A 127,067-nucleotide genomic window follows, 5' to 3' on the forward strand; every position below is an offset into this window, starting at 1 on the left:
TACCGCGGTGAAGTGCTGCAACTGTAGTCACTGGCCAGCTTAATAAAGGCTCATAAATTTTGATCTCAGTCTCTAGTGGTCGTCTCTTGCGGGTTGCCCCCCAACAATAGAATCAGGGGCATAGAAAGGGAGTAGACTGACAATTCTTGTGGGGAAAGGGTTGTGGGGGTGCGGGAAGAGACTGGACAAAAATCGTACACCTATGGATGAGGACAGTGCGGGGGGGTAAGGGCAGAGGGTGGGGTGGGAACCGTGTGGAGGGGAGCTATGAGGGAAAAAATAGGAACAATTGTAATAATCTGAACAATAAAGATTTATTAAATTTAAAAATAAATAAAATAAAATAAATTTTTCTCATATAGAACTAGTGTTATCTTTGGAGTGGGCTTGCTGTGGAAAGTAGTTGTAGGACACAGAAGTGAGTCTGTAAGTTCACTGGATGCTACTGTTATCCACAAGGTAATTGCTATACCATGGCAGGTCTGCAGCATTGCAGAAGTAGTTTCTGTGGCTCAGGATATGCCTCACTGCCTCAGGGTATTACTTGTTCCAAACCACTCCATACTCAGTTCGTTCCACTTCTGACTTTCTTAGCCATTATCTTTATTCAGTCTTTTCATGGTATTAATTTGATTTGGTAATCAGACCTTGCAGTGTTTATGTTAATATGTACCAGAAAACTGCATAGGATGCTGATCCATGAAACTGCCCTTCACTGTCATACTCTACAAACATGAACACAAGATAGCCAAGAGCTAGGAGTGGACCCAAGTACATCACTGGATGAACCTTTGACCAATGTCTCTTCCACTGGAGAAAGCCCAATTTTCAAATATAAATTTTCTTTGAAAGCTTGAAACATGATAATAGCTAGTAACCCATGTGTAAGATCAGTGTCAAATCAATCTTGTTTGTAAGGAATAAACTACTCTAATGTAGAAGCAATGATCACAAGTTGTATTGCCTCCATTTCTTAATAAAACCTGAAAGAACCTGGTTTGTAACTCCAAGGAATAGGAATATAAGGCCTACCATGAGCTGATTTGAGTATTGTCAATTCCTATTCAGTTGGGTTTAGCTCTTCATACATTCTACCTTACGCAGAGTAATTGCTCAATAATATTTGTTGCTAAATGAATGAATTAGAAATTTTTCACACTTGTCTCTAGAGGTTTCAGTGACCCTGTCTTTTCCCAAATCCATATCATCAATTGCAACATCAAGAAATTTTAGGAGTCCCCTGTGCGGGAGAACATATTTGGCAATAATACATCTGATAAATGGTTAATACCCAAAATATATAAAGAACTCATACAACTTAACAAAAGGAAGACAAACAATCCAATTTTAAAAATGGGCAAAGGACATAAATAGACACTTCTCCAATGGGGACATACAGATGGCCAAGAGATATATGAAGAAATGCTCGAAGTCACTGATCATCAGAGAGATGCAAATTAAAATGGCAATGAAGTATCACCTCACACCTGTCAGAATGGCTAGCATCAACAAATCAACAAACGACAAGTGCTGGCTAGGATGTGAAGAAAAGGGAGCCCTATGCACTGCTGGTGGGAATGCAGACTGGTGCAACCATTATGGAAAACAGTATGGAGTTTCCTCAAAAAACTAAATATGGAACTGCTATTTGACCCAGTGATCCCACTTCTAGGAATATATCCTAAGAAACCAGAAACACTAAATTAGAAAGAATGTATGCACCCCCATGTTCATAACAGCACAATTTACAATAGCTAAGATCTGGAAACAGCCCAAGTGTCCATCAGTAGGTAAGTGGATAAAAAAGCTGTGGTACATTTACACTGTGGAATACTATGCAGCAGTGAAAAAGAAGGATCTCTTATCCTTTGATACAGCATGGAGGGACCTGGAGAGTATTATGCTAAGGTAAATAAGCCAATCAGAGAAAGACAAGTATCACATGATGTCACTCTTATGTGGAATCTAATGAATAAAATAAACAAAATAGATCCAGAGACGCAGAAGCATGGAACAGAGTGATGAATTTCAGAGGGAAGGCAGGGGTGGATGGGAAGAGATCAACCAAAGAACTTGTATGCATATATGCACAGCCCATGGACACAGACAATAAGATGGTAAAGGCCTGGGATGGGGGGCAGGGGTGGGCTATAAGGAGTCAACAGGAGAAAAAAAGGGGACATATATAATATTTTCAACAATAAAGATTTAAAATAATAACTAGCTGATTACAAAAAAAATAAAAATTAATAAAAAAAATATCCTCCAGTGAGGGTTAAATAAATAAATAAATAAAACTACCTCCAATATCCCAGTCTTTTGTACTGACTGTAGAGATTAAAGGCTTAAGGCAATGGTTCTCAACCTTTCTAATGCGTGACCCTTTAATACAGTTCCTCATGTTGTGGTGACCCCCAACCATAAAATTATTTTCGTTGCTACTTCATAACTGTAATTTTGCTACTGTTATGAATCATAATGTAAATATGTGTTTTCCGGTGGTCTTAGGCGACCCTGCTAGCGGTTCTCAACCTGTGGGTCATGACATTTACATTACAATTCATTAACAGTAGCAAAATTACAGTTATGAAGTAGCAACGAAAATAATTTTATGGTTGGGGGTCACCAAAACACGAGGAACTGTATTAAAGGGTCGCGGCATTAGAAAGGTTGAGAACCAGTGGTTTAAGGCGTTTCCTAAAGAAATGTCTATTATTAAACAAACATACCCTCCAAAAATTTTCCCCATCAATAATGCCAGTTTCAGAATGAAAATATAATTGGAAATACTTTATAAGACTCACAGGGATTGATAGAGGAATTAAAACTTCAGACAGGAAAACGCAGGTTAACAACTCTGTTCTCACAAATTAACCATTATTATTACTGATCCATAACCTGTCTGAAAATACTAAGTTCTAGGGGACACTGTAATGACTCTGTCACTTGGATTTTTTCAAGACACAAAGCTCAAATAGCACCAAATATAAACCACTGTTCTCTTTATTTTTTCACAAAAAGCTGAATTTATTATTTCAGACAACTGCACAGTAACTTTTAGTTTGTTCATGTTTCTGGCATCACAAATCTGAAACACAATTTTGTTTCTCAATTAAGAACATATACTCTGAAAAGTGATTAGGTTTTTGTTTTTTTTTGACAATCATCCTACATATAGGGTATCTTTAAAATCTTTGCTAAGCAACATACTAGCTTTATATTTTTTAATCGCTGCATAAAAATGAAAAAACAAATCAAGGCATACAAATTTCATTTTTTCCTATATTTAAAATATCTTTTGTTTCCTTTAACAGATTTTCATATCCATTACAAAATATTTTGAAGCTCAACTGCCCATTTAAGACAGAAAGAAGAAATTCTAGAGTATCTGAACTAAGCACCATCTTCACTGAACTGAACCAAGAATTCTATCAGGGTCCTCCTGGGCTTCCCAGCCATGCCTTCCTGCAGATATGAAATCTCATCGTTGTTAGTCATCACACCTGCTGTGTCTAAATGTCCCCCTTCGGATGAGTCACAAATGCTTTCAGGAACGTTGCACCTGGGCATGCTGCGGCAGATCTGTACTTTCCAATGTTATTAAATCAGCAAGCTGGCAATCTACAACCTGTCTTGCATAATGTTCAGTACCACAGTTCTCTTTTAAATTAGGAATCTGTGTTTCTTGGCAAACATCAGAATCAAAGGTCAAATGAAAGATTCTTAGCCTGAGGTCTAGACACCTTCTCTCTCTAAGCCACATGTGAGTCCATCTCAAAGATAGATGAAATTTATAAATAAGTATCTGGAGCCTCTAAGAAGATGACTGCATGTTGGAAGGTTCTATTTCTAATGACAAATGTGGAATTGATCTGTATAGTTCAGTGTATTGGGACATAGTTAAATGAGAATCAGAGAGGTCCCTCTCAAAAAAAAAAAATTCATTTTTCCCTTTCTTCCCTTCTTTTTTTCTCTTCATATACTTTCAGTTTCTCTACTTCCTTATTTTTTTTTAAATCCTCATCCAAGGATATGTTTTACTAATTTTAGAGAGAGGGATAGGGAGAAAGAGAAACATACACCAGTTGCCTCCAGTGTGTGCCCTGGGAGGACGCTCCAACCAACTGAGCCACACAGACCACCACTCCACTTCCTTAGTTTTATCACACCGAAGTAATTATCAGTAGTTGTTTGCTGAAATTTACTACCCACAGTACATGGTAGTAACTGGAAGAAAAATTACAACCATTAAGATGGTGTAGCACAATTTCTGGCAAATACTTAATACATGTGACTTTTGCTTTTCTTCCTTTCTCAGCTCCAGTGTACAATGCAGCCATAACTATTCATCAGATATTTGAGCTTTATCTATCTTTGAACTAAAGAACTACTGTGCTGCATGAAGAGTTACATGCATACTATGTAATTTTATATTGATGTTTAAGCAGTTTTAAAAATTTATTGATTGTTGAGAGAAAGAGAGAGATTTGTTGTTCCACATGTTTATGCATTCATTGGTTAATGGGTGTATTGTGCCCTGACCAGGGATCAATCCCACAACCTTAAGAGTATCAGGACAATGTTCTAACCAACTGAGCTACCTGGCCAGGCCTATAATTTTATGTTCTGTTCAAAGAGTTGATAGAATATAGATATCATTCATATAAATTTTAAAAATATACAGCAATTTATTGTGTTTTACATGATACAAAATACTTATAGTAGGAAAAAATAGTTTATTCTCTAAAGCTGTCAGTGAAACATAGGATACATTCTTAATGTGAATCATAGGTTTAGGAGTGATAAAACTACTTTCTCCAAAGACACAATATTGACTATGTCCCTCTGTTGTTATTCTTTCATTAAAATCTATTTTAGTTTTCATAGTTCCCTTTGTCCTTCAATAAACAGTCACATTCTGGCAACTTATTCAGGTAATTAAAGTTGGAATCATTCATTCTTTCCGTCATTAAGTTCTACTTTTTCTAATCTGGAGCTTGTGTGACCAGCACAGTCAAATTTAAGGAATGTACCCACCCCCAGTTTCCACACCCATCCCAACACAATCTGGTAGCTCACCCTCATTGAATCCAATTAGTAACTGATAAGATTCCTGTGCTGCTGTCTGAAAATGTGTCCACTTGTTCTCTAATTCAGTAAAACTACTGGCTCAAATGTGAAGCCAGTGAAAGAAAGGTGAAGCCGAAGCTGGTGCCCCTGAGGAGTTGTTTTGGAATAAAGCTGTAAGGCCTCCCACTCAATTCAAATTAATAGGCCACTGTCTCTTCTGCTTTCAGCAGGAAGAAACAAAAACAAAATAGTATCTGCTAAGATCAATAGTACCTAGTCTCATGAACACTGTTTAGGTTTACTTCCTTGCCTTCCAAGAAAACTAGATATTTAGACACTAGTTCATGATGACACAATTAAAATTTACCTTTACAAACATAAAAATGAAGAAATGTCATTTGTAGCAAAAATTCAAATTAATTTTCTTATGTTTTTCATTATTTAATTTCTAGACAGCAACAGAGGTAAGAACTTTTCAATGTGATTTATATCACAAGAGAATCTTGTTTTCTCAAAAAAGGACCTTTTTAAAATTCCAAGAAGGACAAACTAAGTACCATAAAATAATTAAAGTCTGCCCATCATAAGTAAAACCCTTCAACTATTATTGAAATGTAAGTACAATTACACCCAAGAAAAAGATGTTATCAGCAGAGAAAAGATGATTTAAGGGCTCTTTTTGTTTTCCAAAACTGATGGACATGTGTGAGCTCTAATATCATTGTGTTTAGAAACGGCTTCATCCAGATCCAGCTGTACACCATTCACATTCACTTCCATGCAGCCATTAAAAAAGGCAGTCACTGGCGTTGCACTGAATGGAACAACTGTAAAAGAGAATATTAAAAAATTAGTCCAAGACTTTTACCATCTTATTTGCTTACACATAGAGGAATTACTCAAATTTCCCATTTCCAACCAAATTCTATCCCTAAGGGAAAAGTTAATAATGTAATTCTATTTAATGAATTTATATAAGAGAGGCCTATGTGTTTAAGACACTGTGCACAGCACTGAACTCAGCATACATGAGTTCCTTTCATTTCATAAACACAATCAGTTCCACCCAAACCTAAGATAAACACACTTGGGAGAAATGAGCACATTCTTACTTACAATGTTGAACTTCATTATTGTCTCTTTAAGTATTGTTAAATCCTTTTTCAACTCTAAATTATAGTTACTTAGAAATATTTTTTAAATGCCATGATAAATATGTTTCTTTTATTATTACTGGAATTAAAGCAAATTGCTTTATTTTCCAAAGAAATAGTTTCTTGCTGAGCACACATTGGCAGATCATGATAGGGAATTCACTTTTATGTAATGTTTGGTTCTAAAAAATAACAATTTTAATGATGCTTCAGTAAATAGTTTATGGCCTTTGGGGCTTTCTACACTTTCACGCTCTTTATCAAATTTAATACATAGGTAACATCCTTGCATTCCTAAAAACTACAGTTCACCGTAAAAACATCTATATTTCTATTGCTTTCTCTCTTTTTTTTGGCATCTCTGCTCCATGAATCTTAATTCCCAATACATATTCTCAGTCCTTACTCTTCTTCCTCAGTACCTTAAGCAAATATATATACTTTAAATTTTCTACCTCTAACTTGACAATACACTTTTCTGTGGGCTTGTATTTATTAAGAAACCCCTTTAACTGTGGTTGAGCACTATAGATTATGCCACTATTATTAAAAAAAAAAACCGGAATGATCAATTTTTCCTGATTTTTAATTCCTAACATGCAATTTAATATGCCTATTTTGCACAACAATTATAATTTACCCATCCCATAGTTGACATACACTATTAATATCTCAATTTTCAGTTCCTCATAATTTTTCCTCACTTTTTTCTAAACCCATCTTGCCTGAAGTCAGTCTTCAGTGCTGTTGCCAAAGCCCTGGAACCACTGAAGTGTTCATAATTTTACTTCTTTTGAAAACTGCATTCAAATAATTTGTGAATGAGGCAGTGGTGGGTTTCAATGTAGAATTTATTCATTTGAACAAAGTCTAATTATAATTCCTAATAATTAACCATGCTAACTTAACTAACTTCCTATTAATCAGCCAACGTACTTAGCTATCTTTATCTGTCTCTCTATCTATAACTGTTAGAGCCTATTTATTTCTATTCCTCTAAAACCCAGATAAAAATTCCATATATGGGAAATGAAGATCCTGATCAGTTAAAGTAATGGAATGAAGGTTACTAAAAGTCCAGACATCAAACTCAGAACTCTCCCCATAAGAGTAATCTGCAAAGGTATTTGAAAATTCTTTTAAAGAACTTTCTGCCTCAAATTTTTTTTGCCATTTAAAGTAAAATATTTATGGCCATTTCATATTTTCTAATATAAAGTTAAAGATGAACCTGCTTTTCCTCCAGTTTTCTCCATCGTGGTGTGAATTCCCCACACATGCTACTGCTCATGCTAGATACCTAAGAGATCCTATAATCATTAAATCCTATTAATTTCATTTCTCTTATACATCTCCAGTCTAATCACTGTATACCATCTCCATTGCCATCACCGTAGTTCAACAGCATCCTCATCTGTAAAATGGGGTAATAATAGTACCTACCTCACAAAACTATTTTGAAAATTCAGTGAGTGGATACATTTGAAGCACTATGAACAAGTAGTATAGTTGTTGCTGCTGTTATTAATACTGCGCCTTCATCTGGACTACTTCAGGAGCCCCCAACTCATCTTATTCATTTTTGTCTCTCATCTGTCCATCTCCATCCATTATACAGGATGCTATATTGATGATATACAACTTGCTTGTGTAAACTTTGTAATGATTTTCATAGCTCTTAAAATTAGACTCCGGACCCTGTCCCAGGACTACAAACCTCCCAATTCACCCCTACCCCCACCCAGTTCAAAGCCTCATCCTGCACTGCCATCCCCCTGCTCAGTATGCTTTCACCGTACTGATCTCTATATTCCTCAAGCATGTCAACCCCTTCCCATTTTTCCAGCACATAGACCATTTTATTTGCATATTAATGCTAATCCCCACCCCCACCACCTAGTTAAATTCTTTCAGTCCTTCAAATATCAGATTTAAATCTTGGATGGGGAGAGGTAGAAGAGGGTAAAGGGGAAATAAATGGTAATGGAAGGAGACTGAAGTTAGGACTATTTTATCTTTTTAAATTTTTCTAATTACTTGTTTAATGTCTGCCTCTGCCACTAGATTGTAAAACCCTTAATAGCAGGGATCATATCTATTTATTACTGTATTCCTAGTGCCTAGGATGTAGATTCTTAAGAAATACTGGATGAAGAATGGATGAATTGAAGAATAAATATTGAATTCACAAGACTATTATGAGGATGAAATGAAATAATAAATTCTTTCTGGCTAGGATAGCCAAATGAGGCAAAATGTGGTTAGTTTCAGTTCACATTTTAAAAAATAAACAAAAATGTACAATAAAATGTCAATTCAAACTATGAGAAAAAGAATAGTGGATACAGGAATTCTGTTTTCCCTTCTGATGTCCTTTTACTAAAATTACTTATTTAAAATGCTATTGTTAGGTTTGATCAAATAATTGAATCGCTACCCCTCCCCTGTGAACTGACCTTTAGGCCACTTCAGAATGCACATTCCCTTCCCCTTAGACCACATTCCACTTGCTAAAACCATTATCTCTCCCCTCTGGACTTTCCCAGGATCCAGACCTGCACAGAGAATTCTCTGCCCAGAAAAAAACCACTTAGAGTCCTTTAAAAATCTCTGACTCCCTGTATTTGGGTGCTGGCATCATTTGGGGCCTCAGCCCATCTGGTATCCAGATGACCTAATAAATTCATAATCCCTCACCACTTTGGCCTCATGCGTTCCTCCTTCGGTGACCCTTACAACTATCACTGTGATTAAAAATACACTTTTTAAAACTGAAGAAAAAGTAAGCAGATACCTGGAAGGCCACCCAGGTAAGTGGCTACTGTTCCTTTCATTGCTTTGTCCAAGATGCCAAATTCTCTTTGAAGATCTTCAGAGTAGATGATGTCATTTTTAAGTGGAGTCAAGAGCTCCAGTTTTGTTCTGTTGATTCTGAATTCCAGATGAGATTGTTGACTGGAACACAGATTTAAGGCCTCTATCCGGGATATTACCGTATTTTCAACAGATACCAGGATATCCTAAAGAACAGTCAGACTCAATATAAGCAAGTACGGATGGTAATACTACTTAAGAATGATTTAGGGTTTTTGAAACTCAAAAACTGAATTTCAATGAGAAAAAAATGTATGATAGAGCCTCCAAATTGAAAAGAAAACAATACTAATTATTATCTATCTATAATAATAAAAGCATAATATGCTAATTAGACCGGACATCCTTCTGGGCGAAGCTGGGGCTGTGAGGGAAGCCCAGGTCCCGGGTGCCAGAGGGAAGCTGGTGCCAGCAGCCGGGAGAAGGAAGGCCTACTCTTGCACGAATTTCGTGCATTGAGCCTCTAGTCTACACTAATAAAAGAGAAAGATGCAAATTGACAGTACCTTTGCAATGACCACCAGCCATTCAGGAGTGAGTATGCAAATTAACCCAACAAAGATGGTGGGTTAATGTGCATACACAGGCACCAAGAGGCTGGGGATGGGACGTTCCACACCACCCCAGCCACTCTGGGCCTCTGGGCAGTGTGGGAAGGTGGAAAGGCGGCTCCAGTCAGAGCAAAGGCAGTGCTGGCAGCCAGGGGAAGGAAGGCCCATTCTTGCACGAATCTTCGTGCATTGGGCTGCTGTATATATATATAAAAGGCTAATATGCAAAGTGTCCCCTTGGGAGTTCGTCCGGGAGACCGGGAGTATGACATGTGCTGACCACCAGGGGGTGGCGAGGAACAAAGGAAGGCCCCTGCTGACAGCCAGGGAAGGAAGGCCCCAGTCGGCAGCCGGAAGGCCCCAATTGGCCCTGATCGCCAGCCAGGCTTAGGGACCCTACCCGTGCAAGAATTTCGTGTACCAGGCTTCTAGTAATAATCATAATTTTAGAATATACATTAGTTTTATAAACTTCAGGTTTAGCTAAGATGTAAATGTATGGTGACTTCCGAAAAGTCAATAAACCATCAGAGTTGTGATACCAACAACAAGAACCTAAAGTAGTGTCTTAAGCAATATTTTTCTATTTATGAACCTTCCTTACTTCAAGACTTGCATATAAAAAAGAAAGGACTTGAATCACTATTTGTTAGGAAAAAAAGACTTGGAAAATTTAAAGTGCTTTAGTAAGACTAAAGAGATTTTTGTGTCACCCAAGCAATCTTACAGACTTGGAAAAAAGTAAATGAGGAAACCCAGAGAGAGAAACAACAGGGATCACCAGCAGTAAGTTACAGAGTATTTAAAAGATGATTCTCAAAAGAGAAAATGTATTTATTTGCTGAACTTTTCAAACTACTGATACACAAAAATACTCAACTTGTTAAGTGTGATTTATGCATATCGCTTATATGTGTACAGAGGAAATGTTAATGCGGAGAGAGAAAATAAAATCAAAACTAGGGAGATGCAGTGCTATCATGCTTCCCAGATGGCAGAGAGAGTCTGAAGTGTCTACTCAGGAATGCAAGATACCTATGTTAAGTCTATACATCTCAAATACAGGTTATTCAAGAAGATCTGTTACTGTGTTATACGTTCCAGATCCTTGAACTCGTTTAGACTTAAAGATGGTCAGCTGAAAAAGATGTTCCAGAATGATCAGTAGTATGTGGAATAATATTATAAAACAAAGTACACAGATCCTGAGAAAGCAACCTGACATGCCAAAACAGGGAGCCATGGAGACAAACGGCAAAGGGATGACATAAATATCAAAGGTATGGCCAGCAGGAGTTAACCTCCACCACATGAACGTAATGTTAAAGATAGGAATTCCATTTTGTTTAAAAAAAAATAACAACAAGCAAACAAAAAGCTGAAATCCCAGTATGGTAAGCTCCTGTGGTGGTAGATTAGAGATAAAAACTCAACAGGATCTTTTTAGGTTGCTTACAGTTAACCACCAGAAACTCCTCCAAGTCATCTTTTAAGTTGCAAACAACACCTTTTTATTACTACAGACATTATTCAATTATATATCTCTTTCTAAAAGCTCCAGAGAGTATCCACGTCAATCTTGGCACAAATGTAACCTTCTTGCTGTAACTTGGAATCCACAGCGGATGACATGAGAACAGAGCTATTAGCCTCTAAAAGAAAACTGAATAATACAGATCTTCTGATAAGTCTCATGTTTCCTTTGAAGCAACAGTTTTTCCTGTTCTGCCTCCTAATTTTAAACTAGAGTTGCCACGTGAACTGCTTTTAGTTTTCTCTAGTCTTTCCTAATTTACTCGTGGGAGAAAAGATTAAGTGTGCCAGAAAGCACAAGCATTATAATTAGGCACTGAACAGCTGATAGCAGATTGTAGTCAGACTCACTTCTATAATGCCAGTACAAACTAATTCCCATGATTCCTCCAAAATTCTGAATAAGAGTGGATCCCTATGTACTCTGAAAAAGCTCCGAGTAGCCTGTGTGTGCGTCTGCTTAATCTTAGCTACACATGCAGTAAAGCTTTTCAATTTCTCACCCTTATTTCTTGTTTCAGACCTCAGAAATGAGCCAGCAAAAAAGTAACAATAATGGACATCTACTGAGTCCTTAATGATGTGCTAGAGATTGTATCCAATACTTTACATCAGCTATCTCATTTAATCATTAGAATAGCACTTTGAGGTAAAGACTGCTATTATACCCATTTTACAGATTTAAATAAAAAGCAAGGATCATAGCCTGGCCAGCATGGCTCAGTGGCTGAGTGTTGGCCTATGAACCAGGGGGTCATGGTTTGATTCCTAGTCAAGGCACGTGCCCAGGTTGCAGGCTCATTTTCCAGTGTGGGTCGTGCAGGAGGCAACAGATCAATGATTCTCTCTATTTATTGATGCTTCTATCTCTCTCTCCCTCTCCCTTCCTCTCTGAAATCAATAAAAATATATTGAAAAAGAAAAACAAAAAACAAGGATCATAAAGGGTTAGAATAAAGTTACCTGAAGCTTCTCAGAGGAGGAGTCCACCAAGGACAAGGCAAAGGGCACCGTGTCACCTGAAACCAAGGCAAACATAACGCCAGTGCCCATGGATGGACGAATATTCAAAAACACATCCACATGCCAAGCATCAGGGTTGGATATATTATCTGTTTAAAACAGACAAACGAAAATTAGGATCAAAGTACACCAGAAGGAATTATTATAATCTTATTACTATTCAAAGCCATTTTTGTGTAATACTAGAGATGTTAGTTCTCCCTGCTCAATGACCTATATAACCTAGGCAAAACAAAACACAGAGAAAAATTAATGCAGGCAAGAAACACATAAACCAAGCCCCATCTTTCTGTTCTTCCCAGAGTGGAATTCTGGACAGTGGCATTTAGGATTATTATGAATTTTCCAGGTTTGCTCTTTAACAGCTCTTCCTTCTGCTTTGCATATTCACCAATGATCAAATCTTAGAGCGGTAATATTTTAAAGTACACATTTAGAAGGAAATTCAACAACTTTATTGTAATATATCTGAGGGAAAATTTGGGTATAGCTGCCATCACAAGATCACCACTTCCCATCCATAAAGAGGTGAGGTTAGATCAATAGAAAGGAAAAATATGATTTCTATGCATAGGGGAGTTGAGTAGTTTGATAATAGGGAAATACTCTTAAGTCAACAGCTAACTTTGACATTTGATAGAGACTCTTCTGTTATTCTCTTGCGTAATACCTAATATCCTTTTTCTTAATTACTAGGTTAATTGCCTACCACACTACAATGCAAGCTCTCTACATGTCTCTACCATCACTGTGTTTTCTACAGAAGTCACTCAACACATATTTGTTGAATTAATGTTTCCAAAACTGTTTGATTCCTAAAAATATTAGTTCACAATCTGAATGCAGTCTTCCTCATTTAATAAAGTAAAATATAACAATAACTCAAATACCACTTAGAGGCTTTGAAAGGATGATGTGAATGAAGAAAATAATTTTCCTTTGACAACATGTTCTTCCATTTAGCCACATCTAATGCTATTATATTTTTTCATTATAATAGTTTAATTCCCACCCAAGAGAAAATATATATATTATATATAATCATTTTGAATTAAGTAAATTTAAGTCAATAACAAACTAAAGTGAACGTGCAAATGCTCAGAAACTATAATGTAAAATTAAATATTAATTTAAAAGTAGTTCTCTTTCAAATTACCCATAAAAACTAATTACTTATTAAAGTGTTTTGTGTTTTTTTCGGATACAATATAATTCTTATTTTCCTCTTTTTCTGAATTTCTTTTTCTTTCAACAAATTGTTGTGGGCCAATTATTTTCCTGTATTCAGTCACCAATCCACTTTAAACATTAAAAAAAATCCTTGCCCTGGCTGGTTTGGCTCAGTGGATAGAGCATCAGCCTGCAGACTGAAGGGTCCCAGGTTCGATTCCAGTCAAGGGCATGTACCTTGGTTGCGGGCACATCCCCAGTGCGGGGTGTGCAGGAGGCAGCTGATCGATGTTTCTCTCCCATCAATGTTTCTAACTCTCTACCCCTCTCCTTTCCTCTCTGTAAAAAATCAATAAAATATTTTTTAAAAATCCTTTAGCCCTAGCCGGTTTTTCTCAGTGGACAGAGCATCAGTCCCCAGACTGAAAAGTTGCCAGTTTGATTCCGGTCAAGGACACATACCTTAGTTGCAGGCTCAATCCCTGGCCTGCTCCAGGCATGTGCAGGAGGCAACCAATCCATGTGTCTCTCTCCCATCAATGTTTCTTTCTCTCTGTCTCTCCCTCTCCCTTCTAATCTCTCTAAAAATCAGTGCAAAAATATCCTCAGGTAGGGATTAACAAAAAAAACAAAGCCTTTATTTACAGAACAGAAATAAAAGTTTAAAGCACTGTATTAACTTATGTTAAAAAAAAACAAACAAACAGGAAGTATTGGTATAAGGCTCTTCCATAAAACTGTAGTAAGTCTTTTTCAGATTGCAAATAAACACAGTTAAAAAATAATGTTTTCTTAAAGCAGAGATATCAGATTAACACTAACTTTATAATGTAAACTTTTAGTAGCTCAAAGAATGAACTCATAAAACAGAAAAAGACAAAGAACCCAATAAAATAATTAAGATATACCATATGGAGAGATACTCAACTTTAGTAAATATTGGGATAATACTATTTAAAACTATGTATAAGATTTAATTTATGGATTCTCCGATTGAAAAAAAATCTCAAGCATAAACCTGTTTTTTCTGTTGGTAGAAGTAGAAATTGACAAAAATCTTTGGAAGAGAATCTGATCAAACAGTAAGAAATATACATTTGCATAACCTCTGAGAGAAATAATCTAAGAATGTCCTAAATACTTACTTACATAAAGGTATAAGGATGTATGTCCAAGGATACTCATGGAAGTGTTATTTGCAAAGGTAAAAGCTTGGGATCAGTCTGGCAAGTCTATTTAGACTGTAGAAAACTGGAAAGAGCACCATCCCCACCCTTACAACATCAAGAGCCCAATTATCTACATAATCACAACTTTTCTTGGCAGAGCAACTAATTACAAACCTAAAGAAAGACAGGTGCTTCCAAGTAGGGACAGGATGAGAGTACTCACTTAAGCAAGGCAAACACTAAATACTATACAATTTGGTAAGAAGAATTTAGGTTTTAAAAAATGTTTTTATCTTTATTGTTGAGAGTATTACAGATGTTGCCCTTTTTTATCCCATTGCCCCCCATTCACTTGGTTCGCACTGGGTCACAGGCCTTTATTACTCTATTTTTTGTGTTCATATATACTGCATATGTTTTTTGTTCACTAGATTCCCTGTTTATTATTTTTAGATTCAATTGTTGATAGATATGTATTTATTGCCATCTTATTGTTCACATTTTTTATCTTTTCTTCTCCTTCTCCTTCTTCTTCTTAAAGAATACCCTTCAACATTTCATGTAACACTGGTTTAGTGATGATGAGCTATATTAGCTTTTTTTTTTTTTTTTTTTTGTCTGTGAAGCTCTTTATCTCACCTTCAATTCTAAATTATAGCTTTGCTGGCTAGGGTTATCTTGGCTATAGGTCCTTGCTATTCATCACTTTGAATATTTCTTGCCACTCCCTTCTGGCTGCAGTTTCTGTTGAGAAATCAGCTGACAGTTCTATGGGCTACCTTATAGGTAACTAACTGCTTTTCTCTTGCTGCTTTTAAGATTCTCTCTTTGTCTTTATCCTTTGGCATTTTAAATATGATGTGTCTTTATGTGGGCCTCTTTGGGTTCCTCTTGTTTGGGACTCTCTATTCTTCCTGGACTTGTAAGTCTATTTCTTTCACCAGGTAGGGGAAGTTTTCTGTCATTATTTCTTCAAATAGGTTTTTAATATCTTGCTTTCTCTCTTCTCCTGCTGGTACCCCCATGATGTGAATGATAGTATGCTTGAAGTTGTCGCAGAGGCTCCTTATACTCTCTTCATATTTTTGGATTTCTTTTTTCTTTTTGTTCTTCTCATTGGGTATTTTTTTGTTTCCTCATATTCCAAATTGCTGATTTGATTATTGGCATCCTCTACGCTACTGTTGATTCCCTGTCAATTATTCTTCATTTCAATTCATGTATCCTTCATTTTTGACTGATCTTTTTTCATGTCTTTGATGTTCTCACTAATTTCCTTGAAATTCTCACTAAGATCCTTGAAAGTCTCACTAAGTCCCTTGAAGCTCTCATTAAGATCCTTGAGCATCCTTATTAACCATTGTTTGGAACTTTGTATCTAGTAGTTTGCTTATTTCCATTTCATTTAGTTCTTTTTCTGGAGATGTCTTCTGTTATTACATTTGTGACATGTTTCTTTGTCTCTGCATTTTGGCTGCTTCCCTGTTTGTTTCTATGTATTAGGTAGAGTTGCTATGTCTCCTGGAACTGGAAGAGTGGCCTTCTGTAGTAGGTGTCCTGCAGGACCCAGTGGCTCATCCTCCCCAGTCACCTGAGATGGGCACTCTAGGTGCACACCAGTGTCAACTTTGTGCACAGTTTTATTGTAGTTGAGCCTTGATTGCTGTTGGTAGAATTGATTCCCAGGCCAATTGGAGGAATTGACCCCCAGGCCAATTGGCTGTGAGGACCAGCTGCAATACAGCAAAAGAGCTGCTATGCAGGAGACACCCCTATGGAGCAGGACTTGCTTCAGTGGGGCTTTGGTGCTCACTGAGTCTGCCCCTTGAGTGTGTTGCTCGTGGATGTGTAAAGCTGTAATATAGCATGGTTTGAAGCTGTCCACCGGGTACACTGGCTCTGGGGCCCTTTTGGAGGTGCAAAGTCAGCCACTGCCTGTGCACTGCCTGGGGCCACCTATCAGGAGTTACAGAGTGATCTGCAGATGGCTGCTACTTGTGTTGGCCTTAGAAGTGCCCAGGAGAGGCCAAGCTGTTAAGCAAGGCAGGCTGCTGCTAGTGCTGGGCCTGAGGCCTCTTATTGAGAGGTATGAAGCATGCTAATGCCAGCTGATGACTGTTTGTGATATTTGAGGAAAATCTGAAGCCTGAGCCAAGACAGGCTATTCATATGGAATAGCTGCTGCAAACAGTTTGGGTGGGGCTGCAAATTGGGTGGGGTGGTATCTCAGGGAATCACCATAGTGGAGCAAATAGTGTGAGCCAGGTTGATGGAGACTTGGATATGGTGCCTGCCAGTCAGGGGGAGATCTCAGCATAGGAACAATGACCCCTGCAAGAACCCCTGTCTGGGAGAAAGCTGTCCCCAAATTCTTGATCTGATGCCAGATCCAGTTCCTCTCATATGTCCCTGGATTCTCCCAAGTCACGGCCTGAAGCACTGGAGCTCAGAGGGAGTGAGTCTGAGTAAGTCCATGTGCTTCCCTTTAAGAGAAATTACCTGGGACTCCAGCATCCTCCCTGTCACTCAGCCATAATCCCTGCTGGTTCTTATAGCTGAAGATCTGGGGGAAGGGGAGTTCTCTTCCCAGCACTGGAACCCTGGGCTGAGGAGTCTGGTGTGGGGCTGGGAACCCTTGCTCACCAGTGGAGGCCTCCGAAGCCTAGATATCCCCCCTGATTAAAAACATGCTACATATGGGTGTCGGACCAAGCCGGTCTGTGCCTTTGCCCTTCCTACCAGTCTCAATGTGCTTTCTTCTTTACTTCTCTAGTTGTAGGACTTCCATTCAGTCAGACTTCAGGCAGTTCTGAATGATGGTTGTTCTACATTTTAGTTGTAATTTTGATGTGGTTGTGGGAGGCAGTAAGTACTGGTATTTACCTATGCTGTCATCTTGGTTCTAGAACTAGGTAAAATTTTAACAACTTGCTAAAGTTTTAGTGGGAGCTGGTGTGATAAATAAGCTCTGGGAATTGCAGAAACACGATAAATTCATACCCATTCACAGGCTTTCTATACATACCTTACTGGGTGCTCAAGAGAAAAACTGGGGGCAGAGAAAGAGATTAAAAAGTGCCTTTTTCCTAGTGCAGGCCTGGGAAAGAGAAGCAGCAACCAGCAGGAAAGGCACAAAGTCCCACCCAGATCATTCTGTCTCTTCTACACAACTAAAGCATTAAAGCATGGGGGAAAGGTCGAAAACCTGTCACCATTAGGACACATGTGAAGACCCATGTACCTACAGATTATAGAATGGAAATAAGAAAACAAAAACAATCTACCATGCCAAAACCGGTTTGGCTCAGTGGATAGAGCGTCGGCCTGCGGACTGAAGGGTCCCGGGTTCGATTCTGGTCAAGGGCATGTACCTTGGTTGCGGGCACATCCCCAGTAGGAGGTGTGCAGGAGGCAGCTGATCGATGTTTCTCTCTCATCGATGTTTCCAGCTCTCTATCCCTCTCCCTTCCTCTCTGTAAAATATCAATAAAATATATTTTTAAAAAAAACAAAAAAAAACAACAACAACAAAAAAAAATCTACCATGAAGAAGAAACAGAAAAATACCTGAATCCTAGAAATCTCCCCACTGGGTGGGGGGCAATGGTAAGATATGTACACATATAATACCTTAATAAAAATTTGAAAAAAAAAATAAAATAAAAAAAAAAAAAACAGAAAAAAAAAAAAAAAAAAAAAAAGAAATCTCCCCACTGCCGTGAGGGAGAGAGACAATAAATAGTCCAATCCTGAGCCCCAGGAATACAACACTCACCCAATGTTATATAGGCAGTTAGACAGACACGAGCAGAGCAAGGACGATGGGCCAGATACAGAAATTCACCAGAGCAGAAAGCCCTAGATGCCTAACAAGGACCAAAACTGGGGAAAAAAGAACCTCATCCCCAGTGTAACCTTTCCACCCCTAGTAAATTGATGGTCATGCAAGTTTAGGACCGCCCCCCACCCCGACCTTTTTCTTCCTAAGGTTAACATCTTGGCCTCAGTTGTATTTCAACTCCAGGCCCAAAAAAGCAGCTAAACCAGACAAGTGATGCTATGGCTGACTCAGGACCCACTACATTGACTAATGACCCCCTGCCGTGGCACCAACATGGATACCACAACCCTGAAAGGGCACACCTGGAAAGCTGATGAATATTCTATTGAGACCTTCCCCTGAGACCTCCCCTAAGATTTTCAACTGCAAGAGAGATAAATATAGCTCAGGATGAAGGACCCAGTGCACACTCTCCCCCTGGGGAGTACACATGCACTATTCCCTTTGCCCTTCTTCCCTCTAGGGGACCCCACAAGACTTGGAACCACAGGAGCAAAGGCAGCAGCAGTTTGTCCAGGGCTAACCTCCAAGCCCTGTCTCCAAGACCCCCTTTCTCTGACTTCTCAGAGAGCCAAAGCATCCCAGTGTAGGCTTTCCTATTGCTCCTTCCATGCCCTTCTTTGTTTCACTGTCCTAAGTATATCTTTGCTGCAGCCAATAAATTCTTACTTACTTTGCTACTCTTTGCCTCTCGATTGAAATATTTCCTTCAACAAGACAAGACCCGAGGTTTCATCATCTCCCTGGTAACAATAAGACTGAATCTGTACCAGAACAATAGAGAATAGTCCCCCCGTCCCCAGCCTGCAACCCCCCAACCCCTCTAAGAGGCTAGCAAATGTCAAGGAATGAGTAAGAACACTCTACTGGGTGAGGCAAGATCATGTAGAGACACTTTCTTGATGGTGATCATAAAGAGAATACCTAGCCAAGCAAAAACTGGCTTAGCGGTTGAGTATCAACCTATGACCCAGGAGGTCATGGTTCAATTCTCTGTCAGGGTACATGCCCAGGTTGCAGGCTCGATCCCCAGTAGGGGGCATGCAGGAGGCAGCTGAACAATGATTCTCACTCATCGTTGATGTTTCTCTCTCTCTCTCTCTCTCTCTCTCTCTCTATCTCTCTCTCTCTCTCTCCCCCTTCCTGCCTCCCTCCCTTTCTCTTTCTCTCTGAAATCAATAAAAATATATGTTAAAATGAGAGAGAGAGAGAGAGAGAGAATACCTAAACCTTAGGACAGGTAAGCTATTAAGAAAAACCCTCTTGAGCAACATAGCAGGATACAAAATTAACACCCAGATATCTATGGCATTTTTATACACCAATAATGATCTCACAGAAAGAGAAACTAAAAAAACCATTGCAACAAAAAAATTAAGATACCTAGGAATAAACTTAATTAAGGAGGTAAAAGACTGGGAAAACTACAGGACATTGAAAAAGAGATAGAGGAAGATATAAACAAGTGGAAGAATATACCATGTTCATGGATTGGTAAAATCAACATCATTAAAATGTCCATACTACCCAAAGCAATCTATAAATTCAATGCAATCCCCATTAAAATACCAATGGCATATTTCACAGACCTAGAACAAACTCTCCAAAAATTTATATGGAATAAAAAAAGACCCTTAATAGCCACAGCAATCCTGAGAAAGAAGAACAAAGTTGGAGGGATTACAATACCAGATATCAAACTATATTAGCCACTGTTCTCAAAACTGCCTGGTTCTTGCATAAGAAGAGACATATAGACCTGAAAATAACAGAGAACCCAGAAATCAACCCAAGCCATTATGTTCAATTAATATTTGACAAAGAAGGCAAGGGCATACAATGGAGTCAAGACAGTCTCTTTAATAAATGGTGTTGGGAAAATTGGACAGATACATGCAAAAAAATGAAATTAGACCACCAACTTACACCATACACAAAAATAACTCAAAATGGATAAAAATCTTAAAGGTAAGACAGGAAACCATAAAAATCTTAGAAAAAGCCATAGGCAGCAAAATATCACACATATCTCGTAGCAACGGACAGCTACAAGACAATGGAAACTAAGGAGAAAATAAACAAATGGGACTACATCAAAATAAAACCTTTCTGCACAGCAAAAGAAATCATCAACAAAACAACAAGAGAGCCCACTGAATGGGAGAACATATTTGCCAATGCTACATCCAATAAAGGATTAATCTCCAAAATTTATAGAGAACTCATGCAACTTAACAAAAGGAAGATAACAATTCAATCAAAAAATGGGCAAAGAACCTAAATAGACATTTTTTGAAAGTGGACAGAAGGCCAAGAGACATATGAAAACATGCTCAAAGTCACTAATCATCTAAGAGATGCAAATCAAAATGACAATGAGGTACCATCTCACACCTGTCAGAATGGCTATGATCAACAAATCAACAAAAGACAAGTGCTGGTGAGGATATGGAGAAAAATAAACCCTCATGCACTGCAGGTAGGAATGCAGACTGGTGCAGCCACTGTGGAGAACAGTATGGAGTTTCCTCAAAAAACTGAAAATGGAACTCCCGTTTGACCCAGTAATCCCACTTCTAGCACTATATCCAAGAAATCAGAAACATAATCAGAAAGGATATATGCACTCCTATGTTCATAGCAACACAATTCACCATAGCTAAGATTTGGAAACAGCCTAAGTGCCCATCAGCAGATGAGTGGATTAAAAAACAGTGGTACATCTACACAATGGAATACCACGCTGCTGTAAAAAAAAAAAAAAAAAAAAAAAAAAAAAAAAAAAGAACGCTTGCCATGTGCAACAGTATAGATGGATCTGGAGAGCATTATGCTAAGTGAAATAAGCCAGTCGGAGAAAGGTAAGTATCACATGATCTCACTCATTTGTGGAATAAAATGAACAACATAAACTGATGAACAAAAATAGACACATAGAAGCATCGAACAGACCATCAAACTTCAGAGGGAAGGCAGGGGAAGGTGGAAGGGGGGCAGGGGAAGAGATCAACCAAAAGACTTGTATGGATGCATATAAGCATAACCAACAGACACAGACAATAGGGGGGTGAGGGCCTGTGCTGGGCAGCGGGAGGGGGCTAGGAGAGGTCACTGGGGGGAAAAAGAGACATATGTAATACTTTCAACAATAAACAATTAAAAAAAACCCTCTGGCTAACCAGCTGCTACCCTAAGCACAAGATAATATTAAAGGAATTTGAAAAGTAGACACAGAAATAACAAAACCTAAGCCTCTCAATACTTGAGTAGATTGAGAGAAACCAAGATGGCGGCATAGGTAAACACCTAAACTGCTGCCTCGCACAACAATTTCAAAACTACAACTAAAAGACAGAACGGACACCATCCAGAACCACAGGAAAGCTGGCTGAGTGAAAATTCTACAACTAGAACGAAAGAGAAAAGCTCACAGAGAATTGGAGGTACGGCAAAGGGTCTTTGTGCGCGCAGAGAGGAAGGGCGGCTGAGAGCCTGGCTGACTTTCTCTGGCGCAGGGGGAAGGAAGCCTCCGACCGCACTGAACCCCAGTTCTGACTGCACTGAACCCCAGTTCCGGGCGAACCCCTGGGGACCCACGCTCTTACGGGGGGAGTCTGGACTCTCGGGCGGAGACTCGAGCTGGGAAAGGCAGAAGTCTGAAGGCGCACGCGGGCCAGTGCGCACAAAGGCTGCGGAGGTTGCCACAGGCTTTCCCTAGTGGAAGGAAGTCAGAGGATCCTGACTGCACTGAGCCCCAGTTCTGACTGCAGTGAACCCCAGTTCCAGGCGAGCCCCTGGGGACACACGCTCTTGTGGGGGGAGTCTGGACTCTCAGGCGGAGACTCGGGAGCCGGGGAAGGCGGAGGACTGAAAGCGCACATGCGCGCAAGGGCAAGGCTGACAGGAAGCCAAGACTGAGACTCCACCCCATCCAAGCTGAGCACAGAGGCTATTGCAATTTGGCAAGTCTAATCCTATAAGGCTGTCTCCAGCACCGAACTTCTCCCAGCATAGACACAGCTGATCCTTACAGCCAACTGGCCTGGAGGTCAATTCTTCCCAGTGATACCAACAACAATAAAGACTTAATTACAACAAGGCTGTACACACAGTCCACAAAGGGGTGCACCAAAAGTGTCCACCTCAGGTTAACTGGGGAAGCAGACCCACTGGGCCATATTGGAAACCTAGCACAAATATCTACCTTACCAACTCAGGGAATCAGTGAAAATGCGCGGTCTAAGAATCAGATCACAAACTAAAGAAATGGAGGAAAACAAACGACTGGATATAGAATTCAAAACCACGGTTATAAGACTTTTTAAGAATATCCTAGAAAAGGTCGATAAATATAACGAGACCCTCGAAGATATGAAAAAGGACCAACTAGAAATTAAACATACACTGACTGAAATAAAAAATATTATATAGAGACCCAGAAACAGAATAGAGGAACACAAGAATCAAGTCAAAGAATTGAAATACAAAGAAGCAAAAAACACTCAACCGAAAAAGCAAAAAGCAAAAAAAAAAATCCAAAAAGTTGAAGATAATGTAAGAAGACTCTGGGACAACTTCAAGCGTACCAACATCAGAATTATGGGGGTGCCAGAAGAAGAGACAGAGCAAGATACTGAAAACCTATTTGAAGAAATAATGACCGAAAACTTCCCCCACCTGGTGAAAGAAATAGACTTACAAGTCCAGGAAGCCCACAGAACCCCAAACAAAAGGAATCCAAAGAGGACCACACCAAGACACATCATAATTAAAATGCCAAGAGCAAAAGACAAAGAGAGAATATTAAAAGCAGCAAGAGAAAAACAGTTAATTACCTACAAGGGAGCACCCATACGACTGTCAGCTGACTTCTCAATAGAAACTATGCAGGCCAGACGGGAGTGGCAAGAAATTTTCAATGTGATGAATAGCAAGAACCTACAACCAAGATTACTCTACCCAGCAAAGCTATCATTCAGAATTGAAGGGCAGATAAAGAGCTTCACAGATAAGAAAAAGCTGAAGGAGTTCATCACCACCAAACCAGTATTATATGAAATGCTGAAAGGTATTCTTAAAGAAGAGGAAGAAGAAAAAAGTAAAGAGAAAAATTATGAACAACAAATACATATCTATCAACAAGTGAACCTAAAAATCAAGTGAATTAAAAACCTGAGGAACAGAATAATCTGGTGAATATAATAGAATCAGGGGTATAGAAAGGGAGTGGACTGATAATTCTCAGGGGGAAAGGGGTATGGGGGGTTCATGAAGAGAATGGACAAAAATCATACACCTATGGATGAGGACAGTGCGGGGGAGGTAAGGTCAGAAGGTGGGGTGGGAACTGGGTGGAGGGGAGCTATGGGGGGAAAAAGGAGAAGTAATTGTAATAATCTGAATAAAGATTTATTTAAAAAAAAAAATACTTGAGTAGATTGATTCAACATCCCTCAGTAAAGAGCCTAACAAAAGCGGAGGTGCACTCATTTCCAGATCTAAATATCATTTATCTCATTCTCTACTGTTCTGCATAAGATGCTCACCTATAAACAAAAATTATGTGATGTGGAAGAAAGAATGAAAAAAGCAACACATGGTCAAGAGACAATACAATCCACATGATCAGGTTTGGATATGACAGAGATATTGGAACTATCAGACAGGGAATTTTTAAAAATTATAATTAATATGCTGAAGGCTCAGTGGAAAAGATGGGACAACATGTATGAACAGAAAAGAAATTTTGTGAGAGGTGAAAATTTTAAGAAAGAAGCAAATGAAAATACTAGAAATGAAGATGCATCCTTTTAATTATATTAATTAGTAGACTCAATACAACTGAGAAATTATTGAACCTTCAACTGAATTTACCCAAAATTAATCAGGCTATGTGCCAATAATCTTTAGGCATTTTCAACTACTTTTTTCCCCTCAATATGCTGGGGAAATTTTTATAAAAAGTATATAATAATATGAATAAGCTTAATACTATGCCTGGCAAAAAGTAGGCACTCATAATGTTTACTGAAGGAATTACTGCTATTTGTCAATAAATAAATTTAGTCATTAATGAGAAAAGAGAGATAAAATGGGAAATCACTTACTATAATCTATGCTAAATTGAGCAACTCCAGAACCAGGATAGTAGGAACCCTTCTCCACAGTGATAAAACAATGCTTATTTTGTCTTTCTTGAATAATTTCATCTACTCTTGAAGTTCCTTGATTCATCAAATTCCAGCCTCGCATACATCCATCTAGACGAGGATTAATCTAACAAAATAGAATATACGTCAAGGAGTGCATTTTTAACTTGTAAGTCAGACTGACAGTGGCTTAACTGATTATAGAAACAGGTTTTTGTTTAGCCGGAAAATCTTTTCTTTGATGTCATTTAAAAAATATTTTTAATATTTTGAACTTATCTAAAATTTTCTTTTCAAAGTGTCCTTCAGATGGATAGTCTTTTCCAGGTAAAGTGAGTTATGCCATCACAGACCTCCAGTAAGATCCTAATAATTTTTAAGACCTCAAGCCCTACGTGCCTCTTCTATGTCATTCAGGGGTAACTTTCCTGCTCTCAAGTTCCATATATGTGTCTAGCTGTGGCCCTGGGCTCTATGCTGCTTTCTATTTTTCTCTAATTGCATTTACCACACAGATTTGTCTTGCCATCAGACTCAAGCATTGGCGAGACAGACGTGTGTGGTAAATGCAATTAGAGGTCCTCAAGTGTTTCCATTCTTTAGCTTCACCATGGCACCCAGTCAGACTGAAGATATGTGGTGGCTATGTCATAAATAACTGATTCCTTATGAATGATTTATTTTATTGTTAAAGTGTCTGGATTTATCAATTTCAAAGAACAGGTATATTCACTCTGATATGGGTTAACTAATTCAGGTTTTATAACATATTACAGAAACCTTTTAAGTTAAGGTAACTGTGAATTGCCATGAGTGAAAGATACCAGTAGATATAAAATGGTAAATATTGAAGTTAAATCAGTAGGTGCAATTGGCAGATCCATGAATACAGATGAAATATTTAAAACTCTCCAATGACAGTGATTAGTCTCCTTCAGGAAACCTATTCCACAGTTATTAGATAAACATCATGTTCAGAAAATCATCTACTGTATATAACTTCAATTTATGACAAGCTGCAGTCATACTCCCAGTAAAGATTTCTTAAATAAAAAAAAGTTCTACCTTATATGTCATTCTTATCTCCCAAATTTAAGTTCTAAAGTAGACCTAAGAAAGCTCTTTAACTGACTTAATAAAATAATGTATTTTGGGATTCAAATATATGTAGTTTTATGTTAATAGCTAAGTATGTACAATTATGATGTTAGCCGTGAATTGAAGCTTAAAAATTTAAAGTTTTCTATTTCACAGCAAGCAAGTATAGAAAAAGCTGGTTCTCTTCCCAAAGTGGAAGACAAGCTTATCCATTATGTGAATCATTGCTTCCAATGACTGACCAGGAGGCCTTTCAAGATCTCTGACAGCAGAAGTCTCTTTAAGAAAATAGTTCAGCCCTAACCGGTTTGGCTCAGTGGATAGAGCATCAGCCTGTGGACCAAAGGGTCCCAGGTTCAATCCCGGTCAAGGGCATGTACTTTGGTTGCAGGCTTCTCCCCGGCCTGGGCCCTGGTCGGGTCTCAAGCAGGAGGCAACCAATCAATGTATTTCTCTCATATCAATATTTCTGTCTTTCCCTCTCTCTTCCACTCTCTCTAAAAATTCAATGGAAGAATATCCTCGGATGAGGATTAAAAAAAAACAAAACAAGAAAATAGTTCAGTTTGTTAAAAATGTTCACCTTATTTCATTTTTGTAACAGTTGATATATGGCTTTCCTTTTTATAATACATAGTGAGAACTTTCCCTACCATGTCTAATAAATGTTTTCCAAGTTCTGGTGCCAAAATAAAAATTAAAAATAAAAAAATAATAAAAATTGCTGGAGGTTAAATGGGCTCAAAACACTACACTCATTTTTCTGTTTCCTTAATATAACGTCAAGGGCCACTAATGTTATTTTTCCATGTTCAATTCAAGTTGTCAGTTGGTATGTTTAATAAAATAACTTCTTTTGACTTTTGTAATATCTTCAAATCTATTACAGACAAAAGGAATTCTCCATGATGAATGAATTAAAAAAGCTTGGATCATTACCGGTTTAATGAGTGTATTCTTCAGTGTCCGAGGTAAGCCTGCAAAGTATACTTTGGTTTCTACAAATCCACTTGTAGACTTAAAAAGGCTCTCTGGTTTATTTATATTCATTATGGCTTCTCTAGCTATTTTCACACTAATACTCTGTTCTAATTCTTCAACAGAGACCTACAATTAAAAAGACAGAGATTATCAAACAACCAAATATCCTTGCATGTCATATTAAATACTAATTTTGAATAATCCTGTTAATATTCCAATAAATAATTTTCCAAAGTAATCATTTTAATGTAATTATTAATTTGTCCCAATACATTTGAAATGTCAACTGATTATAAAGGTGGTAAAAATGTGTTTTAAAGGAATAGTACTTGATTGAAAATTAAATGACTGTATTTTAAAGTTCAAAAAAAATCAATATTATTCTGTTAAATTTAAACATCCAATTAAAATATGTGTCCTTCAATCCAGTATGCCATAAAATGGATAGTTTTTAAAAAGTGAGTCACTCTACAAAATCTTAGAAAATGTTTAAGTGTTCTTAAATATATGTGTACTTTATTGTATAATAGTACACATAAAGAATCAATAATGTAAATAAATTCTTCATATAAATTAAGAGAAATCAGTACATCCAGCATTCTGATTACTACACACAAATAATATTTTGTTTCAAAATTCCAAAGTAATAGAGGTCGTTAGGAAGCACAATACATGAAATTTTACCTTTTTTTCCAATTTTGAAAGTAGTGTGGGTTCTAAAATAAAGGTTAGTAGTGATGGTAAACAACAATTACGAAATCTTATAAAGGCAATCCAAAGAACCATGTTGTGATCTCATGTAAAACTGTATCACTCAACATGCAAATTTTTCATTTACTAATTATTAATGGAGGCCAAACAATAGGCATATTAAAACACCACTATAGGAAGAGAAAAACTATTCTCTAAAGTAAAATAAATTTGATAACATGTACAGATTTAGGCAATGGATACTCTCTCCTTAATATAGCTAATCATGTCACTTTGCCCTAATGACTACTCCCTCTTTGAAAGACATTCCTTAAAAAAAAAAAAAAAAAAAAGGAAAGAAGGCCAAAACCGGTTTGGCTCAGTGGATAGAGCATCAGCCTGCGGACTGAGAGGTCCCAGGTTCGATTCCGGTCAAGAGCACGTAACTTGGTTGCAGGCACATCCCCAGTGGGGGGTGTGCAAGAGGCAGCTGATCGATGTTTCTCTCTCATCGATGTTTCTAACTCTCTATCCCTCTTCCTTCCTCTCTGTAAAAAATCAATAAAAAATATATTTAAAAAAAAAAAAAGTAAAGAAGATGTTCCTAATAGCCTTCAGAACAGTAGTCTGGCTTGGTTCTCCTACCTTCTTATGATTCCTTCTCAGTCTCCTTGCTAGATACTCCTCTTCTCAATCTCTATAAGCCCCAGACCTTTTTCCTTTAGCCGCACAAGTATTTCTAAATGGGGGAACTCTATGCTCCACTCTAGGGCATTTGGAAAATATGGGGTGGGAGGTACTTTTAGTTGTCACAATGAGTAGGAAGTATGCTGACATTGTAATATGCAGGATAGTTGTGCAAAATAAGTAATAAAAAAATCCAATATCCTGCAAACCTTCTAAATAACCATACTGAATATTCATGTAGGGCATACTCATGCTTATAATTATTTGAGTTTGTGTATATGTCAACACAACATATTCATTGTATTATTTTAGCATTTACTGAATTTTTCAAGAATGTAAGTCTTGCAAACCAAAGGTGGTTTGTTTGTTTTGTCTGGTTCTTTGCTAAGAGATTTAACCATTTTGGAAAATTACTATTACTGATGGCAACGCCATTTATGCAGTTATGGTATTTGAGTTGCCAGTACAATACTCAGCATAAGTCTTCATTTGTAGCTTCCACATTATTCTATGTTTAGGAGCAAGATTTGACAAGAATTATACTTGTACTTGAACATTTACATATTGAAATACATATTCTTATAAATTGCTTTCCTTCATGTATATAATAATTGAAGCATTCTGTTGGTTTCTATTAGGGATATTGATGCATTTCATTATAGGACAGTAAAAGAACATTATAAATATTTGGGCAATGCATGAGAGAGTTTAGAACCGCAGGTTGATATACTCAATTTCATGGCCTTTAACCCTCTCTTTATGCTAAATATTTGAAAGTTTATATGTACCTTCAAGGCTTGACCTTAAAGATCTATCCAGAATCAGATCACTTCTCACCACTCACACCACCAACAATCCAGCCAAAATTTCTATCTTCTCTCTTCCAGGTTATTGCAATGGTCTCCTGGCCCCATGTCCTATTCTACCATTATTCTCTACTATCTAGTTTCCACAAAGCCATGAGATCTTAATCAAGATTATCTTTAAAAATGCAAATTAGATTATGTCATGTCTCAAAATCATCCAATATCTTTCTACTTAGCCTAAAATCCAAGTCCTCACTATGTTCTCTAACCCTTCATGATGTTATTCCAGATTATATTTCTAACCTTATTTTCTACATACTGTCTTTCTGTCTCACTCCACTGCATCTACACTGACCTTTGTGTTATTCCTCAAACACATCTTCTTGCCTAAGACTCTGTACTTGTGGTTCAGATGGCACAGAATCATCTTTCCCCATATATTTCTCATGACTTATGCCTCAAATATTTGGTCAGATGTAATCTCATCAGAGATAGCTTTCCTGATTCCATTTGCACATTCACCGTCATTCTCTATTGCCTGGCCTTCTCTTTTTCCTCATAGCATTCATTATATCTGACATATCTATTTATTTGTGTATTTGTGGTTTTCATCTCACCACTACTAGAATGAAAGCTCCATAAGAGCAGTGACTTTATTTCATTCACTGTTATATCCTCACCACCTAGAAGGAATAGCACATAAAGTGCAATAAATATTTTGCTGAATTAATGAAATTATGATATAAGTTATAGATTTCTAACCAATATTAGGATTAAACCCAAATATGAGATATAATAATCATTCTAAACAATATTTATTTATTTGGGTTATAGACATTCTAAGTACCTAATAATTACACATTCTATTCAATTTAGCTAAATTATAAAACAATTGTCATGCATTTTAATTTTGATTTCTTATTTTTAAAGTATTTTATTTAAAATTTTTAAATAATTTAAAATTAGTGAAACAGTTGTTATATAGTAAATACTGTACTAACTTAAAATATTTATTTCAAATAATTTCTGTGCTGAATAAATTTGTTCAGCAAAATAGTATAATTTATTAATAAACCATCAAAATTATAAGCTGGTAAAATATCACATGGTAATTTTTTTTTAGAACAAAAGATATAGAGTGAGAAAACAATCCTACTTATATGGTGGGGAGGAATTCATAAATTATTAAAATATTGAATTAAGAATTTAAGCCGAAACCGGTTTGGCTCAGTGGATAGAGCGTCGGCCTGCGGACTGAAGGGTCCTGGGTTCGATTCCGGTCAAGGGCATGTACCTTGGTTGCGGGCACATCCCCAGTGGGAGGTGTGCAGGAGGCAGCTGATCGATGTTTCTCTCTCATCGATGTTTCTAGCTCTCTATTCCCTCTCCCTTCCTCTCTGTAAAATATCAATAAAATATATTTAAAAAAAAAAAAAAGAATTTAAGAAAAACTACCAACACTAAATTTATTTCCAGATTAAAGTTTTTCTCTGACTTGTTTATAGTTCTTACATTTTATTTTTATATAAAATTGCATTACATTTATAAAGGAAAAATTTAATTAAAATATTTTAATTGAAACATAGATATATATTAAATACTTTCTTTTAAACAAGGATCATAAACATAGGAGACAAAATGCATTAAACTGAATTGCTGCCTTCCATCCAACCCTTAATCTTGCCTTCAACAGTATGATTCATTGACAATTTTTTGTTTGTTTTTAAATATTTCCCTTCTGTTTTCTTGATTCTTTTATTAAATTTATGGGGTGACATTTTTAATAGGATCATATAGGTTTCGGGTGTAGATTTCTATGACATAAGATTTGACCGAAGTCAAATCTTCTTATGTCACCATATATTAGGTCCCCCTTTTTAATAAAAATTTAAAAAATAAATACAATCTACAACTCATGTTGTTAATCTCACAGGTAAATATTTACCGTCTTCCTTATACATAATATATTCTACTTAGACATTTATTAAAATTCCCCTCCAAACAGCTATTTTCTATTTGTATAAATTCATTGGGGGGAAAATGTTTGTCCTCTTGCTGAAAGTGATTTTCGTGATTTGAGATATGTGATTTTGGGACATTAGACAGTAAAATATATCCTTTAGCTATATTCATAAACTGCTCTTGATACAGAGGTAATAGGAGAAACATAGTAGCAAAGCATCTAATGAGAGCATACAGAGTCAGAGAATTTTAGTGATTTTTCTGACAGTTGCATCTAAACCTGTGCAGACAGTATTCTTTTAGAGATAGGAGTTCAAGATCTATGGCCACCAAAGGACAGAAAGCCCTTCTTTGGTGAACCACATTTGTGCTCCACTGACTTTATCACTCCTTCTATTGTAACACATTGCATTAGTTCATAAATCCACACAGATATGGACAACTAATTCATAAGGCAACATCAGCTACTAAACTGTGAGTTGCTAAGCTCAAAAGTAATGAAGACCATTTCTTAGGAACTTAGCACTTTGAAAGTGCTCACTTTCAGTTTATTGAATATATGAGTGCATGAGTGGGTAAATAAAGGAATGAAATAATTTAGTGATGACTTCACATGGCATCACCACATAGACTTCTCATCAGCTCCCACAGGCATAGAAAGTTTTTCTTTGGGGTACCACATTCTAAGGTGAAGCTGATCTTAGCTATCCTCTCTGGGAAGTAATGATTGATTCTACTGCAGAAAAGAGTTCTCCCCACTATAGACTGGCAGTAATCCCTTCTCAAAGAAAATCTCCATTATAATCCAGTTGATTAAAATGTTGTTATTGATTATTAAAATGAAGGCTCATGATTAGGGATTATCTAAAAATGCTAGTTTCTAGGCACCTTGATTGCTACCAGCTAATGTAAACTATACAAACTGATTATCTACATGCTAATATTTAAAATTGAAGTAACTTTGATTTTGTTCTTATGTGTAATTCTTTACATTTAAAAAAAATTGTTGGCTATCTAGTATACTTGTCCTTGATTAGTGGTGTCTTTACATAAAATAGTTTGCCAGCTAATAACCTCTGACCTATTCACCCAGTGACAGATACTAAAAGGGGTAAGAAGCTAAAGACAGATGAGGTCGGGCATATAACTGGAAACAACTTCAGTTATGAGAAATCTTAAATATATTAAGTGAGGTTATCCTTCCTCGAACCCTTTCATGGATTTGCAATAATAGAATATACTTCATATAACATCAGATTAAAACCAAATCCACTTAGATTTGGTACCACTAAACCTAATAAAAATAAATTATTAATGATTTTATACAAACTGTGTCAAAGTGGACAGATTTTTTTATGAAATCTTCACAACGTACCATATGCCATAGACCATTATTAATAACTTGGCCTCCAGTTGTGATTTGGGTTGTATGTTCATTCTTAAACTGAATTTCAAGCTTTCCATCACGAAGTGCAATCAGGAGCCAAGCTGAGTGGTCAAGAGCTTCTGTATACAGGATAACACCTTCGGAATCATATGTCCGGAAATCAAATGTGGCTGAAAATCTAAACAATGGACAAAGAGAGAGCCTTAATAGTGAGAACCTGGAAGGCTCTATGTATTATTCTTTTTTTTCTTGTACTGGCAAAAAGCAGTATGTTGAGTCAACTATTTCCATCCCTGGAATTAATAAAAGAGAAGGGCAGAATTAGACTGTTGGTGTATTATCTCTGGCTCCATGTGTGTTTAAAATCAAGTTATTAAATTTTCGTGCTTATTATAGGAGTCTTTTTCCCAGAGAACAGATACTTTGGTAATTTTTCATCTTTTTTTGGCATTTGGTTTGGAGGCACTCTTTCAGATGTTGGAATTAAGGCATATGTACAAATATCAGACATATTGAGTCTCTTCTGGAACCTTTCATACACTACATAATCTGATTAAGATTCTTTTATTGCTGTATCTGTACATGGTTAGTAAAAGATATTACAATTTCATGATTGGTTTATCCATCAAAAAGCATATTCTCCCTATGATTTCATATATGTCAGGAAGGAATCACTCAGCATCTGGACGATTGCAAACATAGTTAAGCTTTCATGTGTGGTAGAAAAGGTAAAGTCAAAAGCTTTAAAATGTATCTATTAGCTTGATTTCAAAGGGTCTCCCAACCTCTAATAGCATAAATCACTATACTAGATTACATGGAAAAAGAGTTTAAAAGATATAGTCTAATATTAGCAAACCAAATACAACAATACATTGAAAGGATCATATAGCATGATCAAGTAGAATTTATTCCAGGGATGTAAGGATGATCCAACATCCACAAATCAATCAATGTGATACACCACATTAACAAAATGAAGAATAAAAATCATGTATCATCCCAATAGAAACAGAAAAAATATTTGATAAAATTCAACATCCATTTATGGTAAAAACTCTCAACAATGTGGGTATAGAGAAAACATAGCTCAACATAATAAAGGCCATATGACATACCAACAGCTAATAACAATACTCAGTGGGGAAAAGTGAAAGCTTTTCCTCTAAAGCAGAAACAAGACAAGGATTCCCACTCTGGCCACTTTTATTAGGCTAGAGAAAGAAATAAAAGGCATCCATGTCAAAAAGGAAGAAGTAAAACTCACTATTTGTAAATGGCCTATGTATAGAAAACCCCAAAGATTCCACCCAAAAAAACTGTTAGAACTAATAAATGTTCAACAAAGCTGCAGGACACAAAATTAATGTACAGAAATCTGTGGAGTTTCTTTATACTAATAACAAACTATCAGAAAGAGAAATTAAGAAACAATCCATTTACAATGTTATCAAAAAGAAAAAAATACATGTACCTCGGAATTAATTTACCTAAGGAGGTGAAATACCTATACATTGAAAAGTATAAAACGCTGATAAAAGAAACTGAAGAAGACACAAATAAATAGAAAAACATTTTGTGCTGATTGATTGGAAGAATTATTATTGTTAAAATATCCATACTGCCCAAAACAATCTACTGATTCAGTGCAATCCCTATTAAAATTCCAGTGGCTCCGCCCTCCAGCAACAGGTCCCTCTCTCCCCAGGCAGGAGGGTCTGGCCCTCCACAATCCTCCCTCTCAGCTTCCTTCCTCCTGACCACTCAACTGTTCTCATCTCTCACTGGGGCTGGTTTTGTTTTCTTTCCTCTTTCTCCACCCACCTCTGTCTCTCAGTGTCTCCCTGTGTCTGTCTCTGTCTAAACCCCTGCCCAGTGTGTGCTGAATCTCTCTCTCTCTCAATCTCTGTTCTCGTTCTCTCTCTCTCTCTCTCTCTCTCTCTCTCTCTCGTTCTTCCCCATTCTCCCCTCTCAGTCTCTCTCTCCCTTCTCTGTTTTTTGTCCTGGAGTCATTCTACCTCTCTCCTGGCTCCCTCTGCTTCCTCCCACTGGAACTCTCTGTCTCTCCCATCCCTCAGAACCTCCTCTTCTCCATTTCTGTCTGTCCTCCTTCTCTCCCTTTCTACCTTCCTGGTCCACAGCCCACCCTCTCCCATTCCACAGAGTCTCTCCCTTTTTAGCCCCTTTTAAAGGGCCCTGACCAGTTCTTAGGCCCCCATGCCTGAGTACCCCCATGGCCATCTGGGCAGGGGGAACCACCCATTCAGTCCCCATGAGCTGGCTCCCCAAATCCCAGCCACATTTTTAAAAAAATCCCAATGGCATTTTTCACTAAAGTAGAATAAATAATTTTAAAATGTGTATGGAACCACAAAACTTCCCCAATAGCTAAAGCAAGCTTGAGAAAGAACAGAGCTGGAGGTATCACACTTCCTGATTTCAAACTATACTGCAAAGCAACAGTAATCAGAATGGTATGACATTGGCATAAATATAGACAGATCAATGGAAGAGAATTGAGAGTCCAGAAATAATCCCACACATTTACAAATAAGTAATTCATGACAAAGAAGTCAAAAACATACAATGGAGAAAGGACAGACTTTTCAATAAGTTGTACTGGGAAAATTGGACAGCTCCCTGCAAAACAATGAAACTAGACCACTATCTCACACCATACACAGAAATTAAATCAAAATAGATTAAAGACCTAAAACCATAAAATACACAGAAAAAACACAGCAGGTAAGATTCTTGACATGTGTCTTAGCAATGTTTTTGTGAATCGACTCCAAAGGAAAGAAAAACAGAAGCTCAAATAAACAAATGGGACCAGATCAAATTAAAAAACTTCTACAAAGCTAAGGAAACCATTATAAACATGAAAATGCAACCTATTGAACTGGAGAAGATATTTGCAAACTATACATCCAAGGAGGGAATAATATGTAAAATATGTAAAGAACTCACAAAACTCAACAACCACAGAAATCAACCGACTTTTACAAATGGGCAGAAAATCTGAATATGCATTTTCCAAAAACATACTTATAGCCAACAGGCACATAAAAAGATGTTCAGCTTCACTAATTATTAGAAAAATGCAAATCAAAACCACAATGAGATATCACCTCATACCTGTTAGAATGCCTATTATCAAAAAGATAAGAAACAACAATTGTTGGAGAAGATGTGGAGAAAGAGAACCCTCATACACTGTTGGTAGGAATGTAAATTAGCACACCACTATGGAAAACAGTATAAAGATTCCTGAAAATTTTAAGGATAGAGTCACCATATGATCCAGCTATTCCATTACCGTGTATTTATTCAAAGAATACAAAACATTAATTTGAAAAGATAAATGCACCCCTATGTTCACTGAAGCATTATTTACAATAGCTAAGATATAAAAAAACAAAACAACCTAAGTGTGTGATGGATGAATGGATAAAGAAAATGTGGTACACACACACAATGGACTACTACCCAGTCATAAAAAGAATTAAATCTTGCCATTTGAGACAAAACAAATGGAGTGAAGTAAGTCAGATGGAGAAAGACTAATACTGCATAATTTCACTCACGTGTGGAATCTAAAACAAATAAACAACAACAAAACAAGCCAAAACGAAAACAAATTCAAACATAAGTAAGGACAGGTTGGTGGTACCAGAGGGGAATGGGGTGGGGAGTGAGTAAGAAGTCTGCAGGGGTCAATTTTATGGTGAAAGACAATAACTAAATTTTTTTGTGGTGATAACTTTGTAATATATACAAATATCCAATTATAATGTTGTACGCCTGAGACATATAATGTCATATATCAATATTATCTTCAATGAAACAGATAAAGTGTAGCCATGTGTTCTGGGGTATCGGAGCTCTGGCAATGCCTATTAAGACTCTGGACATATATGAAGCTACTATGAGGGGGGAAAAATCTTAAGTATGCTATATTTTAAAATAACACATATTGATTCAGTGCTCATAGGACACTTTCTAATTAGAATCAGCAATAAAGTTTCCAAGGGCCAAGCAAATCGAAATGACTGAAAAAACACAAAAGGGAATAGAAAAGTACTTGTATAATGATTAGTTAAAATAAAGATAATTTAACTTAAAAAGTTAGGATTTCAAATAATTGCTAAATAAAGCAAGGAATACACAACTTATCCCCACATATAGCAGTAATAACAACACAGGCACCATTTGCAATGGGGCACAGATCTACCTCAAATGGAACAAAGAAAAGGTGATAGGAAATATGCTAAAAAGGTAAATGTGAAGTGTGTTGAATGGATAGCAATGTAATAGAAATTCACTGAACCCAAATTATTTTATAAGAAAAAGAATTTTGCTTAGAATAAGTGTTTCCATTCTTTTTCACACTCATCACATCTTGCTGATGCAAAGCATGTGTTATCTTGCCAAAACCTTAATCTGTGTATGCTCAGAATTTTCCGTAACTTGATCCTATTATGGAGATAATTGCCGTCTCTTTGTAAAATCATGCTAAACCAGTAATTCTGAGTCCTGTTCTGTATGTTTTCTTTCTGAAATACATCAACATTCTGATTCATCACATTGGGGAACAATTCATTCTTTATCAGAAGTATTGTAGAGTAAAAAAATAGTGAATCTGTACTTTTGGGTAGAGTATCTGATTATGGAAAACAACGGAAGGGATTTGCAAAAAAATAAAGTAATAAAGCGCTAAGAAACCAAGATGGCGGCATAGGTAATCACCTATACTTGCTGCCTCTCACAACCACATCAAAACCACAACTAAATGGCAGAACAACTACCACCCAGAACCGAGGGAAAGCTGGCTGAGTAGAAGTTCCACAACTAGAGAGGTGAAGAAGGCTTATTGAGACCAGTAGGAGGTGTGTAGGCGCAGAAAGTGCTGCACCTGTTTGTGCTGCTTTTTAAACTGGGAGGGTGATACAAGCTCCCGCTTGCTCTGAACTCCAGTTCCGGGCGAGACTCTGGGGGACCCAGACACATATGGGGAGAAACTGGACTGTCTGGCATCAGGACAGGAACACCAGGGCAGTTTACTCTTAGAGGTGCCTGCAGAGATCATTGTGCCTGCACAGGGCTCTGGACACGGAGGTTCAGGGCAGCCACTGCTGTTTGCTCTGCCCTGGTGATTCCCAGAGACCCCGCCCCACCCAATTTACAACCATACCCAAGCTGTGAGCAGTGGCTTTTGCATATGAATGGCCTGTTCTTTCTCCTAAACAAACTGCAGCTGGGTCAGAAAGCCCCAGAGATTCCAAAAGAAGGCCCACTACCTGGCAGCAGCAGCAGCCCTGCTTCACAGCTGGGCCTCATCTGGACACTTCCAAACCCATACAAATAGGAGGAATCTGCAGATGTCTCTGTAGCTCCTGCTGGGCGGCCCCAGACAGTGGCTGCCCTTGTAGCTCCTTGGAGATCCAAGAGCCAGTTTACCCAGTGGTCAGAGTGAGATCATATCGGATTACAACTTTCACATCCATAAGAGACACAATCAAGGAGCAGACTTAGTGAGCACCAAAGCCCTACTGAAGCAAGTCCTGCCCCATGAGGGTGTCTCCTGCCCAACAGATCTTCCAGTGTAGACACAGCTGGTCATCACAGCCAACTGGCCTGGCAGTGAATTCTTCCCAGCAATCAAGGGTTAACTACAACAAGACTGTGCAAACAGCCCACAAAGGAGTGCACCAAGAGCTTCCACCTCAGGTGACTGGGGAGGCTGAGCCACTGGGCCCTACAGGACACTAACCACACATGGCCACTCTATCAACTCAAGGAGACTGAGGAGCTACCCAGTACATAGAAACAAACACAGGGAAGCAGCCAAAATGCAGAGACAAAGAAACATGTCACAAATGAAAGAAATGGATGAAAGCAAAATACTGGATATAGAGTTCAAAACTACGGTTATAAAATTACTCAAGAATCTTCTAGAAACCTCTGAGAAATTTATTGAGACCCTCAAGGATATGAAAAAGGACCAATCAGAAATTAAGCATACACTGACTGAAATAAAGAATAATATACAGAGATCCAACAGCAGACTTAGAGGATCCCAAGAATCAAATCAAAGATTTGAAATATGAAGAAGCAAAAAACATGCAACCGGAAAAGCAAAGAGAAAAAAGAATCCAAAAGTATGAAGATAGTGTAAGGAGCCTCTGGGACAACTTCAAGCATACCAACATCCAAATTATGGGGGTGCCAGAAGAAGAGAGAGAGCAAGATATTGAAAACATTTTTGAAGAAATAATGACAGAAAACTTTCCCTACCTGGTGGAAGAAATAGACTTACAAGTCCAGGAAGCACAGAGAACCGCAAACAAGAGGAATCTAAGGAGGACCACACCAAGACACATCATAATTAAAATGCCAAGAGCAAAAGACAAAGAGAGAATATTAAAAGCAGCAAGAGAAAAACAGGTAGTTACCTACAAGGGAGCACCCATACGATTGTCAGCTGATTTCTCAACAGAAACTATGCAGGCCAGAAGGGAGTGGCAAGAAATATACAAAGTGATGAATAGCAAGAACCTACAACCAAGATTACTCTACCCAGCAAAGTTATCATTCAGAATTGAAGGTCAGAGAAAGAGCTTCACAGACAAGAAAAAACTAAAGGAGTTCATCACCACCAAACCAGGATTATATTAAATGCTGAAGGGTATTCTCTAAGAAGAGGAAGAAAAAGGTAAAGATAAAAATTATGAACAACGAAGTGACAACAAATACATATCTATCAACAAGTTAATCTAAAAATCAAGTGAATAAAAAATCTGATGAACAGAATAAACTGATGAATATAATAGAATCAGGGGCATAGGAAGGGAGTGGATTGACAATTCTTGGGAGGAAGGGGGTGTGGAGGGAAGGGGGTGTGGGGCTATAGGAAGAGATTGGACAAAGATCTTACACCTATGGACGAGTACAGTGGGGTGGTGGGGTAAGGGCATGGGGTGGGGTGGGAACCGAGTGGAGGGGAGCTATGGGGGGGTGGGGAAAGAGGAACAACTGTAATAATCTGAACAATAAAGAATTATTCAAAAAATAAAAAAATTTAAATAAATAAATAAAATGCTAGCTTGTTCTTCGTGTCTGTTACACAGGTGAGGTTCATAAAATTTATCAAGCTGTACATTCATACATGTACATTTCTGTATATATTATATCTCAATAAAAAGCCAAACTAAGTAACTAAATAAATAATACCAGGAAAATAATTATTTGGCCAATTGGATCCACTGTTAGAGCCCAGGCTATTATGAATTGTCTCTGAGAAAGGAATACCCCAGAACATGCCTGAAAGTATGCAAACATTATTTTTTTCTTTGTCATTCTCATTATTTGCATAGCAAGGAATACTGTGTCCAGTCTATCTCATTAGACAATATTATTTGCTCTGCGATATTAAAGGGAAAAAACAGGTCATAGTGGAAAATGAGTGTTGCAGGAGCACAATTACATCAGGGAATCTTAGAATAAATTTCAATGATTCTTAATGCAAAGATTTCTATGAATTTATATTTAATGAATAATCACTCATATATAGTGAATTAAATTCTAGGTCACCATGCTTATTTAATAAAAATATTTTAAAATTTGGACTCTATAACCAGTCTCAAACATGTTTTCTTTACATTATTCCAACAAAACTCCAATTTCTTTTTTTTAAAGAGTGTATGACTCTTAAGCCCCAGCACCAGCACCAGCCTGCCTTGCTTCACAGCTGGGTCTCACCTGAGAACTTCCAAACCTGATACAAAGAGGAGGATCTGCAGATCTCTCTATAGCTCCTGCTGCATGGCCCCAGGCAGTGGCTGACTTTGCACCTCCCTGGAGACCCAAGAGACAACGCACCCAGTGGACAGCTTTAGACCACACCAGATTACAATTTTACACATCCACAAGTAGTACACTCAAGGGGCAGACTCAATGAGCACCAAAGCCCCACAGAAGCAAGTACTGCTCCATAGGGGTGTTTCCTACAGCAGCTCTTCTGCTGTAGTTGCAGCTGGTTCTCATAGCCAATTGGCCTGGAAGTCAATTCCTCCCAGTGATGTTAAAAGCAATCAAGTCTCAACTACAACAAGACTGTGCACACAGCACACAAAGGGGTACAACTAGAGGGCTCACCTCAGGTGACTGGGAAGGCTGAGCCACTGAGCCCTATAGGATACCTACTACACAAAGCCACTCTACCAACTCCAGGAGAAATAGCAGTTCTACCCAATACATAGAAACAAACACAAGGAAACAGCCAAAATGCGGAGACAAAGAAACATGTCACAAATGGAAGAAAGCAAACTACTAGATACAGAGTTCAAAACCATGGTTATAAGGTTACTCAAGGATTTTCATGAGACCTTCAAGGGAATTAGTGAGACTTTCAAGGATCTTAGTGAGAAGCCAAAACATGGAAAAAAACCATTCAGAAATTAAGTATCCACTAACTAAAATAAAGAATAATTGACAGGGATTCAATTGTAGAGTAGAGGATTCCGAGAATCAAATCAATGATTTGAAATGTAAGAGGGCAAAAACACCCAACCAGAAGAGCAAAAAGAAAAAAGAATCCAAAAATATGAAGAGAGTGTAAGGGGCCTCTGAGACAACTTCAAGTGTACCAACATTCAAATTATGGGGTTGTCAGAATGAGAAGAAAGAGAGCAAGATATTGAAAACCTATTTGAAAAAAATGACAAAACTTCCCCCACCTGGTGAAAAAACAGACTTACAAGTCCAGGAAGCACAGAGTCCCAAACAAGAGGAATTCAAAGAGGCCCACATCAAGACACATCATAATTAAAATGTCAAAGGCTAAAGACAAAAAGAGAATCTTAAAAGGAGCAAGAAAAAAAGCAGTTAGTTACCTACAAGGGAGTGCCGATAGAACTGTCAGCTGATTTCTCAACAGAAACTTTGCAGGCCAGAAGGGAGTGGCAAGAAATATTCAAAGTGATGAATAGCAGGGACCTACAAGCAAGATCACTCTACCCAGCAAAGCTATCATTTAGAATTGAAGGTGAGATAAAGAGTTTCATAGACAAGAAAAAGCTACAGGAGTTCACCACCAAATCAGAGGTACATGAAATGTTGAAGGGTATTCTTTAAGAAGAGGAAGAAGAAAAAGGTTTAAAAAAAATCCACACAGACACCAGGGGGGGTGAAGGCATGAGTGCGGGGGTGGGGAGGCAATAGGGGGATAAGGACACATATGTAATACCTTAATCAATAAAGAAAAAAAATCCTATATAATAAAAGCGTAATATGCTAATTAAACTGGACATCCTTCTGGATGACCTTCTAGATGAAGCCGGGGCTGCAAGGGAATCCTGAGTCCTGGGTGCCTGCTGCCGGCCAGAGGGAAGCCTGGGTACCAGGTGCCTGCCAGCGGCCGGAGGGAAGCCCAGGTCCCAGATGCCGGAGAGAAGCCCAGGTACCTGGGTGCCAGAGGGAAGCTGGTGCCAGCAGCTGGAGGAAGGAAGGCCTACTCTTGCATGAATTTCATGCATCGTCCCTCCAGTATGAACAATAAAATGGCAATAAAAACATATCACCAATTTAATCTAAAAATCAAAATAAATGAAGAAGGAATCTAATGAACAAAATAAACTGGTGAATAAAATAGAATCAGAGGCATGGGAATGGTACAGACTGAAGATTTTCAGAGGGAAAGGGGTAGGGGATTGGGAAGATATTAACCAAAGATCTTATATGCATACTAGGGGCCCGGTGCACGAAATTCATGCACTGAGCAGGGAGGGGTCCCCTCAGCCCAGCCTGCACCCTCTCCAATCTGGGATCCCTCTCACATTCCGGGACCACTGGCTCCTAACTGCTCATCTGCCTGCCGGCCTGATCACCCCTAACTGCCCCTCCTGCTGGCCTGGTCCCCCAACTGCCCCCCCCACCAGCCTGGTCACCCCTCACTGCCCCCCTCTGCCAGCCTCGTCACCCCCAACTGCTGCCCCTGCTGGCCTGGTAGCCCCCAACTTCCCCCCCTGCTGGTCTGCTCATGGCCCCCCTGCCGGTCGCTCACTCCTCACAACCCCCCTGCCAGCCTGGTTGCCCCCAAATGCCCCCCCTGCCAGCCTGGTTACTGCCAACTGCCCCCCCTGCCGGCCTGGTAGCCCCACGCAGCCTGCTGTTCGGTGGTTTGGTCACCCCTCACTAACCCTGCTGCCGGCTTTGTCGCCCCATGCAGCCTGCTGTTCAGTCGTTACTGTGAGGGCATCCTGACCAATTTGCATATTACCCTTTTATTAGTATAGATATGCATTACCTACGGTCACTGACAAGAGAGTGGCAAAGGCCTGGGGTGGGGCAGGAACTGGGTAGTAGGGGACAATGCGGGGGAAAAAGAGGGACATCTGTAATACTCTCAACAATAAAGATTTTTTTTAAATTATTCTAGAAATATTATATTGGAAGAATACTTATAGTGAACTGGTATTTGGAAAAAAGCAAATTACAAAACCATATGTACAGGCTGACTTCAATGTTTGTCAAGGAATAAATACATATGTATAGGTAAAAGTAAATAAATAAATAAATAAATAAATAAATAAATAAATAAGAAAGAATGAAGGATTACTAGGAAGGCCAGCCTAGAATGACCCAAATTGGTTCTAGCATGAAAAATACATGTGTAAAGGAGCAAATTAACTTTACAGTTCCCCAAGTCATCTGAATGATAATATACCTAAACTAGAGGCCCAATGCATGGAATTCATGCAAGGGGCTTGGCCCTCGCAGCCCCAGCTGCCTCAGCCCTCACAGCTCCGGCTACCTCAGCCCTCATAGCTCTGGCTTGGTCTGGAAGGTCGTCCGGACAGTTGTTCTACTGTTCAGTCTAATTAGCATATTAGCTCTTGATAGTCTGATTTATAATGCAATTTCATACATTTCAAACTTTTTCAGTCCCTTCCTTCTTCTGTTCTAACCTGCCTATCGCTAGAAGTTTTCATTGACAGTGTTACCTCACCTGATGAAATCCGGTAAGCGAAATTTTAGATATAAAACAACCCCTATGAACTGCTCTGCCAAGTAAAGGAGTTCATAATTTTTCTCAAGGTTCAAGGGAAGGCACATTGGAACAGCCTGGAGAAAAGAAAAGAAAACAAACAAAACCCACAGTTAACTGCTTGATGTTTTTGTCAGATTATGCATCCTTTCTCTGATTCCTAGTGTTCTTGTCAAATGTATCCTCCGTGATACACTAAAATGAATTAAAGACACCTTGGTAATAATAAAGCAATAATCTTTACTTCTTTGTCTAGTCTATCAGTGGAACCTCCAAAAATATGTGTTTTTTAAAATTTTGTTCAATGTGCATGGCTTTATATTTTTGTCTTTAATATTTCCTTTGTAAATCACAGTCCAAAACAAAAACTTTTTCCTCTAGTAACAACAAGTGACCCCTTATTTAACTGATACAGGTATCAGACCTTCCATGATTTATGTCTAAAAATAATTTTTATTTGAAGTCAGAAGTAGGTGGGAAAATTAATGTACCAATAAATAGGACCTCATTTATTCACTCATTATTAAGCAAAAATTTTCTGTGCAAAAACTGTGCTATCTAGGTAGCAAAGGGAATACTGAAAAACCTGGATGGAATAAATAGAAATGAGATTTCATCATAGTCTCCAAGGAAGCTACAAAACAGTGATTTAGAATCATTAAATCTGAAATCAAATACTTTTTTCCCCTAAAAATAAAAGTAAATATTAATATGGAAAGTCTTACAAATGGCTATTTTGGAAGGAATTATGTACATAGCACTGTATTAAATCTAGGTCCAGAAATAACATTTAATTTCCTCTTAGAATTTTAATAAATCTATTCTGAGGTGGATGGTGATGTTTAACTACAACAAATACTTAAATCATAAGAGACTAAGTTATAAAATAGATGTTCACACAGCATGGCATTTCAATTAAGTACTGTACTATCAAAGTTAGTACATAGGTCAACTATCTTACCTTATCTTCCTTTATCAAGTAGGTAGTATAACATTGAATGTTACATTTTTGGGGTACTTAAGCTTTGTCTTGATGATAAAGAGGTATGTGTGTATATATGATTAAATCATTATTAAGGATTTTTGTCTCTTTACTGTTTACCTCATTATCATATAAATTTCACTTTCACTTGAAAAAAGTAAAGGAGATACAATAATTGGACTAAGGATCATTAATTAACACATGATCCTTATTAAAAAAATATAGCTTCAGAGGTTGATCTATTCATTTCAATAAAGGAAAAACTAGAATCTATCCACAACATTCAATTTCTGGGTCAATTATATGTTAAATCTGAGTAACTAAAAGCAAATTTAAGAGATACAGATTAACAAAATTAAACTCTCTGAATTTTGATATACATAAGTCCCACTAAATCTTCTAGTCTGACAACATTTTCACCCTAGATTTTATGACAACTCTTGAAAGTACTAATATGCCTAAGGCCTGATCAAAGTCGTCAGAATGGTGAATAAAGAAAAGTGGACACTGAGAAATGTTTTCACTAAAGTTTCTATGGAAGATTCTTTTTCTCACAAAGACGAGTATAAACCTGAGCTTTCCTTAAGTTTCTTAAATAAGCATATATTTTGAAAATGTACATACTGTACTCTCTGAACTGTGACCCTGCAGCTTTTATTTTTACCCAGCCACTAATTATTCCCAATTGTTTACAACTTTACATATCCATAATTAGTAAATAGATTGTGATGCATAGCCTAGAGCTGGGACTACAGAAATTATGGTAGAACATCTGTATTTTCCTGACTTATCTCAGCTCTGTGGAAATAAGTACCTGGACCTCTTCTTTTAGAAAAGAGATGGAAGTTTAGCATTGCAAAATGTTACCTCACAACTCTTCTGATCTTGGGCAAGTTTGAATCCTTTCTTCCCATCACAGTAACAAGAATAACCTCCAGGGTAATTGACACAAAGTTGAGCACATATGTTCTCAGAGCATTCATCCACATCTAGAGTAAAAGAGAACATAAATTTTAACATCTCCTAAATGCTCAACCAACAGAAGAAGTATTCTGATTTTAATTTGCAATATCAATGACAATAATGAAAGAAATTTCTGACATTTAAATACTTGGTATGAAAATTTAAATGAGTCACAAGTTTAATTTATTTTTATTTACACACTGGAAACAACAAATTTAATGTTTAAATTTTATTAATTAATACTTAACAAAAATATAACAATTATACTTTTTGATTTTGAATTTGAAGGCAAAAAGACCGAGTCTCAAGTTAGTTGGTATTTCTGATTATATAATTCCATTGATACTACCTCCCTATTCTTTGCTTTGAAGAAAAAGAGGGAATGTAGAGGGGAGGAGAGGTGAGAGGAAGATGGGAAGATAGGGATGAAAAGATCCCTTTTAATTGAAGGTCAATGTAATTGAGAAATAAATGATAATATCAAAAACATTTGACTTTTCATAATGCAATGATTAATAGTGGCAATAAATTTAAGGGCATATCTTTATTACTTCTTAACTTACTTTTATTAAAAGCTCACTGTGCTATATTACCTCCCATATTGTGAAATCTTGTATGTTGATCCCTGTCCCCACTCCATATTTTGAGAAAGTCATTCTTGAAAAGTTGTAACAATATGCTTCAGCTAAAGCCCACTACTAAGATCCAGAGCTACTAACTTCCTGACCTTTTCGATGAATGACCCAATGATATCTTTGAAAATTCCCAAATTCATAAATGCTATTATAGCACAAAATGGTTTAAAACAAAACCCCAATATTAGTGGTCCCTCAATATCATTAAAATGTTATATGATTAAAGTAATAAAATATTATATGTCATATAAATCTGTTATTTTGTTTTTAATTGTTGTTCACGGAATAAAACAATATAGATGATGAAGTTAGCTAATTACCATCTACAAATGGTTATGGTTCACTACAGTAATTCCTATCTGGAGTGGTGAGAAAGTAGAAATGATGTATGTGTGTTGGAACAGGCGAGTATCTACAAGAGGTAAGGCCTCAAAATCTCAAGAGGAGTATATGTAGCTGAAAAAACCCTATTCTAAAATTATTATTGATTAGGGATATTTGTAGAGAGAAAGTAGATTAGAGGTTCAGGGATTGGGAGAGGGTTACACAGTTCTCGTTGGGGTGGTGCAGTTGTTTTAGAACAAATAATGGCAATGGCTGCATATCTATGTAAAATGTAATTAATGCCACTGAATTGTACACTTAAAAACCGTTAAATGACCACATTGTATCTCAGATATAGTTTGTAAAAATTGCTATTCATTTAATTAGTTTTAGTCATGGTATTAAATTCATTTTGAAACTTCAAAAAATTTAAAGGAGGATGTGAGATAATTTGTATGTATCCAGGATTAAAAAAAAAAAAGCAACCCACTAAGACGTCCAAGCTACCTGAGGCGTGCGCGGCAGCACTGCTGTGGCCAAACGAAGTAGCAGCAAGTCCAAGGGCTCTTCCTAATCCACGGCACTGACACTACTAACCAGTACTCTCTCACTTCCAGAACTTAGCTATCATTTGGTTATGATTAAGCTTTTTTCTCTCATATGCATTTAATTATAACAGAACTGTGTCATTTCTTATTTTACAATAAATAAAACTTACAGGCAGAAAATCATTGATAAGCTTGGTATAGAATGGAAGGTTTCTAACCACCCTTGTTGTAACTTCCACATGATTTTTAAACTTGTCTCTTTTTTTGTATGTGTGTATTATTCCTTCCAGCTTGAAACTCTTTTTATCTTTGAATATTATTTAAATGATGTGAGAATGTGTTTATTTTGCTTTTATCATACATGGGAGGTCTCTAATCCATATTTAGCTTAGAGGGCCCACTGGAGTACTATCACTAAACCTAAAGACATGTGTCTTGCATATTTTCACTTTGGAAGGAAGCCAATGATTATTCAATTGAACAAACTAAGATGTATTTGACCATCTTAGAAAATCTGATTGTTGATGTCAAACAGAACCAATGCTTCTAAATACCAAATCAGGGTTCAAACCCACCCTCTCCACCATCAACAATGACATGACCACAACTCTACCTTCACAAGACTTTGATGTGGGATTGTAACTGTAACCTTCAGCACATTCACATTCAAAGTCTCCTGGAGTGTTCTTGCACACAGCTGTGCCACAAATGTCTGGCTTCACAGAGCATTCATCCACATCTATAAATGAAACCAATATATTAAAAGACATTTTTCCCATACCAAGCTAGCAAAGAACCCTTGATCTGTGTTTCCCGGATCTGGTTTAATATATGAAATAAGATAACAGAGTGGCCTGAGAATAACAAAATATTAAATCTATCATATTTTAGTTCACTAAATATTATATCTTTATGCAAGTGCAGAGAATTTGATTGATGTTTGCAATGTGTAGTTATGTAAATGAAAGACAGGGCTTTAGTTATTGTCTTATCTACCAGGCTACACTATGAAAATAAATGGGATAAAGGATTTACCATAATCATTTCTTTTTTAAAAAAAAAAATATTTTAAGTTGATTTTTAGAGAGAGAGAGGGAGGAGATGAAGAGAGAAACATCAATGTGAGAGTGAAACATCAGCTGCCTCCTGCATGCCCCCTACTGGGAATTGAGCCTGCAACCCAAACATGTGCCCTGACCAGGAATCAAACAAGCAACCTTTCATTGAATAGGATGGAACCCAACCAACTGAGCCACACCAGCCAGGGCCACCATATTATTCATATGTACTTCTAAATACATGTTTCTGAAATATGGTCTTAAAAGTATATACACTCTGTGTTATCACAAATATAAAAAACAAATGTGAGATGGCTCATCAGTCTTACGTTTTTCCCTTGGAAAAACAATAGCTAAACTACATACCATTATTGTTGCCTCAAATATTCAAGAGTGACTCAAATTTAAAGTGAGATTGAGTAAGGTCTCAAAGTATTTATAAAGCTGCAGTTAATCCAATACAAATTTTAATGCTAAATTAATATTCCTGAAATTTCAGATGTGTTTATTACATTACATAGTAGAGTAGGAGACAAAGTATTGATTGCAATTAGTTACTAGATAAGAACCTGTAAAAACAAAAAAAAAAGTGATAGAAATAATTCAATGGAGATCTAATTATAAGTGAACTTTTCTCATTTGTCCTTTCTGAAGGCAAGTTTAGAATGAAAAATATACTTTCTACTCTAAAAAGTTGGGAGTTGCCCTAGCTGGTTTGGCTCAGTGGATAAAGCATCAGTCTGTGGACTGAAGGGTCCCAGGTTCAAATCCAATTAAGGGCACATGCCCGGGTTGTGGGCTCGATCCCCAGTGGGGGGCATGCAGAAGGCAGATGATCAATGATTCTCTCTCATCATTGATGTTTCTATCTCTCTCTCCCTCTCCCTTCCTCTCTGAAATAAATAAATATATATATATTTTAAAAAGTTGGGGGTTTAACTTTTCCACAGACTAATAACCAACATTTCAGACATTATTCTATTTTAAAAGACATGCACACTGGTCAGCATAGCTAAATGGTTAGAGCATCGGCCTGTGAACCAGAGGGTCGCAGGTAGATTCCTGGTCAAGGGCATGTACCTGCGTTGCAGGTCTGGTCCCTACCCACCTACTCTCCCACCCCCATTAGGGCACATATGGGAGGCAACCAATGTTTCTCTCTCCTCTCTCTCCCCCTTCCACTCTCTCTAAAAATCAGAAAAAAATATCCTCACTTCTAGGGTGAGGATAAAAATAATAAAATGACATGCACAAAAATAATAGAATCAATCCCTGTGGTAAGGGAATTTCCCTGTATCTTGACTCTGTAAGTGTCAGTATCCTGGGTGTGATAATGTACTATAGTTTTGTAAAATGTTACCATTAGGGAAAACTGGGCAAAGGTTCATGGGATCTCTTTTTATTATTTCTTACAACAGCATGTGAATCTATATTACTTCAAAATAAAATATTTAATATTTTTAAAAGAAAGTAAAAACATATGCCTAAATTATTTGGTCTGAGAAATATTGCAAGGAATTATTTAAATCATATGAGTTCAGGTTATAGCTCATTGATTTTATGACTCTACACTGACATCTAATGACTGATGAAAAGTTTTATTCTTGAATTTTTTAGACATTTCCTGTCAAGTTGATCCAAGCATATCCACGTGTTGACAAAGGCCTTATTGTAATAATTGTATACACATTCTTCTCAGAGTTCTGTACTCTATTAATTAGATATTATGGATAAAAAGCTATGCAAATGAAGTACACAAGACCATATGTTCTGGTCAATCGGGACCTTCTAATTTATGAGTACTTTTTGTGGTAATTTACATGCACATGTATAACTTCAGTATATAAGGATTAAATACCTTTTAATTAAAAATATGTCACAAATTCTTTAGAACAGACTACTTAAGTTTTTTAATGTAGTAGTATGAATGGGTACTATTTGTTTATGGCATGCATATGGTATCTTGCATTATGATGGTTTTCTATAACTGATGTTCTAATGATATTGGTATTCTAAATGTTTAACCTCAAATAGACTTTCATATAGGCAAACAAGAAAGATATATGATTACAAACTAGACATATGTTTAGAAATTTTTAGTTCATACACTTCACTTTAGTCATTGAACTGCACTTTAAATATTTTAGTAAACTATACTCCACCAACACTACAGTGCCTTGAGGGGCAGACCTTTCCTTGACTATGAATTCAATTTGGTATATTTACCAAAGCAGATATGAATGGAGAAAACTTTATATTTTAATTTACTAATTTTTTTTTTTACCTTGTAGCAAGAAGAGACAGAGGAGGTGGAGGAGTAGTAAAAGAAAGAGAGGGAGGGAGAGAGAGGGAAAGAGGAAGGGAGGGAAGGAGGGAGGGAGGGAGGAAGGGAGGGAGGGGGGGGGGGAGAAAGAAAAACTTCTAGTTTCTTAAGGCAAAATTGAACTTCAGGCTGGAAATTTTCATTTTTAGTCATCTACATACCTACCAATTACACTTGAAGATTTAGTTACAGCAGTTAAAGTAGTCTAATGGAAAAGACATGCAGAGATTAAAAAAAAAGTCAAAACTCGGGGAACAGAGAAGCATAAAGAAAAAAAGAAATATGTTAGTAAAATGACTGTTATAAAGCTAAATTGACAGAAATAATTAAAGTCTGAGATTTAAAAAAAAAAGACTAATGAAAAATGATGTGCTCTTAGATGTAGAATAAAGAAAGAAAGTCAGTTCTTCACTTTCCCCAAATTTCCAACAGGAAATGAGGTGCAAGATGAAGGGTTTATACTTGAAATTAGAGATATTTCTGACAAGGAAACATAAAATACAACAAAAAAGTTACTAATGATTGTGTTGGATTTTTTTCTATAGTTGTTTATCTCATTGGAATAAAGGAAATAATATAGTGTCTGAAAAAGAAAGTATAAACAATTTTGCAAGCACTGTAGTATGCAAGGACTTGCATGAAATTTCACTTTATCACCATATTATAATAAAATTATGTTTTCTTTTTTTTTAATCCTCATTTGAAGATACGTTTTATTTTGAGAGAGAGAGAGAGAGAGAGAGATCAATGCAAGAGAGAGAAACAAGGATCAGTTGCTTCTCATACATGCCCTGATAGGAGATCGAACCCGAAATTGTTTGATGTACAGGACAATGCTCCAACCAACTGAACCACCTGACCAGGGCATAATTAAATTATTTTTAAAATGTGATCACATGTGTGCACACATACATATGCAATAAGAAGATATTCTATAATTAAATACAATAAGAAAACAATAAATGTCCTATAAAAAATTAAAAGGCAGTCCCATAATATCAGAAGGCTTCAAAGTGCATAGTAATGTATATTTACTATAACAGCCTATAACCAAAGAGTTTTCCAAGAATTTCCTGGGGAAATTTCTCTAATTGAATTTTGCTCTCACATGGTAAATATCTTCTTATTCTACCTTCTTGCTCTTACCTTTGCAGTCCTTTTTATTTGAAAGTAGAACAAAACCACTTTTACAAGAACATTGGTAACTTCCAGGTGTATTATCACAAATCTGACTGCAACCTCCATTTATGTTTGAGGGATTTTTGCATTCATTTATATCTAAAAACCAGAAAATAAATTATTTTTAAAGTGATAAATCTTTCAGAAAATTTCTCAGGGGGTTGATCCAGATAAGCCAAATGGGTATTTTATACATACCGAATTCACACTTCTCTCCTTGCCAACCCGATTTACACTTGCAAGTGAATGTAGCCTGGCCATCTTTGCAGCTCAGATATCCGTCTTCATTGCATGGCAGAGGGTTGCACTGGTCTGGAATGGCTAAAGGAAGTAGACATCTAGTTAATTTTTACCTCATGCCATAGTAAATAAAATGATATACCTTTTGATAGAAATCTGGGCATGAAGCCTATAATAAACAAACAAAAAATTGTAAATCCTTCTTTCAAATAATACTTTTTCATAAAATAGTGAGTCCATTAGAAAAACTTTTTATTTTGTAAATGGAAACTACTCTTATATTTGCAAATATATACAGTATTTCATTACTGTAATTTAGATATTTTTTCATATATATTACCATACTTGACCATTAAAACAGTTCCATGAGATATACAGGACACATAAAACTACTCTCAATATTAATAGAAAAAAAATTGGGGATTTCCAATTTGGGCTAAAATGGAGTAACAGAGACCAGACTTATCTTCCTGCCTTAAATAAATAGAACTCTGGTCAAAATACATGAAATAATGGTTTTCAGACACTTAAAAAAAAGGTAGCAGAGTACTGTGATCCTTAGGGGAAAGAATTTTCTTCATAAAATGTCAGAACACTTTATCACTATCTTAAATGACATTCCATTTGTTTCTTTAGTCATTTGTGGTTTCTCTCTCCTCAAGGAACACTGCAGGATCCCTAGGTTCCTACACATTTCCACGCCTGCTTCTCCAGCCTTCCTAGTCAACTCTGCGAGTTCCTTCCATACTTCCCAAACAGTCCCCTCTGCTTAGGTTAGCTAGAAGAAAATTCTGTGTCTTGCAAAGAAAAACATTTTAAACCTAGCTGAAACTTAATTACCACAATTTTTAAATGTCCTCATAAGTTCATCAAGTAGTTTTTTAAAATAGTAATAAATTAGGAATTAAAATAATAGACCAATCAGAAATTGTTATCAAATTGCTTTCCTGTCCTTTGGTAAATTAAAAAAGGGATAAAGTGTGAATTAAATATGTGTTCAAATAGTTTTATAATTATGTAATTATAACTAACTTTATATTAGAGAAAATGCAAGTAAATATCTAGATATTGCCAATGCTGCTTGTAAAATATTCACTGGACAAACATTCCAATCTTGCATTTTCAACTTCTTGCAATTTCACCTTTTTCTCTCTGACTCTCAGGAAACTGGTAAATCAGAGATAGATAATGTACCAGAATTATCACTAGACTCTATGTGAACTTCAGAGGGACAGGGCTAATTTGGGATCATAACATTTTCCACATTTATGTTATTGATGCCAATAGTTAGAACAATAACTTGGCTCAATTTCGATCTATTAATCAACTGTCACATTTGGTCATACTACATGATTATGCAATGACAGTCAAAATAAAGCTTTTGGGAATAAAATTCTGAAATCTATGACCTAAAGCTTAGTAAACAAGGCAGACAGTTCAAAAATTCATTTTTAATAAAGCAGTAGCATTTACATATGACAAGCATTCTTTCAAATGCATTTTGAACAAACCTCCTTGTTGGGCATAACCTTCAAGGGTTCATTTGTTAATTTTTAAACATATTTTTATGGGTGTACTTTTTGCAGCTTTTTGTTTGGTTTTGTTTTTAAATTGATTGTAGAGGTAATTTACCATTGACACAGCTCCTTAAGTCAGCGTAAGCATTAGTTGACTGACGTACAGCAGTGAACAATCCAGCTCGGAAGGAGCCAAGACAACCTGTAAATACAAACAAATGTAATCTTCTTAGAGTTGGCATGCTCACAGGATCTGAAATCATGGTTGAAATTATGCAAAGAGGCACAATATTTATATTCCTGTGGACTTACAGATTCAGCATTCAAAGCAAGATTGCAAAAATACAGATTCATGAAAAATCTATACATATAAAAGCCTAAGCAACCATTCTATCAGTTGACCAGTAGCTGTGATGCGCAATGACCACCAGGGGGCAGATGCTCAACACACAGGCATGGAAACATGGAACAGACTGATGAATCTCAGAAAGAAGGTAGGAGCAGGAAGGGCAGGAAGAGATTAACCAGAGATCGTATATGCATACTAGAGGCCCGGTGCATGGATTTGTGCACTGGTGGGGTCCCTCGGCCTGGCCTGCAGGGATCAGGCTGAAACCAGCAGTCCGACATCCCCCGAGGGGTCCCGGATTGTGAGAAGGCACAGGCCAGGCCGAGCGACCCCATCAGTGCACAAATCCATGCACCGGGCCTCTAGTAGGTTTATGAAAGCTTCTCTTTGGAAAAGAACCTTAATACCAGAAGTGAAAAAGTTCTTGGATTTGCAAAGAGATTTATTGTCACACACACAAAAATATGTAACTCTATAGCAAAGACCTATACAGTTATCCTCAAATCTGTAGATCAGAGCCTGATTTAGAAAGTGTTTGTAATTAAATCAATAGAATTAGTTAATGTTTCTGGTTGCTGTAAACAACATCCAATTCTTCCAATGTTGCATAGAGACTAACATAATAATATCTGCATAATGCCTCAATAGTACAAAGCAAAGCAGGTTTACTGCATTCATTTTTTTCCTCACTACAACTCTGTGAAATTACATATGGCAATCTGGCAGAAATAATAGCTGAAAAAATAGAGATAAAATACTTACAGTCTTTAAAGTAACTAGGGGTCACTTAGTGCCAACAACATGTTCTTTAATAGCCACTGAAAACAACAGTATATCACTTCATTGTGCAGATAGTCATCAACTTACTAAAAAGGTGGATTTGATTATCTTTTGCTGAGAAACAAACCCTATAATTGGTAGCTTAAAATAATTATTCTACTTTAGCCACGAATTTGTGGGTCAAATATTTAGAAAGTGTTGGGTTGGGTTGTTTGTCTCTGCTGCACATACTGGAGGATCCACCTCCAAGATAGCTTTTCATTCACATGTCTGACAGCTCAGGCTCCTTGGCATCACCCTCTCCATATGGCATATCATGCTGCAGGGCTGCTCCATGTGGTTGAGTTTCTCTTAGCATGCTGGTTCTAACATGGCACTTCTTTCAGGGTAGCTAGCTGACAGGTGGAAGTTGCCAGGCCAACTAGGAGGCATTTTATCACTTCCACCATTCTATTGATGGAAGCAGTCCCGGGTTCCACACTGATTCAAGGGGGAGAGGTGGCAAGCATGGACTCCATGTAGTGAATGGGAAGTGGCAAGAGGGTATTGCAAAAGAGTATGTGTGATGTGAGATATTTCTGCAGCCATCTGTGGAAGGTACAATGTATAACAGATTGATTTAAAGGCTCCATTTGAAGTCAATGTGTACATTAGTATCTTACTGATGCTGTGACAAATTACCATAATCTTAGTGCTCAAATCAACGTAAGTTTATTCTCTTACAGCTATAGGAACCAGAAGTCTAAAATTACAGTCTCAACAGGGCTGTATCCCTTCTGGAGACTTCAAGGGAGAATCTATTTCCTTGCCTTTTTCAGATCCTAGAAGCCACCTGCACTCTTTGGCTTGTAGGCCTATCCTCACATCACTACCAACTTTTGCTTCATTGTTATATAACCTACTACCTACTCAGATCTCCTGCCTCCCTTGTATAAGGACGCTGACGATTACTCTGGGCCCTCCCAGATAAGCCAGGATAATGTCACTATCTCAAGATCCTCAATTTAATTTTCAAAGTCCGTTTTGCCATATAAGGTAACATTTACAGGTTCTAAGGATTAGGACATGAACCATTTGGGGGACATCATTATTCAGCCTACAGTGATGGGCTGGAATATTTCCCCACAGAGATAACATCTTACAACATAATGGTCTTTCTGCAGGCCAAATGAGACCTAAGGACTTTATTCTTTCTCCAGATTCATTTGTCCCTCCTTCTCAATCACCCAATCCCAGAATTAACTACTTAGATATTGCATTAGGATTCCTCCTTTGTGAGAAAGCCACCTTTTGCACCACTGGGCAGTAAATAACAGCCAAAATTTGAAAGCCCTTAGGTTAGAGGGCCATGTGAAATGTTTTCATATGGTGAGTAGGACTCTAGGCTAGATGACAAAGTAGACTTAACCCATAATGCACCTTATATACAAGTCTATATTCATATGCGTGATAATGTTTTTATGGAAATCTGCATTGAGAATTACAGTGTTGAGAGCCAGCTGCATGACTACTCCAAAGCAGTGTAATATAGAGCCCTCACCTTCCACTTCTCATTCTTTTTGCACACTAGGAATGGGGAACTCAGAGAGAATGAGTAGAAAGTTGAGAGTTAGAGAAAGACTGTCCCAGTTTTTGTAACTTAAAGCAGAAGTTCTTGTAAGAAATGGGATTAGAAACAGAAATTTGTTCCCTGGCTTGTTTGACTCAGTGGATAGAGCATCGGCCTGGGGACTGAAAAGTCCTGGGTTCAACTCTGGACAAGGGCACATACCTCGGTTGCAGGAGGCAACCAATCGATGTGTCTCTCTCACATCAATGTTTCTCTCTCCCTCTCTCTTCCACTCTAAAAGTCAATGGAAAAATATCCTCGGGGGAGGCAAATCTAAGAAAAAAAGCACTTTGATTTGTTTGCCGCTCTGTGGACTAATGAGTTTGCCGACCACTGTCATATACTACCCTTTACCTCTTTGCACACAATATGCCACAATTGCCTAATCCTCACAGCTTCCCACTACACGGTAACATTTAGTCTAGTATGACAATTCCTACACACCCCCTCTATTTACTTTTTTCTTCATTAATATTATTAGGGACCAAATTATTTGATTCTCTTTTACCACCTGTTGTAGGCACCACTAAACTACCTGTCTGAATTGGTCAATTTTAAAAAATAGTTAACACTGCCAGTGCCACCTAAACAAAAGTTTTATTGGGATTGTAATGGAGCCAGAGTCTGGCAAATTTTTCTCTTTCAGAAACTACATTTGCATCCCCCTGTCTTTAAATCACAGAAGATACCATCACATAAAGATCTATAAGTGCTTGCTTGTAAGTGGAAGACTGTTATTCATACTCCCCTCTTGATGATACATTACTATTATTTATCTTTAAAAAGCCTGTTGTTTGCAGCTTTTTAACTCCATTTCCACCCCCAATCACCCCTTCTGCAATCATTCTAATTAACATGCATTTTTATTTGTATGTATTCTTATAAAATATAGATTTATAATTTTGTGTACATGAATTTTCATTTCTATAAAAGGTTGTATAATATGTATCATGTTTTCTGATATTTCTTCCTTAGCATTATATTTTTATGATCTATCAATGGGCTATTATATATAATTTATTGCTCCTAACTACTAAATATTACTCATGGCATACAATCACCATTTTAAAAATCCTCTCTATCTGCAATACTCAGATTGCTTCCAATTTCCCACCTCTACAAGCAGCACTGCAATGGATATATCTTGATGTATGTCTTATTATCACATGAATAAGAAATTTCTATGGAATAGATTCCAAGGGGCTTCTGGAATTGCAGGATCATTAGCTAGGCATGAACTTAAAGGCTCTCCAGAGGTGCATTCCCACCATCACAGCATAAGAACTTTCATATTCTGGCTTTCTAATTGTTGCCAGAATATATATCTATAATAATAAAAGCGTAGTATTCTAATTAGACCAGACGTCCTTCTGGACGACCTTCCAGATAAAACCGGGGCTGGGAGGGAAGCCTGGGTCCTGGGTGCCAGAGGGAAGCCGGTGCCAGCAGCCAGGGGAAGGAAGGCCTACCCTTGCACGAATTTTGTGCATCAGGCCTCTAGTACATATATAAAAGGCTAATATGCAAAGTGTTCCCTCGGGAGTTGGACTGGGAGTTGGACTGGAAGGTTGATTGCTCGCTATAATGTGTGCTGACCATCAGGGAGCAGCACAGAACAAAGGAAGGCCCTGGCCGGCAGCTGGCAGCTAGGGAAGGAAGGCTCCAACTGGCAGCTGGAAGGTCCCGATCAGCCCTGATCACCAGCCAGGCCTAGGGACCCTATCCGTGCATGAATTTCATGCACCAGGCCTCTAGTAGGTAATAAAGTTACATCACAATGTTTTTCTGATTTCCAGTGAGATGGAGCATATCTCTTTTTTTTTAAATTGGGGTTTCTGCCCTAGCTGGTTTGGCTCAACAGATAGAGCATTGGCCTAGGTTTGATTCCAGTCAAGGGCACAGACCTCGATTGCAGGCTCAATCTCCAGCCCTGGTCCAGCACATGTGGAAGGCAACCAATTGATGTGTCCCTCACCCTTCCACTATCTCTAAAAATCAATGGAAAAATATCCTCAGGTTAGGATTAACAATAAATAAATAAATAAATAAATAAATAAATAAATAAATATTTTAAAAATAAATAAAAATTTGGGTTTCCTTCTATGAATATTTTATTATTTTGTAACCATTTTTCTTTTCACACTTATCCATTGTTCATGTGGGTTTGCAAAAATTAAACATTTATAATATCATCTCATTCTCTTCTTGTCTCTTAATCATATCCTTTTTCTCTTTTAAGAGAAGTTCTTAATTTTGTTGTAATCAAATTTACCAATTATTTTGCCTTATGGTTTGTGCATTTGAGGTTTTTTGTTCCATGCCATTGATCATAAAGATATTCTCATATAGTTTTTGTCTCATTTCAATCATTTTACTTTATTTTAACATTAGTGTGTATCTTTATTTCACCTATGATCCATCTTTTCATTTGGTGATAGGAACCCAGATTTATTCTTCTGATTATAGTTAGCCAGTCTTCCCAACATGATCTTCTAAACAATTCAAGGTGACATACAGTATCATCTTTATCAAATATTAGGTTTCATATATAAATGGGTGTTTCTAATTGATATCATCATATCAATTACAAATAATGATAGTCATAGATTTTGCCTTATGATCTACACTATTCCTTTTTTTTCTTTATTAAGGTATTACATGTGTCCTTATTCCCCTATTACTCCCCCAACCCCCCATTCATGCCCTTACCCCCCTGTTGTCTGTGTCCATTGGTTAGACTTACATGCATGTATACAAGTCCTTTGGTTGATTTCTCTCCCTTACCCCCATCCTCCCCTACCTTCCTTGAGGTTTGACGTTCTGATCGATGTTTCTCTGTCTCTGGATCTGTTTTTGTTCATCAGTTTATGTTGTTCATTAGTTTCCATAAATGAGTGAGATCATGTGATATTTATCTTTCTCTGATTGGCTTATTTCACTTATCATAATGCTCTCCAGTTCCATCCATGCTGTTGCAAATGGTAAGAACTCCTTCTTTTTTACCACAGCGTAGTATTCCATTATGTAGATGTAACACAGTTTTTTAATCCACTCATCTGCTGATGGGCACTTAGGCTGTTTCCAAATCTTAGCTATGGTGAATTGTGCTGCTATGAACATAGGGGTGCATATATCCTTTCTAATTGGTGTTTCTAGTTTCTTGGGATATATTCCTAGAAGTGGGATCACTGGGTCAAATGGGAGTTCCATATTTAGTTTTTTGAGGAAACACCATAATGTTCTCCACAGTGGCTCCACCAGTCTGCATTCCCACCAGAAGTGCATGAGGGTTCCTTTTTCTCCGCATCCTCGCCAGCACTTGTCATTTGTTGATTTACACTATTCTTACTTTTCTTTCCTTATTAAGTTATCTGTAACCTGACGTGCTTCTATTTTTGCTATCAATCATAAAGAGACTATATCTAAAGTTTACCCATTAAATATAACATTTTGTTCTTATTTTCCCTTCCTTTTCTTCCTTCTCTTATTCTATCCTTCGGTCCTTCCATTCTTTCTTTCTCTCATGTTGTGTGTATATCATTAGCATGACCATACATGCCAATTTATCCAGGAGAAAACTATTTATTTGTTTTTACTTGGCATTTTTCTAGTGTAATATTAGACCTAAACAAAATATCAAAATTTGGAGGATAAATTACATGGTTATTCTATATATAACCTTTACCAAGATCATAAAGTTCTCCTATAATTGTAGTTTGCCAAAAGTTTTTTATCATAATTAAGTGTTGAACTTTATCAACTACTTTTTCTGTATGAATTGAGAATTACAATTAATGAATTTTCTATTTATGTGGAGAATTACATTAATGAATTTTCTGATGTTAAACCTCCTTGAATTTCTGGAATAAAATCTACTTTACCATGACGTAATATTTTTAATATACTTTACATTAGATTGGATGTAATTTTACTTAGAATTAGTTCATAAATTAAAAGAAATTATATTTTTATTGTCTTGTGTTGTCCTTATTTGATTTTGGAATCAAGATCCACACCAGTCTTTTAGAATAAACTCACAACACAGATCTTTTTCTATTTTCTGGGACAATTTTAAATGTAGAAGAACTCACCCATATAACATCTGGGTTTGGATTTGGGGGAATACAAAGGAGAAAGCTTTGAATGGGGAGGAGGTTAACTTATTTAGTGCTCATTTATAAAATCAAGTTCTCTATTTCTTCATGTAAAAATACAGATGAATGGAGAAACAAAGATGGCGGCATAGGTAAGCACCTAAACTGCTGCCACGCACAACAATTTCAAAACTACAACTAAAAGACAGGACGGACATCCTGAACCACAGGAAAGCTGGCTGAGTGAAAATTCTACAACTAAAAGGGAAGAGAAAAGCTCACAGAGAATTGGAGGTACGGCAAAGGGTCTTTGTGCGTGCAGAGAGGAAGGGCGGCTGAGAGCCTGGCTGACTTTCTCTGGTGGAAGGGGGAAGGAAGCCCCCGACCGCACTGAACCCCAGTTCTGACTGCACTGAACCCCAGTTCCAGGTGAGCCCCTAGGGACCCACGCTCTTACGGGGGGAATCTGGACTCTCGGGCGGAGACTCAGGAGCCGAGGAAGGCAGAGGTCTGAAGGTGCGCGTGTGCCAGTGCGCACAAAGGCTGCGGAGATTGCCACAGGCTTTCCCTAGTGGAAGGGAGTCAGAGGCTCGTGACTGCACTGAGCCCCAGTTCTGACTGCACTGAACCCTAGTTCCAGGAGAGCCCCTGGGGACCCACGCTCTTGTGGGAAGAATCTGGACTCTCGGGCTGAGACTCGGGAGCCGGGGAAGGCAGAGGTCTGAAGGCGCGCGCGTGCGCGCAAGAGCAAGGCTGACGGGAAGCCAAGACTGTCTGCTCCGCCCTGAGACTCCACCCCATCCAAGCTGAGCACAGAGGCTATTGCAATTTGGCAAGTCTAATCCTATAAGGCTGTCTCCAGCACCGAACTTCTTCCAGCATAGACACAGTTGATCCTTATAGCCAACTGGCCTGGAGGTCAATTCCTCCCAGTGATACAAACAACAATCAAGACTTAACTACAACAAGGCTGTACACACAGTCCACAAAGGGGTGCACCAAGAGTGTCCACCTCAGGTTAACTGGGGAGGCCAACCCACTGGGCCATATAGGAAACCTAGCACACAAATCTATCCTACCAACTCAGGGAAGCAGTGAAAATGTGGCATCAAAGAAACAGATCACAAACAAAAGAAATGGAGGAAAACAAATGACTGGATATAGAATTCAAAACCACGGTTATAAGGCTTTTCAAGAATATCCTAGAAAAGGCCAATAAATATAATGAGACCCTCGAAGATATGAAAAAGGACCAACTAGAAATTAAACATACACTGACTGAAATAAAAAATATTATACAGAGACCCAAAAACAGACTAGAGGAACACAAGAATCAAGTCAAAGAATTGAAATACAAAGAAGCAAAAAACACTCAACCAAAAAAGCAAAAAGAAAAAAAAAATCCAAAAAGTTGAAGATAGTGTAAGAAGACTCTGGGACAACTTCAAGCGTACCAACATCAGAATTATGGGGGTGCCAGAAGAAGAGACAGAGCAAGATACTGAAAACCTATTTGAAGAAATAATGACCGAAAACTTCCCCCACCTGGTGAAAGAAATAGACTTACAAGTCCAGGAAGTGCACAGAACCCCAAACAAAAGGAACCCAAAGAGGACCACACCAAGACACATCATAATTAAAATGCCAAGAGCAAAAGACAAAGAGAGAATATTAAAAGCAGCAAGAGAAAACAGTTAATTACCTACAAGGGAGCACCCATACGACTGTCAGCTGATTTCTCAACAGAAACTATGCAGGCCAGACGGGAGTGGCAAGAAATTTTCAATGTGATGAATAGCAAGAACCTACAACCAAGATTACTCTACCCAGCAAAGCTATCATTCGGAATTGAAGGGCAGATAAAGAGCTTCACAGATAAGAAAAAGCTAAAGGAGTTCATCACCACCAAACCAGTATTATATGAAATGCTGAAAGGTATTCTTAAAGAAGAGGAAGAAGAAAAAAGTAAAGATAAAAATTATGAACAACAAATACATATCTATCAACAAGTGAACCTAAAAATCAAGTGAATTAAAAACCTGAGGAACAGAATAATCTGGTGAATATAATAGAATCAGGGGCATAGAAAGGGAGTGGACTGATAATTCTCAGGGGGAAAGGGGTATGGGGGATTCAGGAAGAGACTGGACAAAAATCATACACCTATGGATGAGGACAGTGGGGGGGAGGTAAGGGCAGAAGGTGGGGTGGGAACCGGGTGGAGGGGAGCTATGGGGGGGAAAAGGAGAAACAATTGTAATAATCTGAATAAAGATTTATTAATAAAAAAAATTAATTTCATTTAATTTAACTAAAAAAATATATATATATATACAGATGATTTATATTTTTCTAGGAATATATCCATTTTATCCAGTCTCTAAATATATTTTGGGATAGCTATTTGTAATATTTTATTTTATGATTATAAATCTCATCTATATTGGGAGTTTTCAGTATTTCCCATTTTTACCCTCCACTTTGTTTTGGCATTCCCTCTTTCTTTTCCCTTGATTCTTCTTACAAGAGGTCAGTCTAACTTATACTTTTCAAGGAAAGATTTATTGTTTTTGTTAATTTCTCTTTTATTTTCCATTTAACTTATTTCTACCACTATTTTTATTATTTCCTTATTTCTTGTTACTCAGGGTTTACTTTCAAAAGTTTTTCTTGATTGGAATGCTTAGATCAGTTTTTTAAGTATTGCAATCTGTCCTCCAACTGCTGCATCAGCAGTCAGCACCCCGATTCCCATGCTAGGTCAAACCAGTCTTCAGTCTACCCATGGGTTTCTCATATTTCTTGTTTTGTTTTAAATTTTTATTTTGTTATTATTAGTGCCTGGAATGCTGTTGTTTCCCTTAAGATGATTTTAAGGGAAGTCAGCAGTCTGGGCTAATTCACCAACTTGGTAAGAACCAGAAATTAAAAATAATTTCTAATATTTATATTTAGGCTCAGAATTTAGCATTCTTCCCAAAAAGTTTCTCTCCCATTAATAGAATATTCCACTCTATCAGGTGATATTTTAAAGGTCAATATATATGGTAGAGTTATTTATTCTATTTTCTAAGGAAAAAAACACAACTTAAAAACCCAGAGCATTGCCCAGCTGCTGTGGTTCAATAGTTGAGCGTCAACCCAGGAACCAAGAGGTCATGTTCCATTCCAGGTCAGGGCACATGCTCGGGTTTGGGGCTCAATCCAGGAGGCAGCCAATCCATGATGTTTCTCTCTCATCAATATTTCTATCTCTCGGTGTCCAGGAGAGATCCAAGATGGCGGCGTAGGTAAACACCTAAACTGCTGCCTCACACAACAATTTCAAAACTACAACTAAAAGACAAAACGTCTATCACCCAGAACCACGGGAAAGCTGGCTGAGTGGAAGTTCTACAACTAGAAGGAAAGAGAAAACAGCATTGAGGGGTGCACAAGCGCTGAAAAGCTGAGGTACGGAGACGCGCGAATCGGGCTGGCGACGGGTGACTGGGAGCACTGCTGTTTTCAACCCGAAGGGAGATAAGCTCCCGATTACTCCGAACTCGTTTCTAGGGAGACGCGGGGGACCCAAACTCCTATGGGGAGAAGCTTGACTGTCTGCCGTGGGGTCGGAAAGTGAGGGAGGCTTGCTTGCAGGGCTGCGAGCAGGAACAATTGTTTATTGTGCTGGGGCACGGGACGCGGGGACAAGGTCGGAGACGCAGAGCCGCAGAGCCGGCTTACTGGCAGCCATAGCTGTTTGCCATGCCCTAGCCTAGTCACACCCTAGCCTAGTCAAGCCCTGAGACCCCGCCCTGCACAATCTACAAACCCACCCAAGCTCCAAGCAGCGGCTTTAGCATATGAATGGCCTGCCCTATCGCAGCTTAACCTAGCATACTTGCAGCCCGGGTCAGACAGCTCCAAAACCTCCAAACCCCAAGCAAAGAGAAGAAAACTGTAGTTCTTGCTGTAGCTCCTGCTGGGTGACCTCAGACTGTAGCTGACCTGCACCCCATTGGAGATCCAGAAGCCAGTGTACCTAGTGGTCAGTGTGAGACACCAGATTTCAAGTCCTCACATCCATAAGTGACACATTCAAGAGGCAGACTCAGTGAGCACCAAAGCCCCACTGAAACAAGTCCTGCACCATAAGCGTGTCTCCAGCGCAGCAGTTCTTCCATTATAGACACAGTGGGTCCTCACAGCCAATTGGCCTGGAGGTCAATTCCTCCCAGTGTACCAACAGCAATCAAGGCTTAACTACACCAAGACTTTGCACTCAGCCCACAAAGGGGTGTACCAAAGGCGTCCACCTCAGGTGATTGGGGAGGCTGAGCTATTGGCCCCTATAGGTCACCTACCACACAAAGCCACTCCATCAACACAGGGAAGCAGCCAAAATGCAGAGACAAAGAAACATGTCACGAATGAGAGAAATGGAGGAAAGCAAACTAATGAACGACATAGAGTTCAGAACCACATTTATAAGGTTACTCAAGAATCTTCTAAAAACCGCCGAGAAACTTGATGAGACCTCCGAGGAGCTTAGTGAGACCTTCAAGGACCTTAATGAGAATGCCAAAAAAATGGAAAAGGACCAGTCAGAAATTAAGCATACACTGTCTGAAATAAAGAATATACAGAAACTCAACTGTAGATCAACGTACCCCAAGAATCAAACCAAAGATCTGAAATATGAGGAAACAAAAAACACCCAACCAGAAAAACAAAAAGAAAAAATCCAAAAATATGAAGATAGTGTAAGGAGCCTCTGGGACAACTTTAAGCGTACCAACATCTGAATTTTTGGGGTGCCAGAAGAAGAGAAAGAGCAAAATATTGAAAACCTATTAGAAGAAATAATGACAGAAAACTTTCCCTACCTGGTGAAAGAAATAGACTTACAAGTTCAGGAAGCACACAGAACCCCATACAAGAGGAATCCAAAGAGGACCACACCAAGACACATCATAATTAAAATGCCAAGGGCAAAAGATAAAGAGAGAATCTTGAAAGCAGCAAGAGAAAAATGGTTAGTTACCTACAAGGGAGCACCCATACGACTGTCAGCTGATTTCTCAGCAGAAACTATGCAGGCCAGAAAGGAGTGGCAAGAAATATTCAAAGTGATGAACAGCAAGAACCTACAACCAAGATTACTCTACCCAGCAAAGCTATCATTCAGAGTTGAAGGTCAGATAAAGAGCTTCACAGACAAGAAAAAGCTAAAGGAGTTCATCATCACCAAACCAGGATTACATGAAATGCTGAAGGGTGTTCTTTAAGAAGAGGAAGAAGAAGAAAAAGGTAAAGATAAAAATTATGAACAACAAAATGACATCAAATACATACCTACCAACAAGTGAATCTAAAAATCAAGTGAATAAAAAATCTGAAGAACAGAATGGACTGGTGAATATAATAGAATCAGGGACATAGAAAGGGAGTGGACTGACAATTCTCAAGGGGGAGGGGGTGTGAGGGGTGTGGGAAGAGACTGGACAAAAAGCTTACACCTATGGATGAAGACAGTGGCGGGGGATAAGGGCATGGGGTGGGGTGGGAAATCAGGTGGAGGGGAGCTAGGGGGAAAAAAAGAAGAACACCTGTAATAATCTGAACAATAAAGATTTATTTTAAAAAAATAATAAATAAAAATAATAAAAAAAATATTTCTATCTCCCTCAACTTTCTCTCTCTCTAAAAATTAATTTTTAAAAAAAACTAAAAAATAACCTGAGAAAAAATAAATTTAAAAAAAAAAGAAAGAGAGCATTTCTGTCCAAATTCTATGTTTTCAATGCAGTAATGGGATATATGGATAGACTGAAGTGCTTTCTGAACCCCTGAAACTCCAAATTTAAACACCGTCCAAAAAGTATAGGTTATTAGTGGTCTAATCTCTTGAGTGTTCTTATCTCACTGTAAGGACCTCTATGCATGGGCTGAGGTAATTAGTAAAATTACTGTTAGGATTACCAGGGATAGGATTTTAAAGGTTTTTTATCAAGTAGGAAAATCTGGCCTACAAAATATATAAATCAAATGACAGAAAAGTTTAACTTAGAGCATTTCTTTTCTGTCTTCAACAGTGGAATTAATTACATATGCCTGTGTATAAATAAGGTCCAAAATATGAAATTTAAATAAAAAAATAAACCATAATAATATATTTTATTTCATATATGGGTTATTTAAATGATAATACATTACATTTTTAAAAAGTTTAACACAATAGAAAGTATATCTCCATAAATGTACTTATTTGGTATTCCCAATAGCTCTGAAGTTAAAAAATATAGTGTACATTTAAATATAGAAGAAAAAAAGTTAAATAACTTGCATAACCTAACACAGTAAAAATGTTTTGTTTAGGTCTGGGACTAGAGCCTACATGTTACTTACTTATTTTTTCATTTGATACTTAGCTTTTCCACCATGCTGCAAAATAAGACAGGTGAAGAGAAGAGAAAGTTGGGTTGAGCCAGCAAAGAGGAAGGTTGAGAAAAAAGGAGAATAAAGGAAAAATGTTTTACCTAAGGAGCTCCTCCAAAACACATAATACCCTATTAAATTCTTATTTATCTTTATCAAAATATACTCTGTGATCAAATGTATGTATTTTCTAGAGTTTTAACACCTACAGTTTCAATACACGGACTTAAGAAATAGGAATTAACACTATGTTTTTTAATGCAAGCTTATAACTCTTTAATAGTCAAATATTGTCTGTTTTAATTATAACATAATCAAATGTCTACCTAAAATGAGAAGCTGAAATAGTCTTATTATTCTGTCTTTTCTCCACTTTAACACTGCAAACCTGTGGTTTTTGCTTTAGAAAGTGAGTCATGTATAGCCCTAGCTGGTTTGGCTCAGTGAATAGAGCTTCGGACCACGTACTGAAGGGCACCAGGTTCGATTCTGGTCAAGGGCACATATCTCAGTTGTAGGCTCTATCATGTGTACAGGAGGCAACCAATTGATGTGACTCTCTCACAGTGATGTTTCTCTGTGCCTTTCTCTGCCCCTTCCACGCTCTCTAAAAACCAAAGGAAAAATATCCTCGGGTGAGGATTACCAAAAAAATAAAAATAAAAAAAGCGAGTCAGACCATTGTGGACACTCATAAATGAAAGCATAACTACTTCAAGACTATGAAAAATAGCACTTGGTTCTAAAAGGGTCTTCTACACAGTGGTCTTAGGCTGCTACTTGTTAACTGTCCTGAAGGGAAGATATAAGTACATACCATCATTTCAATATCAGGCTCCCTAAGAAAGGGAGGAAAGAAGAGATATACAGAATCTAAACATGGTCTCTGGAATTTGTGCATGGGTATTCAAAAACAAACAAAAAGTAAAGCCCTAAACTGTAATTAAACCCTCAAATTTCAAGGGAAAAAATAGTGTAATAGAAAGTTATTCACAAAATTATATCAATAAATTTTAAGCTGCATAGTAATTCATGTACTATATCAGAGTACATTTCTACCTTTTTTTTTTCAAGGAAGATTCATTTTTCTTTTTCACAGGGCTCAAAGCTCAAGTTGGCTGGGATGAGAGTGGGATGGGAAAAGGCACCAATGGGGAGAAATCTGAGCCTAAAGGAGGACAAGAGCACACCTTTGTGGGCAGAGAATCCCATCAGAAAGAGGTGAGAAAATTACACCCGGCTTTTATTGCTGAGAAATGCTAACAACTATCCCAAGTAATATTAATACAAATGTTCTCATATTTCCTTAAAGCAAACTGAAAGCTAATTATCTTTAACTGATATTTAGTTGAAATCATCTCATCTGTTTGGGTATGGAAATGACCTCACTCCTAGGAAGTCCAGAATTGTGTACCAAAGCAAAACATGGAGACAGATACTGCAGGAAATGATGAAGTGATGTTGCCAAGAGAGAAGTTGCTAATCATTTTAATAATTATTTATGCCACAGCTCTGGGGAGTATAGAGACATTTTCTTTCATTAAAAGATAACCCATGACCTAAATATAACTTAGTATTAGCCCAATGACTCTATGAGAAAGACAGGAAATTGAAAAAACTAAGAGTCAAAATTCCACATGGTAATTAAAGAACAATTCTAAATTTTTCTACATAACTTAAATAAAAGAACAGCAATATTGCATATAGAATAGAATCTTCCTCCCAAGGCTAATGAAATTGTAATGGATGAAATATACAAGTAGAGGACTAGACTTGATCATATCTAATTCCCTTCCATTTCTAGAATTATGTGAATAAAATCCTTTGAACTTACCTAAATATTTTGGATAAAAATATTCCTAGAAAGAAAGAAAAATAAATACGTTATCTTAGAAAGTTAAATTTCACTATAGAGTTAAAACAATTTTAAAATGTGTTTTTACTTTAAAGATGCAAATATGTGAGGGGAGGAGAGGAGGGGTGTAGGTAATTGTGGAGGAGGGTATAGAGGGGATAAATGGTGAAGGGGAAATTTTTTAAATATATATGTTTTTAAAGATGCAAATAAGTTACAATTGCCATTTCCACATTAAGGTTTTTTTCTATAGCAAAATATACTAGGAGTAGATAACTAATAATGTTAAGCTAATAAAATGCTTAGTCTTAAGGCAATATTGATCTATTAAATTATGCTTCAAAAATTTCTAATCTGAAAACAGGTTCTATTGAAGCTATCAAATGGAATCATATATGTCCCCTTTTTGTAATTCTTTATTTTTCCCATAGAGATTAACCATTTGACACATTTCATGCCATGCCAATTGCACATACCAGATCCAATGATGAATAACACTGACATCATCTGAACTGAATTGGATATTTATCTTTTAGTAGCATGGGTACAAGTAATACCTTACTTATTAATTGGTTATGTACCAAAAGTTTGTCTGTAAATCAGTAATTTGGACTAAGAAATATACTTCACCAGAGAGAGAAAATGTTAAAAATGATTTCTAATGGTAAGGTTCTCAGGCTGGTTCACAAAAGCCTTCTTAAGCCATAATATGTGTAATGTGTAACATTAGAAGCATAAGAACACCCCATGAGAAACCTGTGTTTCTACACAAAAAAGTAATGAAGTGCAAAATATAACTTCATCCAGCACAGAATCAAAAGTCTTCACTGTTTCTTTCTCTCACATATAAACCTACACAACACATCTACTAGTTTATAAGGATAGGATCTCCCATCAAGTATTTCAGTCAGCTGTGTCTTCTACAGAACAGAAGCCAGGAGGATAAGCAACAATGAATGGGTTCAAAGGAGGTTATATGATGGCTGAAAGGAATATATTAGGGGTAATAGGGAGGTAAACAATGGGGTGGAGATTGGGAATGTGAATTAGGGTATTAGGGACATGGACAGCGAGTACATGGGGCAGGATGGAAGTGAGAGGCAGTAACAAATGTTTTTCTTTCCTTTTATTTCTCCCATTTCTTCTTTTGTCTGCCATATCTTTCTTTTGCCAATGAGACCACTGTCAGAATGAGTGGAGGAGAGAAAAAACATTTATGAGTTCCCTTCCCCACTATCTTCCCTTCACTCCATTATGGTCTTTGGCCTCACTCCCCATTTGCTACTCAGATGCTAACATAAATCAACTATTTATGTATGAGTGATACAATACGATATCTCAGCCATGCACGATTGCTTTAAAACATTCTGGCAAACAAAACAAAATTAGAGTGGGCATAGTAGAAAACAGGCAAAACAAGTATGGTAGATTACTGATCATTGTTGAAGTGGAGGGAGGATATATTGGGGTTTATTATATTGTTCTCTGTCCTTTGGTATATATTTTAAATTTCTATAATAAAAATAAAAGTGTATCTATTTCCTAAAAAATAAGAATACTCTGTATATTGTGTGGAATAAAATATTTTCCTCTTGCCAAGTACTTATCCACAAAAGCAACAGAATTGAGAGAAACATTTTGCTTCAATCCCAGAGAGTATTAAAAATGAATCTTTAGGTACCTTGGAAAGAATTCCTTTTGACCTATAAAGGTAGGTGGAGGTAAAAGAATTAAAGAGAACACAACTTATTACTGTCTTGGACAAGTTCTCCAACTATAGAGATGATTCTTCCTCGTTATCTCATGGTCCTAAGAGCCATGGGAGAGGTAAAGGAGGGTCTTTCTATATATGTTCTTCCTCATTTCCTTTTGATTATGTAGTTCATCTCAGAAAAGAAAATATCTGAGGTAACCGTGAAGGTTATCAAACTTGAATTCTTAGAGGCACTATTCATACTGCTACCTGCAAGATATTTTGGAGAATATCCTCGACTGGAAAATAAGAGGACTAAAAATAAGGTCGTATTTCTGCATATTTAGGGATGTTTATGATTAGATTTTTGTAAACTAACTTGGAAAAATTAATACACTAAGATGTAAATTCTAACCCTAGGCATGACTGATGATATAAAATGGCTCAGGAAAGTTCTCAAGGATTTATGGAATAAATTAAAATATACTCAGGAAACACAGTGCTAAGTAAATTCTTCAGTAAGGATTCACTGAGTACCTATTGTATACCAAGCTCTACATTAAAGGCTGGTTAAAAATGCCAGTGGAGAGATTTAATTAAGTATAGTGATAACAATGCAATCACATGTTGGTACCCACACATGTCTGTACATGTGCGCATACAAACACGTACACACATTGTATTTAAGATGTCTTCCCTCCCTACCCCATATTACCAAGTTATGGTTGGAAGAAAGTATTTACAAACCATGAGGTTGATACTATTTGCTGGTAGTATTTAATCCATCTATAATTAAATTATAGATTGGTTAGAGCACATTGCTTTTGGCAATAGTGTCTTCCTTCCTTTAAGGTATTTCCTTCTGAAATACTTCAGTGGTTACATGTGAAATGTGATCTACACACAATCATTTAACGTTACAAAGGAACGCAGAGGAACAGACTCAAGCTGGAACTGTTCTGTCTATAATTGTATGACTAGCTGTGCTAACATTAATTTTCATGAGCTCTTACCGTTTCAGGGTAATTTTCAAAGATCTCCCTGGCTTCTTCTTTATTGCACAGTTCTTCGATGCACTCTCTTTCAAGATTACCCGCTTTGACTTCTTCAAAAGGAGAATTTGCTCTGCGTTTCCTAACCAGAACTTGTGAAGCATGTTGCTTTGACAAAACTGAAAGAAAAAAATAAGTTTACATAAAGAAATATTTCATTTCTCCACCTAAATATATTATTTTTTAAACAATCCTATATAATAAAAGCCTAACATGCTAAGTGTCCGACTGTTCATTCGACCATTCGACCAGTCGCTATGACATGCACTGACCACCAGGGGGAAGACGCTCCAACCAGTAGATTAACTTGCTGCTGGGGTCCAGCTGATCGGGACTGGGTGAGACGAGCTGGACACGCCCTGGAGTCCTCCCGCAGTCTCTCCCCGGCCCCAGTCATGCACCGGTGGGGTCCTTTGTCCTAGCCTGTGCCCTCTCACAATCCAGGATCCCTCTGGAGATGTCGGAGAGCCAGTTTTGGCCCAATCCCTGTAGGACAGACCAAAGGACCCCACTGGTGCACGAATCCGTGCACCAGGCCTCCAGTGATAATTAGAATCATTTTCTGCCTGCGAATTGTATGACATTTAAAATCAGTATGGTTGAACTGAAAAAAAAAGTGCAGATATATAGCACTCTGATAACAACTCAAAGAACAGGTTTTGTGTCCAGCTACAGCACTAACATAATGATCTACACAAATTTTTCACGCTCCTGCTAGATGTCATATATACCAGATGATACTTCTATTTATCTTATAACTACATTGGAAATAGCATCATGCTGAAATGACTATGTCAAAAGTCATAGCTATCCCATCTTGAAAGCTACTTTCTTAATTTTAATGAAAAACTCACATGATCGCTAAAGCAGAAGTATAGTCTAATCAGCCACTTAAAACATATTTAATAGGCTAACACGATTATTCATACAAACAGGAAGATAAAAATTCATGGTAAAAGCAAATCCATACAGAAGACTCTAGAATCCACAGAGACTAATGCTAGCATGCCTTCTATGACCTTCTTCATCCTCTAATGACAGGCATTTCAATCCTATCAGAAATGCTCCCATTTCTTTGCTCCCCTTTACACAGTTGTCTATATTTATAGTCCCCACATCCTGTACTCTCATTCTTTCACACTCACACCAATCAGGCTTTTGTGTGTGACTCTACCATGCTGCTTTTATCAAAGTCATGATACGAACTCTAAAGGTTAATTATCAGTCCTCGTCTTCCATGACCTACAAGTATTATTTGACAGCCTTGATTATTGCTTCGTAGATACAGTATTTAAACCTAACTTACAGGTTATAAGGCAGTTTTCATTATTCTTATATCTCATTGACCAGACCCCTTTTACTGATCTCTCAATATTGGTTATTTGAGGTTTCATGGCTATCTTACCTAATAATAGACAAACATGTAAATTGACCGTACCACCATGCCCACAGCCAATCAGAGTGAGTAAGCAAATTAACCCAACGAAGATGGTGGTTAATTTGCATATGTAGGCGCCCACCAGCCTGGGTCCCAGGAATATCCTCGGCACCCAGGTCACTCCGAGGTAGGCCCCGCGTGGGCCCTGAGCAGCCTGGGAAGGGCCTGAGCCAGGGGGCTCCTGGACAGGGCCAAGCCTATGGGAGCCGAGAGGGCTCCTGCCCAAGCCTAAAGCCTGGGCCAGATTGGAGGGAGCTGGGGGTCCCCTGCCCAGGGGCGGAGCCGGCGATCTGAGGAAGCTGGGGGTCCCCTGCCCAGGCCCAAAGCCTCAGCCAGAGGCTTTGGGCCTGGGCAGAGGCAGAACCGGCGATCGGAGGGAGCCGGGGGGCCCCTACCCAGGCCCAAAGTCTCGGCCAGAGGCTTTCAGCCTGGGCAGGCCTGGGCAGGGGCGGAGCCGGCGATCAGAGGGAGCTGGGGGTCCCCTGCCCAGGCCCCGAGGCTTTAGGCCTGGGCAGGGTGGAGCTGGCGATCAGAGAAAGCTGGGGGTCCCCTGCCTAGGCCTAAAGCTTCGGCCAGAGGCTTTAGGCCTGAGCAGGGCCCAGCCGGCAATTGGTGCGAACTACAGAGGAAACACCTTTTCTGACCGCTTATTGGCTAAGCTCCCTGTACACCGCCACTTGCAGTGTTCTTGGTAACTTGGGTAATAATAATCCAAAAAGGTGATCTAGGGTTTTTCCACCACACTTCTGGAGAAAAAACGAAGGTCTGTTGCTGGAGGGCTAAGAAATGTCATATCCTGCCCTAGCCGGTTTGGCTCAGTGGATAATGCCTAGGCCTGCTGACTGCAGGGCCCGGCTTCGATTCTGATCAAGTGCATGTAGCTAGGTTGCAGGCTCCTCCCTGGCCGGGGCCCAGGTAAGGGCTCATGCAGGAGGCAACCAATCAAAGTGTTCCTCTCACTTTGATGTTTCTCTCTGTCTTGCCCTTTCTCTTCCACATTCTCTAAAAATCAATGGAAACATATCCTCAGGTGAGGATAAAAAAAAAAAAGAAATGTCATATCCTATGAAAAACACATCTTGAAAATGCCTAAAGAAAGTTGTCATTTTTTCATGGTGAAGGGACTGGAATCTGTGTTGATGAAAACACCTTGGTGGCTGCGGTGACTGGCAGTGACTGTAGCAGCAGGATGATGGGGCGGGCGCCTACCCCTGATCAGCCCGGTCGCCTCACACAAAGGGAGGCCAGACTGGGGCTTAGGCCCGCTCCCCATTAGGACATGCCAAGTGCTCCCAGTATGTGAGAGGGGAAGGCTGGGCTGAGGGACAACCCCCACCCCAGTGCACGAATTTCGTGCACCAGGACCCTAGTATCCTAATGATACATTATATCTCTAGCTCAAGCCTCCCTCCTCACTTCAGATCATATGTCTAATTGGCTATAGGACATCTCTTGGACGACCAATAAAAATCTCAAAAATGGCACCATAAAAGTGAACTTTTAATTTCCACACTCCGTCTGACTGCCTCCACTTGACCTCTCAGTTGAGGGTAACTTCTAGAGCTCAGACAAAATATCTTGAAATAATCCTTCATTCCTCCTTCCTCCCTCCCCCACCTCTAATACCAATTCTACATCATCACAAAATCTTCTCAGCTTTCTCTTCAGGACTTATAAAACAGCGCTAGCCAGTTTGGCTCAATGGATAGAGCACTGGCCTGCAAACTGAAGGATCCTGGTTCGATTCTGGTCAAGGGCACATATCTTGGTTGCAGGCTCCTCCCTGGCCTGGGCACTGGTTGGGGTGTGTGCAGGAGGCAACCAATCAATGTGTTTCTCTCACATTGATATTTCTCTCAGTCTTTCCCTCTCTTTTCCACTCTCTCTAAAAATCAATGGAAAAATATCCTGGGGTAAGGATTAAAAATAAGTAAATAAATAAATACTTATAAAGCCTATGATAACTTCTCACCACTTCAACAGTTATTACTGGTATATGTTTTCATTTTAAAACTTCCATAATTAAATTAATAAAACATCTTCTTTAACCAACTATGAGTCAAGATTTAAAAAATCAGGCAACACTATCTGTGGCAGTTGAATATGTGAAAATGATTAGTTTTTACAAAGTTATTTAAAATTATGGGAATTTCTTTAGTTGTCATTTCCAGTTTGAGATATGATTGATATATAACACTGTATTAGTTTTAGGTGTACAATGTTTTATATCATTATATATAATTATATATATGTAATTAATTAATATAATTAAAAATGACTAATGTATTACATTTTCCTATATGGTATTATAACACTTATTTTATTTTTTAAAAATATGTAATGGGATTGATCGACAGAGGGAGAAAAATGGCGGTGGAATAGACAGACATGTTCTGAGCCTTGTCCCGGAGCAGAAAGAAAGAACAGCTGAGGGTCGCACGAGGAGTGTTTGTTGGCAAGTTAAGGGACAGCTAAACTCCAGGAGAAGGTGGGGGACTGCTAGACAGGGTTCCCCTGACCAGGCAGCCCCCACTGCGGCTGGGTCCCCTCCCAGAGCTACGGGCTCAGACGCGGAGACTGAGCCATCCTGAAGGGGAAAGTGGAGCTTATCAGAAGCCTGAAAATCCACAACAGTGGCACCCACGGAACAGCTGCGAGCCCCAGAACAACGCTCCCCAATTGGCACAAACACGCGAATTCAGAGGAGCTCTACACTCCACCACGGAAAGGTCAGATTTCGCCTAGGATAAGGTGAGGTCTCTGGTCCCAGCGCGAGAGAGAAACGCGCATTTTGTGGGAGAGGGAGGACCAGGGAAGTCTGTGCCTAGAAAAATCCTTGGCTGTTGGGGCTGGCGTGAGCCATGTATGTGGAAGGGGGTCCTCAGAGCTGCTAACAGAGGGGATCTCTAAAAAGCAACCCATTTTGATCTGATATGCAGGAACAGCCTAAGAATTTCAAAGGTGTGCCGGCTGCTTAGACTTGCGTGCAGACCCATTACTAGCACACTTGGGCTTTTTCCTCTTCAAATCCTTGCTTCTGATTACTAAGCCCAATATATAGGATCACCCAGTTGGGGACACCCTGGGAGACTGCAGGGGAAAGTTGTTTTTTTAGAACCTGGGGATCGGAGCAGGGAGTGACCATCGGAGAGCCAGCTCTGAGGCAGCCCACTCCCAAAAACCAGTATTGAGTCTGTGGAGGCCAAATAGATCCGGAAGTCAATCCAGAAACACTACCACCCAGGGGCTGAATCACAAATTGACTCTTGCGTAATCAAAAATAAAGGAATACGAGAAATTAAGACACACCACCTGCTTAAAAATCAGGACTGGCTTAAAACACTGAGGAGCAGTGGAACACAGGGAACTGCAATACTGTCCGGAATGAGAAACAGGCATGCCAAACAGAACAATAGAGGAAGTGAATGACCTTCACTACTGCACATTTTATTTTTTATTTTTTTATTTTCACTTTTTGCATCTTTTACTCAAGAAACTAATTTTTTTCCTCCCTTGAGTTTACCTGTTTAATTATTACATTTTTATTTTCAATCAGTATTATTATTACTACTATTTTACCTTTTTTTATTTAAGTATCATTTTATTTTCTCTATTTTACTTTGGGATTAGTGTTCTACATTCCATTTTCATCTTTCCTTTAGCATCGTTTTACTCTATCTCAACTCTATGTTTATGCTATCACTCTCTTCCTAACCTTTCCCCTTCTGGTGCCCTGTTTATCTTACCCCATTACTGCTTTAGATTTTCCCTATTCTTTCTGGTTACCCCTGTTAAAATTTCACCCTACTTATATATCTAATCTCCAATCCCCTGCTCCACATCCATACACACCTCTCTCTTCACTGTCTTAACTATCCAAAAATCGTCTTTCTCTCTGTCCTTTTGTAGTTGTTTGCTTGAATGTTGATTATATCGAATTTTTATGCTTTTTTGTGAGATTGTTTTGCTTATTCTTTTTTTTCTTTGTTCTTTTCTTTGCTTTGTTTTTGTTTGTTTTTTCCTTCTGTTTTCCCTTGCCTCACTTGATATTAGTTGGTGTTGTAGTTTGTATTAATCCCCAGGTACTTGCTGCTGGCATTAGTTGGAATTAGTGGTTGTTCTATTGGAGTTTTCTCCCCATATATATAGTTTGTTCCCCTTTCTCTCTTAGTCTCTTTCTTGTCCCTCTTACTTTTTTTTTCCTTTTCCCAATTTCATTTTGACACCCCCCCTTTTTTTTTCTTTTTTTCTCCTCTTCTTCTTTCTCTCCTATCCCCTAATTTGCCTTTCTCTGGTGATCACCATTATTGAAGGTTATTAATATCGTGAATACATTTCTGTTCAGTGCCTTGTGTGTTGTACCTGGTTGTGTTGTATTTTGTGCCTTTAAATCAACGCAGGAGAGAGAGAACTACAGAACCAGACATCCGAAGAGAGACCATGGGGAGACAAAGAAACAGCCCACATATGAAAGAAAAGCAGGCATCACCAGAAAAGGAAGTAAACGAAATGGAGGCAAGCAACCTTCCAGAGAAAGAATTCAGAGACATGGTCATCAGGTGGCTGAAAAGAATGGAAGACAAATTCGACAATATGAGTAAGAACCAAGAGAAAATTAAGAAAAACAAAGAAGAAATGAAAAATGACATTGCTGCTGTAAAGAACTCAATAGAGAGCATCAAGAGTAGACTAGAAGAAACAGAGGACCACATTAGTGAGCTAGAAGACAAGACGGGAAAAAATACCCAAGTAGAGCAGCTTCTAGAATAAAAATTAAAAAGCAGGAGGAGAGCCTAAGGGAACTTTGGGACAATATGAAACAAAAAAAACATCCGCATAATAGGAGTTCCAGAAGGAAAGGAAACTGAGCAAGGAACAGAAAACCTGTTAGAAGAAATAATGACAGAAAACTTCCCTGATATAGGGAAGAAAAAACCCACACAAATCCAAGAAGCTCACAGAGTCCCAAGCAAAAGGAACCCCAAAAGACCGACGCCAAGGCACATTATAATTAAATTGGCAAACACCAACAACAAAGTAAGAATCTTAAAAGCGGAAAGAGAGAGACAGAAAGTTCCATACAAAGGAACCCCCATTAGACTAGCAACTGATTTCTTAACAGAAACTCATCAGGCCAGAGGAAATGGAATGAAATATACAAAGTCATGCAAAGGAAGGGTCTAAATCCAAGAATACTGTACCCAGCAAGGCTATCAATCAAAATTGAAGGTAAAATCAGGAGCTTCACAGACAAAAAAGGAATAAGGGAATTTATTACCACCAAACCAGCAATGCAAGAAATGCTAAAGGATCTTCTGTAAAAAAAAAAAAAAAGAAAGAAAAAAGAAATGGGAAGCGAAGAAGGAACACAGGGGTAAAGAATAAAAATGGTGACAAATAAGTTCCTATCAATAATAAATTGAAATGTAAATGGATTAAATGCCCCAATCAAAAGACATGGGGTAACGGATTGGATAAGAACACACAACCCATATATCTGCTGTCTACAAGAAACCCACCTCAGAAAAAAAGATGCACACAGACTGAGGGTGAAGGGATGGAAAAAGGTTTTTCAGGTGAATAGAAATTTAAAAAAAAGCTGGGGTAGCAATAATTAAATCTGACAAATTAGATCTCAAAGTGAAGGACATAACAAGAGATAAGGAAGCCCACTTCATAATACTAAAGGGAGCAATCCAACAAGAAGAAATAACTCTGGTAAACATATACACACCCAATACAGGAGCACCCAAATACATAAAAAAAAAAACTCCTGGAGGATATCAAGGGAGAGATTGACAGCAATACAATCATAGTAGAAGACTTTAATACCCCACTATCACCATTGGACAAATCCTCTAAACAAAAAATCAGCAAAGAAACATCAATCCTAAATGACTCATTAGACCAGATGGAATTAATTGCCATCTTTAGAACATTTCACCCCAAAGCCACAGAATATACATTCTTCTCAAGTGCACATGAGTCATTTTCAAAGATAGACCATATGTTGGGACATAGGCAAAGTCTCTTCAAATTCAAGAAGATAGAAATCATATCAAGCATCTTCTCAGACCACAGTGGCATAAAACTGGAAATCAACTACAATAAAAACAATCCAAAGAAATCAAACATATGGAGACTAAAGAGCATGCTATTAAACAATGACTGGGTTACCACAGAGATCAAGGAAGAAATAAAAAACATCATGGCAACAAATGACAATGAAAACACAACAATCCAAAATCTATGGGACACAGCGAAAGCAGTCTTGAGAGGGAAGTTCATAGCTCTACAAGCATACTGCAAAAACAAGAAACAATGGTAATAAATTACCTAACCCTACAACTCAAAGACTTAGAAAGAGAGCAACAAGAAAAGCCCAGTGTAAGCAGAAGGAAGGAAATAATAAAGATCAGAGCGGAGGGGAGAAACCAAGATGGCGGCATAGGTAAACACCTAAACTGCTGCCTCGCACAACAATTTCAAAACTACAACTAAAAGACAGAACGGACACCATCCAGAACCGCAGGAAAGCTGACTGAGTGAAAATTCTACAACTAGAAGGAAGGAGAAAAGCTCACAGAGAATTGGAGGTACGGCAAAGGGTCTTTGTGCGCGCAGAGAGGAAGGGCGGCGGAGTGCCTGGCTGGCTTTCTCTGGCGGAAGGGGGAAGGGAGCCCCCGACCGCATTGAACCCCAGTTCTGACTGCACTGAACACCTATTCCGGGCGAGCCCCTGGGGACCCACGCTCTTGTGGGGGGAGTCTGGACTCTCGGGCGGAGACTCGGGAGCCGGGGAAGGCGGAAGACTGAAAGTCCGCTCGCGCCAGTGCGCACAAAGGCTGCGGGAGGCTGCCACAGGCTTTCCCTAGCGGAAGGGAGTGAGAGGCTCCTGACGGCACAAAACCCCAGTTCTGACTAAAGTGAGCCCCAGTTCTGACTGCAGTGAACCCCAGTTCCAGGCGAGCCCCCGGGGACCCACGCTCTTGTGGGGGGAGTCTGGACTCTCGGGCGGAGACTCGGGAGCCGGGGAAGGCGGAAGACTGAAAGTCCGCTCGCGCCAGTGTGCACAAAGGCGGCGGAGGCTGCCACAGGCTTTCCCTAGCAGAAGGGAGTCAGAGGCTCCTGACGGCACTGAACACCAGTTCTGACTGAAGTGAGCCCCAGTTCTGACTGCAGTGAACCCCAGTTCCAGGCGAGCCCCCGGAGACCCACGCTCTTGTGGGGGGAGTCTGGACTCTCGGGCGGAGAATCGGGAGCCGGGAAGGCAGAGGACTGAAGGCACACACGTGCTAGCAAGGGCAAGGCTGACGGGAAGCCAAGACTGAGACTCCACCCCATCCAAGCTGAGCACAGAGGCTATTGCAATTTGGCAAGTCTAATCCTATAAGGCTGTCTCCAGCACCGGACTTCTCCCAGCATAGACACAGCTGATCCTTACAGCCAACTGGCCTGGAGGTCAATTCTTCCCAGTGATACCAACAACAATAAAGACTTAATTACAACAAGGCTGTACACACAGTCCACAAAGGGGTGTACCAAGAGTGTCCACCTCAGGTTAACTGGGGAGGCAGACCCACTGGGCCAAATTGGAAACCTAGCACACAAATCTACCAACTCAGGGAAGCAGTGAAAATGCGGCGTCTAAGAATCAGATCACAAACGAAAGAAATGGAGGAAAACAAACGACTGGATATAGAATTCAAAACCACGGTTATAAGGCTTTTTAAGAATATCCTAGAAAAGGCCGATAAATATAACGAGACCCTCGAAGAGATGAAAAAGGACCAACTAGAAATTAAACATACACTGACTGAAATAAAAAATATTATACAGAGACCCAAAAACAGACAAGAGGAACACAAAAATCAAGTCAAAGAATTGAAATACAAAGAAGCAAAAAACACTCAACCGAAAAAGCAAAAAGCAAAAAAAAAAATCCAAAAAGTTGAAGATAATGTAAGAAGACTCTGGGACAACTTCAAGCGTACCAACATCAGAATTATGGGGGTGCCAGAAGAAGAGAGAGAGCAAAATACTGAAAACCTATTTGAAGAAATAATGACCGAAAACTTCCCCCACCTGGTGAAAGAAATAGACTTACAAGTCCAGGAAGCCCACAGAACCCCAAACAAAAGGAATCCAAAGAGGACTACACCAAGACACATCATAATTAAAATGCCAAGAGCAAAAGACAAAGAGAGAATATTAAAAGCAGCAAGAGAAAAACAGTTAGTTACCTACAGGGGAGCACCCATACGACTGTCAGCTGACTTTTCAACGGAAACTATGCAGGCCAGACGGGAGTGGCAAGAAATTTTCAATGTGATGAATAGCAAGAACCTACAACCAAGATTACTCTACCCAGCAAAGCTATCATTCAGAATTGAAGGGCAGATAAAGAGTTTCACAGACAAGAAAAAGCTAAAGGAGTTCATCACCACCAAACCAGTATTATATGAAATGCTGAAAGGTATTCTTAAAGAAGAGGAAGAAGAAAAAAGGAAAGATAAAAATTATGAACAACAAATACATATCTACCAACAAGTGAACCTAAAAATCAAGTGAACTAAAAACCTGAGGAACAGAATAATCTGGTGAATACAATAGAATCAGGGGCATAGAAAGGGAGTGGACTGATAATTCTCAGGGGGAAAGGGGTATGGGGGGGTTCATAAAGAGACTGGACAAAAATCATACACCTATGGATGAGGACAGTGGGGGGTAGGTAAGGGCAGAAGGTGGGGTGGGAAATGGCTGGAGGGGAACTATGGGGGAAAAAAGGAGAAATAATTGTAATAATCTGAATAAAGATTTATTTAAAAAAAAAAAAAAAAAAAAAAAGATCAGAGCGGAGATAAATGACATAGAGACCAAAGAAACAATACAAAAGATCAACAAAATCAAGAGCTGGTTCGTTGAAAGAATAAACAAGATTGATGAACCCTTAGCCAGGCTCACGAAGAAGCAAAGAGAGAGGACCCAAATAAACAAAATCAGAAATGAAAGAGATGAAATAACAACAGATCCCGCCGAAATACAAAGGTTTGTTAAAAAATACTTCGAATAACTCTATTCCAACAAACTGGACAACCTGGAGGAAATGGACATATTCCTAGAAAAATATAACCTTCCAAAACTCAATCAGGAAGAATCTAAACATCTCAATATTCCAGTAACTATGGAAGAAATTGAAGCAGTCATCAAAAAGCTTCCAGCAAACAAAAACCTGGGGCCAGACGGCTTCACAAGGGGAGTTTTACCAAACATTCATGGAAGAACTAAAATCTATCCTCCTCAGACTATTCCAAAAAAATACAGGAGAAAGGAACACTTCCAAGCTCATTCTATGAAGCCAGCATCACCCTAATACCAAAACCAGATAAAGACAACACAATGAAAGAGAATTACAGGCCAATATCCCTCATGAACATAGATGCCAAAATCCTCAAAAAAATTCTAGCAAATCGAATCCAGAAGTACATCAGAAAGATCATACACCATGACCAAGTAGGATTTATCCCAGGAATGCGAGGATGGTACAATATCCGCAAATCAATAAACGTAATACATCACATAAACAAATTGAGAGATAAAAATCACATAGTCATATCAATTGATATAGAAAAGGCATTTGACAAAATCCAACACCCTTTCTTGATAAAAACTCAAAACAAGGTGGGAATAAAAGGATCATACCTCAACATAATAAAAGCTATATATGATAAACCCACAGCTAACATCATACTCAATGGGCAAAAACTAAAACCATTTCCCCTAAGAACAGGAACAAGACAGGGATGCCCACTCTCATCACTCCCGTTCAACATAGTGCTGGAAGTACTAGCCATTGTGATCAGACAAGAAGAAGAAATAAAAGGCATCCAAATTGGAAAAGAAGAAGTAAAGCTGTCCTTATTTGCAGATGACATGATATTCTACATAAAAAACCCAAAAGAATCCATCAAAAAACTAACAGACTTAATAAATGAATTTGGCAATGTAGCAGGATACAAAATTACTGCCAAGAAGTCTATGGCATTTCTATACACCAATAGTGAACTTACAGAAAGACAGACTAAAAAAGCAATCCCATTTACCATTGCACCAAAAAAATTAAGATACCTAGGAATAAACTTAACCAAGGAGGTAAAAGACCTATATGTGGAAAACTACAGGACACTGTAAAAAGAGATAGAGGAAGATGTAAACAGATGGAAGAAAATACCATGTTCATGGATTGGTAGAATCAACATCATTAAAATGTCCATACTACCCAAAGCAATCTATAAATTCAATGCACTTCCCATTAAAATACCAACAGCATATTTCACAGACCTAGAACGAACATTCAAAAAATTCATCTGGAAGAAAAAAAGACCCCAAATAGCCACAGCAATCCTGAGAAAGAAGAGCAAAGTAGGTGTGATCTCAATACCAGATATCAAGCTGTATTACAAAGCCACTGTTCTCAGAACAGCCTGGTGCTGGCACAAGAACAGACATATAAATCAATGGAATAGAATAGAGAACCCAGAAATTGAACCAAATCACTATGCCCAATTAATATTTGATAAAGGAGGCATGAACATACAATGGAGTCAAGACAGTCTCTTCAACAAATGGTGTTGGGAAAAATGGACAGAGACATGCAAAAAAAATGAAACTAGATCACCAACTTTCACCATGCACAAAAATAAACTCAAAATGGATAAAGAACTTAAACATAAGATGGGAAACCATAAAAATACTAGAGGAATCCACAGGCATCAAAATCTCAGACATATGCCAAAGGAACTTCTTCACTGATACTGCTCCAAGGGCAATGGAAACTAAAGAGAAAATAAACAAATGGGACTACATCAAAATAAAAAGCTTTTGCACAGCAAAGGAAACCATCAATAAAACAACAAGAAAGCCCACTGTATGGGAGAACATATTTGCCAATGATATCAATGATAAGGGTTTAATCTCCAACATTTACAGAGAACTCAAACAACTTAACAAAAAGAAGATCAACAACCCAATCAAAAAAATGGGCAACTGATCTAAATAGACACTTTTTGAAAGAAGACAGAAGGAAGGCCAAGAGACATATGAAAACCTGCTCAAAGTCACTAATCATCAGAGAGATGCAAATCAAAACAACAATGCGGTACCATCTTACTCCTGTCAGAATAGCTATCATCAACAAATCAACAAATGACAAGTGCTGGCGAGGATGTGGAGAAAAAGGAACCCTCGTGCACTGCTGGTGGGAATGCAGACTGGTGAAGCCACTGTGGAGAACAGTATGGAGTTTCCTCAAAAAACTAAAAATGGAACTCCCATTTGATACAGCAATCCCACTTCTAGGAATATATCCCAAGAAACTAGGAACATGAATCAGAAAGGATATATGCACCCCTATGTTCATAGCAGCACAATTCACCATAGCTAAGAGTTGGAAACAGCCTAAATGCCCATCAGCAGATGAGTGGATTAAAAAACTGGTACATCTACACAATGGAATACTACGCTGCGGTAAGAAAGAAGGAGTTCCTACCATTTGGAACAACATGGATGGAGATGGAGAGCATTATGCTAAGTGAAATAAGCCAGGCAGAGAAAGATAAATATCACATGATCTCACTCATTTGTGGAATATAATGAACGGCTTAGACTGATGAACAAGAACAGATCCAGAGACTGAGAAATGTCGATCAGAACCTCAAACCTCAGGGAAGGAGGGGTTCGATGGGAGTAAGGGGGAGAGATCAACCAAGGGATTTGTATGGATGCAGACAACAGGGGGGTGGAGCATGAGTGGGGAGTGAGGGGTAACGGGTGAATAAGGACACATATGTAAAAAAAATTAATAAAAATAATTTTAAAAAGAATAAAAAATTAAAAATAGAAAAGAAATTGTGAGGTAACCAGAACCCCAAGAACGCCTGAGAATGTCTTCCTTGCCATGCTAGCAGTCATCAGCTGTACGGTAATATTACCTGGGGGAAATGGGTAAGTATTTTGGACTTATGTTCCTGACCCTTCATGGGTATGAGCCCTTACATGGGCTGATCCCCCGCCTAATGTAGTCACCAATAATACCAAACACCTTGGTCATCCAGGAGGACCATGGGTGGGGCTAGGAAGTATAATTACACAGGGGTCGCCACCCAGCTTCCCTTTTGTATGACACAAAGTCAAACCACTGCTCCTTTGTGTATAAAATTAAAGAGAGGTTTCTGGCTTGGGTGGACACCAAAGGAAGGGGCTTTCACTACTTGCTCCTGGGAGAGGTACAAAAAATGTAACTAAGAACTTGTCTATAATAAAAAGAAATTGACAACCAGTTTGAAATGGAATTGCCATGGCCTAGCCCGAGAGCAAAGAATATCCTTACATGATATTATTCTACAATGTCATTATAATTTTTCCCAGATTTGTATTACCCCCATTACCTATAATAGTACCTCGCACCCTGGGGAATCAATAAAAAATCATCTTTTTGGTGCTTGGAGACAAAGTAACACATCTCTTGATATTTTAGAATTACAACAGCATAATGTACAATTATCCCAAACAAACTTACAAACTAATTCTTACAAACTAATGTCTGGCAGCAATTTAAAAAGGACATGAAAGGATTTAATCCCTTCCACTGTATAGAGGGCCCCCTGGGAAGGCACCTGAGCATTCTATATTGGCCCCTCTTGCCCTTTTGTCCAAGAGGCACCCACTTCTCAGAATCCAATTGCCCACAGCTGTTGCCTGTGCTTTCTGTTCATGCTGAGGTTGAAGCCTCGTGGTGGCTGGTACCATGGATCTGTCTCTCGCCCAGTGGGGTGAGCTGGGCCCTCCCTGGAGAAGAAACCTGGGTTCCCCAAGATATGCGATTAGTGCCGGGGCCCCTCCAGCAGGCAAGGGGATCCCAAGGCAGGTGCTGGGCGTGAAGGCCACGAGGGCATAGGCTACCAAGGAGACAGAACTGAACCTCACATCACCCTGCTTGGCCCCGGAGGATGGCTGGTTAGCCAGAGACGGGTAAGATTCCTCAGGGAAGGAACAACCTAAGACAGGCACAGTCGCAGAGGGGCCATCAGGAGAGAACTTGGGGATCAACAGAGGTGGGGCACAGACTCTCACCTCCTCAACTTTGCAGGGGCCTGAACCCTCACCCCTTCTGAGGGAGGTCTCCTGCCCCCGTGGCTGCTTCGCTTCCCATGCCCAGCTCAGATCGGGACACAGGTAACAGACAGAGACTTGGCCGACAGCAGCTGCCCTCTCACTGCAACAAGACTTGTTTGAGTTGTCTTGTACCCATGGTGCAAGGAAGTGGGTTTTTTATATCTAAATCCAGCCTAGCACCAGGAATGCTCAGGGCCTACTCAAGAAGGCAAATAATCCTTTCCACTAATATTTACAGGGTAAACTAAGATTGTTGTTAGAGTATTAAATTTGACAGTAAAATAGTAGTCAAGTTCTCAGACTAATTTAAATTGGCTAAGTGAAATAAGCGAATATTCTAGAAAAATTAATGGTACTGGACAAAATGCTGTTCCTAAAGTGTTAACTAAAATTTTTATTGGTAGTTCATCTCATGGTAAAATTGCGTAACATGTAATGAACCTAAAGCAGTCATATTTTAGTGCAAAAAATTAAAATTTAAAAGCTATCAAGACTACATTATAAAATTTCCAAAAGCCTCCTAATATTTAAATCAAAAAAGGGGGGATAGTAGAAGAATATCATGTAATGAGAAATATCCTGTAAGTAAATTACATCAAAAAAAAATTTTTACTTTAGAAAATTAACTTTCATTTGTAATGCTAACAGCAAGACACCCATGAAAAACACACATGGTGTCAAAACAAGCCAAAGGAAAATCGTTTGGGCAAAAAATGCAAAAGGATCCCAAGTAAAATTTATAGAAAAGATTCCTTTATTAACTTTTGGTCGAGAATATGTTTGTATATTTTCAGAAAACCCCTCCAAGACCATGTGGATTCCTGCAACAGAGAGGAATTGACAGGACTGCTCCAGCCATGAAGACAGAAGAGAAAGAGTCCAGAGATGGAAGACGCTGATGACGCCTTGCCATACTAGCAGTCAGCAGCTATGCGTCGCTGCAGGTTGCCCAGGACAAAACCAGAGAGGGTCTGACCTGCATTACCACCATTTGTCCACCACCCAGAACTGAAATATCATTGCTGACATGTACATATAAGGAACTGTTTGACATTGAAATTGGGACTCAAAAGAACTGTTGGCCCAGAAAGAAACTCACTACAGACTGATTCATTTGCCTCTCAGCATAACCATTATTGCTTGTCTTATTTTCGGTTCTTATAAGTGTATTTCTAGTATCACATGATCTCACTCATCTGGGGAAAATAATGAACAACATAAACTGATGAACAAAAACAGACCTGGAGACAGGGAAGCATCGATCAGACTGTCAAAACTCAGAGGGAAGGTAGGGGAGGGTGGGGGTAAGGGGGAGAGACCAACCAAAGGACTTGTATGTATGCATATTAGCCTAACCAGTGGTCACGGACAACAGGGGGGTGGGGGCATGCATAGGGAGGGGTTTGGAATGGGAATGGGGGGATGAGGACAAATATATGATACCTTAATCAATAAAGAAATTAATAAAAAAAGATATGCTAAGTGTTTTTATAGCATACATACTACAATGTCCCATATACTTTTCCTTCAGTTTACCAGTATTAACGTAATGCCTCCTCTTTCCTGCTACCCTCTTTGTTGAAATAAAGCAACAATCATTAAATATATATATATATATATATATATATATATATATATATATATATATATATATAAAGGCGTCATATAAAGACTATGTAAGAAAAAAACAGAAGGCAAAGAAAAATTTTTTTAAATAGTTGAAGAACTACAAAAATTACATAACAAAATTCAACATCAAGCAACAGATTGGAGGAAATATTTGCATCATATAGCTGACTTCTAAGCTCCAAGGGCCCTTCCTTTGCCTTTATAACTTGTTTCCTAAGCCCATTTCTTCTACAAATTACTTCTTCTACCTCTTGTGATTTTCCAAATAAATGTACTCTGATAGTTTTAATCTCGATTGTGAATACTTTCCTAGCCAGAACTCAAGGACCAAGGTTGCTAAACCCAGGTCCAGTCTGACCCCACTGGGCTAACACCTAATGCCAATCTCACTACCCACAATGAAAATAAAGGGATCTCAATGGCTCACAGGGGAAAAGCTAAGTAAATATAAGGCTTTTCTCCTCAACTCTCTTGGATTAACCTTGAAGGTCTACCAAACTCTCAATCCTGCCACCCTCCTACCAATAAATACAGAAACCCAAGTGACACATCGATCCATAGAAACTACTGAACAATTATAGTCAAGCAGGCCTGACATAAAAGATGAACTTTTACCTCATCTTGAAGCAGAATAGTTTATAGATGGCAGAAGTTTTATACAAGACTAGAGGCTCGGTGCACGAATTCGTGCATGGGTGGGGTTCCTCGGAGTGGCCTGCAGGGATCAGGCCCCAGCTCATGCCCTCAGCCTCATAGCCCAAGCTCACACCCCCAGCCTCACAGCCCCGCCTGGCACCCCACTGTGGCCTGGTGCCACCACCTCACCTGCTCCACCATCCCGCCTGCAGGTCAATCTATTGGGGCTGGGCCTCCTACCCAGCTGCCTCAGCGCCTGCGAGCCGGGCGGTGGCCCCGCCCCCCGCTGCCACCGCTGGTCTTTGTCTGAGGAGCAATTGGAGGGTGATTGGGCCCCCACTCGCACATATAAGGAACTGTTTGACATTGAAATTGGGACTCAAAAGAACTGTTGGCCCAGAAAGAAACTCTCACCTGCTCCACCATCCCGCTGCGGTCCCACTCTTGTTGGGGCCCATCACGGCCAGCAGTGCCTCTACTGCCGCCCATTGCCAGTGCCACGTTGCCAATGCCCACCATGTTCCACACTGTCCCCTGGTGTCATAGCGAGCGGTTGAACTTCCAGTCGAACAATTTGCATATTAGGTTTTTGTTATATAGGATGGGGTCAGAAAGTCTGGGTATGCCATTAACCGTCTTCAGGAAACAAGGGGAAAAACCTCTGTCTCCCACTACTTGGGCCCAAAAAGCTGAACTCATAGCACTCACTGGGGTCTTACAATTAGAGAAAAACTTCTGTTCCCCAACTTCCCTCAGCCCCTAGAAAGCCCCTCCTACACCACAGAGGAAGCCTCTTGGGCCTTACAACATGAAATACAATTGTCTTGATCCCAACTACAACCAGACAGAAGGGCCCACATCAGATCCTACTAAGCACCCCAACTCCAGTAAAGCTCAGAGCGATAGCCAGTTGGGCTCACTTATCTCAAATTTAACCTTTTTCTTGTGAGTTCCCACAGGAACTACAACCTAAGACCTATTTTTGTGACCTGTCAAGGACCTCAAACTCCTCTTCAATAAACAAAAATCTGTTACAGATAAGTAATATAATAATTAATCTTCTTGTCAAATTTGTCACCTCTTGGATACAACAATACCATGTCAAGATGATGACACTTCAGAGAGTCCAGTGCATACCTACTTTAAAAGAATCAGCCAATAGCCTCTCTGTTCCAATGCCAGATCCCATTCCCTTTTCCTCCTCAGATCAGGCAGGGAGAGACTTTCATACCCTACACAGGCAGGGACCACAACCCTTATCAGCAGGAAGTAGTTACTGAAGACATACCATCCTCCCTCATAAACCCTAAAGGATTTTAGGGATAGAAGCCTCTAAGGGGGTAATGAGGTAGAATAGTAAGAAACTAGGGAAATGCCTTGACAAGTGGAATAAGGGAAACTGAGGCAAAATAAACAAGGCCAAACAATTTGAGCAATTTACAGCCAGCTAATGAATCACAAGGTTTTATCTTCCTAACCAAGGACACTTAGGATCAAATGGTTTACACATTCCAGATATTCCCAGGGCAGAACAGCCTCAGTCCTGGTCCCTCTTCAATGACATTCTTTGAAAATAAAACTAACCATAAAATAACTCATGACCCCTCTATACCCACATTTTGATGAAGCAACATATTGAAGGACACACTTAGAAAGCTAATGAATATTCTATAAGACCCTCACTGAGATCACCTCTAGGATACCCCTGATTAAAGAAATATAAAAATCATCAAGATAAAGCACCCACAGCATGTTCTAGCCCATCCATGCCTTGTATCTCTGCTCTCTATCTCCTAAACTCTAAGAGACCCCATGAGACTTGCAACCAGGGGAGCAGCAGACAGCAATGGCTCATCTCAGACTCACCCCCTGAACCTGTATCCAATGCCCCCTTGTTTCTCTGAATTCCTAATAAGTTCACTTCCGTCACTGCAACTTTTATTTCTTAGTAAGCCAAAGCAGCCCCACCTAGGATCTCTCCTGTTGCTTCTTCCATCTAAGCCAGCCTTGGGCAAACTACGGCCCGTGGGCTGGATCCGGCTGTTCTATCTGGTTCTCTTGCTCTCCCCTCCGCTCCTTTACTTTGAATTTATATTAGTTCACACAAACACTCCATCCATGCTTTTGTTCCGGCCCTCCGGTCCAGTTTAAGAACCCATTGTGGCCCTCGAGTCAAAAAGTTTGCCCACCCCTGATCTAAGCCCTTCCTTCATTTCACAGTCCCCAGTTGTAATAAATGTACTCTCAAAATCACTTGGACTCATATTGTGAAATCTTTCCTGCATGAAGTCAAGAACCCAAACACTATTGGCCGACTCAAGGCAGACCCACCGCAGTCCTAGACCACATCCAGTAATACTTTGACCTAAAGGATAATAAAGCTAACAATATAAAACTAACTTTGTCCAAATAAATTTTGACTAGATTTGAATGTTTATGTCCTATATCATGCAGGTTCAACCCAATAATGCTTCAAATTAGCATGACACTTAATAATTTTCAAAGTTTATGTTAATTATTTCATTTGATCCTCACATAAATAATGAAATAAACTACAGGTTAGAATTATTCTCATTTTCTTATTGAAGAAATCAAGATGGAGAAAGGTTACATGATTTTACCAAGGTCAAAGAGCTACGAAGTGGTGCCAATGGGATAGGAATTTTAATATATATATTTAAGGAAGAACCAACATGGTAGAGTAGGTAAACGCTGGAACTCGCTGCCCAAACTGTTCACTCCACCCTGGTGATCCCCTGAGAACCCTGCCCCATCCAATTTGCAGCCCACCCAATCTGTTTGCAAAGACTTTTCCATATGAGTGGCCTGTCCCAGCTCAGCTTTCAGTCTTTTTAAAAACCTCCCAAACAAGCAGCAACTGGCTTCAGCATGCCCCAAACCTATCAATAAGAAGCCCAAGACGGAGCACCAGCACCAGCACCAGCCTGCCTTGCTTCACAGCTGGGCCTCACCTGGGAACTTCCAAACCTGATACAAATAGGAAGAATCTGCAGATCTCTCTGTAGCTCCTGTTGGGTGCCCCAGGCAGTGGCTGACTTTGTACCTCCCTGGAGACCCAAGAGACAACACACCCAGTGGACAGCTTCAGACCACACCAGATTACAACTCTACACATTCACAAGTGACACACTCAAGGGGCAGACTCAATGAACACCAAAGCTCCACAGAAGTAAGTCCTGCTCCATAGGGGTGTATCTTGCACAGCAGCTCTTCTGCTATAGTTGCAGCTGGTTCTCATAGCCAATTGGCCTGGAGGTCAATTCTTCCCAGTGATGCCAATAGCAATCAAGGCTCAACTACAACAAGAATATATAAACACCCCACACAGGGGTGCAACTAGAGGGCCCAGCTCAGATGACTGGGGAGGCTGAGCCACTGGACCCTACTGGACACCCTACTATCACATGATCTCTACCAATTCCAGGAGACATAGCAGCTCTACCTACTACATAGAAACAGACATAGCGAAGCAGCCACAATGTGGAGACAAAGATACATGTCACCAATGAAAGAAATGGAAGCAAGCCAACTACTAGTACAGAATTCAAAACAACGGTTATAAGGTTGCTCAAGAATCTTAATGAGAGCTTCAAGGGACTTAGTGAGATTTTCAAGAATCTAAGTGAGAATTTCAAAGGCATGACAAAGAACCACTCAGAAATTAAGCATACACTAACTGAAATAAAGAATAATTTACAGGGATTCAACAGTAGAGTAGAGGATTCTGAGAATCAAATAAACAATTTGGAATATGAAGAAGCAAAAAACACCCAATCAGAAGAGCAAAAAGAAAAAAGAATCCAAAAATACAAAGAGAGTACAAGGAGTCTCTGGGACAACTTCAAGTATACCAAGATTTAAATTACAGAGGTGCCAAAAGGAGAAGAGAGAGAGCAAGATATAGAAAACCTATTTGAAAAAATAATAACAGAAAACTTCCCCTACCTGGTGAAAGAAATAGACTTACAAGTCCAGGAAGCACACAGAGTCCCAAACAAGAGGAACCCAAAGAGACCTACACCAAGACACATCATATTTAAAAGGCCAAAGGTTAAAGACAAAGAGAGAATCTTAAAAGCAGCAAGAGAAGCCCTAGCTCGTTTGGCTCAGTGGATAGAGCATCAGCCTGCGGACTGAAGGGTCCCAGGTTTGATTCTGATAAAGGGCACATGCCCAGTTGTGGGCTCAATGCCCAGTAGGAAACGTGCAGGAGGCAGCTGATCAATGATTCTCTCTCATCATTGATGCTTCTCTCTCTCTCCCTTTCTTTCTCTCTCTCTCTCTCTCCCTTCTCTGAAATCAATAAAAATATATATTTTTTAAAAAGCAGCAAGAGAAAAGCAGTTAGTTACCTATAAGGAAGCACCCATATGACCATCAGCTGATTTCTCAACAGAAACTTTGCAGGCCAGAAGAAATTAGCAAGAAGTATTCAAATTGATGAATAGCAAGGACCTTCAACCAAGATTACTCTACCCAGCAAAGCTATCATTTAGAATTGAAGGTCAAATTAAACTTTTGTTTGACCCAGCAATCCCACTTCTGGGAATACATTCTAAAAACCCCAAAACACCAATCGAAAAGAATTGGATTATCTACAATAGCTAAGATTTGGAAACAGCCCAAGTGCCCATCAGTAGATGAATGGATAAAAAAGCTTATGGGACATTTACACTATGGAATACTATGCAGCTGTAAAAAAGAGGAATCTCTTACCCTTTGGTACAGCATGGATGGACCTGGAAAATATTATGCTCAGTGAAATAAACCAAACTGAGAAAGATAAATTTCACATGATCTCATTTATTTGTGGAATCTAATGAACAAAAGGAATTGACCAACACAATAAGAACCGAAGCAGGGAGGCATGGAACAGACTGACATATCTCGATGTGGGGTTGAGGGGATTAGAAGAGATAAACCAAAGAACTTATATACTTATATACATGGACCATGGACATGAGCTATAGAGTAGTGAAGACCTGAGGGTAGGTAAGGGCTTGGAGGAAGGGGGGTAGGGGGGGACAGGAGATATCTGTAATACTGTCAACAATAAAAAAAATACATTTAAAAATAAATAAATAAAAATAAATGTTTAAAAAAAATTGAAGGTCAGATAAAGAGCTTCATAAACAAGAGAGAGCTAAAGAAGTTCATCATCACCAAACCAGTATTATGTGAAAAGTTGAAGGGTATTCTTTAAGAAGTAGAAGAAGAAGATAAAAAATCCTAATATCTAAAGAGCTAGGAGGCAGAAACTGCACCATCTTGAAGGGGAAAGTGGCAGTGATCTGAAACCCAGCCTTACCTTCAACCAGGGAGACCCTCAGATACCTCCCGGGACCCTACAACCACAACCCCTAGGGACCAGCTACCTCAGCTACAAACCCAGGAATACCAAGACTCCAGCCTCTCCAACTGAGGGTGCCTAGAAAGTCTGTCCAGGAGGAGACAAAGTGGCACAAGGATGCGGACGACCCCTGCGCCTTCTCACAGAGCAGAGAGAAGGAACAGCCGAATCGATTAATATCCACCCGGAATTGGTGAATTAAACACAACTTGTGAGAAATCCGTGGACAGTGAGAAAATTCGTGGACGGAAAGGTCAGCTATCGCCTAAGGAGAGGTGAAATCTGTAGTCAAGGTTGGATAGAGAAATGCACACAAAATGTGCGTGAAACGCGCACAGCGGGCACTAAAGTCTCAAAGATTGCGCCCCATAAAATACGCGCTGTTGGGGTACGTGTAGCCCTTGAATGTGGAAGAGGGTCCACAGGGCTGCGGGAAGAAGGAGACTATAGAAATTAACCCACGGCAGGGTTGGGCACAGGAGGGCAGTCAGGAGTTCTGCCAGTGCGCTGGATGCAGAGTGCCAGGGGAAGACGCGAGTCTAAGCGCATCCTGTGACTTTTTTCTTTTCTTTTCTTTTTCTTTTTTAAATCCTTGCTTCTGATTACGAAGCCCAGTACATAGGATCTTCCCATTAAAAAACACTCGCCGAGACTGCAGGGGAAAGCTGTTTTTGTGGAACCTGGAGAACAGAGTGCGGAGAAATGAACTGAAAGCCAGCTCTAGGGCAGTCCATCCCTCTAACTCAGCATTAAGTGTGGCAGGGAAAGCCCTCTAAACACTGTGTAGGGGAGGAGCCATTAAGCCCCAGATATCAATACAGAAACACTGCCACCCAGGGGTTGTATCAGAAATTGACTCTGTGTGAATGCAACTAATGGCAAGCTAAGAAACAAAGAGCTCCCAACTGCATGAAAAAAGGATTGTGGCTTATGACACAGAGGAGCTGTGGAGCGCAGGAAACTCCAATACTGGGCTGTCTGCCTGACAGGAATCAGACATGCCAAACAGAACAGTAGAGGAAGCGAATGATCTTCACTACTTCACATTTTTATTATTTTTTTTAATCTATAGCAGCATACTTTTATTGAGTCATTATTTTATTTTATTTTTATTTATTTTTTTAATAAATCTTTATTAAGATTATTACCATTATTTCTCCTTTTTCCCCCCATAGCTCCCCTCCACCCATTTCCCACCCCACCTTCAGCCCTTACCTCCCCCCCACTGTCCTCATCCATAGGTGTATGATTTTTGTCCAGTCTCTTCCTGAACCCCCCATACCCCTTTCCCCCTGAAAATTATCAGTCCACTCCCTTTCTATGCCCCTGATTCTATTATATTCACCAGATTATTCTGTTCCTCAGGTTTTTAATTCACTTGATTTTTAGGTTCACTTGTTGATAGATATGTATTTGTTGTTCATAATTTTTCTCTTTACTTTTTTCTTCTTCCTCTTCTTTAAGAATACCTTCCAGCATTTCATATAATACTGGTTTGGTGGTGATGAACGCCTTCAGCTTTTTCTTATCTGTGAAGCTCTTTATCTGCCCTTCAATTCTGAATGATAGCTTTGCTGGGTAGAGTAATCTTGGTTGTAGGTTCTTGCTATTCATCACTTTGAATATTTCTTGCCACTCCCGTCTGGCCTGCATAGTTTCTGTTGAGAAGTCAGCTGACAGTCGTATGGGTGCTCCCTTGTAGGTAATTAACTGTTTTTCTCTTGCTGCTTTTAATATTCTCTCTTTGTCTTTTGCTCTTGGCATTTTAATTATGATGTGTCTTGGTGTGGTCCTCTTTGGATTCCTTTTGTTTGGGGTTCTGTGGGCTTCCTGGACTTGTAAGTCTATTTCTTTCACCAGGTGGGGGAAGTTTTCGGTCATTATTTCTTCAAATAGGTTTTCAGTATTTTGCTCTCTCTCTTCTTCTGGCACCCCCATAATTCTGATGTTGGTACGCTTGAAGTTGTCCCAGAGTCTTCTTACATTATCTTCAACTTTTTGGATTTTTTTTTTTTTTTTGCTTTTTGCTTTTTCGGTTGAGTGTTTTTTGCTTCTTTGTATCTCAATTCTTTGACTTGATTTTTGTGTTCCTCTTGTCTGTTTTTGGGTCTCTGTATAATATTTTTTATTTCAGTCAGTGTATGTTTAATTTCTAGTTGGTCCTTTTCATATCTTCAAGGGTCTCGTTATATTTATCGGCCTTTTCTAGGATATTCTTAAAAAGCCTTATAACCGTGGTTTTGAATTCTATATCCAGTCGTTTGTTTTCCTCCATTTCTTTAGTTTGTGATCTGATTCTTTGACGCCGCATTTTCACTGCTTCCCTGAGTTGGTAGGGTAAATTTGTGTGCTAGGTTTCCAATATGGCCCAGTGGGTCTGCCTCCCCAGTTAACCTGAGGTGGACACTCTTGGTGCACCCCTTTGAGGACTGTGTGTACAGCCTTGTTGTAATTAAGTCTTTATTGTTGTTGGTAACACTGGGAAGAATTGACCTCCGGGCCAGTTGGCTGTAAGGATCAGCTGTGTCTATGCTGGGAGAAGTTCAGTGCTGGAGACAGCCTTATAGGATTAGACTTGCCAAATTGCAATAGCCTCTGTGCTCAGCTTGGATGGGGTGGAGTCTCAGTCTTGGCTTCCCGTCAGCCTTGCCCTTGCGCACATGTGCGCGCCTTCAGACCTCTGCCTTTCCCAGCTCGAGTCTCCACCTGAGAGTCCAGACTCCCCCAACAAGAGCGTGGGTCCCCAAGGGCTCGCCTGGAACTGGGGTTCACTGCAGTCAGAACTGGGGCTCAGTGCAGTCAGGAGCCTCTGACTCCCTTCCACTAGGGAAAGCCTGTGGCAACCTCCGCAGCCTTTGTGCGCACTGGCACGCACGCACTTTCAGTCCTCCGCCTTCCCAGGCTCCCGAGTCTCCGCCCGAGAGTCCAGACTCCCCCCACAAGCGCGTGGGTCCACAGGGGCTCGCCTGGAACTGGGGTTCAGTGCAGTCAGAACAGGGGTTCAGTGCGGTCGGGGGCTTCCTTCCCCCTTCCGCCAGAGAAAGTCAGCCAGGCTCTCAGCCGCCCTTCCTCTGCGCACACAAAGACCCTTTGCCGTACCTCCAATTCTCTGTGAGCTTTTCTCTTTCCTTCTAGTTGTAGAATTTTCACTCAGCCAGCTTTCCTGTGGTTCTGGATGGTGTCCGTTCTGTCTTTTAGTTGTAGTTTTGAAATTGTTGTGCGAGGCAGCAATTTAGGTGTTTACCTATGCCACCATCTTGGTTTCTCCCACATTTTTATTTTTTATCTTTGACTTGAGAAACTAATTTTTTTCTTTCTCACCTGATTTTACCTTTTTAAATTATATTGTTTTCAATTGTTATTATTACTACAATTATTTTATCTTTTTTAAGTTTTATTTTATTTTATTTTAAGATTAGTTTTCTACATTCTATTTTTATTTTTCCTGTAGCATTATTTTACTCTATCTCAATTTTTCCTTTATACCAACACTCTCTTCTTCACATTCCCCTTTTGCCATTTCTCTTACGCTGTTTCTGCTTTAGTTTTTCTCTATTTTTTCTCTCCCTGTTAAAAATTGATCTTACTCATACACACTTCTCTCTTCCCTTTCTTCACTATCCAGATTTTCTGTTACTTCCTTTTTGTTTTTGTTTTTTTGTTTTGTGTTGTTTTGTTTGTTCTTTTTTCTTTTTTTTTTTTTTACTTATTTGCCTTTTTCTTTCTGTCTGTCTTGTGAATGTTTGATTATTGATTAGTCTGGTATTTATTGCTTGTTTGTATTTCTTTTTAGGGTTTTTTCTTTTGTTGTTTGTTTGTTTTTGTTGTTGTTGCTGTTTTATTTCTTCTGTTATCCTTTTCTCGCTTGTTCTTCTACTAATAGCTTAACTAATATAATCACAAACTCAGGCCTAGCTACTCTCTATTCTCCTTTTCCAATAGTAAACGAATACATAGATAGATAGATTAAAGGAGAAAGTTATATATATATATATATATATATATATATATATATATATATATATATATTGTATATATATACTGTATATATATATAAATTTTCATATATATATATATACCTTAATATATGTATATTTTTCTCTTTTTTTTGTATTTATTTATTTATTTATTTTTTACTTTTCTTCTTATACACTCATTCACATCATACCTCCTCTATACTGAATTGTGGCTATTTCCCCATTCAGTCAATTCCTTAACCTTACCTTCTGGAAATAAGCCCTGCTTCCTCAGATTCATCTGGATGTTTGTTGTTTGAGGGTTTGTAGTTTACATATTTTGGATTAGTTGTTATTTGTAGTTTGCATTAATCTCTGGTAGTTTGTTGTTTGCATTTTTTGTATTATTTGTTGTTTTATTGCAGTTTTCTCTCTCTCTCTCTCTCCCTCTCTCTCTCTCTCTCTCTCTCTCTCCCTTCTTTTTTCTTCTCTTTCTTTTTGCTCTTAAATTCTTTTTTCTTTTCTCAATATCATTTTTGCACTCTTTTCTATCCTTTAACTTTCTTTTTTCTGGTGGTCACCTTTATTTGGGGTTATTAGTACTGTGAATACATTTGTGTTTGGTGCCCTGTGCACTGTGTCTTGTTGCGGTGTATTTGAGAGAGAGCTACATAACCAGACATCCAGAGAGGAGCAATCATGGAGAGACAAAGAAACAGTCCACATACAAAAGAAAAGGAGGCAACACCAGAAAAGGAAGTAAACGAAATGGAGGCAAGCAACCTGTCAGAGAAAGAATTCAGAGAAATGGTCATAAGATCACTGAAAAGAATGGAAGACAAATTCAATAGCATGTGTAAGAACCAAGAGGAAATGAAGAAGAATCAACAAGAAATGAAAAGTGACACTGCTGCTGTAAAGAACTCAATAGAAAGCATCAACAGTAGACTAGAAGAAGCAGAGGACTGCATCAGTGAGCTAGAAGACAAGGTAGGAAAAAATACCCAAGCAGAGCAGCATCTAGGAAAAAAAAACAAAACTTAAAAAACAGGAGGAGAGCCTAAGGGAACTTTGGGACAACACAAAACGAAACATCATCCACATAATAGGGGTGCCGGAAGGAGAGGAAACTGAACAAGGAATAGAAAACCTGTTTGAAAAAATAATGACAGAAAACTTCCCTGATATAGGGGAGAAAAAACTCACACAAGTCCAAGAAGCTCACAGAGTCCCAAACAAAATGAACCCCAAAAGACCGACGCCAAGGCACATTATAATTAAATTGGAAAACACCAACAACAAAGTAAGAATCTTAAAGGCTGCCAGAGAGAGACAGAAAGTTACCTACAGAGGATCCCCCATCAGACTAGCAACTGATTTCTCAACAGAAACACATCAGGCCAGAAGGGAATGGAATGAAATATACAAAGTCATGCAAAGGAAAGGTCTGAATCCAAGAATACTATACCCAGCAAGGCTATCAATCAAAATTGAGGGTGAAATAAGGAGCTTCACAGATAAAAAAGGACTAAGGGCATTGATTATCAACAAACCAGCAATGCAAGAAATGCTAAAGGGTCTGCTGTAAAAAAAAAAAGAAATAGGCAGCAAAGAAGGAAAACAGGGGTAAAGAATAAAAATGTCAACAAACAAGTATCTATCAATAATAACTTTAAATGTAAATGGATTAAATGTCCCAATCAAAAGACATAGGGTAGCTGAGTGAATAAGAAAACATGACCCATATATCTGCTGTCTCCAGGAAACCCACCTCAGAAGAAAGGACTCACACAGACTGATGGTGAAGGGATGGAAAAGGGTTTTTCAGATGAAGGGAAAGGAAAAAAAAGCTGGGGTAGCAATACTTATATCTGACAAATTTAGACCTCAAAGTGAAGGCCATAACAAGAGATAAGGAACACCACTTAATATTAAAGGGAGCAATTCAACAAGAAGATATAACTCTGGTAAACATATACACACCCAATACAGGAGCACCCAAATACATAAAAAAAACTTCTGGAGGATATCAAGGGAGAGATTGACAGCAATACAATCATAGTAGGAGACTTGACACTAACACCACTGGACAAATCCTCTAAAAAAATCAGCAAAGAAACAGCAATCCTAAATGACTCACTAAATCAGATAGAATTAATTGACATCTTCAGAACCTTTCACCCCAAAGCCACAGAATATACATTCTTCTCAAGTGCACATGGGTCATTCTCAAAGACAGATCACATATTGGGACACAGGCAAAGTCTCTAAAGAGCCAGGGTCTATAAGATCCAAAACGACCAGAGGGACAACCAGGCTGTGCAGACAGCAGGTTTGGGTGGGAGGGGACTTGTGGCAGTGGGGACAGGGGCAGGGGAGGTGGGGCCCAGCTGCTGTGACTCCTGGGTCGCTGCGGTGACCGGCCCTGAGGCACCCTCCCCAAGCTGTTTCCCTCAAGGCCTGTGGGAAGATCCCGCCCTCAGAGTGCCCGCAGCGGCAATGAGTCCTGGGTTGTTGAAGTGCCCGCAGCAGCAGTGAGTCTTGGGTCACCGTGGCAACTAGTCCTGAGGCGCCCTCCCCAAGCTGTTTCCCCGCAAGGCCTGTGGGAAGATCCTGCCCTTGGAGCTCCCGCGGCAGCAGTGAGTCCTGGGTCACCGCAGCACCCGCAGTGGCAGTGAGTCTTGGGAGGGCAGTTATGGGCGACCAGACTGGCAGGGGAGGGCAGTTAGGGGAGACCAGGCCGGCAGGTCGGGGCAGTTGGGGGCAATCAGGCCAGCCGGGGGGGCAGTTGGGGACCATCAGGCCAGCAGGGGGGGCAGTTTGGGTGATCAGGCCAGCGGCGTGGGGGCAGTTGGGGGTGATCAGGCCAGCAGGCAGAGGTGGTTAGGGGCGGTCAGGCAGGCAGGCAGAATGGTTAGGGGCGATCAGGCAGGAAGGCGAGTGGTTAGGAGCCAGTGGTCCTGGACTGCGAGAGGGATGTCCCCTGAGGGGTCCCAGATTGGAGAGAGTGCAGGCCGGGCTTAGTGACACGTTCCCCCGCCCCCGCCACCCCCCCCCCCGCCACCGTGCACAAATTTCATGCACCGGGCCTCTAGTATGAACAATAAAATGGCAATAAATACATATCTATCAACATTTGAATCTAAAAATCAAAATAAATGAATAAGAAATCTAATGAACAAATAAACTGGTCAATAAAATAGAATCAGGGGCATGGAAGCATAGAGCAAGCTAAGGGATGTCAGAGGGAAGGGGGGCGGCATGAGGGATTAACCAAGGATCTTGTGTGCATATATTACCTATGGACACAAACAATAGGGTGATGAAGGCCTGGAATCAGGTGGAGAGGAGTAATGGGGGGAGGGGGGCATCTTTAATATTCTCAACAATACAGACTATAAAAATAAATAAATAAACAAACAAACAAATAAATAAATAAAAGAAGTTATCCCCATCCTCCTAGTCCAGTTCTCTTTCTTCTATGCATGCTGTCACTCAAACACCCACAATGTACTTAATTAAAAAAAGAAAAAGAAATGGTGTGGTTGTGAAGTGGACAAGTTTGATAGCTTATAAAATAAATCCCTCCAACAGAGTGTGTTTGTAAAGGAGTCTACAATTCCTTGTCAAAAGGTATAAATATAATATCACAGATCCAAACTAAAACTACAAAACTGTAGGATGAGAACAATATGTGGTTAGACATGCTTTTAACAGCTGGCTCAGTCTATAAGCCCCAAAGATCCAACCTACTGGCCTGTAGTAATGTCCAAAAAGTTCCATTAAATATCATAATAATAGCCATGGCATATAAGCAGATAAATGCTGTTTTGTTTTATCTCCTTTAATCCTAATCACAACTGCTCTAAATATACAGTAATTTTCCCATATTACACAGGAACTAAAAATCAACTGAAGTTGAGTTTAATTTTATCAAGTTCACAGAGCTGAGAACAAAGCCAAGCCTGCCTCCAAAACCTCTTCTCTTTTTGCATTACCACACCGTCTTGAATTGTTTGCTTCACTTCTTTAGATGAAGAAGTTTTTCAAGAAAGTCCTTGTTAAAACCCAACTATGTTGCCTGAAAAGTGTTACATTTGGATTCAAACTTTTAGGTTGTAATGTTTAATTATGAGTCAAGATTAGAAGCATAACTGAATCAGCTTCTTTTTTTAACTTCTCTGAGTCATCCCTTCTCCAAAAAGTGACCATAGCCAGTTGAACAACTATGTCAATAACATAATCATTGCTCAAACACTAACTGGAATTCTCTTTTGAAATGATCTTCACAGCCTTCACAGGTTCCCTTCAATATTTTCTGTGGGAACAAATCTTTGTGTGTTTTTTCCAGCATAAGTTTGTTTTATCTCCAAAAAAGTAATTTATCATTAAGCATATTACAGATGCGTCAGTTAAGCATCCATAATAAGGATAGTGGAGTTAGCAATCCCTTTACTCACAGAAAAATTCCTCCACTGTTCAATTCAGTTGAACCTCGGTCCAAGGGAGCTCCTTTCTTCAGGCCCCTTTCCCACTTGGTTGTCCAAGCTTGCTACTCTCTGTTCAGGTGGGTCAGGACCATAAGTCTGCAGGTTGCCCAAAACTGATCAGTCAGATGAAGAAGAGGTAGCAGATGAAGGAGGTCCAAATCTTTAGGATAGCTCATTCTCTGAATCACTTCCATTCTGCTCTCTTGTCCTTGAAAAGACTATTTGTACATTCCTCCCTCCAAAAGGTCATCTCTTTTTTAGTTTTGCTTTCTGTCATTCCTTTACCCAGGCCCTTATTATATGGCATCCCCAAAATGAAAAACTGGCCCTAAAATAATGTGTCTGAGAAGAGAATCTTTTGTTTGTTTTTTGTTGTTGTTTTTCTGCTTGTTTGTGTTTTTTTTTTTGTTTTTTTTTAAATATATTTTATTGATATTTTACAGAGAGGAAGAGGGATAGAGAGTTAGAAACATCGATGAGAGAGAGACATCGATCAGCTGCCTCCTGCACGCCCCCCACTGGGGATGTGCCCGCAACCCAGGTACATGCCCTTGACCGGAATCGAACCTGGGACCCTTCAGTCTGCAGGCCGACGCTCTATCCACTGAGCCAAACCGGTTAGGGCTGCTTGTTTGTTTTGAGAAGAGAATCTTTGCCTAGCATTTGGGTTGTCAGAATCTTTGAATCTTTGTTTCTGCTTCAGTGTGGGATGGGTTCAGGGAAAATGGCTTTCAAAGCACAAACAGAACAACTAGATAATAATTTGAGATATAACTGTACCTCTAATGTCTCAACTGTTAAAATGGCATTTTTTTTCCTTAGTCAAAGCCTGAAAAAATATATAATTGCATGTTAATATATAAAAACCTTTAGTTAATAGTGATAGGAAAACATGTGACCACATATTACAAATTTTAAGTTATCACATATTAATTAACTATAAAACTTTAATTTTTTAAATAAATAATTCTACTACAGAAGATTTTCAATTGAGGAGGGATATTTATAAAAGTGCAGGTTGCAAATATTAAGAAAAATCCAAAGACAGACTTTTACTTGGGCATTCATCAGTCTATATAATTATTATGAACTTTCAGAAAAGCTTTTATTAGCCTTCAGAAAGAAATGCTATGTCTGTAGGTACAATATACATCAATTAAAAAAAATTTTAAGAAAGGTATTACTCTTGCTTTTCTCTAAATTTCACTTTTTTTTATATTGAGCACTATGTTGCTGAACACTGATTCTCCGAATGTTATTATGCTAATGGTAAGAAAAATGTAAGAAAAGGTGAACTATGCCTGTCCTTCAAAAGGAGTGAGCAATAAATAGGCTGGCTTTAAGGTAGTCAAAGATCATAAAAGATAAGGATATAAATCTGGGAAAGAATATGAAATAATCTATGAATTATATGTTGCACTCATAAAAGTGAATTCTAAAACATTTAGATTGGAAGGAGTGAGGGCTGTCATTTATTTAGAAATAGGAAAGCCATTGGTGACATTAAAAACAAACATACAATCAAACCTGTGGCCACTGACCTCCATTCTGGGTCAGATCAATGAATGAATAGGGAAACTGTGCCTAAACTGTTCAGTCATCAACGGAAGTGAAATGGACCTCTCCTCACTCCAAGATTTAATTATGTGTTTAATTTACTGCCTCAGTCTAGGGGGGAAAAAAGAACAAATCAAACATTCTGCCATTGTTGCCTCAAGATTATCACCTTTCATTTAGCCACAAAGAGAGGAAACAGTACATTTTACTCAAAAGACAGAACAGGTAGCTTATTTATTACTCAGGAAATAATTATATTGACCATCTTTTTTATTTGATTTGTTTGCTCTCAGTAAATGATAAATTACTGTATTTCATGAGAGTTCAGATTTTGGCAAGGTATGAAGAGGAATTTTCAATAGCATTATCTTTTCTTCTCTCAACTATTACACTGCTAACTGGCCATACTTTCTGAGGCTATAGTGGGAGGTCTCTTTTATGACGTGCAGTAAGGTATTCCTGCAGTCAGTCCTCATGTCTTTTCTATTTACTACACTCTGGGAGACCAAACTATCATGTGATTTTGATGTCATGTACCAAGAGTTTACAGCACAGGAAGTGTTTTGTTTTTTGTTCTATTTGACCTATTTTTTTAGGATGCCATCAATTATATTATTAGTTCACTGGCCTGTGTATTTATGAAGCAACAGGCAACTTGTTTTTGGACATTTTTTAAGGCAACAATGAAACTGTTGGCCTAATGCTAAAATATCCCACTTCCTGCAATACCTCCCAGATCTCCACAATAAGCAAATCTGAAGTATACTTACAGGCTTAGAAAGATTTTAGATCTCAATGGCTTCCCTTTTGACTCTTACGATATATATGTGTGTGTGTATATATGTGTGTGTGTCCCTCAGTCCAGCCTGCACCCTCTCCAATCTGGGACCCCCTCAAGGGATGTCTGACTGCCTGTTTAGGCTGATCCTGGTATGATTGGGCCTAAACGGGCAGTCAGACATCCCTCTCACAATCCAGGACTGCTGGGTCCCAACTGCTCGCCTGCCTGCCTTCCTGATTGCCTCTAACTGCTTCTGCCTGCCAGCCTGATCACCCCCTAACCACTCCCCTGCCAGCCTGATTGATACCTAACTGCTCCCCTGCCAGCCTGATTGCCCCTAACTGCCCGCCCCTGCAGGCCTGGTCACCCCTAACTGCCCTCCCCTGCAGGCCTGGTCCCCGCCCCCAAATGCTCTCCCCTGCAGGCCTGGTCCCCCCCAACTGCTCTCCCCTGCAGGCCTGGGTCCCCCCCAACTGCCCATCCCTGTAGGCCCAGTTGCCCCCAACTTCCCTCCTCTGCCGGCCTGGTCACCCCTAACTGCCATCCCCTGCAGGCTTGATCGCCCCCAACTGCCCTCCCTTGTAGGCCTGGTCCCTCCCAACTGCCCTCCCCTGTTGGCCATCTTGTGGTGACCATCTTGTGTCCACATGGGGGCAGGATCTTTGACCACATAGGGGCATCCATCTTGTGTGTTGGAGTGATGGTCAATTTGCATATTACTCTTTTATTAGATAGGATAGAGGCCTGGTGCATGGGTGGGGGCCAGCTGGTTTGTCCTGAAGGGTGTCCTGGATCAGGGTGGGCATTCCCTTGGGGCATGGGGCAGCCTGGGTGAGGGGCCTGTGATGGTTTGCAGGCAAGCCATGCCCCCTGGTGACCTAAGCAGAGGCCTTGGTATCTGGGATTTATTTATCTACTATAATTGAAACTTTGTAGCCTTCAGCGGAGCCAAGCCTCCTGCTTGCTCCATGGCCGCAGCCATTTCTGTTGGGATTTATTTATCCTCTATAACTGAAACTTTTCAGCGGAGGCCAAAGCAGGCCAGGGCTGTGGGAGCTTGGCTTCCTCCATCGCCGGGGGCAACCCAAGCCTCATGCTCTCTCCAGCTCCGTGGCTGCAGCCATTTTTGTTGGGATTTATTTATCTTCTATAATTGAAACTTTGTAGCCTTGAGTGGAGTCCAGGGCGGGCCAGGGTATGTGGAAAACTTGGCTTCCTCCATTGCCGGGGAAACCCAAGCCTCCTGCTCCCTCCATGGCTGCAGCCATCTTGGTTGGGGTAATTTACATTCTCGCTCCTGATTGGCTGGTGAGCGTGGCTTGTGGGTGTAGCAGAGTGATGGTTAATTTGCGTAATGCTCGTTTATTAGATAGTATATATATATATATATATATATATATATATATATATATATATAGTGCAGATGTGAATGTGAGATTACTTGGCATATTGGTATATCATTGAGTAAGTGTTTATAATTCCATCCAATTTCTGTCAGCCTCTCAGAATTCCCTGTTGACATTCCAAAAGGCTAAATAACAATGGAATATGAGACAGTCTAAATAACAATGGAATAAAATGATAAGTTATTAAGAAAAGGAGAGAAAATGACTGGGATAAGGAGTCAAGGAAAATAAAACAAGTTACAAGGAAAGGTGCATGTAACATATAGAAACTCAGGGCCACTTAAACAAAACACAAACCACCCAGACAAAATATAAAGTGTACTTGTTTTCTTCCATAGTAATGAAATAATAAAATAAGCATTTGTGTTCTACTTGATGGTCATTATGAACTGAAAGTTTGCTTCTTCCAAAAATTCATATGTGGAAGCTATAATCCCCAGTGTGGCTGTATTTGGAGATGGGATTCTAAAGAAGTAATTAAGGTTAAATGAGATCATAAAGGTGGGGCCCAGATCCTAATGAAGTAGTGCCCTTATAAGAAGATTCATTAGAGAGTTTCCAAGTAAGATTATATTAAGCAAGGATTACTGGAATGAAAAATTAAAATAAAGCCAACAGTCTTGCAGAATTTAAAAATAAATTACCCTAACAAATAAATAAATAATAAAAATGTTAGGAATCAGTAGACTATAGTTAGTAGTTTAAGCTACTGACCAATGAGAACAGAATGTCAACATAGAACCTCAGGAAACTAACATTTAAGGAAAAGCAGAGATCATCAAACAACAGAAGCAGATTTTGTAACACATATGTAGAGAAAGAAAATTTGAAAAATATAATGTTTATAGATATAAAAGGAGGTTAATTTCAAAAAGATAAATTTCAACAATGTCAAACATTGCAAAGCACTTATTAATAACTAGAGGCCCAGTGCACGAAATTCATGCACTGGTAGTGGCTAGCAGCATCCGGCTAGCAGCATCTGGCCAAGTACTCCCTCCCTTCCCCTGGCTGCCTGCCAGGACCTCTCTCCCTTCCCCTGGCCAGCCCTGCCCCCTGGTCAAACTCTCAGAAGAACTCCCGGTTGAGTGGACAATTTGCATACTACTATTTTATTATCCTATCCAATAAAAGAGTAATATGCAAATTGGCGTTACCTCTGCTACACCACAAGCCACGCCCATAAGCCAATCGGGAGCAAATATGCAAATAAACCCAACCAAGATGGCTGTGGCCACAGAAAGCAGGAGGGAGGCTTGGGTTTCCCCGGCAATGGAGGAAGCCAAGCTTTCCACACACCCTGGCGGGCCCAGGCCTCCACTCCAGGCTACAAAGTTTCAATTATAGAAGATAAATAAAGCCCAACAGAAATGACAGCAGCCACAGAGCTGGAGAGAGCAGGAGGCTAGGGTTGCCCCCCGGTAATGGAGGAAGCCAAGCTTTCTGCACACCCTGGCCTGCCTTGGCCTCCGCTTAAGGTTACAAAGTTTCAATTATAGAAGATACATAAATCCCAACAGAAATGGCTGCCACCACGGAGCAAGCAGAAGGCTTGGCTCCGCTCCAGGCTACAAAGTTTCAATTGTAGAAGATAAATAAATCCCAGATACCAGGACCTCCACTTGGCTCGCTGGGGGCGTAGCTGGCCTGCAAACCACCGCAGGACCCTCACCCAGGCTGCCCCACGCCCCAAGGGAACCCCCACCCTGATCCGGGACACCCTTCAGGGCAAACCAGCTGGCCTCCACCCATGCACCAGACCTCTATCCTATCTAATAAAAGAGTAATATGCAGATTGACCATCACTCCAACACACAAGATGGATGCCCCTATGTGGTCAAAGATCCTGCCCCCATGTGGACACAAGATGGCCACCACAAGATGGCCTGCAGGGGAGGGCAGTTGGAAGGGACCAGGCCAGAAAGGGAGGGCAGTTGGGAGTGATCAAGCCTGCAGGGGAGGGCAGTTGGGGGGGGGACCAGGCCTGCAGGGAGGACAGTTAGGGGTGACCAGGCCTGCAGGGGAAGGCAGTTAGGGGTGACCAGGCCAGAAGGGGAGGGCAGTTAGGGGCAAACAGGCTGGCAGGTGTGTGGTTAGGGGGTGATCAGGCTGGCAGGCAGAAGCGGTTAGGGGCAATCAGGAAGGCAGGCAGGTGAGCAGTTGGGAGCCAGCAGTCCTGGATTGTGAGAGGGATGTCCGATTGCCCGTTTAGGCCTGATCCCACCTAAACGGGCAGTCGGACATCCCTTGAGGGGTCCCAGATTAGAGAGGGTGCAGAATGGGCTGAGGGACACCCCCCCCATGCATGAATTTCGTGCACCGGGCCTCTAGTATAGGATAATTATTAGTAATTACTATTACTTAGGATGAAATTAAAATGTACAGTTTGTTTAACAATAGGATCACCATTGCCAAGCTGGTTTGGCTCAGTTGATAGAAAGCAAGCCTATGGACTGAAGGGTCTCAGGTTCAATTCCCGTCAAGGGCACATGCCCAGGTTGCAGGCTCAATCCCCTTAGGGGACATGCAGGAGGCAGCTGATCAGTGATTCTCTCTCATCATTAATGTTTCTATCGCACTCCTCCCTCCCTTCCCCTCTGAAACCAATACAAATATATATATTTAAAACACACACACACACACACAATAGGATCACGTCAACATTCTCAGTCACTAATACCTATTAGCGGGAGGGTAGGAAGAGAGGAAATAGAGACCTCCAGGATTATTTCTTCAAGAAGCTCAAATGAAAGTAGGAAGAGAAAGAGGAGGTACTAACTTAGAGATGGAGTTATAGTAACATTTTCCTGAAGTGGTGCAAGTAAATCTCAGAATAGCTATGAAACTCAATGAGAAAAAGCCAAATGTACCATATTAAAAGATGGAAAATATCATATAAATGCAAGAAGTTATAATTTTACCATTTTAATAAAGATCTAAAAGCCATTGCTCTTGAATGTGTCTTTTTAAAATCCATTTTAAAAAAAGAACAAGACGACTAAGAAGACTTATACTGATGGCCTAGATCCAGTGAGATGCAGTTCCAATTATTTGACTCATTTGTAGAAATACTCAGAATGTATTTAGATAAATTGTACTCATTTCACTTCCCCATAACCTGAAGAATTAAATTTCTATATTTAGAACAATGTAATATGAATAAACCTCTTAAATAAAGGGGTTGTCCCCATACTAGAGATAATAACAATTTATTATATATTTTTTAAGTAAACAAGTAATAGCCCTGGCCAGTGTGGCTCAGTTGCTTGGGGCTTGTCCCATGCACAGAAAGGTTGCTGGTTCAATTTCTGATCAGGGCACATGCCCAGGGGCGGGGGAGGGTGGGGGGTGAGGGGTGGGTTGATGTGAGGTTGGGGGGTGGGGTTGTGCACTCACATCAGTGTTTCTCTCTCTCCCTCTCCTTTCTTCTCTCTCTAAAAAAATAAGTTAAAAAATCTCTTTAAAAAAGGAAGCAAGTGCCCTAACCGGTTTGGCTCAGTGGATAGAGCGTCAACCTGCGAACTGAAGGGTCCTGGGTTCGATCCCGGTCAAGGGCATGTACCTTGGTTGCGGGCACATCCCCAGTAGGGGGTGTACAGGAGGCAGCTGATCGATGTTTCTCTCTCATTGATGTTTCTAACTCTCCCTCTCCCTTCCTCTCTGTAAAAAAACAATAAAATATATATATATATAAAAAAAGGAAGCAAGTAATAAAGAAAGCATTATAACTCTACTTTCTACTATTAAAATATTATCCAATTTCCTTGGAAAGTTTTTTTGTTTGCAGAGATTATTCCTTTTTTTGAGATATAATTGACATATAACATTATACTAATTTCAGATGTACAACATGACTTGATACATACGTATATATTTAAATGATCACCACAATAAGTCTAGTTAACATCCATCACTGAAATAGTTTAATTTTTGCATATGATGAGAACTTTTAAGTTCTACTCTCTTAACTTTTAAGTATACAACACATTATTATTAACTATGGTCACCATGCTATACATTGTATCCCCAGGACTTACTTATTTTATAACTGGAAGTTCATAATAGAGTATATATTCTTGTTTAAAATTATTGAATTCTTAATGGCAATCATATTAAAATACATAAATGTATCAAATTAACATATTGCTTCAACAATAAAGATTTAAATTTTAAAAATTAACATGTACAGCTTAGATTTTCAGTTATATAACAAATATAATTCGATTTAAAGTATTTGATAAAAAATTAAATTCTTGCCCATCTCCCCAAATAATTATATGTATTTCCCAAATAACTATAAATAAAACAGGAATATTTAGATTAAAAGGATCTGCTTCACCCAAAAGAACAGGAGTCAGTACATACTATTTTTTTGCTGCACCAAGGTGGTTCTTTTCCGTTTTGTTTTGTTTTTGGTGGTTCTTTTCTTTTAGCATAACAAAACAGAATGTGGCAAATTTAAAGATAATTTAGTTTTGCTGCCCGACAAGCATGGCTCAGTGGTTGAGCATCAGCCTATGAACCAGAAGGTCACATTTGGATTCCTGGTCAGAGCACATACCCTGGTTTCGGGCTCAATCCCCAGTCGGGGGCTTGCAGGAAGCAGCTGATCAATGATTCTCTCTCATCATTGATGTTTCTATTCTCGCTCTCCCTCTCTCTTCCTCTCTGAAATCAAAATATATATATATTTTTTAAAGATAATTTAGTTTTACTAATGTCAGATATCATCCTGCCTGTTTTAATTCACTGAATGATGACATAAAACACGAATCCCCTAGGGGCAGTGGTCGGCAAACTACGGCTCGCAAGCAGTTTGCTGACCACTGTCCTAGGAGATGCAGCTGCTGCTGGTCCATGGGCTCCGCTTGAGTAGCAAAGTTATAGATCGTGTTTTCATAACTTCACTTTCTAAATGTAAAGCCATTGTTGAAGGTAATCCTATCTAATAAAGAGGGAATATGCTAATTGACCATCACTCCATCACAAAGATGGTTGCACCCACAGCTGAAGCCAAGTTCCCATAAGGAGCCTTAACGAGCAATCAGCAGGGACCTGAGGCTATGCCCTCCCCCACCCCCATAGGGCTTGACAAGGGACCTCAGGCTGCTCCCCCAGCCCCAGCGCCAGGCTGGGGGACCTCAGGCCGTGCCCCCACCAGGTGGGGCTTGACAAGGGACCTCAGACCACACCCCCCACCCAGTGGGGCTTGACGGGGGACCTCAGGCCATGCCCCACGCCCCAGCACCAGGCCAGGAGACCTGAGGCTGTACCACCCTGCCTGGCTGGGCTTGACAGAAGACCTCAGGCCATGCCCCCAACCCGGCAGGGCTTGACAGGGACCTCAGGCCTTTCCCCCTGCCCCGGCGCCAGGCCGGGGTACCTCAGGCCATGACCCCCGCCCGGCAGGGCTTGATGGGGGAACTCAAGGTGCGCTTCCTGTCCTGGTGCTGGGCTAGGGGACCTCAGGCTGCTTCTCCCGCCCCAGCGCCAGGCTGGGGGACCTCAGGCCGTGCCCCCCACCAGACAGGGACTTCAGGCTATGCCCTCACCCCGGCACCAGGCCGGTGGACCTGAGCCTGTGCCCACCTGCTTGGTGGGGCTTGACAGAGGACCTCAGGCCACGACCCCCATCCTGGTGCTGGGCCAGGAGACCTGAGGTTATGTCCCCTGCCCAGCAGGGCTTGACAAGGGTGGGACTGGCCAGGTCTGGATCTAGCCCAATGGGGGCGGGGGCCGGCCGGGTCTGGGTCTTACACGATTGTGAGGCCCATGTGGGTGGGCAGGGACTTGACTCTGGGTCCTGTGGTGTGCCCCAAACTCTGACAGGAGGAAGGTTTTCATATACATTTTACTAATTTTCTTTCACTTCTGACACTTCTATTATAGAGAAAGGGCAAATAGCAATATTAAAATATTTCCTCTAATTAATCCCCTTTTAATGTGCACAAATTTTGTGCACTGGGCCACTAGTTTCTAAAATAATAGCAGTTCTCACCAGAGGAATAATCTCAATGTCAGCTATTACCATATTATTTTTCATCCTGCTACATTAACAACCAACTCAATGTCATTATACTAAGTCCCCAGGTGTTATGTCATAATAGGCATAGTTAATTGTGAACTCTGTCTATCACAAATATTTTTCACATAGTTGCAATAACCTCACACTTTGGAATCTATATGACCAAAGTTTAAATAGGCAATAAGTATTTGCACCTCTTAGAGAAAGAAACCTTAATCTTAACATCTTAACCTTAGAAGAAAAATATCTGTAACAGAAACAATGCTGACCAAATACTCCATGTGCTGCCTTGGAATGTGGCTATCTGAACTCTAAGCAGGAGTGAGTCTTGTCACTTCTGTGCTAAGACCATAAAGAACACATAAACCTCCTCTATTGCTCTCTTTTCTTGCAGGGACATTTGAGGCCATGTGTACCAGACAGTATAACTAAAGATGGAAGGGATTTACAAAAACCAAATAGGACTTTACAAAATTAAGAAGTAAACTCTTGCCCTAGCCCGTTTGGGGACCGAAGGATCCCAGGTTCAATTCCAGTCAAAGGCTCATGCCCTGGTTGCAGGGGCATTCCGGTCAAGGGCTTATGCCTGGGTTTCGGGCTCAATCTCCAGTAGGGGGCATGCAGGAGGTAGCCAAGCAATGATCATCTCTCATCATGATGTTTCTATCTCTCCCTCTCACTTCCTCTCTGAAATCAATAAAAATATATTAATTTTTAAAAAAGAAAGAAATTAACTGTTATTTTGTTAAACTACTAGGATTTGGTGATTTGAAGATTGGAAGATTTGGAGATTAAAGTGTTACTAAAGTGTTATTAAAGATATTATAGCATATCTTATCCAAAGTAATAAAGATTATGAAAATTTTAAAATAGTTTAATGCTTGTAACAGACGTTATTTACTAAGTGCTTATTTGCTCCTTTGTTAATTCTAAGAATCAGAGGACTCTAAAGAAAGCAAAACTGTATAACTAGATAGATGATAGATAGATAGAAGATAGAGACAGAGTACTTTTGTTTATTCCTTGAATAAAATTACCAGTAAAGCAAAAGAGTAAAAATAAATAAATAGCCCCAAATATACTTGAAATACAGTATTCAAAAGTAGCAATCAAGAAAAAGGACAATTTTCTAAATCATTCTTTAATATAAATAGGGAGATAATTCTAGAAAGCTTTATCACATGCCAATACATGATTCTTTAAAAAAAAAGAACAAAATTTCATAAAGTATCCTAAAGTCTGAGAAGCCTTTAGACAGATCACCTGGGATGCTTGTGGGAGGACTATAAAAGGGACGTCTTCCAAACAGGAGGGCCTGCATGGGAAAAGACCACAGGGAAGAAAGGATGGAGAATGACCCTCTCTGAGAAGAGAGCCAGGGAAAGGTCAGTTGGAGGAAATGATCTGGAAGCCTCCAGATCAGGAGCCTCATATGCCACATCAGAAATAGAAGGGAGAGTCAAGTAGCCACAGCAGATGCCTCTGGTTTACCTTTCAGAAGCAACCTGCCTTGTTGTGGAGATGGTCAGATGGTGGGAGGCCTCAGGGTCTGAGGGCCTCTGTCCTACAGCTGCCAGAAGCTGAGTTCTGCCACCAGTCAGTGAGCTTAAAAGAGCTTCAGATGAGACTCAGCCCTGGATGTATTACAAAATCCAACCAGGTACCTAGTGGGTGGTTAATTAGTTAGGGCTTTTCTATCAGGAAGGAACAGCAATTTGTGCTCAGAGACAGAGGCATTTTTCTATATTTGGGTTAAATTTTTCTGTCAGTACCACTATTGGTAGACTAATTCAATGCTTTATGCTAAGCCACACAAAATTACCTTTAACTAAGGAATTAACTAATTAAGGAAATAAGTGAATGGGATGATTATTATGGTTTTCATTGTCCTTATTGTATACTCTAATACCTTCAAGGAGGTAGCCTCAGGGAATGATAGACTGACCAATTACTGAGGACTCAGTCACTGCCTTTTGTGATACAACACTATCTTACACTGTAGTTAAAAAAAAAAAAATATGTAGTACCTTCTCAATACTAGCAATCACTCATATATGGTACTGTTTTCCCTGAAGTCAAAATACACAGGTCAGAAATGAAGGTAGAAAGACATAAGTACCATATTTTTCCGTGTATAAGATGCTATTTTGTTTTCTAAAATAGTTAGACTGAAAATCGAGGGGCATCTTATACACTCAGCTGAGGAGGGAGCCAGCGTAACTGCCCATACCTGGTCAAACAGGCTTCCTCCAATCACAAGCCTTATTGTTACTGATGTCAGCTGATGCCATAATTGGAGGTGGAGGTGGAGAGTGGGCAGATGCAACAAGGACTTGAGCGTTCTGAGCCCATAAAGATTTCAAAAAATAAAAAGATAAATAAATAAAAATGTGTTCTGTTTTATGTTTAAAATATTGATTTCTTAATTTGGGGTTGGAAAAGTGGGGGGAGGGGGGGTGCGTCTTATACATAGAAAAATGTAGTATTTGTCACGATTAGTGACTATTATGGTTTCAACTGTGTCCCCTATAAAGATAGTGAAGTCCTAATTCCCCAGTACTTGGGAACATGACTATATCTGGAAATAGGAACTATGCAGATGGACAAGGAAAGACAAGGTCATAAAGGTAGTTGCTAATCTACTATAACTGTGTTCTTATCAAGAGAGGAAATATGGAACAGACAGACATACAGAGCAAAGATGACGTGAAGATAGGGAAAATGTCTTCTGAAACCAGAAGCTAGAAGAGAAGCATGGAACAGAGTCTTCCTCCCAGTCCTCAGCTCATTCCAGGCTAACCCCCTGAACCTGCCCCCACCATCCCCTTTTCTCTGACTTCTTAGTGAGCCAAAGAAGCCCAGCCTAGGCTCATTTCCTGGCCTAGTCTCTCTCCTGTTGTTTCTTCTATCCTAGGCCCTTCCTTGTTTCACTGTCCCCAGCTTTAATAAATGTCTCTAAAAATCACCTGGACCCTGCTGACACTTTTGAGACAAGCTAGTAAACCAGGACAAGCTGAATAGGGAGACAGAGAGATAGTTAAAAGCCAAGCAGTTTATAATCATCTAGTAAATTACAAAATCCTATCTTCTGTAACCAAAGACACTTAAGAGTAAATAGTTTACACTTCTCAACCAGAGGGTAAACAGCTTAAATCAACCTATTTAGGGAGATAGATAGCAGGAATCCAATTAGTGTCATTTGTGCCAACCACACCCAAGGACAGATGAAGTTAAGAGAATGAATCTTATTTTGGCACATCAGCATGAAACTGATGAATATTCTATTGAGATCTTCCCCTAAGACCTCCCCTAAACTCTCAGCTTTTATTTTTATTTATTTATTTTTATTATTGATTTCAGAGAAGGGAGAGGGAGAAATAGAAACATCAATGATGAGAGAGAATCATTGATCAGCTGCCTCCTGCATGCCCCCTACTGGGGATGGAGCCTGCAACCTGGGCATGTGCCCTTGACCGGAATTGACCCCAGGACCCTTCAGTCTGTAGGCCGATGCTCTATCCCCTGAGCCAAACTGGCCAGGGCTAAACTCTCAGCTTTTAAAAACCCTCAAAACAAAGGTCCCAGCAGGCCCTCTCCCTACCAGGAGCACACCCAATCCTTTCCTTCCCCCATAGGCATGCATCTCCTACCCTCTAAGGGATCCCATGAGGCCTGCAACCAATGAACAACGGGCAGAGACAGTTCATTCCAGGCTAAACCCTGAACCTGCCCCCACCATCCCCTTTTCTCTGACTCTTAGTGAGCCAAAGAAGCCCAGCCTAGGCTCATTTCCCCGCCTGGTCTCTCTCCTGTTGTTTCTTCTATCCTAGGCCCTTCCTTGTTTCACTGTGCCCAGCTTTAATAAAGGTCCTCTAAAAATCACCTGGACCCATATTGTGAAATTTTTCCTGCATGAAGTCAAGAACCCACACACTACCAGCTGGCCCTAGGCAGACCGGCTCCCGGCCAGGTCCCCTTTACGATAAAATCTTGATGTTAGATTAATAGCCTCCAAAACTGTGAGAGAATGAATTCTGTTGTTTAAGCCACCCAGGTTGTGGTATTATTATTATTATTTTTTTTTAAATATATTTTATTGATTTTTTACAGAGAGGAAGAGAGAGGGATAGAGAGTTAGAAACATCGATGAGAGAGAGACATCGATCAGCTGCCTCCTGCACGCCCCCTACTGGGGATGTGCTCGCAACCCAGGTACATGCCCTTGACCGGAATCGAACCTGGGACCCTTCAGTCCGCAGGCCGACGCTCTATCCACTGAGCCAAACCAGTTTTGGCTATTATTATTATTATTGATTTCAGAGAGAGGAAGGGAGAAGAGATAGATAAAAACATCAATGATGAGGGAGAATCATTGATCAGCTGCCTCCTCCACGCCCCCTACTGGGGATCACGCCCCCTACTGGGGATGGAGCCTGCAACCCAGGCATGTGCCCTTGACTGGAATTGAAACTGGGACCCTTCAGTCTGCAGGCCGATGCTCTACCCACTGAGCCAAACCAGCTAGGGTGGGGGTTGTGGTACTTTGTTCCAACAGATCTAAGAAACTAATTCAAAGACCTATTCTTGAATTTTTGCAGTCTTCCTTTATAACTGGGTTCTGCTCACCTAGAAGTTGGGGAACCAGGGAGGAATACATTCATGAGGGGACCTAATATATTTTCTACTGAATTAGAAGCTGAACCTGGTTTATGGCCAGTTAAAGTTCCTTACTCTCATTGAAAAAAAAGAAAGAGGATTGTTCTGGAGTGACAATAATCGAGGCAAAACAGTGTTGTTGCCACATATAAATCAGGGTTAGGAGTGTTACTCCTCCAGAATAACTATGGCAAACAGTAGAAATTCTAAAAGAAGGGATGGATACAGCAGCCATCCACGGGTAGGAACAGGGCTCAGATTCTTCCTGAAGGGTGTGGTTCATTCAGCTCATGGAGCAGACAAAAACCCAAGCAGGAGGAACTCCCTGAGAGGAAGAGAGATAGTGAAGGATGAAGTCCCTCATAAATACCAATTCAAGCTTATAACCAAGAGAGACAGGCAAGCCCTAAAGCGAGTACCTGTATTCCCCTCTTTTTTATTATTACATTTTGGCATATGTGTTGGTACACTACAGTGTATCATTTTGTCCATAAAGCATACCACATTGACAGGGAATTGTGGCAGAACTAGAGGAGGCATGGACATCACCCAAGGATGATACTAAAGTAGGAAATGGTAGCCATGAGCCTTCCTCTCTGGTTATGATGACTAAAACCTACTAAAGAGGAGGTACTTTCTGTTGTACATTACTTATTTACATGATTTATAAATATGTGCAAATATTTGAAATACTTTCAGGTGGTGTTAATAGAAAGAAGGTCATGTGTGTATGTTGTACAGGGTATAATTAGAATGTGTATACTTCTCATTTCTGCTTCCTTCCCAGCATTGTGGGAGCTGTCCAGGCACTCTACCTGAGAGCTGTCAATCACAGGATTACAGAAATAAGCTAAGCCAAATGATGAGACTCTCTTGTCTAGGAATTTCGATCATGAGTAGAGACACACAGGTCTAGAAGGCAGTTAGAAGTGAGTCATATGGTGGCAGATCCTAACATAGTGGGTGCGGGAGTTCCCACTGAATGGAACACCTAAATGCCCCAGTCCCTGGCTTCCCTAAACCTGTTTATTCAGCATGCCATTCAGCAACCTTCCAATAAATCCATTCGGCTTCTTTTTTCCTTCCTTCCTTTTTCCTTTCTCTTTCTTCTCTTTTCTTTCCCTGTTCCTTCCCCTTACATTTCCTTCCTTTCCCTTTCTTCCATCCCCTTCCTTCCCCAATCTTCCTCCCCTCCTCCCTCCATTCCTTCCTTCTTCCCTTATATTGCTGTTACTTGTAGCTAAAGAATACTGATATATGTATTACCAGGCTTCTTATATTTTTCTTATAATAGTTTGAAAATTTAGATATGCATAAAGAACATCCTATATAATAAAAACCTAATATGCAAATCGACTGAACTGTGGAACAACCGGTCGCTATGATGCGCACTGACCACCAGAGGGCAGATGCTCAATGCAGGAGCTGCCCCCTGCTCATCAGTGCGCTCCCAGAAGCCTGGTTCACGCTGGTGAGCACACGGGTGGTGGCAGGAGGTAAGGAACGAGGGATCCCGGACTGTGAGAGGGCACAGGCCGAGCTGAAGGAGCCCCCTCCCCCCCAAGTGCATGAATTTCATGCACTGGGCCTCTAGTTTATCTATAAAGAGACTATTAAACTTGGTGGACAGTAAAGGTCCATTATGAAAAGTATTACTACGTTTCCTTACATAGAATTAGTAGTAAGAGAATATGGCAATAGGGTGCTGTTGCATACCAGAAATCGCTTCTAAGTTTTCTAGCACCAACCCCTACTCTAACCTAACCTTGATAAAATCTCTCCATCAGTGCAACATTTTGGACTCTGAAATAAAGGGACTTTAAGTAAAGACAAAGCTGGATAAACAATGAAAGTAATAGTTAGTAAAGAGTAAAAAAGAGAAGGAAAATATGTGTCTGTAATGTCTAGGGTGGACTGCATCCACCCAGAAGTGGAAGTCTCCATAAGGACAAATTAGCACAGCCAAAATGGGACATCCCCTTTCTGCTACTTCTCTTCACCACAGCCCTTAAGCAGAAATGACAAAATATGTAGACAGTATATCTTTTTTTTTTTTAATATATTTTATTGATTTTTTACAGAGAGGAAGGGAGAGGGATAGAGAGCTAGAAACATCGATGAGAGAGAAACATCGATCAGCTGCCTCCTGCACACCCCCTACTGGGGATGTGCCCACAACCAAGTACATGCCCTTGACCGGATTTGAACCCGGGACCCTTCAATCCACAAGCCGACGCTCTATCCACTGAGCCAAACCGGTTTCGGCGACAGTATATCTTTTAAATCTCTCTCTCTGCATATGGTCTAGAAATGTCTGGAAAGTCAGTTAACATCTCTGAACAATTTATTGTTAAAACAGAGATTGAACTGGATGATTTCTCACTCTCTCAAAACTAAACCTGTGATTTGATTGTCTTTAAATATCAACTATATTTCTATGGACTAAACATGAATTGTAAATCAACTATTTAGAGTTCTAATTCTATCTCAAATTTAAAATCTTAAAGAGTAAAATAATTCCATCTGTATCACAGTTTTCTCATCAGTAAACCAAGATAATTTTTAATCCAATTAAACTTTTAAACAATTTTTTATTGATTGATTTTTACAGAGAGAGGAAAGGAGGGAGGGGGAAAGAGAGAGAAACACTGATTTATTATTCCACTTACTTATGCATTCATTGATTGATTCATGTATGTTCCCTGATCAGGGATTGAACACACAACCTTGATGTATCTGGATGATGCTCTAACCAACGGAGCTACTTGGCCAGGGCAAACTATCGCATTTTTTTAAATTAAGAGATTATGGGGTCTTTATATGTAACCTGGTAGAATTAATTTATCTATTCTAACAGTATCTATAGATAATACTTGTATTTCTCCGTACATATGGTTTGAATACCTGCATATAATGCGCGCGCGCGCGCACACACACACACACACACACACACACACACACTTTTTAACTCTGCCTAGATTCAGTGAAAATATAACAATCTCTATAAAAAGAAAGGGCCTAGCAAATTCCTGTGATGACAAGCAGGAAGTGTGGCAAGTCCTTTTGCCTCTTTCTCTTCTCCTAAGCACTAATTAACAGACGAATATCTGATTGTCCTAATGACCTACATAGGTAATAAGAAAGTGCCTATGGTCCACATGCAGGCTTAATGATGATAGGGGTCTGAGTGTTGAAGTTCTGCTATTGTAGCTCTTTAATATAAAATCAACAAATAATGTTTTAGCCTCTAAATTAGAAAGTTAAAATACTCCATCACGAGTAGTAATAAAAACTAGTGGAATGTTAGTAAATTCCTATTTAATTCTCCTGAAATTACTTCTTTGAAGTTTTTATATGAGAGCTTTATGCAACCTAAAAGTTATTTTTAATTCGTAGTTTATCTGTCCCATGTCATTTCCTGAGGATAAAACAGTACAAGTAAGCATTTTTAATCAATGAACATGCATAAACTTTAGAAAACAAATGAGTTAACTGACAACTGAAATGTTCTAAATGCCTTAATACACCTCATATATTTTTCAGAGAAAACTCAATATTGTGCCTTGGGTCCAGGCACAGGAACCTAAAATACAAAGATAAAGACAAAAAACTCATACCATGACTTCAGATCAGTGGTACTCAGTGTCAGATATCCTCAGTACAAAATGATCTAAGAAATCCGATATTTAACAGTCCTTTTGATTTCAAGGTCAGATACTATGTGCCAACTGCTACGCAAAATTTAACTCAACCTAAAACAATTCGTTTGTCAATGTTGAAATAAGCAAAACAAGCTCAAAGTCCAGAAATTGCAAAAGGCGGGTAGGCTGCAGCAGGGGGTGCTAGTTGGGGACAGGCGCGGGTACAAAGGGAAGACGGTGGGATGCCTTTTCCCCTACTTTTATGCTGCAAAGTGCCATCCCTGCCCTCTGACTGCGAACTTCAGCTGTTAGGGGCGAATGGGTAGCTGTTCCAGCTCCTTGTTTAACACTTGGTGTTACTCGGGTCCTTCCCTCGGTCCTGCGGGCGGCAGCACGGGATTCCCGGAGCAGGGCAAACACCGACCCTGCCCCCCATTACACTGCCCGCTCCCATCAGCCGGGGGCTGTCTGGACTTGGGAAGTTTCTAGGAGGCTGCAGCCCTTGGGAACAAACTCGAGCGAGGCTGGCAGTTCCGCTGGCATCGCTGGGGAAAGAAGAAGACAAGGCGCTGTTGATTACTCACAGTTTGCCTCGGAGACGGGAAACACGAGGGCGAGGCACGCCAGCAGCGCCCCGCAGCTCGCACCGAGGACTCTCATGGCCAGGCTGAGCGCGGACTGCGGGCGGCGGCGCCAGCGAGCGCGCGGCCGCGGAGCCCCGGGAGCCGGGGGCGGAGAGGACCGCCCGCTCCCAGCCCCCAGCCGCCGAGGGGAAGTGATAACGCGGACATTTCCAGGAAGCTTTCGGAGCGGGGGGCAGGGCCCGGGGAACGCGTTGGAGGCCTAGTAAACACTGTGGAGGCAGCTTTCCCGGCCGGTTCCCAAACCCCCGCGTTTCGTTCCAGTCTCCGAGTGGGAAGGTTCCAAGGGGAAGGGGGCAAACGAAGTGAAAAGCTCCAGCGAGCGAGGGTGGGAGGCGGAGTGGCCAGGGGAACCTGGAGGACTCGGGGGAAGGGTATCCCCGCTGGGAAGAGAAACAGCGACAACGGGGGTGAGGACGTTAACTGAAACCCAGCAGTGAAGGAAGCAGCGCTAAGAAGACTGGAGAAAACAGGGACAAGGGAAGCAAATGGAATCGTTTTAATCATCCACGTTTTTATTTTGTACCTGCATGTATGGTATAAAACAGCTATGGCGAGCCCTAACCGCTTTGGCTCAGTGGATGGAGCGTCGGCCTGCGGAGGGGAGGGTCCCGGGTTCCATTCCCATCAGGGGCTTGTGCCTTGGTTGAGGGCACATCCCCAGTGTGAGGTGTGCGGGAGGCAGCTGGTCCATGTTTCTCTCCCATGGATGTTTCTGACTCTCTATCCTTCTCCCTTCCTCTCCGTAAAAAATCAATAAAATATATTTAAAACAACTATGGCGAAATAATGTTTTGATGAAAAAGGAGAATATCAAATTCCATCACCTCAGAGAGCTCATTTTGTTTTTTTATATATTACCTCTGCTTTTTGTGCTTCAGACATACCCCTTTGAAATGTGTGTTATTTAATGTTTAAGACTGCCTGTGGAGCTAAACTGCCTGGATTTAAATCAAAATACTCTGCCACTTAAAAGTTATGTAACTTTAAGCTAATTGATTAACCTCTCTAAGCCTCAGTTGTATCACCTGTAAAATGGGCATAATAGTGTTAATGTAAGTGTTAATGTCAGGATTTTTTTTAACATTGATAACACCCTCAAATCACACACACATAAAATGCAGATAGGTCTTAAAAGTCGAAAATTATAGAGATTTCACAAAATGGATATAATGCCTCACTGCTGAGTTTGGCATCAATAAAATATGTAAGATCTTTTTGTGAATGTTGTCCCCACACTTCTGCAATCCAGTCCTCCCTAGAAATTTGTTCTTTGGGAAATTCAGAGTCAGCAAGAGAAGAACAACAAAAGTTGAGATAGTCACATAACTTATAACTTCCTTCATCCTATTGACTGCCTTGAGGTTAAACAGCCAAGAGTGTTTTAAATTTATTCAGGATCTACTTAAGGTTCACTCATTGAATTCAGTTGTTATGTATCACCAGCTTAAGTATTTCAACAATGTAGTTACATCCCTTGTAAATTGGTCATTATTTAAATGAAAGTTTTAAATTACTTGCAAACTATTTAATTTTCTGAGTCTTAGCATCAGCTACATATTATATTAGTTTCAATTTTATTACATAGTACAACGAATCAAAATAGAGTAACTGAGATTCTCTTATAAATGATTCATGGATCTGTACATTGCTATAAGAGACAGGGAAGGAAACTCTCTTTAAATTTTGGGAGTACAGGTACAAATTGACTACTTACTACCAATGCTGATAAGTAAATATGAATGAGCATATCACCTAAGTGGGTTAATTGTTAAGTCTACCTTAATAATTTTTATCCTTAAAGATAAAATAAAATATTCAGTAAGAACAGAAATATTAAAAGGGATGATCACTTTTACAAAGCAAAACTAATCTCTAATGATAATGAAAAATGCCATTTTAAGGTTACAGCAAATTAATAGTTCATGTACTCAATGGGTTATACACATCTATAGATGGAAATATAGGTACAAAATTTTGGGTTATTTAAATATGCTTTTTCCAAAAATGTCACATGATCCTTATTCAATTATATATTTCTGTACAATCACACAAACACAAATTAGTGGCAGGGCAGTCACTCTTTTTTTTCAGTTTTTTTTTATTTCAAGAAAAACGGCTTTAAATATAATAATGTTACATGCAATAAACACCAATTATTCAAGAAAAATGATCTTACATATAATAATATTACATGCAATATATATTAATATTTCAAGAATAAAAGGATTTTAAGTATAATAATATTACCAAAACTGTACTAACATAGTATGATATCACAAAAGTTGTAGGAAATATTAAAAATCTGCAAATAACAGGATTACTTCTATTATATTCTAGAACTAGAGGCCCGGTGCATGAAATTCGTGCACTGGGCAGGAGGGATGTCCCTCAGCCCAGCCTGCACCCTCACCAATCTGGGACCCCTCGGGGAATGTCCGACTAACATGGCAGTCGGACATCCCTCTCACAATCCGGCACTGCTGGCTCCCAACCGCTCCCCTGCCAACCTGATCGCCCCCAATTGCCCTCCCCTGCTGACCTGGTGGCCCCTAACTGCCTCTCCTGCTGGCCTGATCACCCACAACTGCCATCCCCTGCCGACCATCTTGTGGTGGCCATCTTGTGACCACATGGGGGCAGCCATCTTGTGTGAGGGCATGATGGTCAATTTGCATATTACCTCTTTATTATATAGGACATGTTTCCCCCTCTGGCTCTATTTTTGTTCATCAGATTGTTGTTCACTAGAGGACTGATGCACGATATTCATGCAAGGGGCTTGGCCCTCGCAGCCCCAGCTTCATCCAGAAGATCATCCGGAAGCTGTCTGGTCTAATTAGCATATTATGCTTTTATTATTATACACTAGAGGCCTGGTGCATGAATTTGTACACTGGTGGGGTCCCTCGGAGTGGCCTGCAAAGGATCGGGCCGAAACCCACAGTCCAATGCCGCCTGCAGCTCGTATCTGCCACTCCTGCTCATCCCGGCCCCACTGTACCTGCCGCGGGCTTGCGCCCAATTAGTCCCGATCAGGAGAGGCTCACACTGCCATAGCAGTGCTCACCAGCCATAAGCCCTACTTCTGCATGATCGGGCTGAAACCACCTCTCTAACATCCCACCTCTCTGACATCCACCCCCATGTGGTCACAATGAGGGGTCCCCGGATTGCGAGAGGGCACAGGCCAGGCTGAGGGACCCCACCAGTGCACGATCAGGCCAAGAAGGGACCAGGGAGGGCTCCAGGGCATATCCAGCCCATCTCGCTCAGTCCTGATCGGCCAGACCCCAGCAGCAAGCTAACCTACCAGTTGGAGCCCTGGTGGTCCATTCACACCATAGCAACTGGTCGACCTGTCTGGCTCCTGGTGGTCAGTGCATGTCATAATGACTGATCGACCAGTTCACTGTCTGCCCCCTGGTGGTTAGTGTACGTCATAGCGAGCGATTGAACAGTCTTAGCATATCATGAGCATATTATGCTTTGATTGGTTGTTCAGTTGTTCTGCCATTCAGTCTATTTGCATATTACCCTTTTATTATATAGGATTATATTTCACAAATGAGTGAAAACATATATTTATCTTTCTCCAACTGACTTGTTTTGCTAAGCATGCTGCTTTTTTTTTAACTTAATAAATCTTTATTGTTCAGATTATTACAATTGTTCCTCGTTTTTCCCCCATAGCTCCCCTCCACCTGGTTCCCAACCCACCCCCTGCCCTACCCCCACACCACTGTCCTCATCCATAGGTGTATGATTTTTGTCCAGTCTCTTCCCACACCCACCACACCCCTTTCCCCCCCGAGAATTGTCAGTCCACTCCCTTTCTATGCCCTGATTCTATTATATTCACCAGTTTATTCTGTTCATCAGATTTTTTTATTCACTTGATTTTTAGATTCACTTGTTGATAGATATGTATTTGTTGTTCATAATTTTTATCTTTACCTTTTTTTTCTTCCTCCTCTTCTTAAAGAATACCTTTCAGCATTTCATATAATACTGGTTTGGTGGTGATGAACTACTTTAGCTTTTTCTTATCTGTGAAGCTCTTTATCTGCCCTTCAATTCTGAATGATAGCTTTGCTGGGTAGAGTAATATTGGTTGTAGGTTCTTGCTATTCAACACTTTGAATATTTCTTGCCACTCCCTCCTGGCCTGTAGAGTTTCTGTTGAGAAATCAGCTGACAGTTGTATGGGTGCTCCCTTGTAGGTAATTAACTGTTTTTCTCTTGCTGCTTTTAATATTCTCTCTTTGTCTTTTGCCCTTGGCATTTTAATTATGATGTGTCTTGGTGTGGTCTTCTTTGGATTCCTTTTGTTTGGGGTTCTGTGCGCTTCCTGGACTTGTAAGTCTATTTCTTTCACCAGGTGGGGGAAGTTTTCTGTCATTATTTCTTCAAATAGGTTTTCAATATCTTGCTCTCTCTCTTCTTCTGGCACCCCCATAATTCTGATGTTGGTACACTTGAGGTTGTCCCAGAGGCTCCTTACACTATCTTCACATTTTTGGATTCTTTTTTCTTTTTACTTTTCCGGTTGAGTGTTTTTTGCTTCTTTGTATTTCAAATCTTTGACTTGATTCTTGCGATCCTCTAGTCTGCTGTTAGATCTCTGTTTAACATTTTTTTTTTTATTTCAGTCAGTGTATGCTTAATTTCTAGTTGGTCCTTTTTCATATCCTCAAGGGTCTCGCTAAATTTATCGGCCTTTTCTAGAAAATTCTTGAAAAACCTTATAACCGTGGTTTTGAACTCTATATCCAGTCATTTGCTTCTCTCCATTTCTTTCATTTGTGACCTGTTTTTTTATCTCCATATTTTGGCTGCTTCCCTGAGTTGATAGAGTTGCTTTGTGTGCTAGGTGTCCTATAGGGCACAGTGGCTCAGCCTCCTCAGTTACCTGAGGTGGACACTCTTGGTGCACCCCTTTGTGGGCTGTGTGCACAGTCTTGTTGTAGTTAAGCCTTGATTGTGTTGGTATCACTGGGAGGAATTGACCTCCAGGCCAATGGCTGTGAGGATCAGCTGTGTCTATGCTGGGAGAACTTCTGTGCTAGAGACACCCTTAGGAGACAAGACTTGCAAAAGCCTCTGTGATCAGTTTGGATGGGGCGGAGTCTCAGGGCAGAGCAAACAGCATTTGTTTCCCATCATCCCTTCCCTATGAGGCCCCTGTGTCTCAGTGTCCCATGGTAATCATTGCAAGCACCTCTGAGAGAAAGCTGCCCTCGAGTTCTGCCCGCTGCCAGATAGTCCAGTTTCTCCCTGAGTGAGTCTGGGTCCCCAGAGTCTCGCCCGGAACTGGAGTTCAGTGCAGTCTGGAGCTTTTGTCTCCCTCCCGCTTGAGAAAGCCATCCGCGCACTCAGTTGCCAGTCCTCTCCATGTGCGTGTCTCAGTACCTCTGCCTCCTGCAGCTCCTCTGAGTCTCAGTGAGCTTTTCTCTTTCCTTCTAAGTGTAGAATTTCCACTCAGCCAGCCTTCCTATGGTTCTGGATGATGTCTGTTTTGTCTTTCAGTTGTAGTTTTGAAATTGTTGTGTGAGGCAGCAGTTTAGGTGCTTACCTATGCTGCAATCTTGGTTTCTCAGCATGCTGCTTTTAAAGTCTATTTTGTCAGATGTGAGTATTGCTACTCTAGCTTTTTTTTTTCTTTTCCATTTGCATGGAAAATTTATTCCCATCCCTTCACTTTCATCCTATGTCTGTCTTTTGTTTTGAAGTGGTGGATCACTTGTAGACAGCATATGGATGGGTCATGTGTTTTTTTTTCAATATTTTATTGATTTTTTACAGAGAGGAAGGAAGAGGGATAGAGAGTTAGAAACATCGATGAGAAAGAAACATCGATCAGCTGCCTCTTGCACACCTCCTACTGGGGATGTGCCCGCAACCAAGTTACATGCCCTTGACTGGAATCAAACCTGGGACCTTTCAGTCCACAGGCTGACGCTCTATCCATTGAGCCAAACCGGTTTTGGCTGGGTCATGTTTTTGTATCCATTCAGCTACCCTAGACCTTTTGATTGGAGCTTTTAATCCATTTACATTTAGGGTTACTATTGAGAGAATAGAGGCCCAGTGCATGCACTGGAGAGGGTGTCCCTCAGCCCGGCCTGCCCCTGCTCACAGTCTGGGAACCCTCAGGGGCGGGAGACGATCTGGCGATCAGGGGAAGGCGACGCCCCCACAATACCTTTGCTGCTACCAGTGACGACAGCACAAGCCTTGGCCGGCCCTGGTTACATGAGCTTCAAGCGGCCCTGAGCAGCTGGGAAACTGCCATCCGAGGCTTGCCTGCGCCTCAGGCCGGCTTGGGCTGCTGGGGGGCTGAGGGCGGGTCCAGCCACACCACGCACCTGCCACCGCCGCCCCCCCCCCCCCCCCACGGCAGGACTGGGGGACTCTCGCAGGGCCGAGGGGACTGGGCACTGCCATCTTGTGGCTATGGGCACCGCCATCTTTTGCAATGGCATGATGGTCAATTTGCATATCCCCTCTTTATTAGATAAGCTATTTATTTATAGCCATTTTAATTCTATATGGCTAGGTTTCTCTCTCTGTTTCTTCTTCTCAGCAATCCCTTACAGCAATCCCTTTAGCATTTCTTGTAATGCTGGCTTGGTGGTGATGAGCTCCTTTAGCTTTTTTTTGTCTGGGAAGCTCTTTATTTGACTGTCTATTTCGAATGCTAGCCTTGCTGGATATGGTTATCTTGGTCTCAGATCCTTCTTTACATTACCTTGAGTACTTCATGCCATTCCCTTCTGGCCTGTAGAGTTTCTGATGAGAAATCGGTGTCAGTCTTATGGGAACTCCTTTGTAGGTAACAGTTTTCTGTTCTC

At 39.7% G+C, this 127,067-nt stretch overlaps 1 protein-coding gene across 2 annotated transcripts; it reads right to left on the reverse strand.

The window, feature by feature from the left end:
- Window positions 1–2,988: 2,988 nt before the first annotated feature.
- On the reverse strand, window positions 2,989–120,976 carry PROS1 (protein S). Of its 2 annotated transcripts, XM_080657296.1 has the most exons (15): window positions 120,157–120,976; window positions 70,775–70,932; window positions 68,048–68,072; window positions 53,077–53,163; window positions 51,403–51,525; window positions 51,172–51,303; window positions 47,258–47,383; window positions 45,042–45,163; window positions 43,154–43,269; window positions 32,134–32,323; window positions 26,572–26,739; window positions 24,493–24,661; window positions 12,146–12,294; window positions 9,019–9,244; window positions 2,989–5,897 (listed from the first exon to the last, which is right to left on the reverse strand). In XM_080657296.1, exons 1-15 carry the CDS (start codon window positions 120,230–120,232, stop codon window positions 5,737–5,739), a joined length of 2,028 nt encoding a protein of 675 aa, XP_080513422.1. In that variant the 5' UTR covers window positions 120,233–120,976; the 3' UTR covers window positions 2,989–5,736. The 2 variants fall into 2 exon arrangements, with proteins under 2 accessions (XP_080513422.1, XP_080513423.1); XM_080657297.1 differs by lacking the exon at window positions 47,258–47,383.
- Between the last annotated feature and the right edge of the window lie 6,091 nt (window positions 120,977–127,067).

The sequence above is a fragment of the Plecotus auritus genome, assembly GCF_963455305.1.
Source record: "Plecotus auritus genome assembly, chromosome: 2".
NCBI lineage: Eukaryota > Metazoa > Chordata > Mammalia > Chiroptera > Vespertilionidae > Plecotus > Plecotus auritus.

Coding starts and splice junctions, on each gene's coding strand:
- PROS1 (XM_080657296.1), bottom strand. CDS start 120,232: ATGAGAGTCCTCGGTGCGAGCTGCGGGGCGCTGCTGGCGTGCCTCGCC. Junction 68,073..70,774: donor TTGAAAATTACCCTGAAACG/GTAAGAGCTCAT, acceptor CTTTCTTTCTAG/GAATATTTTTATCCAAAATA. Junction 51,526..53,076: donor CTTAAGGAGCTGTGTCAATG/GTAAATTACCTC, acceptor TACTTCCTTTAG/CCATTCCAGACCAGTGCAAC.